Consider the following 121896-nt stretch of genomic DNA (forward strand, 5'->3'; position numbering starts at 1 on the left):
TTGTGGAAGATGCTGAATTTTGTAATGCTTGTGATATTTTTTATTTTCTCTTTCTCCTAGAGAAGCTGTAACAATCTCATCAACCTGTATTGTTTAGGAATTCTGCAGAGCAGTATGACAAAGTTCTCATGAGCTAGGTGTTCATACAGTTAAAGTTTAGGGTTGACTATGGCCTGAAGCTGTGTCAGGAGACCTTTAGGTTGTATATAAGGAAAAGGTTCTTCACCCAGAGGGTGGTTGGGCATGGAACAGTCTCCCCAGGGAAATGGTCACAGCATCAAGCCTAACAGAACTCATGAAGCATTTGGACAGGGCTCTCAGGCACATGGTGTGATTCTTGGGATGTCCTGTGCAGGGCTGGGAGTTGGACTCCATGACCCTTGTAGGTCCCCTCCAACACAGGAAATTCTATGATCCTGTATTGCCTATCCCTCTTCCACTTTGAGCTTGGAGTCCTGCACCAAAATTATTGTATAATTTCCTGGTGTTTATGGTGTCAGTATGGACTTCTAGTAGTTTTGTTGTCATAATTCATCATTACTAGGCTGAAGTTTTCTTTTCTGGGTTTCACTGTCAGTAGCACTACGAAATAGTTGTTCTGGGCAAAGTAAGATACAACTTTACCCCCAGTAATGTCATATAGAGCAGGAACAGGCTGCCTGGTATATGAGAAGACACCTTGACTAGGGGGTACACAAGAGGCAGTAGAGAGGTATGGGCATGGAATGATAAGAACTGAGGCATAGGCTGGTTCTGAAGGTAATAGCTCACCAATGACCAGTTAAAGAAACAAGAGATCTGAAGGTGCTTTACAGCTGTACATAAAACTGTATGTGGGAGAAAGAGGAGAGGAGAGGAGAGGAGAGGAGAGGAGAGGAGAGGAGAGGAGAGGAGAGGAGAGGAGAGGAGAGGAGAGGAGAGGAGAGGAGAGGAGAGGAGAGGAGAGGAGAGGAGAGGAGAGGAGAGGAGAGGAGAGGAGAGGAGAGGAGAGGAGAGGAGAGGAGAGGAGAGGAGAGGAGAGGAGAGGAGAGGAGAGGAGAGGAGAGGAGAGGAGAGGAGAGGAGAGGAGAGGAGAGGAGAGGAGAGGAGAGGAGAGGAGAGGAGAGGAGAGGAGAGGAGAGGAGAGATTAAGAAAGAAAAATCAAAATCAACATGGCAAAGGAATTTGAATGCTGATGATTTGCTCCCTCTGTTCTCCTCCAACTAAGTGGAAAACATCTACATTAGGACCCAGAGGAGCAATAGGGAGCAAGGGTAACACCAGGGAAAAGGATAGAATGTAAGAAATGTAGGTTCCACATTCTAAACTGTATTATTATGGAGAATTTTCTCCTCATTGCATTCTTATTTTTCTTTTTCATGGCAATAATTGGACATGGACTGATAATAATTTTTTAATGAGCCTATTAAGATTTCATTTATACTACTGATAAATCCTTATCTTTATGTATAAGGTGTATTTACTTTCTTCGTGAAAGAATTTGAGCACAGCAGGGGTTAGGCATGGCTCCTTAACAGAATTTCACATACTGTGGCTGGAGTTACCTGTTGGTAACTTCAACTATACGGCAGGGAAAAGCTATGTTGGGACACAGCACTCCTGTGCACTCTTGGAACACCAGAATAAACTCCTTTGATACAGGAAGAAGATCTTTAATCTCTTGCTGGCTGACAAATGCAACTTTGAATTGCTTGCTGTGACAACAAAGGAGGCAATTTTACACATTCTCAATATCCTGGCAACAGCCTCTCACATGACTCTTCCTGATTTCCACTATAGCTTTTTTCCCCTATAAAGCATTATGAAAGAAGACTCCCTGGAATACATAAGGTACAAATCACAGAATCACTGGGTTGGAAGAGACCTTCAAGATCATGGAATCACACCCATGCCCTAACACCTTAACTAAACCTTGGCACTGAGTGCCACATCCAGTCTTTTTTTAAACACATTCAGGGATAATGGCTCCATCTTGATGAATCCAGTTCTTTATCATTCTTTCAGTGAAAAACTTTTTCCTAATATCCAACCTATATTTTCCTTGGTGCTGCTTCAGACTGTGTCCTCTCATTCTGTCAGTTGCTGCCTAGAGAAAGAGACCAACCCCACCTGACTACACCCACCTTTCAGGGAGTTGTAGAGAGTGATAAGGTATATGTATACTTCTCTTTGGTACTGGCTCTACCTCTCAGAGTTTCTTCAGTTCTCTGTTTAGTTGCTAGTAAATTCTGTTTTCCAGGTACTATGTTTGTGCATGCATTTTTGAAGCATTGTGCAGGGATTTAGTACTTCGATTTCATTAATCAGTTTTGTGGCTAAAACACTGAATGAGAAATAGCCCCAAAAATAAAAACATGTCTTCATCCTAAACATTCAGTTTATTAATTTTTCATAAAATGTTACACACTACTAGAAAAAGACTGAGTACCACTGTTTCTTTTATTATTTAGGGTTACTAGTAATACAGAGAGGCTTTTAATTCTTAATGACATCTGCTTCTGTGGAACATCTAGATGAAGTTAGTCTCTCTAGTATTTTCTGTCTGACACTGATCAAAAACAGTAAAACTATTGTTTCAGAACTTGTAAATACATGTCTGTATAATTATATATATCCTCTGTATATAGGCCCATTAAAGATGGCTTGTATAGAGAAGCCCATTAAATAAAACCCTCATGGTGCTAGCTGCTGTATAGAATAATAAGACAGTCCTGTTAGAGGAGATGGGTTGGATAGGAAATGTGTAAAGAAAGATAAGGTGCTGAAGTGATATTCATGGAGCCTTTGGGTTCTCAAGACATGCAGTTCTCTGCTCTGTATTTTGACTTACCTTAGAGAGCCTCCACGTTCCTAAATCTTTTCTCCTGAAACACCACAGGTGAATTTACATCCAGGATAAAGGAGAACTTCAGAAATGTACCTTCATGGTCTAAGAAAAACTGATTTTTTAGACATCCACAGCCTTTTTTGCAACATTTCCCAGAAAGAGTCTCACAGTTACATCTTCATAGTGTAAGTACTAGCAAAGTCTACTATTTGTTTATCTCTCACAATAGAAAATTAAAAGCTAGACGATACAAGTAGTCTAAACTACTATTCTGTTCTCACAGAATATTAGTGGGCCTGCTGACTCCTGATAGACATGGATGAACTTATTTAATGTGTATAAAATCAGGAATCTGTTATAATATCTGTTATAATGAGCACAAATCAGTGCCTGTCAAAAATCAGGTTCCTAAGTCGTTTAAGATCTGAGACACTTGTTCTTGTTGCTTAATTGCAAAAGTTCTCCAACAGAACATGTGGCTCCAACAAATACGCAAATATAAATTATTTGTAAAACTAATCAGTGGCGTTCATGCCACCTGTTCCCGCCTTACCACCAGCCCCAAGTATTCTGGAGACTCTGGATAAAACTTTGAAAGATGACAATTCTGAAGGTTAAGGACAGAAACGCGTAGGAGCTAAGCTCACAAGCCTATTATTTTTCACAGAAGCAACACCATTGGACTGCCAAAAACAATTTGCTCTCTAGTGCTCCTTCTGGCTGATGCCGCGAACCGTGACTTCAGGGAAAGCATGTTTGCAACAGGAAGAGGAGGGAGGACTAAAATTTAGATGAAGTGAAGGGCAAAATGTGAAAAATAATGAAGCTTCCTGAAAAGCCTAAGGTGTTACTTTCCTCTGGAAATAAATGATTCCAACGAGAGCTGACATTCAAACCTGCTGAAGTAGAACCTGCCCAGGACCAGACTTGACCGCACCCACATGTCTTTAAATGTGTGATTAACGAGCCATGATAGACACACATCAGGTCAATGAGTCTGACACTAATAGATGGAACTTTTTTTATTAAACTCCCTGAATAATGATGTGCACACAGTAAGTGCTGCAGATATTATATTTAGATAAATGCAACCAGACATGAAGAGTGACAGGAATTTGCTTTAGGGGACTGACTCATTTATTCAGGAGAAGGAAATTATTATAATATATTCTTTTTATTTTGATTCATGGACATTCAAAGAATTATATCTGTGTGTTGGGTTAACCTATTTATGTGCTTGAGACTTGTGAAATAAGCCAAGCACATGGTGAGGCAGAAGAGAAAAAAAGCACAAATCCATGGGAACTTATTGCTCAAGGCAGCTCTGGTGTTTATGGTTAAGTGGCTCTTTTTCTGCCCACCTTGATACATAGCTAGAGGCTCTGGCCTTGTTGTGGCATGATTCTATGCTGGCAGCTATGAAGGGTCATGTTAGAGAAAGGAAGGTTTTAGTATATGTTGTAATCCCATAATGCATACACATGAATTAGAAAAGTATCAAGGAAGCCTGCATCAAGGCCAAGCCTTCCCTTATCTTTGCTAGCAGTTACTCGGGTTTTGAATAAATTTGCTTTGTTTGGAATAAACAGACTAAATACTCATCTCTGCAGTGGGACAGTATAAGAGATGTTTGCACCTTTCTCCCTGTTCCAGCCTCATGATTCTCTACCAGTGATTCAAATGCTTATTTAACTATAAAACCCAGCAGCAAAGGCCAGATGTACCCATGCAGCTCAGGCTGAAGGGTACAGGGGAGTCCTTCATAGCCAAGTGGCAACAGCATGCCATCAACCCACCCTTGGATGACAGGCAAGGCTTTATGGCTCTTCTCTTTCCACCATTCATCAGTGCTTAAAGGCCCTGAGGGGAGCACTCAGACGTTTGGACTACTGGACATTGTCCTTGCACCATTTAAAGCAAGGGGTTCTGGAACTTGAAGGAGAGTGTTTGGCTGAGGTGAGGGCAAGAATATAGGTCAAATGGCTGTGGGGTGGCACATATAAGTCTAGCAGGTAAAACCAGTCTCATTCTCTTCAGAAGACAGTGTGCCATGGTTGTTTGAATTCGACTTCCCTTTGCACTGTGAGTTCAGAGTCTTTGAACTAAAGTTTAGCCTCAATCTCAAAATAATTAAGGCAATTCCTGTGACTCTTGCACTCTTGAACTTCTTGAAGAAAATAGCTTCTAGTTCCTAAACAAGGATCAGGCAGCTGGCTGCAGCATGCCTTCAGTCTGCAGAATCACTCTGACCAGCAAAGCAACTGAGCTTTCTCTAAACAGTTCTCTCCACAAATCCTGTTTAGTTTTCAAAAGGCTGTTCTTCTAGTTTGTTTGCAAAATCACACAGTGAGAAAAAAATACCAAAGGAAACAGCTGTTACTTTGATTTGGTAGGTCTCTACCTTCATCAGGATTGTTATTAGAAAATGCAGCCAGTACATTTACGGCTAAAATTCTGTCTGAGTTTACATTACATGAACATTCATATTTAAAAGCCCTTCTGTTTCTACCTGGTTTGTTGCTATTGCAAAGGAGGCACTTCAAAAGCCTCGGGCTCCTAAACTAGTTTTGGATTTCATTGCAGAGGAGAGCATTTAAGACACTCACAGCCTTTACAGGCAAATGAAAACCTACTGCTGTTGTGTCAGTAAAGTCCTCTTGGTTCACTCACTGCAAAACTCTTGTCAAAATTTGCTGAAATCACTCTTGAGATGGTATCATGACATGATACTGCTAGGACACTAGGGAGAACTACAGGAACACATTTGCCAGAGTATCTCCATATCCAGGCTGGAGAACCATATGTGCCTCTGAGAGGAAGCACAGAGTACTCAGGAGTCTGAAGAGGCTGATAAGCTCTTTGGGAGATCTTCCATAACACTGATATAGTTTTTAAAATTTGGCTCTTCCATCCCTGGAAAATTCCTTACATTTGCATCTAACAACTAGATCATTAGTTCCAAAATTATGCCAGAACCCAGCTGTCCCTCGCCCCCTCTAGCATGTATTACCTTACAAATCAGATGCCTGTTTTCGGCCATTTAATGCTGAAAACAGGATTTTGCATTTCCCTTTTTTCTTTTTTTTTTTTGTGAGTCAGGGTGGGAAGATCTGGTTCTGCTGTGTATCCCTTCCAGCACTCACAGTAAAACCAGAGAGTTCTCCATTGGGGTTACTTCAGAGATATTACACAAATGCAGCATGCTGCTTTATCACCCAGCAGAATGCAGCCACTTCTAGGCTGAAATGGAGGAAGTTCTTTAACAGCAGGACACAGAAGATACTTGAGAACAGAAGACTTCTGAGTTAAGAAAGAGAAATACCCTAAGGGTGCACAAGAGCAGTGCGTGTCTCATGCAACAACATCCTGCCAACAGTGGCTGTAGCTAGAACCAATAGAAGCTCAATGTCAATCTATTTAAAAGCAGCTAGTACCTGGGAGCTTTGCTAAGGAAGGGTGAGAAAAGGCAAAGTGCATTCAGTAAAAGCAAGTGCTCTCAGTACAAATGAGATCTCACAGTCTTTGGGGAAGAGCTTGGAAAGATCAGACATGTAAAATGTGAGGAGTGGTTTCAGCAGAGTGGATACTTGCATGTTACATCAATGAAAAGTACAGCTGCTGGTAATGCAGCAGGCATGTGAAGGTCAGGGAGCTGCAGAATTCTCAGTGCACAGTGATCCTTGATAGGACACATTTTGTGACTGTCTGACAGAACCTTGTGGTACAAACTAAAGATAATCTAATAGAGCAGGTGCAGTTATGGTACAAATACTTCAGGGAAAAGGTAGAGACATGCTTCCTTGACTTGTTTCCTGAGTAATGCTTAAGTGAGCAGGCATCTGGAAGAAGCAAAATCAGGCAATAGAGACACTTTACTTAGCACTGTCATCTCCTTTAGTTTGGTCACTTGCATTCCAGTCTTTTCCCTATCTAAAGTGTCATGGCATATGCCCATGTAGCTGCAGTATCAGGAACACTCTACATTTAAAAAAAATAAAAAGCAGATGCCTCCAAGTGATATTTAGTCAGTGGGTATCATAATCCCCTTCTACAGTGAACTCACTTGAGATGAGATGATTGTCTCAGCAAGTACAGACTGGGTGTAGACTGAGGAATATGAAGTGCATGTGCTCACCAGACTATCTATTAGTATCAGTCAGACTTCATCTATTCATAACACACAACAAGATGACAGTTTTGCATCTCTCCAGAACAGAACTACCTGCACCCATCTTTCTTCTTTCATCAGCAGTTCACAAGGGATATGGGTTAAATCTGTCAACTAATGATGGTGAATCTGCTCCCCTGGGCTGACCAGGGTGTAGTTTCGGAATCTGGTTCTCATTTTTTGAAACTGTAAAAGATAAGGATCCATGTAAGTTCTGGGATATGACAGATGACCATTAAAGAAAAGTGTTGGCCTGCTGAGCCACTGTAAACTTGTCATGATTTGGAGATACATCACTCTAAACCAAAGGAAGCTGGGGTGAGAAAGTAGCAGTAGAGGGGAAAGTTATAGCTCCCTTAAGGTAAGAGGGATGTTCAATTTCATCTGCTAGTTCAATGGGGAGAAATGTTTGAAAGCAGATACTGCTACAGTAGTGTTGTTATATAAAAGCATGATGTGAAAGCTTAGCCCTTTCCTCATGTTTTTGTATGTACAAGAGATACAGATCCGCAAGAATTTAACCAAAGCACATGTACCAGATGCATGACTCACCCCTCTTTTGCTACAGAATTAGTTCAGTGCTGTCATGTGTCAGCCTGTTCTATGAAACCACTTCCTTAATTTACTTTGTCTCGATGTCACGGCTTAATCACTTGGTGTTGAAACCAATCTGGGGTTACAATAAGTCATTCACCTTATGTTTGAAAGCAGGCGGTATGCTCAGAGCAAATTAGAGGCAAATTTTCAGCCTAGCATCCATATGACTTCATCAAGAATAATGTGCTGTGTTGCAGAAGATTTACATTATGCAGGGCAGATTTTTTTTAACAGCTCAGCACTAAAAAGCTCCAGAGAAATGAAACTGCTGGATTTCCCATGCACGGAGCACTAGGCATCTGCACCCCCTCTTCTCATAGTGCAGTGAACAGAGCTCAGCAGGGCGCGAGGATCTAGGCCCAAAATCTAGCACTTTGAAGTTGCAGATGTGAACTGAGGTCTGTATTTCATTTCCATTCTGTGATTCGCTTGCATGCTTACCTTCATTTCTCATGCTTTTCCAAATATTCTTCTGTGACTGCCTGATGCAGTTGTCAACATAAAGGACAGGCATGTGAGTAGATCATCCTTACATTCCATTTGCCTTCCAAAAGTCAAAACAGTGGGAAAAGCCACAGTAGGAAAAAGTAAGTTTGAAAGAAGGCAAAATCAGCAGCATGACACTTAAGTAGCTGCAATGAGGCATGATCCGTCTTAAGGTCATGAAAACAAAGCTGTGCTTTAACTAAACATACTTAATGGACGGTCTAATTTTAATGGGAGAGGTCAGGCCAAACTTTTGCTGTGTAACAGGGATAACAGGTCCTAACTGTAAAGTTAGCTTGCAATTTTACTGGTATCCAACTGGTAAACTTAAATTCCTAACAACTGAGATTTTCAGGAGTAAATTGGATGAGATCAACTCCTCTCTTACTGGCATTGGTAAAAATTTAACCATGCATTCAAGGGGCAAAACAAGGTGAACACTCTGAGAAGTTTTCTGTAAACCCAATTCTGAACCACCATTCTGAAATGAAATGCTAATCTGTCTGTCATTTACCACTTTGGACTGAATTTAACATCACCTGCTCGAGTTTAAGGGAAATGCATTGTAAATACTTCAAGCCAGAACTTACTTTCAAATTGTTCTGTGAGGTATCTAGCACTTCTGAGGGTGCTGTAAGACAGAAATGGTATGCTTTTAGGAATGTCCAAAGGCCAGGACAAACATGATGGGTTTTGAAATAATACATTCTTTCCTGAACAATTTGAAGGTTCATTCCAGCTTTTTTTCCCTCCTCCACTGAAATATACTTGCAGCCCCCCTGTGCTGTCCTCTAGGGCAGCTGTGTTTTGTTTCGCCATGTTCAGGTTGTGGGAGAGCACTTTGTTCTACGAGGTTAAACACATTTATCTTCCTTAGGACTGGCATAGTACCTGGAACAATTGTTTCTGAGGCATCTGCAAAGACTAGTAGACCCAGGAACAAGAAAAGCCAAGTGTGTAGAGAATTTTCATAATAGAAGAAACACAGTCCCGTCAGCCTTTGAAGGAAGGGATTCACATAGATGTAATTGATACACGGGTTTAGAAACCTACTGTATTGAGTAATGGCATGATGTTTTCTACATGTGGTTACTGTCACCACACCTACTCACTTTAAGACAGATAGTTAAATCATGCATGTTTTAAGGTGAAATCAAGATTTTCACTCATACAGTTTTATGTACAGCTGTAAAGCACCTGCAGAATTCCTGGCACTGGTATTTTTGTTTGGGTATAATAATGACTATCTCCTATCTCTTGACATACCCAAAGCTCAAAAAATATTAAACACCAGTGCTCTTTGTGCTCTGTAAACTGTAGTACCATTTGAAGCTTGAAATAGCAGCAGTAAGTTATTCACACTTAGTAGGATTTGAATTCCAGAGGAGGGAGAGGAGATGAAGACAGACTGAGCGATGCTGCAAGCCTGTTTCTGTCACAGCACCTGTGCTGTGCCACTATTGACAGTAGCCGCTCTTCTAATGTTTTACAAAACAAATGCCCCCTACAGCACTGCATGAAGGAAGAGACCAAAAAAAGCTGGAGATTTATTAGCGTCCCTGTGGGATTTTAAGTTCCTTGTGTAGCTGTTTACAGAATAGGCAGCTGCCCAGCGAGAACGCTCTGGTCCTGCCCTGGGCAGGATGCTGCGTCGCCCCAGCCACACCTCTGCTGGCTGGCCCTGCTGACAGCACAGCAGCTGGCCCGGGGCACCCCTCTCCCCAGAATGGTTTTCGGTCCCTAACCACGGTCCACCGGGAAGATGCTTAGGACTGTGAAGTCTAGCACCTGAGATGATAATTATACACATAATCATACATATGCACACTAATTTATGTGTATGAGAATTGATGACTCTTTTTCACACACTGGTAACTAACATGGGGAACCTGTCTGGGTTAGCAGCAGTATGAATTACTCCCTCAAGGGAGATCGTAAACAACTAAAAAGTAAGTCTAAAGAGACGCCGTCTGTCACCGCAGAGATGAAAATCTGTTCAAATACCAATAATTTACTAAAGTTACTAAACACAGCTTTCTGCTGGTAATAAAGGTCTGCACAGAGTGGCTCACAAAGGAAAGGAGGCCACAGCTGGTGCCGGGCTCGGCGCAGGGCACGGCGGCCCGGAGGCTGGGGCTGGGTTTGGGCTCGGGTTTGAGCGGCAGCAACACATGCGAGTGAAGCACGGCTCGGCTCTGAGAGGGACCGAGAGGCAGCGCTCGACACTTGTGTAGCCCGGGCTGGGGTGCTGGTGGGAGGGTGCTGGAAGCAGAGCACGCTTCCCTTTGGCCCCTCGCCCCCATCGCAGCAGCTGGCACGGCTGGGGCAGGAAAGGGCAGGCACGGGGCTCCGGCCCGCCCAGCTCCTTCTCCCCAGCCAACGCACGCACCAACCACTTTTTTTTTCTATGGACGAGGCGTTTCGGGAGAGGGTCCGGCAGAAGCAGGGGGCTCTGGCTCCTTTGTGCTACGATAGCAGCACCCCCAGTACCGTAGCCGGCCTATCCCCCGAGTGTGCCTGTGTGGTGCCCCCCCGCATTTCCTGCCCCACCGCGGCAAACCCCCCTGTCCCCGCGGGCCGGGCGGGGCGGGGGAAGCGCTTCCCGCGGGCGATGACTCCGAGTTACTTTTCACCTACTTGGCGGCGGCGCTGGCTGCGGGGTTACTGCCGGTCAGGCTCCCGCAGCCTGCTGCTCCGCCCGCACAGCCCCAGCCCATCTGCTGCCCCCGCGCCCCCAGCCTCTCCCCGGCCAGCCACGCAGCTGCACTGTCACTTGGGCAGGGGCGCGGGCCCTCCCGTGCTGCAGGAGCCGGTGCGTGTTTTGTTCGTCAGCTCGGCTCCCGCGCTGCTCCCACGACCACCAGCTATTTTGCAGGCGGGAGGCTATCTGCTCGCACTGTGGACACCCCGGAGCCTGCTCATCCCGAGCGCTGGCGAGGGGAGCGAGTGTTTTCGCTGCTCGCCGAGGGTGGCTGGAGCGGGGTTACTGCCGGTCACTGCTGCAGGGCGTGCGCCGCTCGCTCTCCGCTCCTGCACAGCGCCTCCGCTCCTGCAAACCATACTTCTGCATTTCCTTTAAACGCTGCTAGCAAAATCCTAACACAAGCCCGTCCTGCACCACAATTACCTTGCAAAGTAACTTTCAGTAGTCCCAGAGGTAACGCTGCCTGAATGAGTCTTCTGTTGGGCACAAAGCTTGCAGCAATACTGTATGGATTTTAGCATGAAAGGACTACTTCTACTGAGAATTTTGACCTTGGATCAACCAAAAGTGTTCAGAAGAGACTTACAAAACCTCCAGACCGACACCAAGCCATTCTTTTCTGACTTGCAGTATAAGATGGAGAAAACAGTAAAAATAATACTTTTCTGAGGTCTTTTCTAGGAGTGAACTGAAACATTTACTTGCTCTGTAAGAGCTGAGTATCTCAACAGTGTTAAAACCACAGTGAGGAGGCATGCACAACAATTTTTAAAAGAGCTAAATTAAGTACATTGTAATGTGTTTACTGAGACCAGACGTGAATCCTGCAGCTGGGTTGAATTTTATGCTTGAGGAGATTTAAATACATACTTCCTCTAGGTAAAACTCAACCAGTCTCAATTTGGCCTTTTGTATTAATTCCTTAAATTTACTCTAGTCATTAGCCAGAAAAATCAGGTGAGGAGTTTGTTCTTTTGTATCGTATGCCATTAGAACACAGCTGTTCCCTACCTATGTTTCAAGGACAATGCTATAAAGAATGGTAAAGGTGATCCTAAGCAGCATGTGAACTGCAGATACAGACTATGGGGACTTCTAGCTTGGTTTCAGGAGTGTTTGTAGATATTTCTGACACTGTAATGACTTTTTTTTTCTTTTTAACTGTCTTAACAGAAGGATAAGTTCTCAAAGCACAGCACAACAATCCTCCTTTGATCTAGAAGAGACCAAATTGAAGGAAATTTAATGCAAGCATTTGTAATACAACACACGTTCATGGTTTTTGTACACCACTCCATAAAGGAAATGTAAGCACAGTTTGTCATTAAACACTTAAAAAAGAAACAAGCGAATATTCTTTCGTGAGGTACAGATTGGCCCTATTTAGGTATTTAAGCTGTGGCAAACACTTGCAGAAACCATTATATTGGGACAGCAATGTACAATGAAGCAGTAAAGAGGTAGAATCTCACTCTTAGAAGTAGCTTTGTGATTTGCTGTAAATGCTTATGATGTTCTCCCTCGCTCTTGTGGAGTTTTTTTGGTGTGTTTTTCACTGGAATCCCACCCTTCACACATAGAAAGTGGACTTTCTTCACTTCTAAAGCTCTGATTGTCTTCTCTCTCTCTCTCAGTACTCTGTTGTTACCGGGTTGCTGGATGAGGATGTTTACTGGTCATCCCTATGCTGCAAAAAGGCACAAATACAATGATGAGAAATATATCAATTTGCTATAGGAAATGAAGGGAAGTGGTAGGAATGTAGCGATTCCATCAGCTTTACAGTCTTTGATGCTGTTTTCCCCTCCCCCTCCCCCTGCATTGCCCACAGCTGTTGATGCAGATTTTCCACCTGCATTTGTTTTCTTTCACTTCAAAGATATTTAAGGGAAACTGCACAATTGCTGTTTACTAAGTATTGAACTGTCTGGGGGCCCATTAAGAGTAGAAGTGAATCTTCTGACTTCCTCATGAATACAAAGTTTACCAAAGCTGTAATTTTTGTGTCCCTAGTGGGATAATGAGATTATCCAATTTACAATTATTCACACAATTTTATTGTCTCCTGGATTTTGTAGTACCTGTGGACTTGCATGCATACTAATGAAGAAACAGTTTTCATACTTTAAAAGAAGTGTCAGCATGCTTGGGAGGACAGAATTACAAGCTAAAATTGGTGTAGATAAAAAAAATGTCTTGAAAAGGAGCATACCAGAGCCTGCCTGTTGTAGATTGTCTTCTGGGTCTGTGCTTGTGAGTGTTTTGTGCTTCTTTTTCATCTGCCCTTACTCTTTGTCCCTCCAGATCTTTCTCTGTCTCCAGTTCCCTCCTTGTGTCACTTCAGTGGTGGCTCAGACTTGTAGCTAGAAATCCCAGACTGCAGCAGTGGAAAATGTTGTGCTTCAGGCAAGTGCATCTCCTAATCTGTCTCACAGTATTGAAAATCAGGTGGACACACAGCACTTTCAAACATCATTCCTCTCCTACTGTACTTTAAGATGGTTTTACATTTCCAATTTGGACAGCTAAAATGTAAGAGACCTGTTCTTGAGAAGGATATCTTATACCAGATGGTAGAAAGCTTAAGCCCCTATGACGTTTCTGACACGACTGGACATGTCAGCTTGGAAACTAAGCCAGTTGAGCTGGAATTTTATTGTAAACGGCATTGTCTTTAAAAATAGCAGAGATTTCCAATTCAGTTTCCTTGCAAGTGTAATTGGAGCCCTGTTTAATGGAATATTCATTATCTGGCCTGCAAAGGTAAGAACTCCAATTATACCTCATGTAGAAGTCCTGTGCAGTAAACATAGCGGTTAGGATCTTTAAGTCTTCATTTTCAGCTTCCCTTTGAGAATTAAGAATTTAGCATTAGGAACTAGGATGACACAGTCTTATCTCAAATGTGGAATTTATTTAGTCAGATTTTTTTCCCCGTTAATGGGAGTATCCCCATTACCTCTCTAGGCTGAAATTATGACTTCAGTCATGTAGCTGGGATTTTATAAATAGATTTCTGGAATGATTTAATGAAATATATGAGGCTGGGTATGGAGCTAAAGGGACTCAATTTTTTATAAAACTTCACAGTCTGCAAATATAGTGCTTCAGGTATGCAAAATATTCTTACGTGCTGCAACAACTGTCTTCATATTTGGTGCTTACACAGTACATGACTACTAACTGGAATTCTTATGCATTACTATAGTACAAGCACTAAAATGTGTTGTGGCAACTGTCACATGCAGTGAAGGGATAACGCCTGCTTTTGCATCAGGATGGAGGTAAAAAAATAAAGCAGAATATCATGAAGAATGTGAAGTCAAAAAGAAGATAAGTGGAAGTTAATTGTTGTAACATAAGCTTTCCTCTCTCAGAAAAATAGAGTCTCTGTTTCTTTGTTTTCAAACGGATGTCAAACATATGATTAAACTAAGTGGTGAACATTTCTCTATATATGCAAGAAATCTGGGTACTTTTCTCAACTGAGCTCCCTTTAAATTTGCTTTAAATGCTCAGACTGTCCTGCAGTGTGCACACAGATTGAGAGCCTGCAAGCACATGTGCACTTGCATTTGATTGCAAAAGCAGAGCATTCAAAGAATGTCTTTTGGTCATGCCCAGCTACTGTTTGGGGTTTGTCAGCACAATCGTTGGCCCTGTGCAGATCTGAAGTAACAGCGAACTGCAGAAGCTTGGCTATGGATGTGTCTTACTTTTTAAATAATTCTTCTATTAGTACTGTGCAGCTTTTTCATGTCAAAGTGGTGACACACTGATGAGCACAAAGAACAAGTTAATTTCTCTGACATTAACTGTTCCCTACAGCTTACAGTCTACACTGTCCAAACAGCCTTCTGCTCTGAACAAAAGCCCTCCTATTGGAGAAGTAACTCTTTTTGATTTCAAGAACTGTGCTGAACTCAATAATCTCTTCCCGTTCTGTGGCTGAGGAATGGAGAGGTTTAATACTGAAAGAAAACATAACAAAACAAACTTCTGCAGCATAGCAATTTAAAAACACATGGCTACTTCAGTAGCAAAATGAATGTGGAGACCAGCCCTGTGCCTAGGGAAGCAAGCACATTCATTTTTATTACAGTAAGAGCGGGATTATTACGTTACATCATATGTTCGTTAGCTTTCCCTTTGGAGCATGTAGCATGCTCTGGGCACTATGTAAATAACAATTCTTTCTGTGTAAGAAATGTTGTTCTATCTTTTTATATGGTTACCTGTTAACAGTAACTGAAAGCCACTCACTGCCTGGGTCTGAGACCTAGCTTTACAACCCCAGCAGGCTGAGAACTCTAGGTAGTAAACAGACAATAAATGCATCTATCTAGGAGTTAGAAATATGTGTGGGTAATTTTCTTTCTTCTGATTGCCATTAAAAAATATAAATTGGTCATTTTAGTGTTGACCTGAATAAAATTCTGAATTGTATGGCTGTTTCTGTTTCAACAGTAGCCATAATTTTGTTCTGTCCAGTTCTAGGTCATAGGCCCACCTTAAATTAATGATGCCCAAATCTTTGATGACAGTAATGTTTTGCATTTAACAGCATAATGTTTTTTGTTCCATACATACACCAAACAGAAAAAAATTAATTTGCTTTGCTTTGCATGTCTTCACCCATTCTAGAAAGCATTCAAAAGGCTTCTGCTCAGTCACTGTGAGAATAACAACAAAAAAGGGCTGTTAAAAATAATAAAAAAATCCCACCCAAGAACAGCAGCATTTTCAGCTTTGTCTGCTACAGTGGAGTCTTTGTTGCCCTCTGAGTTCTGTAGTGCATCAGTACATGAAATCTCTGTGAGAAGGGACGAAAGACCTACAGTTCTAAACTCCACCTGCACCGCCTCTGCTTTCAAAAACAGTGGCCCTGCCCAAGGCTTAAAAGTGCATGTCCAGAAGGGACAAACATCCTTTCATTTCTTCCTGTAAGTTATTTGGAATTTTCTCTTTACATTATTTTTAAATTTCCTTTCTTTTTAGCCTGGTTGGGTTTGGGAGGTTTTTTGGGTTTGTTTTGGGGTTTTTGTTTTGTTTTTGTTTGTTTGGTTGGTTGGTTTTTGTGGTTTTTTGTTTGTTTGTAAAGGACAGATCTAAACCTATCTTCTTCTACACACTGTTAGGGCATCTGCACTATGCCTAGGGCTCACCTGTAGCATGGCTTTCCTGGCAGAAGAAATCAGATTATGTTCATTGTAATTTATATTAGAGAGTTTCTTCTGTCTTTTTGCATCTAAATGTACATGCAAATCCCAGAATCACAGGGGCTCTGTTTGGGACTCTAAGAATTTTTACTAGTCACAGTCTAGCATTGGCAAGAGAGCTCAAGCTTTATCTTTTCTTACTTACAGATCACTCAAAAAGGCAGCTCCATGTGCAAAGTGTTTATGAAATCTGAGTCTACATACTTTGAAGCTGTCAGACCATTGTCCTCATGATTCCAAACCTGTAACTGATACAACTGGAGGAGAGTTATTTTCAGACCATGCAGGCTTCCCACTGAGTACAGGTCTTATTTTGTAATGTTTCAGGAAGGTTTAACTGCCTGCCTTAGTCAATGCTAAGTCAGAAAGGATGGGACGTCAAATTGGATATAAAGAGAAGAGCTGATGGGTAGAACAGTTAAGCTGAATACAGAACAGCCAGACCAGTCAGAAAAGTTTAGCTGACAAAGAAATCATGATTTTAGGAAAGAGATGGTAGAAGGCCAATGGATTTTGCAACACAGCATGGAAAAGGAAATTAAGCACCAGGAAGGCTTCATTTTCCTTTTGAAAATGTAGTGGTTCTGTTAACAGTTGCCTGACTAACAGCAGAATGCACCTCGTGTGTGCCTGTGTGTCTCTGATATAGCAAGAACCTTTGCCTAGGCTGCTTAGGAGTTAACTTTCAAGCAGTTAGTCTGCCAGCTGTTTGGCAAGCTGCAGAAGCATATCAAGAATGGATTACTACGGGTGATAAACATAACTTCGAAGGAATCCTATGGTTTTCTTCTAGCCTTTTTAATCACTTTAAAAAACCTGGGTATTTTAGAGCATTCAGCTGATTAGTCTTCACTAGGTCTCACAAGTCTGATCTACATAGAACTGAATAGTCTTCAGGGGTTGAATCCTGAGCAAATATTCACTTAAAACTTGAATGGACAGTAGTTTATTCCATGCACACTGAATGTGTACACAGAAGAATAGCACTCAGCAGTAAATTAACTTTCTTCTCTCCTAAGAAGTAGCTTCCTTGTGTCGACAAGCTCTAAGTCAGTTTGTGTTTAAACCAGCAGCATAATGGTCTATGGAAATGGAGGAATCTCTTGCAGTAATGAAGACATATTTGCAGCCTGTCCCAGCTTCAAAAAGCAAGCTCCCCATGAACATAAGCCGGGCTTTCACACTGGTCTGGAATTATGTGATGTAGCTAAGAGCACCTTGGTTTATTATTTCATAGACTCCACCTTTGTGTGCTGCTATTAACTGGTGAGCGATGTTTGTACCGCTGAGCATAGGCAAAAATTAAGTAAATTTTGTAGATAGGAAAAATGTAGGAGAAAGTGTAAGGGAGGGCGAGGCCTGAACTGGCATAAACAATAAATCACATTAGTTATTCTCTCTCTGTTTTACATGGAAGTTTGTTGATATTTCCTTTGGTGCTTCATTTTTCCTTAAGATAAATATTGACTTGATGGTTTAGAAACCAGTCTTGTCAAAGAGAAAAGAGATAAAACAGGGTGCTCCAGGTAATGTGAATAGTTGCAATAACACCATCAGATGAGGAGTCATCCATTTAAAGCTCATTAAACATATGAGTAATTAATTAAGCTTGTGAAAATTTTAGAAGCACAAACTTTGCTATGAGAGATTAATTTTTAATTGCAGTTAATATTGTCCTGCAGCCATAGGCATGCAGGATTTGGATGCCATTTTTATGCGGAAGAAGGAAGTTTTTCACTTAGATTGGTCTGACAGAAAAGTTTGAAAAGGTTTTCGTTTAATACATGGATGTGATGCCCAGGTTCTCCAATGTAGACCCATATAGATCAGTAGTAGTATTGGAGCTGATGAAACTGTTACTTCCAATTACAAGAAAATACTGTAATTTTGATGCATGAATATATAAAAGGCTGAAATGAAGTTTACCAGTGGTTTAGCAACTGAACTTGAACTTGGTTTTGTAGGAAAGATAAAGGCTGATTTTTTGTCCTCTCCTTTATTTTGTGTTTATACAGAGCTGAGCAAAACTTGACTTTTTCTGTAGCTAGCCTTCACCGCTATCAGAGAATTACTTCTCTTATCCAGAGTAGCAGGGAGGAACTTGACTCAGAGGCGAGTGACAATGATTTGTGAAGTGTCAAAAATGTGGTCATTTGTGTGTTGCTTTGCATCTCCCTTCTCCTATAATGGTTGCATTCAGCCTCTGCTTCATGGCCATCAAGAGCTCCAAGTTAGTCGGTGCATCTTAAAGAAAGGAGAAAAGCCTGCCATCTGCTCTGTACACTACTGCTGCCAAAACTCCACAGAATACAAACAGCAAGTCAGAGCTTAGCTGCTGGCAGCTTCCAGTCACCTAGGAAGTGCCAGGGACTGTAAGGGAAAAGATGCAAATACAAAAACTGGATGTCTGCAAATCAGTCCCAGGAACAAAAAGCTGGAAGAACCAGGGTTTTGAGATTCCCAGTAAAATACAGGTAAAATAAGTGTATGCAGGATTTGCATGCAGTTATGATAATTCAGAGTGTGTAAGGGAATATGTAGTTTAGTGCAATGTATATTACTATTGATATTTGAAGACACGGGTTAAAAACTAGAGTTTGCTTGACAAAAGATTCTGAGTTGGAAAGGAAGGGACCCACAAGGATCAGCAAGCCCAATTCTTCCAAGCAAATGGCCCATATGGGGATTGGAACCACAAATCTTTTTGTTACTACCACTACACCCTGCTCTAACCAAGTGAACTAATCTTAGAGTCAGCTGCTGGTTTTTATACTTTTTCTTCACCAGTTTTCCTCAGCGAAGAATTTAGGCATCCAAGACTACATGTTCTCAAATCTTAGACACATGCCAGAAAATTGGTCAGTGAGGATACTCTCTAGAATTTTAAGTGGCCAAAAAATGTGGAATTTAAGTGACAAAGAGGTATATTTATTTTCTGTTACTTGCTAATAACAAACAGATGAATTCCATACATCAAACTGGCTTTTTGTGCATGGCAGGTTAACTGTCAAAACAGGGAGAGCATCTGTGTACAGCACTGGATCATTCAAGTGTCCAGAATTAGTTCTATTTGGTGGGGGAGCCAGTAACTCCTGTACTGCTGGAAAATTTTAACCTGAAACACAGTGGCTTGCATAAAGCTTTGATACCAGTGACAGTAAGAAGTCGATTTATTCTGACATTCTCAAGGTTGTAGATAGTGTGAAAAAGGGGGCAGTGACATAAAACTCCTGACTGGTAATTCCCCCTCCAAGCAGTTACAGCATACTTGGATTTTTTTAGTGTATACTTTCCTGTGAGAACAGGAAACCATGATGCCATTTTCGGTCCAACACCTCCTCCAGCTCCCTTATGGCAGCTTGTGCAGCTGAGTGTGATTGTGATATAGCAGCATGCAGGTGTACTTTATAGTTATGCTCTGCTCCTTTGCAGGGATAGTAACATGGAAAGATAGAGTGGGAAGATCCCTTAAGAAGCAATTTTTTTCCACCATGTTCTTCCAAAGTAGGATCAACAAAACATAAACTTTTCCTAATAGAATAGTTAGCCAAATTTCCTCAGAGTACAGGGTGAAAAATTGTCATGGGTTGACACACTGAGGGAATAAAAGATACACCAAAATAAAGGTAATGGTGTAAATCAAGGTAGATTCCTGCTTCTTACCATCATTCTGTGGTAGGCTGCAAGAACAGTAGTCTGTAAGAAAGGCTATAATCCAACTGTAGCCTTCAGGGACATACCTGCACTGGGACTGCTGAATGCATAGAGAATGCTCAGTTCTTGAAATATGACCCAAATAAACCCTTGAAAAAAATAATGTGGTTTTCTTTCCACCCTCCCGCCCCCTGGAAGGAGCTTTTCGTTGTGTAGGCAGGGTCACACTGCATCCACCAATCACTGCTGTTTCTATGTGTCCATAAACAACAAGCTAATGAAGAACAAGCTAATTAAAGCTAATTAGACAGAACTGATAAAACACATCAGTATTTATTCTCTGAAAGCTCTGATCTGTGCCTGATACAAAAATGAAGAGTTTGTGCTTCTTGATGCATTTTCCATTTGCTGTCTCATAGTCTTTCTAGCTCTTCCTAGATTTTCTTGTTTGTTTTAAATTCCATTGAAACCATGGCAGCAAGGGCAGTGGAAGGAAAGAATAAAGAAGGTGGAGAAGATGGAGTCCTTTTATACCTGAGTTTAGGGTAAGAATTTTTATTTTTTTTTATTCCATAGACAGCAAATTTTCATTCTTTTTTTTTTTTTTTTTTCATTTTTACTTTGCTGGAAAAGCCATTTTCCATTTTTAGAGGCTAGTTTGTGGGACAGCAAAACCTGTCCCCAGGTATTTCCACAACCTTTGTTCTATCCATGCAGCCTGATATTTCTGAGCTGTAATGTCCTACAAATCACACTGTATATAAGGTCATCATATATGATCTTATATACAGAAATCTATTCAGGGCACAGTATTATTATGCAGTGTTATGTGCTCTTATGTCTAAAATGTAATTGCACAGGGAAGAATATTGCATAAGCTCTCTGCTATCAGAGAGTTATTTATAATGCATACCGAAACATACATAAAGGGATCATTAATATTACCTTTGAATGGTACCCTAATTATTGAGTACAATGTGTAGAAGCCAAAAGCAGGTGAGACATTGTGGTTCCAGAGCTGTAACTCTAGTGTCCTGAAGAAATTCTAGTGATTGTTGGTAGCTTCAAAGGTACTCATCTGTGAGAGGCTCATAAAATCTTTAACTGGAACCAAAAACAACACAGGGAATTGAAACCCAAATGTCCAAACTCAAACATTTCCAAAACGATCTTGGAGATCAAGAGTGAAATTCTGAGCCTGTAACTCTGAATGGATTTTTTGAAGTGGCAAGAATTTGGACAATTGCATAATTGAGGACTAAAATCACTTGGCAGCATTTAAAATCCAGCCTTAGTTTACTTTTCAGAGTCAGCGAACTGTTTTATCTCTGTGTGCTAAAGGGACTGCAGAACATGTGGGTGAACTGCATAGAATCTTTCTATCCTGAGAGAAACACATTTAGCCAAATGAGTAGTGGGTTGAATCTGAAGAAGCATCTGAACTTCTGCAGAAGAAGTTTGTGGATGACAAGCATTTATTGCAAATGAGAACCTTTCTGTAGAATGCACACAGTTTCTTGTTTGCTTATGACAAAAAAAGTAGTAATGTAATGGGGAAAATAAAATTAATAATAACCAGTTGGGCCTGATTCAACATAAAATATATTCTATGAAAAAAATCTGTATCTGAAGTTAAACTACTGAAGTAACACTCATTTATTCTGACGAGTGTGTGTTTAGAGGGATAGAATCCTGCAGGAATAGAAGAGGCATAAAGTCCAACTAATTCATTTCTAAAAGTGATTGCAACCATATCTTAAATATGTGTATGAACACTGATATTATATTGAAAGCTATACAAAGCTATATTAACTCCCTATCTCTCTAAGATTAGCAAAATATGACATACGGTTTTAAGGGTACTAATGGAAAAAGATGCTTTTAAAGAAATGGGATTGTATAGGTTTCATATATAGTTATCTTGATCATAGCTTCTTATCAGGTAACACTGTTACTGGCACTTGGATTCTAAAAATTTGTCCTGGTAATACTTTATTGATTTAAAATATTGATTTAAAATATGCTGAAACCTAGAATGCATGTTTATCTTATGGCTAATCTTGGGAGAGCCTTATATGATACAATACAAATAAAACCTGTTTTGCATCTTTCTGTATGGCCTTTCTGTATGTATCCCTTCCTTTTAACATGACATACCCAGTTTTCTCATGCCTTCAATTTCTTTATATATCTCTTTTGAAAACTAATAGTTTTGGGCTGATTCCTAGGAATAATTTTCGCTGAAGATCTTTTTCTGGACAGGCTATGCTCGGTCAGTAGATTACCCACCACTAAAGAGAAGTCCTGGAAATCTCAGTCCTGACAATCTCAGGTTGTCCCTGATCATAAACACTTTTAGAAAGATATAAATGTCAGTACTGATAAGCAGCTCAGGGAGAAATCTGGACAGAGATCACAGAATACAGCAATTGTAATAAAATTCTTCCCTGAATGTGCAATAAGAAAAGCTATCAAGAAAAACAGACAGGTATCTCATTGCTCTGTAATTCTGATAGGCATAATGCTGAAGACATTGCTTTTCTCAAGAAAGAGAAAGTATTTTAATAGCTTTTGGGAGAGCCCTGATCTAGTAGATCCTGACTTGGGAGAAAAAAAGACGAGAGTATTTTTTTTCCTTTTAAGGTAGTAGAATCAGTAAAGATAGCTAAATCCTGTACAATTATGAGTGATACTCTAATGCTTAAAAATGGAGGAAACAGCTAATAGAAGAAATAAGAAGCCTCAGGATTATTACTTTTTGTGGAAGGTCTGTCTAGCATATCCAGGAGCATGTGCAGCAGCAGAGAATGACTGTGTAAAGACACAAGGACAGAGAAAAGGAGGTTGATTGTTTTGTCCTTCTCTAAACAGGCACAGGTGGGAATATGCTGAAGCAGAAGCACCGAAGTCAGAAGGTCTTCTAAGGTGGAGAGAAACAAAAAGAACATCTTCGGAAGGAGAGGCAGCATCTGGATGCTGAAGTCAGTGAGTTTGGACAATCACAAGACAATGTCTCACTTGGGCATGTCATGGTATAAAGAGGGAAACTAACCAAGGTTGAAAAGGGCATAGCTTAGGCACTGGAGCCTATGTGGAAAGGCATGATAGATTGTGAGTCCATTGAATCCCCTGGAAGTTTGTTGCTATCTTGACTAGTGGCTGTACAGACTCTGGCAACATCACTGGGGGCAAGTTAAAGGCAGCAAGAGCTTTAGTCTCTCCAACCACCTCACAAAATGCTGCAGTAATGGATGGGAAGGGTGAGGGTGCACTAGGGAAGATTAAATTTGACTTTGTCCTTTTGCTGCATATGCTAGAGCAATAGTTAACAGAGAGAGAGTGAAATACCTGTTCTTCATATAATTACAAAATGACCAGAAGCAGGAACTGGCTCATCCTGAAACCAAGAACAGGACTATGTCTCCAGAGCAAGCTGTCTACACCCAAGATCCAGCTCTGGATGCCTGCAAGCAGCTAAAAAATGTAGAGGTCAAACTGACTGCCTTGATAAAAGTGCTGGAAATATTCAGAAAGTGCAGATATTTTAATGGGCCAAAATGTAACAGCTGGCAGAACTCAAAAGCTGCCTGATTTTTTATGTACAACAACAGTGCCAAGCAAACCCCAATGTGGGCAATCAAGGTAGAGGAAAACAAACTAGGTTTTACAGAGCAGACTGAAGGTCTCTAAATGTGTAATTCAACTGGTACTTCTAAGCAGCTCATGAAAAAATACTGTGTTTGAACAGAGATTCTTCATTCTGTATTATGGATTTTTCTTGATGTTTGAGGAAACTTTGAAGAATACCCCTAAAGCTCACTTTCAGACCATCTTTCTCCAAGTGTAAAAAGAAAACAGAAGCAATACCTCAATCTTTTCTCTATATAAAGGAAGCATAAAGGTGTTTCCTGCCTCCTGGAAAGCAAGTCCTTGCTTGTATGCATGGATGCAGAAAAGCTCAGTAATGCGGAGTACTAATGAGCTCAGTAGAGGCAAGGAGATGGGAGGAGGATATGGTTTTGACAACAGCAAGAAAGGGTGACTCCTTCATTGACAGAACTTTAGTTTATGCTAGACCAGAGGCCTTTATCCTTCCTTTTTTTGAACATGGGCACAGGCTGCACAGACAGTGCAGAGTCCTTTAATGGAGGTATTCAGAAGCCATCTGGAGACATTTCTGAATGACAAGCTCAAGGAGACCCTGCTGGGACAAGGATGGTTGGACTAGATGACAACCAGTGGGGCCTTCCAGCCCAACTCTGCAGTTGTGTGGGATGCTGTCAGAAGGCAGTCCTCCGGCCCCCAGCGGGATACAGTGCGAGCTGGGGAAGCTGCTGGACAGCCCAAAACCACAGCTTTGCTTGTGTGGAGGCCATGAGGCTCATTAGCCTGTGTATTGCAGTGAGGCCAGGTAAAAACCTCCCAGGTCATGAGGATGGCTTGTGTCCTGGTTTGGGGCAAATCTGGGAGGGAATGTCTGAATGGGGGCTCTCAACGCATTTGGGGAAAAAATATTTCCTCAGAGAGAAGTGGAAAAAAACTATTTAACAGGCAAAGCACTTCCCAGCACAACACTGAACAATACCAAGCAGCAAAACCTCTCACTGCTCCGAAGAGATGGAGAATTCAGAAGAGTCCCTTTTGTGAGTGCAGCCGGGCTCACTCAGGCTGTTCTCATCCTCCAGCACTGGGAAATGGCCTGGCCTGGTGGGCCACAGGTGTGGGCTCCTGGTGCTCCCCTAGGTTTTCAGTCCAGAGCAGGTTTGAACAATTCCAGGAAAAAGGGGAAAACACAGTCCAGGGAACTTCTCTGCCTCAGCTAGCCAGAAAAACTAACCAAAAGCAAAGGAGAGCTCTGTCCTGCCGTCCACTGCAGACAACACAGTCTGTGTGAAGGATGTGGGGGAGCAAGTGCAACTGCAGTCTTTGATAACAACTCTGCACCTCTTCTCTCCCCCTGCACTCCTGGAACCAGTCTTAAAGAACTCAATAAAGAACTCAATATTCAACTACCAACAAACGATTTGGGGATACAAGCATCATAAATTCACCCCAAGGCAGCTTGCTGAGTGTAACTTCTAAGACCAGAGGTGAGGGATAGCACACTTTCCCTCATGGCCTGTGGTCATGCTGGGGCTGAAGCAAGCAGTACACTTAGGGACTGTTCTGTCCTGTCTCTCCTTCTGGTTCACAGGCTGGTTTTGAACACATGATGGTGCATTTTCTTCCTTTCTGGAATGTCATTATCTAGCGAAGGAAAAACATCACTTCTTAAAATTTATCCCCTTGCCACTAAGATTTGCACTGAATGTTACTGTCTGCAGTTCAAAAGCTGTGGGTGAAAGAAGTTTTGTTAATCACTAACTATCTCCATTTAAATCTACAGCCAGAACATGCAGTCAAAATCCCAGGTGCATATCTCCACTGACTTAATTGGGCTACTCAAATCTAGGTGGTTTATACAAAAGGCTGGAACTTTTAACAAACTCATGGTAGGAGTCCTTATTCAGGAAAAAGTTGCATTGAGTTCCATAACAATTGATAAAGGACCTTAAACAGGCTTTTTTTTTTTTTAAGTTTAAGAAACTAAAGTAATGCAGCTGATGTGGCGTAATATTTGGCTGACCTCAAGGAAGTTTTGGTAATTGACCATTTTAATTCATACCTTAGGGACTTTATTTGGTGAAGTTCATATCCTGGATGATCATGAAGATTCACCCATCAGTACTTAAACTGAAGTTGGATGAAAACATATTGCATCCTTTCATGTGGCTTTCTTTCCATTTGATCACGTTCTATGTCTACTAGGCTTCATTTCTGTTTTGTGATGAAATTTTTGTTCCTTGTTTCATGCACTGGGGATGTTATTAGCATATAAATTTATAATGGGAGATAAGGAACTGAATTTTTGAACCATTTCACACTGAACTTTAACATTCTACATAGCTATCCATTCAGTCCCATGGCTGGCACAGAAACCCTGGCTCACACAGGCCAGACTATCCCAATATCCTTGTCTGGCAATGCGTATGTAATGCACTCTGTAATATTTGCACAGAAGTCCTATTCTGGGCTACAGATAATTGCACAGAGAAAGGGTGAAACATTAAAAATTCTTTCCTGCTGCAGGACATTAGGAAGCAAACACCTGGAGAATCTGAGAAAAGCAAAAACTTTATATCAAATTAAAATTGCTACCTTACATAAACTTCCAGTATTTTAACTGGCAACTCTTATATTTTCCTTGCACCTCAAACTATAGGTTAGGTTCATGGTTGGGAAAATCAGTTTTTTTCTGTCAAAGTCAAAGAATTTTTACCACCTAAGTATTTAGCTGCATGTATATTTTACATCTAAAAAGCGGTAATTTTGTTAACAGTGAGCTTCACAGCACCCTACTTTATATAGCTAACTGCAGTTGTAATTTTACTCATATTAATGTTAAGTGTATGTGACAAATTACAAGGTAATGCTTGTGATGATGGTCTCTCTTCTCAAAACAACGTCAGTCATCTGGCACCTAACCCACATGAGAAATGGCTTTTAAATCACTCTTCTTAAACACAAGATAACATCAAGAAGTGTTTCTAGTAATTGCTTAAACTGAGGCTTGCTCATATCTGAGCTACAATATATTTATATTTTATTTAAAGGATTTAGAACCATCTTATTAATGACTGCTGCCAGTTTGAAGTCTATGTTTATCTTGAAAGATGGAGAGGATGAGCACAAGCTCTTTTGTCCCTGTCAGGCACTGGGACAGGCCTGCAATATTCTTTGATTGGGAGGCAGTAACTTCCCAGATTCACTACTTTGCATGGCACAGATAAGCACTTCAAAGCTTCCCCACTGCAGGGCATAGCAGAGGATGTATTTAAACCTTCTGTTTCTTTGCAGGTGCAGTAACTAAACAGCAACTCTCTTACCTACTTTCTTCTGTAAATAGGATGGGAAGAAAAGCATGCGTGGAAGGTTGCAGTAAACAGCATGTTGTAGTCATTTGTACTCACTGGGCCATAAACCAAGCTGGAGTGACTAACACTCCCATGCTAGGTAATATAAATCAAAGCTAGGATGTTCAGGGAGAGCTTAGTTTGCTATAAAGTAATAACAATGCAATTACTTCTTTCTAGAAGTTAGGAAGCTCTTTCTAAGAAGACCTTACAAAAGCTGTCACCATTCTATGACTCAGATTTTCAAATCAAGGGAAAGTAAACCAAGACAGAACAGATGCTTGAAATACAGAATAATCTTCAGTGTGTGTCCCAAGAGTGAGGAATCTTGAAGCTATGTTTCTGTAACAAGAATGCTGAGTAAAAAAAAAAAGAGGTGACCAAAGTAATTTGAAAAGTAATTTTTTTTAAATGGCAGTATTGCTGATCTGCTATCTTTCCTCTTCTTGAATTTAGTCCAAACTAGATTATCCAGGGCTAAAAAGAGCTTGGATTTCCAGATGAAATATCTTAAGAGCTGACAACTAAAGGTGTATTAAACTGTGGCTTTCTTTATTGCTGAAACCTGTCATAAAAACCTTTGGTTTATAGACATTTAGGCTACACATTTCTTGGTATGCTTGTCTAAGCCCACAGTCTTCTGTAGTATCCTGACATAAGGAAACATCAATCTTTCAAAGTTAACAATGGTGTGTTTTGCCTTGTAGAAGTTACAAGTACAAAGAAACAACTTCCTCCTCACTTCCTCCTGTGAGAACACAGCGTGTTTTCCTATTTTCAGTTCCACCCCTTCATTCCACTACATAATGTCTTTTCCATGAACAGCAATTTACATGTCCTCTGACCTCTCAGTAACTGGTGCAGCTAATAGTCCCTCTGCAGGTTTGCAGCCCTCCCTTTCACCCAGCCTTGAGCCCTACTGTAAGCTGCTTGTCCAAAGGCAATGTAATGAGGGAATGGGTTCAAGGAGAGGGCTAGCTTTTGGAAAAAGACAAATGATGAGGTCTTACCTGAAAGTGCATGTTATGTTAACTGCAAACTGGGCATAACTGGCAGGCTTTTAGTATTGGAAGCTGCAAGGGAAGAGGCCATGAACTCCTCTGTGCCAGTTACAGCTGCTGTCAGCCAGTCTGAAGGGGATGGAAACAACCCACTGCATGCCAAAACCTCGCCTAAGTGAAAGCAGCGCATGGCACTTATGCTCAAACATATTTATAAAAAGGGGAGCCCCTAGGACAGGACACACTGGAGAAAATGTGAGGACATCTTTGAGATGGAGGAAGTGGAGGAGACACATTGAAGGAAGAGACATGGCCTTTGAAGGAGCCACTCCATGTCAAAGAAGGGACACCCTGTAGGGAACTGTGGCACATGGAGGATTCACTGTGATACGGTGGAATAGTAAGGCAAGAAGCAGTGGAGGAAAATGAGAAAGAAGCAAACAACAGCAGAAAGAACCATTAAACACTGACCCCAACTCTCTACATTGCCCAGTGCTTCACAGAAAGATTGGGGCAAACAGACTGATTGTAACACCTACTGAAAGCAAGGGATGGTGAGACCAGAAAGGGAGTAGGAGCGGTGCTTGAGCTTGGGAAGGAAAAAGAAAGGTTTTTCCGTAAGAGTTTGTTTATGTCTACCTTTTTCCTCTCTGTATCTGAATCAATAGTTAAAATTTTGTGTTAGTCGTCAATAAGTTAAATTAAGAAGGAAGCTCCATGTGAGACTGCTTTATCTGCAAAGACGTATCATACCTTCCACAGGAGAAAGAAGCCAGAATATTTGCTGAGCACAGAAGAGTTGGGAGGCACAAACGTCTTCAAGAAATCTATAGGAGTCACATGTACTCGTCTGCCTTAGATTTCAAACTACTCCAACGTAAGAATAGTTATTTTTAGAAACTATTTGCAGGGTAGCTATTGACTTTGTACAGCCTACTCATTGGATCTAGCTGTGCCCCCTTCCCCTGTCATCCTTCTTGTATCATTTGCCAATGCTTGTCCTTTAGTGACCTCAGATCACTGCCATGTCACAAGGAGAAGCAAAACTGGAGAAATTATATCCAGTGGTGGACAAGGATTTCCCACCATCCTACGGTATTTTGACAGAACAAAATAAGTCAAATTATCCATTCACTTCTCATGAACAGTTGTATATTAGCTGTCTTATTGGAAAATGTTGTTGAAATATTTTAACAGTTGGCACCAATTCCCAGAATTTAAATATCCAGCGTTGCAAAAAATCAACTTTCCTTAGAGGAACCTAGGTTTAAACAGACATCAGTAGCAGAGCAATTGTTGGCTCTTCAGTATTGACATAGCTTTGTTTCCACTGAAGTTAAATCATTAATTCTTTTTAAAATTACATCCAATATAACCTCTCTTTCAAATTCCTTTTTATGTGGCATGAGGCATAACACTTTGTTGATTGTAAGCTAAATGTGCTCTTTGTCCCTGTGCTCTATCTATGCAGAATTCAAAATTACAATCCAGCAACGTTTGGAACTGTGTAAAATGCAAAGCTCTAGCATATGGTGAAAAACACACAGCTGCATTTATACACTAAATAAAGACCTTGTTTTTATTTCAGTTTCACCACCAGATGAAGGTAAAAACAGAATTAATCTGTTGAAGTCAGTGACATTATATAGCAGTTACACTGCAGAATGGTCAGAATTAGGAACTTTTTTAATTTGTCCAGCCCTTAGCCCACTTGTGAGATGTTGACACATGGGTACAAAAAGAAGGAGCTAGGGTCACTGTGAAAATGAATGTGTTGTCTTTCATTCAGTGTAGAAGGGTCTGCATCATTAATTTGAATATTCACTTCTATCTATGATACTCCCATGCATTTTGTCAGATTACAATCTGCCTGAGCTGTCTGGAATTTGCTTTCAGGCGCTTGTATTTCTGTGCCACTTGAAAAAATACCATGGTGGTAGTCTGAGCATGGAAATAAAAGCCAGGAAACTTGAAGATACAGTTCCCTCAGTAACCATGTGTCATCCAGATTGCTCACAATAAGGCAAAGCATTAACAGCATGAATGATAACATCAACCACTTCACTGCAGAAGAGAAATGGCAGTGCATTATGTCTGTAGAGGGAACCATAATTCAGAGTTGCCTGCCTTTTGTGCATTACTTGTTTTCATTCACAGAGCTTTTTATGCCTTGAAAATGCACTGCTATACTTCCACAAATTGCATGGCACGATTTTACAGGGCTCCTGACATGCAACAAGCAAAAAATTTTGGAAGGGTTTGCATGATGGGTGGTTTTTAAGGGAGGACCCCATGTTGGAGGGCACCTTCAGCCATCAGACAATATTGCTAAGATCAGGCCAATTCTCTGGTGAATAAAACACACTATCATTCACGGATTTTGTATTTGGAGCAATTCAGTTTGCTTATCCTGAACTATTAAAAATAAATTGGGATTTGTTTTTATAAAGTTTGTGAAGAGTTGTAAATTTCTCCATCAACTGACACAAATTAATTCATCTTTATTCGTGACTATCCAAGTGTTATCTTTCACCGTTCCTTGTCTTTTTATTGCTGTGACAGGGAGTACAGGACGTCTGGTCCTGCTGAAGCTGTTTATTATTGATTGATTCCTTTCAGGCCAACACTCTTGGTACACGCACTACCTCTGCAGGTGTACAGCTGAGGACGGATCCGTGCCCAGTTTGTACCGGCTCAGCTCAGGAGATGCGGGGAGCGGGGCAGGCCTGGAGAGGTGGGCGGCTGGAGCACACTCACCTCGCAGGTAACTCCGTGCCCGGCATTCTGCTCTTTCTTCCCACAGTCCCCGAGAAGAGAAGCCCGGGGGGCCGGCGCGGGAGGCAGCGCGAGGGGCTGGGATGCTTCTCGACGCCCCTGGGAGCGCGGAGTTTCACAAAAAGCAGCGGGTGCGGGTAGCGCACGGAGCGCCGTCCGGCCGTGCGGGGCCGGGGTGCACATACCCATCCTCGCACTTTGTTTTTGGCTGCATTGTGCACGCCCACATGGAAATCGCCGCGCCCTTCCCCACACCCCCAATAGCAGTCGCTGCCGAGACAAAATAAATTTAAAAAGGAAAATAAAGGAAAAAGAAAAAAAAGAAAAGAAGGTGGCGGGGGGGTGGTGCGGAGGACAGGAGAACAGAAAGCGAAGAAAGGAAAGCGTAAAGAGAAAAGGCGACGGCGACAAGACCCCAGAGGGAGGGGAAAAGCGTACTGGGCCGGCCCTGACCGTGAAGGGGCGGGCAGGCCCTTCGGGGGCCCTATAAGAGGCTCTGCGGGCGGGGGCGCCCGGCAGCGGCAGCGGGGCCGGCAGCGGAGCCGGTAGCGGCGTGGAGCAGGCGGCGGCTCCCCTCGGGACCGACGGCGGCTGCCGGCCGGGCTGGGAGGTAGGCGGGGGGGACGGGACGCATCGCGGGCAGCTGTCGGAGAGGCTTCCCACTTGTCCCCGCTCCGCCTGGAACGGGTGGCACACAGCGAGAGGGAAAACGCAAAGGAGTGGTGGGGGTAGTTGGGTGTTGTTGTTTTGGGGCTTTGTTTGTTTTCTTACTGCTTTGGGGTTTTTGTCTTCCGACGTGGTGCAGCTCTGTGTGCCCAGCCTGTCGGCAGTGCGACTCGGAGGATGGTTTACAGCGTAGCAGGGCATCGGAGTGGGGCTAATAGTGTTTGTGTGTGTGAGGGGCGCGGCGGTGTGTGCTTATTTTAAAAATAAATAGTTTCTTTATTTTAGCTTATCCTGAGCGAGGCGGCTCTGACTTGGGAGCTTGCGGAGGGTGGCTCACCTTACCGCTGCCTCTCAGCCCCGGTGGGTGCTGGAAGATAACGGGAGGGTTCTCATCCCCTTCGCTCCTACGCGAATCCTGTAAAGTCACGGGGGTGGGATAAAGGGAGGGCCTTGGGATGTGGGGGGAGTGTAAAAATAAAAAATCGGTGTGGCTGCCTTTGTGATGGGCAGGAGGCTCAGTTCTGTGCAACAAATCGTGCTGCTGCGTGCTAGACTGTTGTGAAGTCTGGAGTGCTACACTGCAGCCTGTCATCAGGCTGTTGTTACAACACACAACTTGCACAGCAGCCCAGATGGTTTAAACATGCTTGGAAAGATACTCGCATCTAAATTAAAAGTTCTTTTTAAACCCCATTTTTCCCTAGTTTTATCCAGAGGTGCCCCCATTCCCCCAAGCTGTTGGCCTGGGAGATTCTAAAGTGTACAAAAACATGCTTAAAGGATCAAACCTGATTTCAAGTGTATTGGAATAGACCTCGCTGAAGCCAGAGGGAAGAAAACATTTTCTAAATTAAAGCCTAAAATGAACTGTACCATATGGGTTAATGCATTAAAATTTATTTTCACCTTTGAAAATCAATTGGTCCTTGTACTGCAGAGGACAGCCATGTCTTGGGGATGTTCCATTAACAACAGATGGTCAAGCCTGCTGTCGAAAGGCTATTGTAAGGGAACAGTCTTGCTCAGTTTTGAAAGGGGGTCATGGTAGTAAACATTCAGTGCAAATGCTTTTTGTGCTTGGTGCTTGTGGCACAGCTTAACTCCATAACAAGTGGGAATGGCAAGTTATACTGGCACTTTCCTGTCACACAAATCAGTGCATGATTCTGTGATGACACAGTAGGATATTAAGCTAAATGGGTAGTACCTGGGACTCTGCAGTGTTTTACTGATGTAACAGATAAAAATGGTGTTGGTGGGTTGCCATTGTGCATATTTGAATTCTAATTTGTGTAAGAGTGAGTTGTGTGACACAGTCTGTATTTGGTATGGGCAGGAGCTTTATGCCTTTACTCATGACATGAAGCACCTTGTTTCTTGTAATCATCATTTAGTAGGGCTGATTATGATAAAAATTAGAAGTCAACGCTTAACAAAAAAAGATGGAGCTATAAGTTTGGTAGCATGGAACACAAGTGTTGCATAGTAGAATTTGAATTGAACTTCTTGAGAATATTTGGCACTAAATAATAAAATAATATTTTTTTGCTCATTGTTGGTGTTCTGAGGGAGCTCTGGACTGCAAGCAATTAAAATTTGCTGTAATTTGGCATTAGAGTGTAATAATCCAGGAGCTAGCCCAAAACTGTTCACAATGACTTTCGCCGGCTAAGCTGCTGCAGAAGGACATGTAGCTGTATGATAGTCATGTGACATAAACACCTTGGGTGCAGCTATATGCAAGACTGTAGTGTTTCCAGGAGTCATGGTAATCTTTTGGATATTGGTTCCAAATTTCCTATGAATAGAGTAGCATAGTAGTGCAAGCAAGTATGTTGAAAGTTTCTTAATGGGCTCTTCATGCACTGAGGCTGAGGCACATTTATAAATCAGTGTGACATAGGCAGCTGCTAGCAAGCCTTTTTTGTAATGCTGCATTTTTTCCAAACCCAAGTATCACTCAGTGCTGTATCAGTGTGATCAGAGATTTACTTGATCTGGCACCAAATTTGGTATATATCATCACCATGTATATGAAGAGTAGCTCCTGGTGCTGAACTATTGAAGATGAAATGCTGTTAGCGGAATAAAAGGCCAGTAAAATTACTTTGGCCTTTGTTCCAGGAGCAGCCTTTTCTCTACCCTTCCTTAGGCTGTACTTCTCCCTCTCTATACAAGGATGAAGTAGTCTGTGGTTCAGGAGTATGCCTTCATGTGTTAAACAAAGTGGCAGCGGCTCTTCTATGCGGATTCTGTGTTGAAACATTCTCACCTGTTAATCAAGTGTAATACACACATTTCAGAAAGGAAGTCTTCCCTTGTCTACATCTCTGCAAGGTGGTTTTCTCACCAGTGAGTTCACCTGGCAGAGTTAGACTCATGAAGACAGAGCAGAAGGAGGAAGGTACTGAACTCATCCATCTGTGGCCAAATACAATCAGTTCTGCTAGTGTTTATTAAGTGCATTGCACCATGCAGGCACAGTATTTCTTAGGGTGTGGTTTTTCCAGAACTGTAATCCAGAGTAATTGAAGGTTGCTAGTAATGGACCTGCTTCATTTCCCCTGGTCTGCCTATTCTTTTAGCTCCCTGTCTGTTTCATCCTTTGTGCAGGCACAGGACTTCACCAACCCTGGGTGAGTAATTGAAAACAAACTCTTTTTGCTTGGTGGTTTGGTGGTTGTTTTTTTTTCTTTTTTTCACCCCAGCATCCTGCATTCAGAGTCTTCTCATGGCTTTGTAAGCACTGGTGCCAGCACAAAGATAATGACAGAAGGGAGCAAAGAGACACCCAAACTACCACTTTGTTTGAGTAACCTTGAAGCAGGCACCCTCAGCGTTTATGTAGGTCTTCTAGGCTGGGCAACACACCAAATCCTGAAATAAGTCCAGAGGCCATGGCTGACAAAACATCATCATGTTTCTCTTTTGCTGGTTATTCTTGATGACTCCTGTGAGAGGAGCTAGAGTCAGAGTTTACTATGTTTAGTAAAACACATTTTATATACAGGGTATATTTTCCTTGATTATCTGAGGCTGCTAGGGACTCTGCCTGCTTTCTTCAGGTCTGGCATGGCAGAAATTCACTCACTCTAAGATTATCTCATATTTATGCCAGCTAAGGATTTGAGTTCTGAATGCTTGAGACTTTTTTAGTGTAGCTGATGAGCATGCACATTGGCAGTTACTGATAGTAAGAGTATAGATAAAAGATACCATGGTAAGACTTTTTCTAGTGTTTAAAAGACAATCAGCCACATAAAACCCTAAAAGTTAAAATGTCTCATTCTGTAGCTGCATGTCTGTCTTGTGTTGGTTACACAAAAGTAATACTGATAATTCAGAAGAAATATGGTGACTAAGACTAATTATTGGCATATCTGAAGTACCCTGTTCCCTTTCTTTGAAATATGTGGCAGCAAAGCACTAGTTCTGTCCTTTTTTTTGGCATTTTTGATGGGGAGGAAAGGAATTTTTGCTTACTTCAAGGATCAAGAGAGACAGAGTAGGATGGAAAACTGTTGATGCAGCTTTCCTAACACAGCAGGCAAGCGCTGTGCAAAAAAAAAAGGGAGCACTCAGATCTTTGTGGGTTATTAGCAAAACAAGCTTGATCATAGGTAATAAAAATGCATGTCAGCTTGAATGACTTAAGTATCCACATACAAGCTGACCTTTTTTCTCTTCTGTTTTTCTGGAGGAGTGTTGCTTAGCAGAGCTCTGCTTAATGCAGTGAGATTGGCTGACTTTGTTAGCGAGCAATTGGAGTTGAACAGAAAAAGGAGAGCAAAGAGCTCTCCTAAGACTGCTCTGGCTTGGGCTAGATAGCAAGGTTTTTCTCTGTGAAAGAACAAAGTCAGAGCCTTTTACCACACAGTTCAGAGATCATTCTGGGGATCTGGTTTCCTTTTTAGCAAAAAGCAGGCAGGGTTGTGTGGAAGACAGGTGGCCAAAACCTGTTAGCACTTTATTTGCTTGGCTCTCTGAAAAAACCTGGTTCCAGATGAGTGGTTGTTCCTGGGAGCAAGGAAGCAAGGCATGCAGTTCATATGCATTGGCATAGTACCTGTTAGATTAGTAAAGGTCAAAGTCAAACCATATGGAAGGTCTTGGAGCAGCAGTCTTGGTGATGTAGGTGTCAAGAGCAAGATTAGGGACCAGGAAAACTTGGATCCCAGCACCTCTGCCCTTCTTGTGATGACTTGAATGTTTCCTCTTATCTACTTTCACCATTGTTCTAGTGATGGCATGACCAAAGTTTTTACTCATTATGGTAGAAGTCAAAGTGTGTTTTTTCTCACATTCAACAGGTAACACCCATGTCTCTTTTTAAAGACTTTGGGCTGTGTTGCTAGTGCCAGCAACCCGGTTTAAGTCCAACGTTTTTAGAGATATGCCTGTTTTTACAGTTGAATTTTTGTGCCTTAAAAAGAAACCAGCAAATGATCATATATGTTCTTTGAGAACTATATTCATGAGGAATATATTGATATTCTGGAGGTCTATTGGTGGCATTTTTTCTCTTCCTGCTCTTTTAATTATGTTCCTGCAACGAGAGTTTGGCTATGACTGCCAATAAAAACAGTTAGGACCAAACTTGAATGGTTTAAAAAACCCAAGAACTCTCCTCACCAAACAGTAAAGCAGAACTGAGCTTTTCTGAGTGCAGATCCATGGATATTTTCAATTGTGGTACTAGTACAGGTGCCAAAGTTTAAAATCTACTCTTCCTCTGAATGCAATGTTCTTATCTAATAAAGTGAATGAATGGATTCTGCGTTTGTATTTTTATTCTGCCAATAGGAAAAATGTTTTAGTTGTTTAAGGTATTTTAGATATTTTAATTATTCTTTACCCTATTAAATCAGAGTAGCAGTTCTTACTGCTTTGTTTCCCATCTCTCTAAATGTATATTTAAATATTCATGTTAAAGTAAGCAATAAGAGTTTTTCTACCATGTTTGGAGAGACCTGGACTTGCTTCTTGCTTTTGGCAAACTAATGCAATTGCCTGTCCACCATCAGTCTTCATATTTCTACAGATTTTGTTTTTCCCAGATATTTTTTTATTCTCCTGATTGCCAGCCATGTCTCTCAGAGCTGCATTCCCCGTTTTTGTCATGTAGTCTTACTATTCATCTCTACATCTATCTTCCCAATTATGTTTCTATACAAAACCAGATATAGCTGCAAAATGGGATTGTCTGTTGCAGTATGCTTCGGCTCCAGTGGATCTTTCTCAACACCATTAGGGATATTCTAAACCTAATGTAAAAAATTTATGGTTTGGATCCTATATCCGTAAAACACTTGCAGAATTTCTTTTTGCTCACCTTGCTTTTTTGTAAGCTTATTGCTTTTCCTACTTCATTCTACTTCTGCACTTGCCTACTGTTTGGCGTAATTTAGTTGAAATTTAGTTGACCACAGTTTTTCAACTCTGAAACTTTAGGAGCAAGCTAAAGCAGCTCTGTCCTGAAAATACTTCCAAATTGTGAGGTGTAGCTTAGGACTTGAACAAATTCTGTCATCCTTCTTTCCCGTATGCGTCTGTGCATGATGTTGAATTAGGCATACAGCCTGCTTTGCGTGGCTTTTACTGCCATGCTGACCCTAAGGATTGAAGCTTCAGTGGCAGGGGTGCAGCTGGAGCTGAAGAATAGAAGGCGTGAGTATCAAGTGTTTGCTGTGTGGATCAGACAAAAAGGGAAGATTGGCACGCACCTTCTGGCAGGGCTCCAAGCTAACTGCCCTGTGCCACACCTGACTCAGCAGGTATGCAGGCTACCTTGTCACGTGTGCCAGCTATTTTCATATTCTTCTATGAATAACTTTAGTGATAAGTGGTTATTGAGGTCTGTATGGGTTGCCAAGGTTGATCAGAAATTCATTCCTCTTCATTGTTGACACTCACTGATTTCGAAAGTACCTGGGCATCTCTTTATCACGTTAGTGGATTACCATCTTCTGTATCAGTGCAGTTGGATGGTAGCCCTGTGGGAGCCGAGGTCTTCTTGTAGGCTTTACAGACTCCAGCACTGCTCAAGCTGACAATGGCTGCTAAATACTGGCTTTGCCAGTTTATTGCTTTCTTTCGTCAATGTCATTTCCTTTCATTGTGCTAGAGACTTTTTCTTGGCTGATGTTTTTCTGCATGTTTCAGGGATATTTATTTAATTTCATTTGCTGTTACTTATAGCTGTGCTGCAGATATTGGTGCAGTTGTGTAGATATCAAGCATAACAGACCGTTTATCCTTTATGCCTCTGAATCTCAAAGGCACCACTGTGATGTTCTATGCGCTGTAAACTATGTTGCGTTCTGCTCTGTTACTGAAAGCATGTACTGGTTTATGGCGTCAGGTTCCCAAATGGCAAAGATGGAGAGAAAAATAACACTACAGTTTCTTTTCATATTAGAGGGCAGGGATGCGCTCAAAATTCAGTTTGATCTTGTACTGAACACTGTTGGTGTCCTCATCTTGTTCCAAGATAAACAGCATGTTCCAAAAGAAAGAAGTAGGAGGTCACTCCTTTCCAAAAAAGTCCTTATGAATGTAATGACAAAGGCACCAGACTTCATAACTTTGCTCAGTAGAAGATAGAAATATGCCAGATGCTTCAGTTACTCTGTGGTAAGATCACAGAGCACCTGTCAGTGCTTCACTTTTTAAAACCAGTATCTGGCTGATTAATGTAAATGATTCAGTGACCAGGATGTCCTGTGGAAGGGGTGGTGCTTGAACTTAACATTGTCTGAACATGTGGATTTCTTTTGGGAAAAGCTGCTTTCTTGGGAAGGTTGTGTCTTCCTTAGCTTTGTGGTTGCTGCCAAGCAGAGAAGTACCTTTTGCAATTTGAAATTCTTTACCCCTTTTTTCCCAGTTGCAGTTACATTATCTTTCAACAGGATGTGTCAAAAGCTGGAAAAAGTAACTGGGGTTGTTGTAGCACAGCTTTTTGCAAACTGTGTGCTGACGATACTATACTTGCTCAGAGATCAAAGCTTAATGGCATGAATTGAGCTCAAATGTCGCAATTATTATTTTAGCAGGATGTTCTATTATTTCTACATGCCACTAGAAAAGAGCCATTCTTTGAGAGCCAAAAAAAAAAAATCATCTACTAATATGGACTATGGATTTTTGGACATTGGCCGTGATAAAGCAAATCACATTTTGTGTTTGTTTTTGCCCAAGAATGGACTATATTCTTGCCTTTTTTTTTTAACATGGGGAAAGTAGGGGACAGTCAATGTAATGTTGGAAGCTGAAATGCTTCATGTATTTCACAACCTTCCAGCGGCAGCTGGTTTTTTGTGAAATAGATGGCTGCATTTCATCTTGTGTGTTATACTTTACACTTTAGCAATCCTCTTGCCCAACTGCATGCCACTGTCCCTTGCATGTGCATTCCTTACGGTAAGTCCAGCTATGATGCTTACAAACTCGACTTCATCCATTGCACTGGAGTTGTGCTTGTTCCTCAGTGAGCCCTCTATAAGCATGCTGGAAGTAATGAGAACCAGTTGTTGTGGTCGTTCTGCTAGGCAGATAGTGCTGACCTGTGACAGATTTTTCAAAATTACTTGGCATGTTGTGTTACAAGGGAAGGTTGTAGAACAGCAGCCATTTTTCAAAATGTGCATCTGTGTAAATGTTTTACTCTGAAAAATGTAGTCCAGTCTTTATTATGGAGCAGTTTGTAAGCTAGTGCTTTCCTGTGTGAGGAACTGTCCCATGTGGTTTTTTTCTGATTGTTTAGGATAGGCCCACCAGTGCTTCAGAAGCACATGCTAGGAGTTTGGCTTTGACAGGAGAGACAAGTTAGATTCTCTGAACAGTTTAGGACCAGGACTGTCAGTGCTCATGGTATTAATTTTGGGCCAGGTCTTTCAAAATGATTGTCTGTTCATCTGTTCATAGTGGAGCATTCAGAAGAGCTCAGCACATAATATGCTGACTTACAAAATACTCATTTGCTCAGTTCTTGTTCTAAATAACTTTAGAAGCCCCTTGCCATTTTGCTAAAGAATTGGGAAGCAAGATTTCTGCTCCTAACATGACTTTGTGTTGAGCCCAAGTCATGTCAGAGCAAGATCCAGGCTTGCTTATCTGTGTAGTACCTAGTGCAGCTAGTAGGACCTAATACTGGGCTTGGGTTCTGTCAATAGTTGTTTTCATAGAAGCAGTTGGAGCAGGTTGTGAATAAATATTTTATTATTGGCTTGTGCTGTAAGTAGTCCTTTTCCATTGGTTGTGTCCAATGTTCTGTGAGGTTGGAGCTCCCTTAAGTAACAATGTGAAATTTTTTTTTGGTGTGCATTCTGCCTTAAGGGTCCTGCCAGAGGTGGCAGATTGCTAGAGGTATGCCATGAGACTGTTTCATCAGCTTCTTGATATTTTGGCATTGTTCTTTCAATGCTGGTTTTGACAAATTTTACATGTTCCTCAAGGGGGGAAAATGAGTTCAACTGGATAGCCATGTTGAAAGCCATTTACTAGTTGCCCTCAGTATTAGTAAGCCTGGGGAACAAGATCAGAATTTGTTTACTACCTAACCAAAGGCCAGGTAGTCAGTGTGGGAAGTAAACCAGTGGGGGATCTTGCCAAGAACTGCCACTAAGATATTGTTGTTTGTCACCCTAATCAAATTCCTGTCTGCTGACCCAGAAGCTCTCCAGTCACTTTACTAGGAACAAGGAGTTGGTGTAAACTTTGTGACATGATCTGGGTGATTTTGCAGAGGAAAGCACTTCTCACTGAAGGATTCTTTAGATGGGATAGAAAACTTTGTGTCCCATATTCATTTGGCAAAAGGGAGAGATATGTCCTCTGTGAGAAGGTTATGAAAGACCAGCTTTTAGTGTCTGTGCCTCCAGTGATAACGATCCTGTGTCCCATGCAGGAGCCCGTAGGTCCAAAGCTCACACCTCCACTGCTGATCCTGCACTGGCTGTGACTGCTACAGGCTCTGGCAGTGCTTAAACCAGGAGACAGATGTGTGGGATCTGATGGTTTCATTCTAATCTCTGCTTTTGCTTGCTTGTGGCCTTAGGTGAGTTGCTTGAACTCTGTGCTGCTAATGCTTTTTATGGCACCTTTTTGTAACCTATTTCAGACTCTTTGGGTTCAAAGATTACTTTAAAAGATTAGTCTGTTATTTGTATAAAGTTAACGTTGTTTGGGTGGCATTTCCCCTCTTTCTTAGTGCTCCTGTAGCTATCATAAGTTTTTTGACTGCATTGAAGTTTTAGAGATGGGAATGTCAGATTTGTTCCTTTGGGTTTTGCAAGCTTAGTGTGACTTTACATCACAGAATGGACATTACTTTTGGTTCTGTATGCACTGCCTGTTTCTGCTGGGGACTTTGTCTAATTAAGTCTCTAGCAGCAGGACAAAAATTGCTTGTACTTGCCCACAGCTGCTCTTTATCTAGCCTAATCCTAACATAATTGGGATCAATGCTGGTTTTTTTTCTTCTAGTTGCAGCTACTGTGCTGGAAGGGAAATCCTGGTGTTTTGGCAGAGAAATGGCCAAGACACTAGACCTTGATTTGGGAAATGGGGATTTAGTTCTGGACTCTAAGGCTTACTTGCACCTCTGTTATGCTAATGCCCATCCGGGCCACTAGTTCTCTGGTGATTTGTCTTGTGCAGATGAGAAGGTCAGTTCATGAGTCAGGCCCTTCTGTCCTGCCTTCCTATGCACAGTGCTTAGAGGGATCTGCTCTCCGCTGATGGCACAGGCATCGATGGGGGACTCTGGATCTGCACATGGCTCATGATATTGTTTCCTTCACAAAATGCAGCTTGACACTACCTAAAAGAAATTAAATGTCAAGACATTTATCAGTGTTCATAAAGAGGGCAATATTTCTGTGGAAATCCAATGTTTTAGTGGCTTCTTTTCTTCCAAAATGAGTCTCATTTGACTCAATACTTGTGTAGACAAGATCTATTGGAGTAAAGCAGATATACACATTTTTTTTTGTCTGGGGCAGAAATCAAGTGTTAAATTGTGTCTACTTGTGAGAAAGGAAAGGCTCTTGTAGCTCATAAGGGCATTAGATGCAGCTGTTGGATTGGTATTCTTCATGGCCACTTGTGTGGAGAGTTGCTAGTGGTGGTAGCTTCTGTGATAAGGAAAAATCTGAGAGGACAGGGGCTTCTGGCTTAATTCATGGAGGCCCCTGAGCCTTCCATCAACTGCTGAAAGCTTTTTAGCTCTCCTGACAAGGACTTAGTTTAAATTGTCTATAGTGTCTTGCCAGAGCCCTGAAATGTTCCAGTCTCATAAAGTTTGGTAAGTTCACTTTGTTCCCTCTTGAAATAGTGATTTAATTTTTTTTTTTCTCTAGGGGAAAGGGGTTTTTGCCTCCCCAAAGAAAGCAAACAGCTGCATTGTTTGCAGAAAGCTGCTTTTGAAGGCTATTTTGTGTTTACTTAGTACTGACACCATGCATGGGGGTGGGGAACTGATTTTCTACCACTTGAGCTTTTTACTCACTAGATCTACAGATGTAAAAGTACATTTATTTAAGAGGGATTAAGTCTGGAGACTGTTGGTGTACCAGCTAATGTACTTTTCAACAACGATTCTACTTTGAAATAGCAGCTAGCACCCTGCTAGAGAGAAAGGGTTGGCCAAAGGATGTGTTTCATTGTCATCATTTTCAGAGGTTGCCCTGTAGCCTTTCTCTTGAGTAATTTTCTGAATTTCAGAAAATCAGATGGAATTGCAGCTGTGTAGGTTGGGAGGCTGTTCAGGATTTCTGCAGCAGGGCAAAATGTCATGTGCAGGGAGTCTTCTGCAAAGGCAGACCATGGGACAAGTGTGTGGAATCTGTGTTTTAATTGTGTGGGTGGGTATTGTACTGTGGGGCTTTATATCACAGGAAAACTAGTGCTGTGGTGATGAATTTCTGCAGCTTTTCTTATTCTAGACAGAAAGCAGTATTTCTCCTTCAGGAAGTTCTGGATGAGTGTCAGGAGTGATCACTGATACCTGCTGTTGGCTCAAAATTTTATGCAGGTGAGACATAAAAGCCATCCTTAGAAACTAATAAAGTTTTGGCACTGCAGTAGTAAATGGCATGTTGTCTTCCCCAGCTATGTTGAACTTACCAGACTGATCTGAAGTGGAGATAAAGTGGGGCTTCACTTCTAACCAAGCTGGAAATGCTGGGCCAATCAGTGCTCTGCATCCCTAGCTTACATCCCTAGTTCTTGCCTATTGTGAGCTGGAAGAACATCTGAAAGGATGCTCAGCCTCTGATATTAGTTTGGTGAGTGTTTTATGATGGATTAATAATTCAAGTGAACCTAGTTAACTTGTGTCAGCACTGAACCAAGTATGTCAGCCTCTGAATGAAAATCAGAGGTGACTAGTAACAAACCTGTTCCCTGGTCTGTAACAGACACTGACTGGGACATACATTGTCACTGCAGCTGTGTCCCAGCATGGCTGGAAGAACTGAATACACTTCAGGCTCAGGTGTTGTGCTCTTGGTCATTAGTCCGCTGCTAGGCTCCATGCCCTACTTTAATGCAGGGACTTAGCTGGTATGCCTGCCTCTGGGCAGTCCTTAAAAGTCAGTATTTTTATGTCATTTGAAACTTTTGTCCAGGCAGAACATGCCAGATCATTTGCTTTGTTCCCAGTAAAGTCTAGCTAATCTCCAGAGAGATGAAGTTGAAGCAGGTTGCACAGCTGAATCTTCTTAGCTGTGCATTCTTCTGCTGGTCAGCTGAGATGAGTTAAATGATAAAATATGTGCACTTAGTTCACTAGAATTTGCTAACGTGATGTGAATGTTACAACCTCTATAACACAGTATTTCCATGTTCTGGGTCCTGTGGCAAGGATTCAGTATTTGAATTTTCACTGATGTGCATTAAACCAGCTACCCTTTGATTTGCTCTTTCCACAGACTGGTTGAACTTGTGTTTTGCATCTATGCAGGGTATTAAGGTGCAAGAATAGGGTCTCATTCCATAGATGAGGACACCAAAATTCTCTTTGGTTCTCCATGGGATACTTTTTCTACTCTTCCTGTGGCATTGTATTCTTATGGGTTTTGGTGTTTAACTTCAATTTCTGGAAAGCACTGGAAATTAGTTTTTTGCAGAGGTTTAACACTAGTGGGGCCTGAGCATGAAATATGGCGTGGATACTCTGAACACCCTTCTGAAGATAAAAAACACCTGTTGCTAACTACCAGTGACTGTGGAAGGCTGTACAGTCCCTCTGCTTCTGTATGCTCAACAGTGCAGTGACTGCAGGATTAGACTCAGGCAGCAAAGATTGTTGCATGGTGGACAGCACAAAAAAATGAAATGGAAGACTGTGACCCACAGACCAGTACCAGTGTCCTTGTGGAAAAATGCTTGAAGAGAGCAATTATCTTAGTGTTCTTAGAAAGATTTTTGTACCACGTTAGTGGTCAGTAAGAAGTAATCCAGGTTTCTCTTTAGAGTGAGTAAAAGTGTTGCCAAATTCCCTAAATACTATGCAGAAACTTAAGAGTGGAGGTATTACAAAGGAGAGGTAAAAATATTCCCTACTTAGTTTTATTGCTAGGTTGATTGAAGCTTTAGATATATCATATTGATATTGAGAGGAGGTACTTCAAAGACCACCCCCATTCCCCCCGCCAATATCCAAGGCTATCTGCAGAAGTGTGCTTTTGGTCCATGAGCTTGTGTGCAGTAATCAGGATGGCTGTCCTGTGTGATGAGGTGGGCATCCCTCTGTGAGGGAGCATCTCATGTGGAGGTCCTGTCAGTGAGTTAGAGCAGCACCTGGGAGAAGTAATGAGCCCGTGCTGACTGCAAGCTCTACTGCTGGCATGCTGGTATGAGGTTCAGTTTGTAAGGTTTTGTAGGCATCCATTACCTGCACTTTGAGTCTCTGTACTGGCGTTAAGAAGCACTGTTGTCCTGTTGTGATACTACAGTGTAATCATCTACAGAACTCAGTATAAAAAAAAGGTTTATTTTTTTGTTAGCCATGTTAGAAATTTTTTTTTTTGGTAGCACAGATCTATATTATAAAGAGACAAGTTTTTAATCTGCAAGTCATTGTAATAGTGGAATTTACTTTTGAATGAGATTTAAAGATGACAATCCTTCATCATCTCAAAGCTCATATCCAGAATTTTTCATCTAGTTTTATTTCAATGTAGACTGTTGGAGCATTTCCTGAGGAAGTCTTATGTTCCTAGCACATTTATGGATATTTGGTGATCTTTTCAATACAGTTTGCAATCAGACATGCAGCTCTGAATCTTAGGGTTAAGGTACTGTTCTGTGGAATACCAGAATCAATGGCATGCGTGTTCCCAGTTTAACATGTGTTTGAAAGAGTGGTATGTGTTTGAATCAACTGCTACGTGTCCTCCTAATGCTGATTCTGTTAGCAGCGTGTATTCAGATACATAAATCAGAATTCATTTAATGTGGATTAACTAAGTTCCTATGTAGAACACTTTCTCAGGATTCAGCTGTTCTTAATTTGAAGTGGCCTTAAAACTCAGAAGTAAATTAAGATATACTGAAGAAATTCTGCAGAAAAGGTTTAATGACATTTGACTGATATAGTGAAAGCTCATCTTAGAGCCTAAAGATTGAGCTGGAAGGGTATGTATACCAAGCCTATACTATGTTCTTATTAATTGCCACCAAAGAAATCAGTATTTATAAATAATTATAATTAATTTTTTTTAATCCTCTTGTGCTCTCATATTCTAGCAAGATGCACACTTAACACATCTAATTCACAACAGTCTTGGAGGTTAGGTGGTTGCAAGACCTGAACACTGACCAACAACAATTTTCCATTTACTTCATCTAAATGTTAACAACTCTAGTGTCCTTAGTCACTTACCTTCAAGCGAATGGGCATTTCTCCCATGCCTGTTAAATGGCCAACACTTGACTGGACTTCAAAACAAAGGCTTTCCTAATTTGGCAGTCAGCTTTTTGCCATTATAAAAGTAAATATGGAAGGAGGCTTTAAGGAATAAGGTATGGATTGTATGGTTCAGTCTTACTCAGAGGGATCTTTAAATCATTTTTCAAAACCTGTTACATATTCTCATTCTGGGACATCCTTGCTCTTGGAATTTCTGGGGCAGAAAATAAGAATTGTATAGAAAACCTCTTTTTGTGCTTTGGAGCTCTAAAGATAAGGAACAGTGAGTCTAAATCTGAGCTTACTGAGACCCATGAAATGTGGCTGGAGTGCATGGGGTAAAAAAGAAGGTGGTGGGGTGTTCCATGGAGGGGCTGCAAGTTTGTGGAGAGTGGCCTCTTCTTTCCCTATCTTGTTGCCTTTTCTGGTTTGGATGACAGAATTTTTCTTTCAACTTTTATCCTATTTTTTCTTTTCTTTCACTAGTTAATGCCTGGCCACAACATCTGTACTGTGTATTGCTGCTGCTACAGAAAGGGAGCTTCTGGGCTTTGCTGAAGGAAGATGGCTTTCTGGACACAACTGGGCTTGCTGCTGTGGAAGAACTTTACCTACAGAAGAAGACAGACTGTAAGTATTAACCCAAGAGTGTTTTGAGATCATAAGTTACAGTCTTGTAGCTTACAAGACTATACAACTTTTCAAGAAAAATAGGGAAACATCCTGTGTCTCACTTAATGTTCTTTCTCTAGTGATCCCTGACTGAGCAACTGGTCTGGCTTTGGAAAGACCCTGTTGAAACTGGAGAGGGTGATGGGTGGACAGAAGCCAGAGGGCTTGAAGGTGCTCAAGACTTCTGTCCTGAATTCCGGTGTGAGAGAGTGTTGGAGTACTGCAACACTGGTGTCAGATCAGGCAGAGAGGATGCATGACTGCTGTGTGCAGCAACAAAGATGTGAAATGAAAACCCATGCTGCAACCTGCTCTGCTCTGTGGGTGGGGCACTGCCAGGCTGCAGTCTAAAACTTTTGGATGCTGCAACAATTGCAACAAAATCCTGCTACTTTCTAATGGCAGAAGTGGCAGAAGCAATACCAGACATCTCTGATCACTTTAATCATTGAGAGACTCCTAAACCTGCCATGTAACTTTAAAATAGAAGATATAGATTAAGTGGCTGGCATGAAGCATGTTCCTGTATCATCATGAGGATAAACCCAGGCAACCGATGTTGTTCTGCCGGGGTGTGTTCTGAGTGGCTAAAGTGCTGTCCATCTGTACAGTGTGTGTATTTACCTGTTAAGAATAGTCGATACATAAGAAGAGTTTCTCCTTGTGATAAAAAGAGCACAGGAGTGTGGATCCAGTATGGTGTTCTTAAAATTCTTTTACCTTTAGATTGAGACCTGATAGGATGCTATACCTCTTGCAAACAGCTAAAAATCTGAGAAAGCATGATATTGGACCTATAGGGGTTTAGGGAATACCTGTGTTGGACGAGGGCATGATTTGTACAACAGGCTTGTTTGGAGGATCTAGCCTGTTAGATCTGACCTTGAGGAGGTATCAGTAGGGAATGTGAAAGGAACACGAGTTACTGAAGTGGTGAGTGGAAAGTGGTCTCTGATAAGCTTTCTGAACCCTGCTAATATCAGGATGCTTGCCAGCTGGTTTGGTTGGGTTGTTTTAAGAACTCAATGTCACAAGGGAGGAAAGGCTATCATGTTCACCACTGGTAATGGTCACAGTCCCTGAAGTCCTGAAGTCTTCACTCAGGTGTCTGAGGACTTGGGTCCAGTGAATTGAGAGCTGGAATTAGTCCATTCTTAAATAATACAAACAAAAGGGGCTCATGGCCTCTTTGTTTTTCTTGTACATAAACAGAGCTGCCAATTATGACAAAGTTTTTTGTTTTGCATGTTTTTGCCTTTCATGGATCTTGGTCTCCCAGGACAGGACTGCCCGCCAGAGAGGTCACGAACTGTGCCAACTGCACAGAGTGACGCTGTCTGTTCCGTGGATGTGGGTCACATCCTGGTCCTGTGAAGTGCCTCATAGTTTAGAAAAATAAAGTTGGGAAAGTGTTGTCCAAACTGGCTGTGACTCCTTAAGGTTGGCTCTTCTCAGCTGTTGCTCATGTGCCCTAGGCCGTAAGAGCTAAAAGCACTCTTCCTATCAGGCTACTAGACATCTAACTTTTGCCTGTTACCAGACTGCCTTTAGAGAGTAGGGGAATTCTAGAATGTTGTAGGATTTTCTGGAGTGATGTTCAAATGAGGTAAACCAGGAGGCTATTTCAGAGGAGCTGAATATTACGCTGAGAATGATGGCTTGGTATTTTTTTGGCAGGATCTTCTGAAAATAATAGAATCATCAAGTCATTAAGTTTGGAAAAGACCTCCAAGATGATCAAATCCAGCCTTTGCTGAACACCACCATGTCAACTCTAGCATTAAGTGCCATGTCTACCCAGGGATAGCAACTCCACCACCTCCCTGGCAGCCTGTCCCAATGCCTGACCACCCTTGCAGTGAAAAAAATTCCTAATGTCTGGCCTGACCCCTGATACAGCTAAAGGCTATGTCTTCTGGTCCTGTCACTAGTCCCCTGGGAGAAGAGAACAACCTCCATCTTGCTATAACCTCATTTCAGGTAGTTGTAAAGAGTGTTTTTCCAGGCTGAACAACCCTAGAATTGCATCAGGTGTGAAAAGGTCGAAGTTTAGTATGTGTGTCCATGTCAAGGTAGCTGTGGGTTTACTGGGCAGCAGAGGTGCATTCATGTCCTTCAGAAAAGTGCAGTAGGGTAACCATTCTGGATCTGCTCAGCTATTTCTTGGTACCTTCTGACAGCTGCTCTACTGGTTTCCCCTCAAGTACCTCAGAGGGTATGAAACTGCTCATAATCTCTATTCCACACTTGTTAGTCAATTCATAATGAAGGCCTGAGACATGGCTTGTTTTTGTGGGGCTCCTCAGTTATGCAGCTGTTTTCTCATTAATGGTTCTCATTTGGGACTTACTGAAGATGTCAGGGGGAGAAGCCCACTTAACAGGAAATGGCAGAAAAGGAGCAGAACATCTCCTCTCACCATTCTGTTATCATGGCTACACAGTTCTTTATCTCTTTGCTTTCCTGTTAGGAGACCGTTGTCCTTGAGTTGGGTAGTGCTGATGAAGGCTCTCTCCCAATTTCTACTTGCTGAAGGTGTAGCCTAGAAACAGTTTGATCCTTACCCTTCTCACAAAAATTGAGCTGGCCTTGGCTTCCCACTGAACCGTCTCGTTGGCTGCTGTGAGTTTGGGCTGCATTGCGAAAGCTGAGTTCAAAGCTCACCCTGATGTGTGCAGTTCAAGTGTTACTTTGTACTGGATAATTTCCAGCAACACTGGAGCGGGGGGAAGGAGCTCACACGGGGAGAGAGGAAAGAAAAATCATGTTCAGGGGTCACTGTGTAAAAACATGTCTCTCCCTGTTTTCTTGCAAATGAGTAGACACCTCAAACTTGCAAGGAGAAATTAGTCAGCTTCTGATAGCTCCCTGCATTGAAACTGGACCATAAAGGTGGGAAGGGGAGTTGGCAGTGGGATGGGGTGATAGTCTGCGTAGTTCTTGCTCAACAGATTTCCTGTTGACACAATGTAGAGCTCAGTGTTTGGTGGCATCCTGAATCAGGCAACTGGTACAAATTTGGCATGCTTTAGGGATTAACCTTGGCAAAACTAGGACAAATTTGTTCTTAGCTGAATTTACCTGCTGTGTGTGAATGGGATGTTCCTTCTTCAGCTCCAGATGGAGCAGAGATAGGTGAGGGGTTGGGTGACTGAAGATTCATTTCATTTATTTACCAGGCTGGTCACACAAAAATAGTAGAGGAGACTTGATTTTTCAATATCTGCTTGGAGTGAATCTCAGTGAGACATGTTCCCTTTTAGTGTCCTTGTGTCCTTGTCTGGAAAAGTCACAGTGGATGAAAAGTGCTGTGACAGCAGGGTCAGGAAGCAGTAGGGGAGGGAACCTGCTGACCTTTAGGAGCAAAGGAAGATAACTCGGTTTTTGTTGAGCAGCACAAGAGACTTGGCTGAGGAATCTCTACTGACATGCTCTGGACACGCTGATCTTGTCCCTGTGCAAGCCTCTGGTGCAGCAATTGCCAGCTGTCTCACAATGTTGCATTTTGATGCCTGCTATGATGCCTGCCTTCAGCTGTGAAGGTGGAACTTGGTCAGTCTGAGCTGCATGCCTCCTTTCTCTGTCCTCTCTGGGCCTGTTGATGTGCCAAGTTAGGTGTGTTGTGCATGCAGCCCACACGTGGTTGCCTTTGTGACTGTGTAACCAGGCGTGCAGAAGAGGAGCCCTGTGTGCAGGTGGCCTTTTCCCTCTTCAGCAACAGGGCTGCCTGGGCACTGCTGTCCACCCCAGTGTGGTGTGGCTGGGCTTGATGTTTGAGCAAGCCAGGGCTTGAGCTCAAGGGCATTTTCTCTTTGGTTCTGTAGCAGTTGCAGGGCTGTGACCATACTGGTCACCCCAGGGAAGACTCCACAAGTCCAGCTGACCCTGCTTTCCCCAAACAGTGTAGCAGCAGTTGTACCAGGGTGGCAAAAGGCTGTGACTTGTGCTAGAGTATTGACCATTGATGCTGGAAGACAGAATGGATTTGTCCTGGTTTTGTATCCACTTTTCTGTCAAGTGGAGGAAAAGTCCTGCTATGCCACGCTGGCAGCTGCTGTAAGAGTATCCTGAAAACAGAAGCAGACTAGTTGTCTGTGTCCTAGGTCTAAACATCTTTGATCTCTGGAAGCCAGAGCACTGTTTAAATGCAGATGGAAGCAGGCTGTCAATGTTAATTGCTGGAGTGTGTGCTGCCACTACATTGTTTATTGCAATAAGAGACCAAAGGTACTGAGGCATCTTCCTGGCACCTCTGTTAGTGTGGTCTCAATGGAATTTCTTACCCAGTACAGTGTGTGCTTGACAATAACAGATGACAGAATATTCTGAGTTGGAAGGTACCCACAAAGGATCATCAAGCCCAGCTCCTAGGAGAATGGCCCATATGGGGGTTATGTTGGCAGCCCTGGTGTTAGCAAGGTATTCTAACCAGCTGAGATAATCTCAGGATCCGATGGGTAACACTATCCAAAAATTGTCTTGCAGAGGCTGGCACTATTGCCAGGAGTGCCGGGAGACTGATGTTCAAGTTTTATGCCATTTAGATAGGGGTGCTCTTAGCTGTTTGATGGCAGCTACAAAGGATCTGTGAAAAGCCATCCTACATCATTTCCTCTGCTGGATCCAATGACCTTTGTTTTAATGCCCTATTTTTACAGTGTGAGCTTGTTTTGAGGTACAGTAGTTACCTAGAAGTCTCTCACCTCAAAGTTTGCATGGAGTGCCTTATGCTAAGTGTTAAGAATCCAGTTTCAGCTGTTACTGATGGAACATGGAAAAACATGTTTGTGGTGGGGATTCTGCCTCCCTCTTGGTTGTAGGTCTTACACTCTGACTTTTAAGGAGAATGATGTAGACCTGTTACTATAAAAGACAGATTTTCAGGAAAGAAGTGGAACATATTTGTCTTCACTTGACCAAGAAAACACTCTGTTCTACTAGTAATAGATGAAAAACATATGAAGTAGCAGCATTAAAAGCTTTCAGGTTTTCCTTGTCTCATAGCTGACTGAAAATACATGTTTGGGTAGTCTTTCTGGAGTGGGAAAATAAGGGTGTGGCTAGTGAAGGTCAAGTCTGGGAAACTTCAGCTAGGCTGGAGAGTTGCTTTGTCCACATGCTTCTGTGGGATGTGACACATCTCAGTGAATTTTTCTGAACTTCAATTCTCTAAGAAGTGCTGTGTGTTTAATAGCAGACCTTTTCTTCTTGCCTCATCCCTCTAAATAATTGAGTTCTTTATTTGTTTACCTGATGCTTACTGTTCTTCTGTAGATGACATGCACCAGTGGGTGCTGCCTACCTTCAGGAAAAAATGTAAATTGGAAGAAAATGTAAACTAGATATGAGACTAATCTTATCAGCTCTGTCTTCCAGATAGCAATATGTTTCTGAAGTACTGGAAGAGTTGGCATAGCGTGCGTCAGCACTTTTTCCATACCTGATGTGTTAGGGTAGAAGGTTAATGGTCTGCTGCGAGAGCAGGATGTAAGTACCCCACTGCCTCAAAATATGGGATAACAAAAATTAAGCTCATTGCCAGAAAGAATCATTGGGAAGTTTCTTTCAGTCAGGAGACAGAAAAAAGAAACCGAAAATGGCCCTTAAGCACTTCCATTTTAGCTGAATAACTGGCACATATCAATGATCAAAAATTATAATTCATTACAGATTATCCTCTGAAGTCGGAGGAACAAACTTCTTGATCCTGGAATGTGTAGGCAAAGCAAAGTGAGACAGTGCTTACAAAACTGGTTTGACATACAAGTGGATTGTCCTAGAACTTCTGTTCTGACCTTTATTTTGAATATAATGTCTTAATACTTTGCCTTTATTGTTTCCAGTTCCAGCTGCTGATCGAAGTTGCCTGGCCTCTGTTTATCTTCTTCATCCTGATCTCTGTAAGACTTTCATATCCGCCCTATGAGCAGCATGAGTGTAAGTACGAAACATGGCAACTGCACACAGAATGCTTGTTGTTTCATGGCTAGAACATAATAATGCAACTGGCAAGATGCAGAGAGCAGTGGTTCCCTACTTGAGTCAGAAATCTGCAGGAGGGCTTAGTAACTCCTTTGCTTCCATCTCCAGAACCGCAGTTAATTGATGGTGTTGCTCCAGGACTGTACATTGCTGCTGTTTTTCATGATGTTTCTCATTTTGCATTTATATTACCTGAGAATTTGCTGCACAGCTCTGGCATATCTGTAAAACCTGCACAGAACCCCAGTCTTATTTTTCTTTTTTGATTTGTGCATGACTTAGCATAAAAGAATGCAGTGTTCTGATCTCTAAGAAAGCAATCTTGTTTCCAGGTAGTAAAGTGCATTAATGTATCACATTAAAGATTCCATTCCTTAAACAGTTACAGTGTCAGCTCTGCATTTAGTAGATTCAGCAGTCATATATTGCTGACAAAAAAACAATTCTACATTTTTCTTTGCACCCTGAATGGGCGCATTTCTTCTTTTCTTTCAAAGGAAGCTTGTTCTTTTTAAATTACTATCTATAGGCCTCTTTGGTTGCCATTTGATGTAAGAAGCGTGACTTGTTTATTAGCAACATGATGTTTTACTGTGTTTGGTGACAGTTTCATACTGCAATTAAGTGATTGTGGAAGAGCTCTGTTTATTTTGCCTTTGCCTGATTACTGCAAGGTAAGGCTAAGGGTCAGCAAAACATGTTTCTTAAAATAAGGAAAGAACTCCCTGTCTTTGCAGTAATTGGGGCATTTTATGCTGTTTGCTGGATGCTCAAGCTGGTATCTTTTAAAGCTGAGGTGTTAGTGTTTGCCATTTTCCATTACACTTTGGACTCTGCTGATCCCATGTACTGCCTAACTCACTTTTTTTCAGTGCTCGACAGCATAGCTGAAGCTTCTCTAAATTAAATCTCATACTTTACATGGAATTTGAACTGCCTCTTCTGACTGAATGTTACGATGGCATTAGGAGAGATACCTGTAATGTAGACATGAAGCTGATGGGAAGCATGTAAGCGGTCTACTCAGCTTTTATAAATAACTAGCAACCTCAGTGGTAATTAATTTCAGGTATGGCAGGGATGTAGCAGGAGCTGTGATTTTGTAGAACTTGGCTTGATCTTGCTAGTCAGTAGCCTTCATGTAAAACATTTGCTCTGTCACCACAGTGTTATAAGCATAGTTTTGAGGCTTTCACCTGCAATCCTTTTCCATTCCCATTTATGTTGACTGTTACTGCTTTGCCCACCTTCTTACATTCTCCTCGGCAGTTGTAGAGCACAGGGCATCTGGTAATTTTTAATTCACATCTATAGCTAATTCCTCTTTGTTTTTTGAAGAGTGTCTGGTTTCTGAATAGGTTTCTAAATTGTAGTGTCTGGATTGGTTTTGCTGAATGTTCACTTATGCTGACAGATGTGGATGTGTTGTGAAGTGAAGCAGTTTTTGCTGAACTGTGACCAGAGATAGAAGGCTTTTGGGTTGATGGTGAGCTCTTTGGCAACCCTGTGGATGCCTTAAGGGAAGGAGGATTTTTATCTGTAGTGGCAGTGTTGTATGCTGTTATGAAATCACTTGTAGGTAATGCCTGGTGATAGCAGTAACAGACGTGTGCAAGTGTTTTGTAGCCTTCACATAGCCTCAGTATTTTAATGGTAGTGTTTTTCAACAAACAAGTAAAATTTTCAGTTTTCTTTCCTTGTTTGAGAAGAACCAAGGATTGGACTGTTGTCAGAGTTTGTTTGACGGCTTAGCCTAGTGTGAGGAAGTTCTCTTAAAACATGGAGGAACTATTCACTTTGAAGTGATAGTTATGTGGCTTTCACCAGACCAGTGAGAGAAGACATATTAGATTGCTGTTGGGCCAGTGTGCTGTTTTGTTATGTAGAAGCTTGCTTTTCTGTTCCTGTGACCCTTCAAGTTATTAAAAATGCGCTTTTTTGGTGGTGGAATGCCTTTTTTGCACTTTTTTGGAGGGAGAGAATTTGACAATCTCTGATGTGATTAATCTCTGTTTAAGATTGTCTTCTGAAAAGCTGAATGTTTACAAGAATGTAATTGAAACTTACGTACTGTTGCACTGTTTTCCGTGTATCTCATTTGATTTAAAACCAACAGATTCCTGCTTTACTCTTGGAGAAACCAGTGTTACATGTATCACTGTGTGTAAAAAGTTACCATAAACTCTTGTGTGCCATTCCTCTTTCTAAACATTTTCTTGGCGTTACTAACCATATAGAATGAAAAGCATGGAAGACAGAGAAGATGATTCTCTGGGAAATTTTACAAGAAGAATCTGAAAGTCATAGCATTTTTCTTCCTTCTCCCCAAGCCCCTCAGCCAAGAAGATCAAAAAAACAAAATGAAACAAAAGTCAGACAAGTTGGATAAATAGCTCTTCTATTTTAAACAGAGACCTAGGAAGAAGAGTTCCCTGGGTGCTGGAAACAATAAACCTTCATTTCCTTAATCTTTCTCCTGCACAGAGTCCTTGGCTTTCTCCAGGGAGGGCTGATAAGATTCCAATCTTCCTTCGGCCACCCACATTAATCAGCCTTGCTGTAATTTAGGCTTTGATACTATTTCTTTCTTTGGCTTTGGTACTTCCATTGGGCTTGTGGAGGTAGGGAGCCAGTCCCCTGAGTCACTGTAGGCATGCTGGGAAGATGAGGTGGGCACCAGGGAGGAGGGAGTGGGTATCTGATCCTCAAAGTCTTGAGCTTTGAGAAACTGAGGAAAGGGCATAACCTTCCTCCAGGATCCCTTCCCTAGTATGGGCGTGAGGAAGCAAGCTCATTGCAAAAAGCAGCCTGACAGCTTATGTAAGGTCTGGGATTACACAAGAAAGGCCTTTCTTCCCCAATCATTATGGTTCACAAGTATGCAAGTTGCAAACTGGTGGAGATCTGCCATGAGTGGCTTGTTACTGCTTTATTCATAAACAGGATGTAAACTCTGGCCTATGACTTCACAAGTTCTTTTAGTGGTAAGGTTTAGACTCCAGCAGAAAGATTTGAAAGAGCAGTGTGGAGAGTCTGATACAAGCTCAGTCCTTCTTAATGTTTCTATTCTGCTCTTTTGTGGGCACTTTGGTGCAATAACCAGTGCAGGGGTTAGCACTGTTCTTCAAATACAATGCTGTGTAGTAGAGGCTTGTATCATGTCTCCTAACTCCTGTGTTTCTGTTCTAGGCCATTTTCCAAATAAAGCTATGCCTTCAGCAGGAACCTTGCCATGGATACAGGGGATCATCTGCAATGCCAACAACCCATGTTTCCGCTATCCAACTCCTGGGGAATCCCCTGGTATTGTTGGAAACTTCAATGCCTCGATGTGAGTCTGTCTGCTTTTGCCTTATCTCTGTTCTTGGGGAAACATGGGGGAATGGTATATTTGGAAGTCACCTACCAGTTGTGAAATCTTACACTATGTGAGAGTTTTGCAGTTTCTACCACCTCTGAAGTACCACATTTGTCAGTTACCACGTTCATAGGGGCTAGCAGTCAACTGATAGGTGTGCAGAATTCCCAAGTCCAAGAAGCACCTGAGCATCACATTCTTGGTAAATGAAAAGCCTTGCGTGGGTAAGGACTGAGTCCATTTTCTTGCCTGGGCTCAGAATCTGACCCAGAAAAAGCAAGGCTTTTTAAGGTTCTCTTTTTTCAGAACATCTTTTTCCCTGATTAATGAACCTCTGAACAGCATAGAGTGAGAGGCAGTTGAACAGGTTTAGGGAATATTCCCTGATGTCTGTTACAGTACTTACTACTGGCTAACATGATGAAGGAAGCACAGTTTATGGCCAGCTTTCCTATACCTTCCCTTACTTGCTACATTCATGGTGTCAGAAAAGATAAGCTTAATACAGAGCATAATACATCTGCAATCTGGAGAAACATTTGAAAGGAGCAAGGATATTCTTAAATTATTGTGCTTCTAAGAAGCAGAAGTTTGTAGGCAGCAGGAAGCTCTCTCCATCTTAAAAATGCTTTCAAATGCATGATGTTGGCAGTGTAGCTTAGATTGACCTTGTATTAGCAGACATCTTTTATTAGGCTCCTTGGATTGTCACATTGAGAAAAGAGTTTTTTGAGCTGGAGTGGCTTAACTAGAGGGGATTAAAGTTTGGAGTTGGTGTATATAAAACAGTATCCGTGAATGGTGGCTCATGGAGCTGATGACTGCTGGTTGTTTTTCTGTGTTCCCACAGTGTTTCCCGCCTGTTCTCAGATGCCAGGAGGTTGCTGTTGTACAGCCAACAGGACACAAGTATAAAGGATGTCCAGAAGGTCCTGGGAGCACTACGCAAGTTGGGAAATTCCTCTGGCTTAGGTAACAACCTGATAGAGTCAATATCTGGGATTTTCTGGCCTGTTTAATTCTGTGTGTGTGTGTAAATTTTGGGAATGTGCTATAACGTGTGCGATTATAACTTAGAACTTACCGAACCTTTTCCAATCCTGCAGAGGTACCTTAAGCCTTTCCTGTGTCAGAGCTTTGTGTGCTATTTAATTTGTTTGGTGGAAGAAAAAAAAGGTGTGGTCTGTAATGCCAAGAACAGCAGCTGTTTTGGATGTGAAACTATAATCCTGGGTGCACTGAAGTTATTTAAAGTGGTTGTTTTCTCAGAGGAGTCAAAGTAGTGTGTCTTTTTGGAAAGCACTAGTTATTTTGATATTTTGTGAAGCAGTGAACACATTGTAGCTACAATTTGGTCTTCTACCCCCTGAGCGCCAAAGGGAAGTGTGCTGGAAGAGCACAGATAGGGAAAAGCTGATGTTGGCCTCCAGTTTACAATCTCAAAGCTGGTTGTTATCTGACAATAAAACATCCATTTTCCTTCTTGTGTTTGGTTTTGAAGGTCTTTTTTTTTTTGATCCTACATGACTTTTTGATATCGATATTGTCTGGCAGAATACAAAAGAAAACTGAGGGGCTTTCACACCATTATTTCCTACAAAAAATTATAATCCTCCCATTTTTAGGTAGTATGAGAAGATGGTGTGCCTTCCTCTTGTGCAGATGAATGAGTGACTGGTGTGAGATCACATGGGAAGCTTGCAGCAGAGCTGGGAAGTGAAAGAGCTCTGTCCAGTTTCAGAAAATGTGGTGGATCTCTTGTTATTTCCAGGTCTCCCTGACATGGTACCTTGTAAAAGCTTTGTGGCATATTCTTCTCTGAAGGATTATCTATCTTGGCTACTGTGTTAGTGTGGCATGCGTCTAGTGGAAATGATGGAAAGTGATGGTTTAGAAAGCAAGCAAATAGAAAAGGGAGCACAGCCATTGAGGGTCTTCACCTGCAGCCTTTATGTATCATGTAGAGCTCTTTGGACATGGGTGGTATTTTAGTGTTTTGTGAAAATTGTCCTTAGTTTCATAGCAGTAGTTCTTCTTAGCTCTCATTTGAGGATGGTGGCAGGAAGAAAAATACCTGACTTTCTATGATATGAGTAGTGTCACACAGTCTGATGTGTACTCAGCACATATAAAGCAGAGATGGTGTTTTTGCATTCTTTTCTATGTTGCTCAGTACATTGCATGTCACCTTGGAATAATCTGTACTGTTCATGACAAGTTGGCAGGTATGTGCTGAATGTTTATACAGACATGGACTGTGCAAGGTGTTTCTCTTGGATATTTAACCCCTCTCTCTCCCCTTCAGGGTTCTGCAGAATTCTGATGTGATCAGATCTGCGTATAAGACTGTGGTCTATTGACTCATCATTAGTTGATAGTTGTGTATAAAGGACACTCCTCCTTGCTGAGGAGCTCAGTATCCATACCACCAGGCCACCTCTCTTTACTCAGAGAGCTGGTGAGTGGGATCTTCACGCTTTTACCTAAATCTGCAGCAGCTTCAGAGGGGAGAGGATGTAGAGTCAGCCCTTTGTGCAGAGATGGACATAAAATGAATATAACTAATATGAGTTAAGATGACTATTTCCCAAGGAGAAGTTTAATATTGTTTTCATGGGTATCTTCAGTTGTTTAGTTTGTTTTAGTTAGCTGGGAACAAGCTCTCTCTATCAGAATGACAGATATAATTGTTACTGGTTTTACACTTCTAATAGTAGTATTTTACTCTTTAGCAGTACTACTTTCACACTTGTATTGGCAAGTTTACTTTTCCAAAGAGAGTAGATCCTGATCCTGGTGTGGTGTTTTGTATTGAGACACGCAGTGAATGTCAGACATGGACATTTACAAGAGCACTATCAAAGCCATAAGTTGAAGCTCTTGCTGCTGGGAAAATCTGAGGGGGAGGAGTAATTGCAAAGGGAGTTTTGCATATGGAGTACTATACAAGTTGAAAGTCAGAAGGGTCATGTTTCTCTCTACTGTAAAGACTAGTGGACTGACTGCAAAAGCAAGGCTCAGACCCAGTCATCACAGATTATATTTCTACAATAAAATATTTCAAATGTGCAGTCAAAAAATCCAGCCTCTGTCCAGAGAATGACAGAATGTTTGTTGTTAATAAGACTTTTGGAGAACAAAGCCTGTTTGTCTTTCTCGTGCTCATTTACAGAGCCATCCAGCTTGGTGGACCCTGCTGCCCACTCCTTGGCTGTGTGATTCATTCTCTGGCAGCATGCATGAAGCAGCATCCTCTAATCTTGGAAGCACCCAAGTATTTATACTTAGCAGTGCTTTGATTCCTGTGCAAGGAAGGTCAACTCTCAGTTGCTGTTCATGTTGGGGTGGGAGAGATGCAAATCCTCTTCACTCTGGGGCATTTCTTCCACTGACTCTGGGAACCTAAGGAGACAGTAGGAGGGGATTTCAGATGTAGGTGCACCACCCACTGTGAAAGCACTGTCTTTATACATGTGTTTCCCCCAGTAGCAGGAGGGCTAATTTTCAATAAGCTAATAATGGAAAACGTTGTAAAATCCTGTATGTTTTAGTTCTGGCCTGGATCTGAAGCCATGTGAATTGGTGGTGCAGACAGGTGTATCTTTGCAACTTTCCCAGTGAAATGGACTGTATGCTTCTTGGTGTGTGGTGTGACTCTGTTGGAGTGTCTGCAGCTCCCTTCTCGCCTCCCAACGCTCTTCCCACTACAACTCCTGGAAGCCTGTTTCAGGCCGATCTCTCATTGCTAGGATGCAAATTGGTGCTAATGCTAGTCATGCAGAGTGGTTGTGTCTGTATCTGGCTACTGATGTCTGAATCTGTTCAGAGAGCATTTGCCAAAGTCCTTTCAATTGAACCTTCTTTAAAACTACCCTCACAAACTAATGTTCAAGGTGTGACTCTTAGTCATCTGATCTGAAGTTAAGCATAAGCTGAGCCTTGAGGACAAGAGACCTACTTAAGTGTCAGACTGCTCACCAGGTTGCAGTTGCTTGCACAGTTACGTGCAAGTCAGTGTCTTTGGTAAAGACAAGGTAGGACACAGAGGTTTTGTTCAGGCCACAGTATTCACTCATTCCAACAGGTTTTGTATCTTAGGCATTCCTTAATAAGGAGATAATTCCTCATAACAGGGCTGTTTGTGCAGGTGTTTGAGGAGGAGGAGCAGAGAAGAGCTCTCTGTTGGAGAGGAAGGTGCTATCAGTAGGGAGCAGTCCAGTGATGCTTTATGTAGCACCTTTTTTTTTGTCCAGGACGGCAGGATAAGGTGCTAAGTGGTGGTGTGGCTAAGTGGAGTTCAGCACATGCAGCTGTCACACTCTTGGGCACTGCTGCTGTGTGGCTGCCTCCAGCAAGTCCCAAGCAGTGAAATCTACGTGCAGGCACACACATACCATAACATGATCAATTTTGCAGGTAGGTGCCAGGTGCCCTCTCTGTTCCCCTTGTTACATCTCTGTCCAGCAATGCCACCAAGGTCTTTAGCACTCATGATAAGGCAGAGTGCAAATCAGTACAGAGAGTCAAAGACCTTGGTGACGGCACTTTCAAGAGCATGACAAGGCTGCTGGGATTGCCAGCTGCAGTAGGTTTGGATTGCTGCTTGCAGGCACTGAATTTGCAGCTGGCCTCTGTGCCATTTTATCAGGTTAGGTGTTTGCAAGAAATAGGCTTTTCTTCTGATTTGAAAGATGGAGATACAGCTTGCTGTTGACTCTGAGGCACACTTTATTTCTTCCTTCTTTCTACAAGACTCCAAAATACTTCGTTCTACAGTGCCACAGGGTGTAAATTAACAGGTATAATTAAAGCCATCTTCTTTGGTTATTGCTAAAAGTTGCAGATATAATCCAGCCTGGCTAGTATTTACTGCATTGCTTTTAGTTTTCAGTGATCCCAAAGGGCATGTTTCTATTTTTTTTTTGAAGCCAGCCCAACTAAACAAAAATGAAGCAATGAAATAGGCAGAGGGAAACAAACATTGTCTAAGAAATTGCATCAGATCTTGGGCTATTATTCTACATGTGCCCTGCCTGTCCCTTGTTTGCTGTATTAGTTGCTTGCTGTATTAGTATTGCTAGTGGTAAAAGATCAGCTGGGTAGCATTCTTTGCTGATGTTGCAGTGCTCTGCTGCACAGAGAGATGTTGAGACCAAAGGAGTTTGCAGCCTGTCTGGTCAGTGCTGTTAATGTTTCTTTCATTTAACAGGTAAAGGATGGTAGAGGGCTTGGGCTGAAGAACAGCCTTTGGAGAGGTTTTCTGATGCTTGTGTATTACTGCATGATTACAGGGTGCTCAGGGAAACAGGATACCATACATTATCTGCTAGGTGACATTAAGGAGGGAGTTAGCCATCACCTGTAGTGTCTTGTTCCAAATAAAGTGAACCCACGCCCTCAAGCTAAGCATTCAGATTGATTTTTGTACCTGCCTTTGCCTGCCTAATTAAACTGGTTTCCTCCCTGACTTCCTTTGGGAAGAATCCTATCAAAAACCAGACAGGCTAGAATGAAGACTGGCAAACCATATGTCCAGGTGGCCTTCACACCTGGGAAGACCTGCTAACACCAGCTGTGGCATTCCTGTTGCTGCACATAAATACACACCTGGATTCTCTGATAGTGTGCTCCACAGTGACATTCAGGTCCTTGCCTTTCCTTTAGGCCAGGGGAAAAGTGTTGCCAAAATGCTGCCCTGTGCTATCAGGAGAGGTCTTGACTTGTTGGGGTAGGTAGGGAGGTTACTTTACCTTTGTGTTTTCAGTACCAGTTACCTTGCACTAGCCCTCAGCAGAAGTCCCTAAGGCATTCTTGGCTGCTGCTGCCTCCCAGCCTGAAGCATCTGTCCAGGAAGGGGAGTATGGTACTGTGTGGGAGCCACTGTGGTTTCCGCTGTGGTCAGATGCAGCCTGTCACAACGAGCAAGTGCAAGAAGCAGCCAATACTGGGTACTTGGGCTGCACACAGATTGTGGTGTGCCATGGTGGTTGGGTAGGAGATTCATGTACACATGGCAGTTTTTCTGCATTTGCCTGATTATTTTTCTTCAAATGTCCATGCTGCTGAACAGACACGGACATGAATGTCCTTGGAGTTTATTTTTTTAAGTAAATGGCAATTGTTTAGGCAAGTGCAGATCTTCTGGAAAAACATTTCTAAAACATTCTTGGAAAGGTGCTTTAAGTTCCTTACTATAGGTGGTGGACAAAGTCTCTCTGTGAATCCAATGGGTCTGTTATTTTTTCTGTCCTCAACTGAAACTGGGAGGCTGACAGTCAAGAGATAGGCAAAGGTAGAAAAAACTTCTTATGGCGGCATCGGTCCCAGGTTTTTTATTGGGCAATTAGGTATATAGCTTTAATTAGTTAGGCGGCATGATATTTGCATAATTCAGAAAATAGCATCCTGTAATTGCAATTTACCTAGACACTTTCAGTAGAGCCTGCTTCTGCTTTCCTTATTATTTGAAATCCAAGGATGTGATTAAACCAATAAAATTATCTTGACAGAGGTCAAGGTACGAAGGTCTGCTGTACTTTAAAATCTGTTTCCAGGAGAATCACGCTTGTTTTGCATGAGACTGTTCATGAACAGTCGTTACTATGTGACTTTGCTTGAGATGGGTAAACACGTATAGCATAATGTGTATTGCTGTAGTCTGATCCTGTAGAACTGGGCTTTAGGGGCTGCTTTTGGTCTAAATTTCCTTTGTACAGAGGCAGTTTTGAAGACAGAAGTTTAGAATTACGCCAGCTTGGATTCTAGGTAGATACGCATGGGTGTGATAGAGCAAGACTGAAATCTCTTTGAATGGGGAATTGAAAAAACATGTGCAGTGTTATGTTAAATCTGGCCTTGCTGTAGTGTCTGAACTATACTAGGTGATAGGAGCTTGAGAAAAGCATTTCTGTGAATCCCATTGCAGAAGACTGTGTGAAACCTGTTAAAAACACAGGGTAAACTGCAAGCTTGTCAGCATAAGGCTGCACTGGCAGCATGGTTACTTTAGAACCGGCTAACTTGATAGTGCCAGTTCATGGTCTGACTGCGTGCTGGGGAGCCAACAGCACCATAACTACAATTAGCAACAGAGCTATTCCAGTAGATGCAATTTCGTAATTTCTTTCCCCTTTATCTTTCTTAACTTGTCTAGATAAAGACACAGTGATAAAATAAGAATTTCTTACTGTGCCAGTAATTAGTATTAGTGTGTGCCGCAGAGGTGGGAAGATCTTTGAAAGTTCTGTGTGTTTTCTTTAGGCTTTAGCCTTGTCTGTCCACACTAACTTTTATTTTAAACCAGCAAAATGAAGTGGAGAGGGTTAAGTGAACACTTAAATCTCTCACACCTTGCTATTATCTCCCTCTTTGTATGTAGCAATGTCGGGACTATGTTGCCAAAGCTCATTCTGTTTTAGCTTCAGTTTGCATTTATTTTTTGTTTTCCACGCTGGCAAATTGTGCATTTGACTTCTAATCTCAGAATGTTAAGAAATTGCCTGGATTGTGGAAGATTGCATTGAGTTTATTTAAGCTAGTCTGAGGTTGGTTGAGACAGCTGGATAGAAACTTTTCACATTGAGCTTAGTGTTAATAGTCCCCTAGGAAATCTGTAACACTGTTATCTGATGAAAAGTTCAGCTTTCTCGGGGGATTTCCGTGGGCCTCTGCTCTCATGAGAGTGGAGATTATGAAATAGCCCCATTTGGACAAAGCCCTGTACACTTCTGCGTTTGATTGGTACTGAGGCCAGAGTGCCTAATTTGGGTCTGACCTCCTATATCTCTCAAGTTAATATTCAGCTTTGGAGCCGTCTGTAGTAATAAAACATTTTATCTTCAGCATGCATTTCAAACACTTATTACCTAATTTTTACAGCATTCCTGTGAACTAAGTAAATAAACAGCTGTTCTCGTTCTCAAACACAGTAGGATGTGGCAGTTTTTGATGCAGTCAGGATGCAATAAAAGCTGATGGCTTTTAAAAAAATGTTAATGGTGAATCAACTTCTTTTTTTACACAGGCAAGAGGACAGAGCACTGCTTACCTGATTCTTTTGAAAATCCGTGGCAGTTCAATTTTTGGGCAGTCTTTCATGGTCTTTAAATATTTTGTGGTCATAAGATAAGTGAGTGTTAGTACCAGGATACTGACTAAAATAAGGCAAAAACTTTCTGCCACCTGTTGCTGAATTTCTTTGCACCTTCATTAAAATGTGACATTCTCCACTTCCACCCCTAGAGATTTTTTGCTGTTGCTGTGTTTTATTGAGCAGTAGTTGTGAATTGTTGGAAATAAGTTTTTAATTCACTTTATGGGTTTTATGCTTATATTTTAATATGCTTTATTTTCAAAATTCTGGTAAAAAATCCATTGCATTAAATGCCACAGCTGCAGAATTTAAAAAATAGGTATATCCTTATGTATTTACTGAGTGTCAATAATTAACAGAGTTTTTTAAACTGCATATTGCTTAGGCCTGTGTATCAGGAGCTCTCAGCTGAAAAAAAAAATAAATTGGTGTAGCTCTGAAAATTTAGTGGAATGTAGCTCATCTATTCGCTGAAGATCTTGCCCTAGCTTTTTTTTTTTTTTATGCTGACCTGGCAGCACTCTGTGTGCTACATGTGGGGGAGATTCATACTGTTCTGTGACACACATCCTCTGTAAACAGCCAGAGTTTCCTTCCCTTTCTAATTTAGCTTTAGCTTTAAGAATGGTGCAATAAAAGACCCTTTAAAATTATTTAAAATAGGACCCTTTCCTGTGAGTTCTGGTGTTTTGTGATGAGGTTTCTTTCCCCTTCTTGAACCTTTTTGTTCTTCTAAACATGTTTTTAGAGGTACTTACTAGCTGAGGTAGTATTTACATGTGCTTTTCTTGACATTGTCAGAAGGCTTATGTAACCACAGACGGTCAGAACTTAATAAGCATAAACTATTTTATCTTTGGAGGTCTTACTCTGTCTACTCTAACAGGTGCAGCTGAAACATAACTGGACCATATCTGAGACTGACTGAGCATAGATACATGCCAGAAGGAGATTTGCTGATGGAGCAAAGACAGCTTACTGCAAAAATAGCAATATCTGAAGTCTGAGTGCCTGTTCTGGATTGTGCCAGCCACCTCCTTAGGAAAGCAGCACTGCTGCCTACCCAACAAAAAGCTATTTCATAACAGTAGGGAGAAAAAAAAAGTTGTTTTGACACTTGAGATGTGATATGGACATGGAAGTCCATTGTCCCAACAACGGTTTTCACCTACCTTTTTTTTTCCTTCTTTTTCATATTATCTCTTCTGCTACCTTAAAGTGCAAGGAATTTTACCAGTGTATCTGTAGAAATAATGCATAAGACGTCTCCAGCAGTATATACTCCATTTTCTTCAGGTACTTGCAGTTCTTTGTGACGCTGGCACACAGAACCAGGTCCCTAAAGCACCAGGAGGCACTTCTCTTTTATATGTGTAGAAGTAATCCAGTCCTCTGCATAAAACAGAGTGGTGCAAATGCTCCAGGGTGTATTTTCAGCCAGCAAGTTATGTCAGTACCAAAGGGAAGGAGTGGCTAATATATTGACAGTCCAATAGAAAACCAGCTGGAAGAATGAGCTCTGAAACTACCAAGACAGGGTTTGTTGGGATCATCCTGATGTCATGAAGTATAGTGTCACACTTAGAATATGAGAGACATGATTTCCAGCCAAAACTTTACATGAATTTGGGCAATCATTATCTACTAAGCATCTGTTTTTCAGTCTTTCCCAAAGATTAAGAAAGTTCTTTGATTATTTTGAAGTGCTGTTGCTCAACTGTCTGATTTGTAGCAGTGAAGGACTTGAATGTTTGCAAAGGTTGCCCTAAACTAGGTGCAGAAAACATATCTTTCTTTAGTGCTGAAGTCTGAGGCTTTTACTCCTTTCCATTGGACTTGAGACTCAAAAGCAAACCCAAACAAGTATCCATAAGGGTAATTTTGCAGTGACCAACTAAATTCTAAATTGAAATACAGGGAGCAATCTTGGGAGGTTGAAATAATTTAGATGTAGGTGAGTTTTCAGTGGAAGTAGACAGAGTTCCTGGTTAAACTAAGTGCAGTATAATGATTGGTTTATTCTTGTTAATCTTCAGCATTTTTTGATTGGTTTTACTCTTTGTTTTGGAAGTGGCTTATGCTGCAGTGTGCTAGATAAGGAGCATTATGACTTGGCACTAAATTCAGAGGTGTCAGGTCTTCTTGAAAGTAGAAAAAGTAAGAGCTACTATGATCTGTTGACTGCAGATTTGGTATCTTGCTAAACTTTAGAATAAGTCAAATGTCAGTCAGGTTCCCTGAAATTGTGACAAGTAAGAGGAACAGATATCTGGCAGCATGAGCCTTCACACCCAAGGGAGGGGTAGCTTTTTCTCATCAGCCTTTCTGTGTAAGGACAGTCAGAGTGCTTTGATCCTGTAAAGTTCTGCCTGGTATTTTGGTTAAAGTTCATCATTACCCATGCCAGTTTCGTGGGAGAAGCTCTTCAAACTGGATAGGTGGTGCTGTGATAATTTTCGAGTAGGAATATACTGCTGGATTCATTCTGCCTGCTTGTTTTGGGGGTTCAAAATTATTCTCATATAAGTGTCTTCTGGTTGCATTTGAACCAGCAGTGTCACACATGCATGCTTACATACCCAGCTTATAAAAACACTTCTGCAGTTAGTAATGGTCATTTGATTAACATTTCCAGCCCTGCTTTTATCCTGTGATTGGAATTTCTACTAACTTTACGGTCACTTGCTCAAGTACAAGGAAATCTGGACAGGGTCCTCCTTGGTCACAGCTTATTCTTTCAACTTTTGCTCAGCTCCATGCATTTTTAATAGCACAGTGCCATTCCTTGCTTGCTATTAGAATTGTGGTATGTGACTGGATGTGACCATGGCATTTAGTTTTCAGTCTCTGTTGTTTGGGGTTTTTAAAATACATTTTACCTTTTGAGTTGGTGTTTTGAAACATCTAAAACCTGCATATTATCCAGAGCATAATATTCCTAGTGCAGTGAAAATCCAGTCTTAACAGCAAATTATTAGTTTCTGCCTCTGTGGAAGAACCCCTCTTGCCCTGAGCTGGCATTCTCCATAGTTTATACTATCCCTGAATGTGTTCAGTCTACCACCCTTGAAAGTATTTTATATTGTCACATCTGTGGTCCATCATCTGTGACTGACAAGCCAGTTCAGAGGCCAAGAAATTTGCAGTTTGTCCTTATTTTGTGAACATCAGCATGAGATTTTTCAACTAGTGCCATGCAGTTTGGAGCTCTACTCAGAATTTGCTTCTTAAAGCAATACAATGACTATTCTTCCTTCTTCCTTTAAGCCTGCTTAATATTTTTTGCACTGTTAGAAGTCTTAATTTCTTTCTCCTTTTTTCATTGGCAAGCTCTATTTCACGGTTGTCTGTGCAGATAACAGAATTTGTCTTGCAACAGGGAAAGTCACGAGAATATCTGTTCTGAGGCATAATGTGGGGCTTGGGGAGGTGGTTGGGTGTGCCCCTTCTTAGGCAGGAGGCTCTGCATGCTGGGTTTGCTGGCAGGGCTATGGTGACCAGCCTGAGGCTTTTGCCTCTGTGCCTTATGTCTTGGCTTTCTTGGCAGAGTCTTTCTCTTGTCTTGCATAAAGAAGCTGCACGGAGGGCTGTATTAGCCTTGTGTTTGCTGCTGGCTTCCCACGCAGGGCAGAGGTGGGATCTCAGCTTAACAGGCTCTGCATGCCTGGAGTCAGTCAGTGTACCCCCAGTGAAGGCTAGCTGAAGACTGGTTTGTGTATGTGCTTTCATACACGCTGAGAGCTGTGCTTTCTGCCAGAATAATTGTGCTGGACTATATTTAAAGCTCTTCTAAGCAGAAACAGTGACTCAGAAAGGAACGGAGGTGGTCCCAATGTCACAGTCTCAAGACGAGAGGGAAGACCTGGGCTGTTGCACACCTTTCCTTTCTCCCAGGAAAAATGCTAGGTGCTGGAGGTGGATGGCAGGCTTCCTCCTCTTTACTCACATCACCATTTGGCATGGCAGATATACGAAGATGATGGGCCCTGGTTAATGGGGTGTTCACTTTGGTATTATCTAGTGTCTGCAGAGGCAGATGTGTGACTGCTTCAGAGCAGAGAGCTGTAGCCTGCTGTAAAAACAGGTCAGGCTGTGGCTGCAAAAGGAACAGCACTTTGTGAGCAAATTAGTCTTGTATTTTCACACTAGTCAATCCTGCACAACAGGCCTGCTGAGCTGTTTGATTTCTTGTAAGCAAATCAGGGTATAGCTGTCCAACTTTTTCAGAGAACAGTTTAGCTCTTGCCAGCATTAATAGGTAAGTACACAGGCAGCTCTGAGCGCTATTCTCACCTCACGGGGGAAAGCTGCTCTAGAGGAAAAGAGTAATTAAAACATAGTAACTGCTTAAAAAAACAAGACCAAAAACCTTAAAAAATATAACTTTATCATGCTTTTTGGATGCATTGTCCAAGGCTAGGAGTATAATGAAGGCAGATGAAAACTTGTTGCCTTGCCCAGCACTGTGAAAAGTTTGCTTTTCCCAGTATCAGTCAGGTCATTGACTCTGTAGGGTATAATAGCATGGTTCACCATTAGGAGATTGCTGTTTCCTCTGGATGGTTATAAAATTAAAGTCATTCAGTCTTTGGTTCTCTGAAATTAATTGAGAGCCCATTTTTATGTGAAGTAGCTTCAGACATATTTTGTCAATAAATCAGTGATATAATTTATTGACACAATGAGTGTGATAAGTGAGTGATGAGTGTGAAAATCAGTCCAGGTGTTCAAGTGCACCTGTCACCGATTCAAGAGGAATACTTCCCGGACAATGAAAAATTAATACAAGCTTCCAGTGTACAAGGTAACTGTCAGCATTTGATTTGATTCTGGTCATCTCACCATGTGAGTTTCTAGCCAGAATCTTTGTAGTGGTCATACGAGCTACCAGTAAATGCAGTCAGCTGCTGGAGCCTTCTGCTCTTGGTCTCAGCTTCAGCATCTCCATGGACTTGTGTTGTCCAAATCTTCTGTTGCTGGAAGTATGATCAGTGAAGAGGCAGTGCCCTGGGTGAAGGAGGCGTGTGTGACCAGAGTGCCTTGTGACCTTGTTCTCCCGCCACACCTGAGCACAGTTTTGCACAGACTTGACAGCCAGCTGTGCAATCAGGCTGGGCTTTCCCTTCCTGTAAAAGTGCTGTTTTACCTGAATGGGGAACTGTGAATCTCAAGTCTTTGAACAAGGACAAGAAAATACCTTGTTTGCTTGCTTGACATTCTTCCTTGCTTTGCTCCTTCTGTTAATTGGTGGAGACAGGTGCTGAGCTGGAAAACCACTTCTCTTTTTTTTGTCTCCTTTGGGCACTGTGGAACCTTGCTGATTCTGAAGCTGAAGTGTCTCATGCCTCATCCTATCTTACTGTTTCATTCTGCTGTGATGCCTTAGCTGCTGTTACAAAAATGATTGCGTTGCCCTATGAGCACTCTCTGTGGTAAGAAATAAGGGTCAGAAGTTTTTTTTATAGGGAGTTAAGGTATGTGAAGCTGGGAAGTAGGTCTGCCTGTCACAGGGTTTTCATTGAGCTTGTTAGCTTTAAAGTGTCTGAAAACCTGGTCTATTGCAGGTTATGGGCACAAATCCTTTGGGCAGAAACCCCATAAATTAATGTGAGACCTGGTGAGCTTTGTACTCTACAGTGGGTTGAGATAAGGTTGAATACCATTTGCATGCCTTTTATTTTTAGAACGCAGTGTATCGGGACATGAAAAACACAGCCACAATTTCCGTGCTTTCTGTTTTCCCACCCTGCTGTTTAATTTTAAAAGACACTGCATCATTAAGTTTTTGGAGGAAGGTGTGAGATCTCTATGCTCCTCAGTGAAGGAAGAAAGAAAGGGAGAGAAGCTTGACAAGTCTTGTCCTGTAACCTGCCCCTAGAAGCTTTTCTTTTTTCACTTGTATGTGGATCTTCCCAGTACCGTTGGAAATTGTCACTGCTTACTATGGGACATGTATCATATGTATCATACCTGTAGTAAGATCAGCAAATTAATAGTGATTCCCAACCATGGCTTCCCTTGCACTTTGACACCCCCCCCCCACCCTTCCCCCTTAGAACTTATGAAAGTAACTGGGGATGTAATGAGGAAACTAAAACCTGTGGCTTTTGGACCACAGATGCTTCCTTTGCTGCAAAATAAGTGTTCAGTTCTGGTCTGAATGGAACAGAGACCACCAATAGCACTGATTAGCCATTATTTTATAATGCATATTTTTATTTTGATGATAATTTTAATTAGTAAATAAAGCAAGCATAGAGGCTGTTTTTCTTCACTAATTCATGTGATTTGTCTTGATCTTTGAATTCATTTGGGGCTTGGGGTTGTTCTTTTTCTTTGGCATGAAGATTTCATTCTTAAGCAAAGACTGACTGGGCAAACACAGTGCCCAGGCATGAGGGTTCCGGAAAGGTTAGGTTGTCAGTAAAATGTACAACTTAGGATGTAATACAGTGTTGCTCTGCAACAGGAAAATCTGAGAGTTTCTGGTTTTGATGCCCAGGATGTAGCCCCCAAGGTTTGTTTGAACTGTCTGGAAAAGGACAGCTGTGCCTTTTGTGAAAACAATGTCCATGAAATGCTGCCATGTGTGATTGTCTGATCCTGACTGGTGACTTCAGAGAGAAAGGGACGTTTTATGGTTAAGGCACAAGAACTCCAGGTCTGGGAGTTCTCAGTTGTGCTGGAAGCTTCATGACCATATGAAGGAATTTTTCTCCCTATCGCACATGGATATGGATGTCCCTTCTGCTTGTTTTGTGTGGATGGGAATGGTCATCTGTTGCATTGACATACTCTGCCCAAACTGGAGCTAATTACAACTGGAGGCGTTTCAGCCCTGCCAGACCTGTTGGGATTATTTTCATGGTTTACAAGCAGTAGTGTCTGTTCTCTGCTGTTGCTCCCTTGATGTCAGGACTGAAACTGCAAAAGTAGTCTGCCATGGGGAAAAGCTGTCTCAGTATTATTTCTGCTGACTATTCCACCACTGAATCAGCAAGATGGTTCACATCAGATTTGACAGTCTGAGTGTGTTTGCTCAGTCTGACCTCAAGTTTATCTCCCCATTTGTACCTAGGGCTTGGCTTGCTTGCTGGGGCCTATGTTTTCAGCTGGGGTGAGGGCTGCAGCTCCCTCGGTTTTCTGTCGAAGATGAAGGGGAGGGGCAAGGAGAGGCTGCATGTCCATGTCAACATATGTGGAGAGTCTGGTCTCCAGTGTGCTGCCTGGCATTGTTCTGTGCCCACCAGCTTGCACAGGCTGACTGTAACGATGCTCTTGGCCACTCTCAAGCGGGAGGGGAGACACACAAGTTATATCACGTTTGAGCTGACATTTTGTCTCGTGTATTTGATTACTTGATAGTGTGTCTAAAATTTTGTGGCAGCAAAATATTGCAGTAGTAGGCCTGTGGTGGTAAAATGCGTTTGACTCAAAGTGTTCGCATTATTAAGTAACTTGGTATTAGCCTTCAGAAGACTTGCCTGTTTCTTTTGCTTTCTATTTTTGGAGGGGTTTTTCTAAGTAATGCTCTTTCATTTCCTTAGGCCCTCGTGGGCATGCAGTCATCTTGGATGTGAATGGCTGTTTTCAAAAGGAAACCTCTGTTAACTTTTTAAGGTATCCAGAGAAAGAATTCAGATGTATTGCAGTGTTTGGTGCTTTCTGTGTTTTCATGTGCAAACTGTTATGCATGCCTCTGTGAAGGAGAGGCATTGCCTAAGACACTGGCCCACAAATCCTGGAAGTAGGACCAGATGGGGTGTGGGAGAAAATGCATGGTACAAAAGGCTGGTTTTGTGCTTAGGGCAGCCTGGACCATGGTGTTGGGATTCAGTTCCTTGGTCTTGCAGAGCTTTCATGTGTGGTCTTGGGTAGTGCTCAGGGCTTCATGATCAGCTGTCTGGGAACCAAACACTGCCACACAGTTCTGGTAACCTTGTTCTATTTCCTTCATTATTTACTCCAAATGATGATGAAAACTTGTTCAGATATTCGTAGGAATTCCTTGGAAGGCAGCATTGATTTTCAGTAAATTCTAGTGCTAAGCAAGTCTGGCAATGCTTGGCACGACAAAAAAGGCAGGGGATGAATACTCTGCTAATGCTGGGCTGTTTAATTACAGCTGTGGAAGATGGTGGCTCTTTGTTACTCCCCTTCATGATTACAGGCAGGTCAGCAGGAATCTCATTGTAGTTCAGGTTGCATTCCTGTAATTGCTTGTAGAGTATCTCCCTGACCAAGAAAATCATGCCTCCATATGGCAAAAAAACTCCAAGCCAAACTCCGATAAAATAGACTAGTCAAACCAAAATGCAACACATCTCTGAGGAAAAAGTGGAAGAATTATTTCTTTGCTACCTTTTCTTTCTTCTGAGGCATGTGGCCCTTTAAGTGAAACTTGAAAGATATCTTAAGTAGGGGCAGATTCAACGAAAAAGCTTGCAAACATCTGGTCTCTGCGTGCCAGTGTGCCTTCAGTCAGCCACCCCTTTGTCCATCTGACTTTCTGAACAGTTGATGATCTCACCAAAAAATAAACAAGCTGCAGAAGTGTTTAGGGAGTTTGGCACATGTAGGACGTATCCAAGGAATCAGGGTGGGGGAAGTTTTTTCCTCTGCTCGCAGTGAAGCATGGTCCTTTAGCCTCTGCTGGAAAGAAAAGGACGGTTTTGTGTTATTGCCGGAGCCAGATCTTTTCCCAGCCTTTCCCCGGGCAGGGAGAGGGCTGATGGCGGGTTCTGTTAGCGGGGTTCGAGCGTGTTTAAAACCAGCACATCAATGAGTGCTCCTGCTGCGTGGCAGAGAGGAGGGCGAGGGAGAGACTCTCGCCCCAGAGTAACCTCCGCGTTGCCTCAGCTGAGGCGGGTGATTTACTTCTTGGTGTGGAACAAAAAGGCAGCGGGGAATTTGTAACTGGATATGTGGATGAGGGAGCAATGACCGTCAGTAACCCCGTGTGCTCGGTGCGCGTGGTTCCTCCCCGTGCCGGCTCCTCCGCCCGCAGCGCTGCGAGCCGCAAGTGCCACCCCGAGTCCAGACCCGGCTTCTTCCCCGAGTGTCACCTGCCCGAGACAGGCCAAACCCACCCCCTGCAAAACCATCAGAAAAAAAACACCAAAAAAAAAAAAAAAAGAAAAATCAAACAAAAAAAAAATTAAACAAAAAACAACACCCCCCCCACAAAAACCCAAACGAACAAAAAAATCCCCACCAAACCCAAAACCGACCAAAAAACCAAAACTAAACACTACTTCCACCTCCCCCCAAAAAGGGGGGGATGGAGGGGCAAAAAAGCCTAACCAAACCACAAAACCAAACCAACAACTAAAAACCAAAACAAACAAAAAAAAAGACCACCCCCAAAAAAACCCAAAAAACAAAACAACAACAAACCCGCCCAGAAAAACCCAAAAACCAAACCCACACACAAAACCTAAGAAAACAACACGAAACAGTGTCAGCTGTGGGAGTCAGCTTCTGAATATCCAGTTTTGTCGACTTTAATAGTGTGCTTGGATTACAATTTCCAGATGATTCCCCTCTTCTGTGGTGTAGGTACAAATTTGTTTTGAAGTCAAGAACTGAAACACTAATGGCTTGAGAAGGTGAAGCACATGGAAAAGAAAATGTATTTTTTAATTCCAAGTAGCTAAGATTAGTATGCAATTTTGTATGTACCTCTGTGTCTGCATGTGTCAGAATTTGGAATTAATGGTAGAGTACATCAGCTGTTAATAATTGACTAAAGGCTAGTAAATCCCTCAGTGGTCAAATGTACCAGCTCAGTCCAATGTTCAGTAACAACACAGGGATTAAGTGCTAATGCTGTAGCAGGTTTCATATCCGGGGAGCAACTTGGTGTGCCTTGCTTCTGTGTATCTATGAGCAAATTGACCTGAACTAATTATGTTAATGGGAGTTGGTTTTGAGAGTTGATTGCTTTGTCTGTTGTTGGTTCGGGGGATTTTTGAGACCAAGACATCACAGATTGACATTTCTGAAGCCTGCCAAGTTTCATAGCACTTTACCAGCAGCTACTCTTCCTTTTGTGCTATGGTTTGTGTAATTCCCTCTCCCCCATTTGTCAGCTTGGCTTTTCCTGTTCAGTGCTCTCACATGAGCTTCCTTTAGGCTTTGCTGTGACCAGAATTTTGCTTGTTTTGTCATTTTCCAGACTTGAAACTTCGGGATTTCCTGATTGACAATGAGACATTCTCTGACTTCCTCCATCATAATGTGTCCATGCCATCATCTGCAGTAGAGGAGCTACTGGATGCAAGGGTCAACCTCCAGCAGGTGAAGAGTACTTTCAACTCCTAACATAATGCTTGTCTGTTGTTTGTTTAGCTGTAGTGCCAAGATCCATAGTGCTGGACTCCTTTGTGCTAGGTGCTGTTGAAACACAGAGGAGAATGTATTCCCCGCTTCTCTCGTCCCTCTTGCCCTCAGTTTACTGTCTTATTTGATTTTATGTTGTAAAAGGATATTGGGAGCCCTGAGCAAATGTTTTGACCTGCATAAGAAACTAATACCCTCAGGCTAAACTGTATTTCTTCCTTCCTTTTTTTTTATTTTTCTTTTTTTATGAAAGAAAAACAATAATTAAGCTGCTAGTGCTGTTCTGACTGTGTTCAGTCACTCAGCTTGGACTGGAGCAGGGTTTCTAGGTCTTGCTCTGCCTTACCTTTCTGCGTAGCAGAAGGAGCTCCACTTTTAGGTTTGTGGCCAAGGCATCAGGAAGGACACATTATAAATGACGAAGTACAAGAACCCTGCTATTCTGAGTGCTCCATGATTGCAGGCATAGCTGCTGGTGGTAGTGGGCTAGAGCCCCATCTTGCAATAGCTGTCTGCCACTGTCAAGCTTGTAACATGTTTTTTGCTAGGCTTGATGAATTAGTCCAGCAGCATCCTTTCTGAAGCAGAAGTCAGAACAGACTTCAAAGGAAGACCCAGGGTTCTCTTGAAAGAATGCAAAAGATGGTATGCAAAAGGAGGAGGAAATCTGTTTTGATCCTCAGCTCCATATCAGATATTTTCATTGAAGTAGTATGGATTAATTGTCCTTTTAGTCTTTTCTTTTCTTGTAGTTACAGATGCTGTTCCTCTTTGCACACATTGTCTTGTTCTTCAGTGAATGCTTTCAATTCTTTCTGTTTTAGTGTGGTTTGATAAGATAGTCTACAAATTAAGGATACGTTCTACTAAAAAATGTAAAGCAGAGAAAAAATTATTACCCATTTTAGGCTGCAAGTTTTGTTTTACTTGAAACTAATTAGATTAAGACACAATCATGCTACAGATGATTCTGGGAGAGTAGCTGGAAGACTGCAGCAACAGTATATTCTCGTCATTCTCCCTAAGTTAGTGGAGAGGTAGAAAGATTTTCAAACAAGCAAAAAGCCTCACCATACATTTTGTGACTGCCATACTGTACCTGTAGCTGGAAATGGGAGGAAAAAAGCTTAGCTTTTATCTGCATAATGTGTCTGAAAGGTGGTGAAATGCTGTCACCTAGTTCTTCCTTGAATGCTTCAAGCTGTGCTCTTGTGTGATTCTTGAGCTGATCCTACTAAAGCAGTGGGAATGATGCTGCCAAGTCATACCAGCATTCTGGGTTCAGGAGTGGCAAGAAGGGCTAATCTGACGATGAGGACATTAAGCTGTGGAGCAGAGCAGTGGCCCATCAAATTTTCTTTGAGCACTTTTCTAATACAGATGGTAAGTAGTGATGCAGACCTCTCCCTTCCTGCAGAATGACTTTATCTCTGACTCACAAAGTGGATGTCTTTGATTTTGCTGGAGATCTGGTTTGGAGATCCGACCACACTGCTGAGCTGACTAGTGACTTCAGTATTAATCGCCGGTATTTGTTAGGTCTCTGCATGAGTGGGTCACAGCTTCATTCAGAAGTCATACAGTAAAAGTATGCCAGTCTTTCACAGCAAATACAGCCTTCTTCTGCAGTCTTTTGGTGTCCTGTTGTTCAGTGAGGCCAGAAGTCATGATATGCAATCAAGTAAGGAACTGAAATCACCAAGGAGATGGGACTGTTCATTAGTGTCACAAATGTCAGCACTCCAGCAGGGTTGTGCATCCAGCATACTGAAATAAGTGCAAACAAGTAAAAGCAACCAAAGCCTTGTCTTGATGGGCATGTTGCTTTCTGGGGCTGAGTGGCTCAGCCTTGTGTTTTTCCAGTCTTGGCAGGTGTGCTCAGAAGGGTGTGGGATTTGGAAGTGCCTGGTCAGCAGTGGGCAGGCAGCTATGTAATCAAGTCTGGTATGCTGCTATTGTCCAGGTGTGGCCAGATGGCTGTCATGTGGCTTGGAGGCAGGAATAGGTCCTGTCCCTCTGAAAAGTTGAAGGCACAATGAGATCTTGGGCCAGTGCTGCTGCAGCACGATGCATTGAGTAGCAGGAGTAAAGAGTAATGGTCAGTGGATATTCTGCTTGGAACAAATCTGTTTCATGAAGCAGGAAAAGACCCAAGAAGAGAATTATGTGACATGGTAGGGTAGAACAATTACCTATGACTACTTTCAGGCATGAGCCTGGCACTTTGACAGTCCTTAGGAGACTAGACCTGTCATTTAGGATGTATTTTTGCCTGCTGAAGATACCATGGATTCAGATGACTGCAAGTGGTTAGAGAACTTGCTGACTTGGTGAGACTGAGTGTTACATCTTGGGTGGATAGGTAAAGTGTCTTATTCTAAGGTTTCAAGTTATGGACCTCACTGCTTGAACAAGGCAGCTTCTCTCCAAAAGAGAATCAAAATCTGGGTGAAAAAGTTGGACATTTTCAGGATGGTGGAAGGTTGGTCACCTTCACTTTTTTGTGAGTGATCTCTGAAGCACTGGGAGACATTGGTTTTTCTGTATGTCCACCCAGGGAAGCTTGGTCTGGGAGTGTTATTTCAGTGACCCACAGATACCTCCTTTTCAGCATGGGTATAACACTGGTAGTAGTATCTCTGCTGGCAAAACAAAAGCACTCCGCATTTTCAAAAGGCAAGTCATTTAGACATGAGAACATGATGTGAGAGCTATGTGACATTGAAAGATCCTATTTTTGGCATATGGATACAGACCAAAGTTAAAGGTTTGCATAAGTATTGCATTAAAAATCTCTTCTCTCTCCTGTCAGTTCCATTTACTTGTTTCCTGAATGTAACATACTTTGCCCCCCAGATTGTGCATACCCCTTTGGTTTTGACGGACAAAAAATTTCAGACTTACCAGCCTGGTTCAGAAGCTGCTAACTCTTCTGGAATGTGGATCAATCCTCTTAAGTTGTTGTTTTATTTTGGGTAATGCACACTGGGTCTTATGTAAGACAGAAAGAAGAAATTAAGTCTATGGCTGTTGTTACCTGTGCATTTACAGTAAAATGGTTCCATCTGTCTAGCCTGAAGTCAAACAAAAGTTTCTTTCCAATAGTAGACTCTGGATTTTTCCTTGTTTATCACCTTTAAGAAGTATGCAGCTTTTTGACATGGACTTTGTTGCTCAGCAAATATGAAGTTGATAACTGACCTTATTAAAATTTGTTTATCAGGCCTGAAACAATCTGGTGATAATTCAGAGGGATTTTATCAATTTTGTTAATAAGATGATTGCATGTGGATTAGGAAACATTATTGACAAGGAAACCATTACCTGGAGAAAAATATGCCTGTGAAGGAAGACTCTAGGGTCTTATCTTATTTGTTGCTGCCAGTAAGATAACTTCTTTTGCTGATACATTATCTGCTCAAAAACACTGAAAAATGTTTGTCTCGGCAGTTAGTGAGTAGATACTTCAGACTTAAGGGAGATGATTCTGAATCATTATTGCATAGAAAATGTGGATGGCAGATACGTCTAAGTAGTTTGGGACATAGGTCTTTTGCCCTTCACATAGATTTGCCAGACTTGTGTCTGGTCACAAGCCTTGTTTTTCTCTGTGGCTCAGTTCCCAGAAGACGGAATGTTGGGCAATGCATGTACCCTTGGTTGGAGGAAACAGCTACTGGGGAGGACAGGATCACTGCTGCTTTGTACATATTTGCAGGGAAGTGAAGAGAGACCTGCCTCTCCCAGGACTTCTCTCCCATGTTCTCAGCAGGGAAGGGTTTTTTCTTGGAACTGAGTTGCATATGAATTAGGGCTGCTCAACCTGTAGAGAAGAATGCCCCCTCACCTCTATCTGGAAATGTTATGAGTGGTTTGCTTTGTCTGAGCAATAAACAATGTTTTTGTTGAAGTCCTAGATGAAGGCAGACTAACGTGCTTTTTCCCATTTTCACAGGTCATTGTATCTGGTTATCGAATGCGACTGCGAGATCTCTGCAATGGCTCGACATCACCTGAATTTCTTACCATCCAAAATCAGACGGCATCCATGGACTCTGAAGCCTTCATTTGCAACTTGTCAAAGGAAAAGCTCCATGCAACCGAGCAAGCTTTCCGTGCTAACCTGAATCCTCTGAAGCCTCTTCAGGTGAGTTTGCTGGCTGCACCAGTGAGAATCTGTTGTTAACAAAGTGACATTTTCAAGTCTTTAAGTCTAGGAGCTCATCCCTGCATTTCCAGAGCTGATTAGAAGCGGTTCGAAAGAAGAAAGATGGTCTGTCTTTGTCACAGGAGCATGAGCAACATTTCTTCTTCCTGTTATTCTTACCCTTCCTGTTCAGTCTGCTACTTGCAGAGCATAGAAGTGTGTGTGGTCTGCAGTTCAGTTTGTCAAGAGCAAAGTCTTTATACTGCACAATAACAGTCTCTTGGTTGTCCCTGTGTTTTAGTCAAACTTGATCTTGGCTGGAATGAGCCCAGATATAAGCCTGGCTTGTGCTGAGAGCTAAAACCACCCTCTGCCCTTAGCATGGGGCCACCGAGTACAGAAGTTTCTAGCCACTGACAGGGCACAACCCTTAAGCAGGTTTAAATCATATGAAGTCAAGTCAAGTTTTAAAGTCCTGTTTCAAAAATTAACTGAAGGAATGGGTATTGGAGGTTGAATTCATTGAACATTTACAGGGTGTCTGGAGACTAGAGCAGACTTGGATCTAGGAAAATCCATTGATGTTTTGCTACAGATCTGCAATATCTGTTAAAATATGGATGTCTGAGGAACTTGGTGGTGGAAATTACTTTAGAATGAAGAAAAGACCACAGAACCAACTCTGTTACCCACTAAAACAAATATTCTATTTTCTGCTGTGTGAGTTTTCAGATTGGATGAGCCTTTCAATACTCAAAGTCATGTACCACTTCCTTGGCTTTGTCCCCAGTCAAAGAGGGTCATTATCAAGTATTGGAATCATATTACTGTCCTGCACACTATGTAGCAGTCAGTGACTTTATCTCTCCACAGCTCATCTTCTGTTTTCCACATGTCCTCAATCTGTACTTTGTCTTTCCTGCTAGAAGAGCAAGACAGTCCATAAGCATTAAGAGATGGAGTAACAGCACTAAAATTGTAACATAGATGGGCTGTTTGGAGAGGAATGGCTGTAATTTGATTCTTGTCTTCAGTTGTGTGTGTGTGTGTGTGTGTGTGTGTGTGTGCACATACATACAGTAATTTCACGATTATAAGCTGCATGTGATTATAGGCCACACGTCCGGGTGTTGGCAACTGTCTTGGGGTACAATACAGAGTGTGATAAAAGGCATCTATTCTATCACCATCTGTTGAGGGTGGGGGCAGTGATCCTTATCTCAACGGCAGATATTCTGCTAATGGGCCATCCATTGAAACCAGGCGGGGCATTGTTCTTTATCTTTTCACAACCCATCCTTCCTCCAGCCAGTCATTTTCTGCTAATGGCCCACTGAGTCCCACTGAGGGACTGATAAAATTACTGCATCCCATTGGAAGTTGCTCCAGCCAGAGGGAAGAGCCAACATTTCTTAATAAGATAAAAACTGAGGGTTTGGGATGCTAAGGTAACCCCTTTCTCCACTGGACTCCAGAGGGAAACCGGATTTCTCCACATCAGCACTGGAGCTCCGGAGGGAAACTGCACCTCCTACAGGAGCACTGCTCCAACTGAATCACATCTGTCATTGCAGGAGGATGCAGCCACCATGGAATGGGACTGCTACCAACACTCTGCCTGACGGGGTGTCAGTGTACTGTGACTTTGTCAGGGTTTGGAGTTTGTTTCTTTGTAGTACTGTATTTCTATTTTAATTTCCCTAGAAAAGAACTGCTATTCCTAATTCCCATATCTTTGCCTGAAAGCCCCTTGATTTCAAAATTATAATAATTTGGAGGGAGGGGGTTTACATTCTCCATTTCAAAGAGAAGCTCCTGCCTTTCTCAGCAGACACCTGTCCTCCAAACTAAAACAGCAACTTTTTGTTCTTTGTCCATATATAAGCTGCACCTGATTATAAGCCGTACTTCCGGGTTTGGATCAAAATTTTAGTCAAAATGGTGCAGCTTAGTGAAATTACTGTACATATTTTACTTCAACCCATTCAAGGATGCTAGAATTTTGGAGTATGAGGGGGTTGAAAATAGCCAGCTGTTGTACCACTCAGAATTGGTTTTCTGGGCCCTGTAGAGACTCAGTCTTGCTTTTCTTTTTATGGAAGCTTCTGCAGCTTAGCTGGCAGAAGGAGGTACTGAGTGTCTGTGTTCTTAGGTCTGTATTGTTTGTTGGTGAAAGGAAACACTCATAAGCCACTCTGTGCCTCTTGGCAGCAGCAGTATAGATTTAAAACATTATGTACAGTTTTGGTGGGCTTCTGGGAAGCTGGCTTATGATCTTGTCTTCAAGGGGAAAAAAACTGGAGTCCAGAAGCCAGCAGTTCTAAACCTGGTGTGCACTGTTGTCTGGTAAAGGTCCACAATTTTCCTCAGAAATGTGTCACTGTGTACCCTGTAGTCAAGCTGCTGTAATGCATCAGTGAATGAGACAAAAAACTTACTGGCTTCAGTGTGGTCAGGCAAAATGGATAAATTACCTGTAGGATCACAACCAACACATTTGAAACTTAATGTCTTTAGAGGCTAAAAAGTGCCTTGAACTGCAGTAACATCTTTGAACAAAGAGAGAACTTTCTGCTCATGAACAAAGGAGGCTTTTGACACAGCTTACTGACAGCATTGTGTGTCAAATCTTGGGCATGCACACTGAAGATAGCATGCTCTGTATCTACTACAAAGTCTGTAAACCAATGCCAACAATTTGTCAAGAGTTTTTTTTTTTTTTTTTTTTTGCTTATTCCCTTTGATGTACTTCACAGCAAGCCATTTTCAGTTAGCAAAGTAAGGGCCAAGTCAAATGCAGGTGCAACAGCAATTTGGAGACAGTTTTTTTTAGCTTCTGTAATTGGACATAGGTTTCACTGATTGCACTAGTTTGTGATTTACGGAGAGGCAGCATCCTAGTAGAAGAAGGTTAATACAAGGGCTTGCAACTGCTGTGAATTCAACACCAAGGGCTTGAATTGTAAACTGGAAATCTGTGCTTCTCTGATATCTGGGCAGTGAAGTGGATATGGTTTGTTGAATATCTTAATACATGTGACTTAGCCCGACATCCACCTGCTTGTTTTTCTCCCTCTGCATTCCTGTTTGTTATTCCTTTTGCAAGATGATGCAGTATATTTCATCATGGAATTGATCCGGATTAAAAGTGATTGACCTCATTGTATGTTTACACAAATATTTATGCGAAAATATGAAGGGGAGGGTGCAAGATCGAGAGCCCTGTGATCAGGGAATGAGTGTGTGGGCTGAGACCCTGATGATAACACTGTTGGCTTAAAGTGTGTGTGCATTTGCAGCCTCAGTGAAACTCTTCAGTGTTCTAAGTAGCTCTCAAAAATGCAGTAATTACTAGCAAGTTATAGACAAATCAAGGTTTAAAAAAATTAAAGTTCATGCATGATGAAATGCATGAGCTCTAAATATCACAGCACTATTAAGCTCTTCTAAAAAGAAAGGCAAGGAATAAACACTTTACATACCTGCTCCTCAGTTCTATCCAGAACACCTTGAGTGTTGCCCAAAAGGCAGTGGTACAGTTAAGAACTTCTTATTAAAATGTCATGCTAGGATTATAGCTCTGTCACTGATCTTCTGTATTACTTCAATTTAGCCTATGCTATAGGATGAGAAAACAGAGCCAAGCGCATGGAGGTGTGGTAGGGAGGTCAAAGCCTGTGTCCTTACTCTTTTTCATGTGAGAACCTACTTGAGGCAGGCTGTTTAGATCAAAACCCAGCAGAAAATCTGGGTGTGATCATGGGGCATCAAGGCCGAGGATAAACTTCCCTTCTTCTCCGAGTGTTCACTCCACTAGATGAAAGAAGTATTTCAAAAAGTCAAATTACATATTCCGTGACCTATGTCTTAATCAGCCTCCATTCTCTGAAGACTTTTGATCAACATTATTATGGGACACAGGACATGCTGTACAAGCTCCCTGTGGACACATCATCTGTTCTTGAGGCTTGCCTTGCACTGGCTGATGAGACTGAGGCAGGAGAAGCTGGTTTGAGAACAGCAGTGAAGCAGCGCATCTGACTGCATGCGTGCGAATTTCCTTCCTGGCTTTCTTCCTGTGTTAGGCCAAGAGCTGTCCCATGGAGGAACTACACATTTTGGGAAAGCCTAACAAGAGCAATGGCAATAAGTTCCCAGCCATTACAACACAGTCCAGAGGGACATTTCTGACTGTCTTATAGAAGTACCTGTTCGTATATCCCTCTGCAAATCTCCCCAGTTTTGAATGTGGTTTGGTGCAGGAAGGTTTAATGATAATTCAGATTGCTCCAGTGGGATTTCTTCTCTTAGACAACACTGCCTAATAAGGGCTTTGCCATACTCACTTCCAGTGGGATGGATCTGTAATAAGCCATGAATATTCTGTGGCTTGTTTACTACAGTGGTCCTTGAAAGACTGTGGGTGAGCACATGAAAATCCAATTGTTTTTTCTCCCTCTGTAATATGGGTGGTATTTTGTCAAATGGGTAGCATGAACTAAGCATTAGATAATAAATGCCTTGCAATTGAAAAGTGGCTTTTAGAAAAGGTCTTCTAGTGTAAATATATGCTGCAACTGAACTCGTAGCTTTTCTTGGTCTTTTGAGAACATTTTCAGTCAAGCACAATGATATCATCCTTTTAAGCAGCAGTGGTTTGAGACTTCCACTCTGAGGAAACAAAAGCAGAAGCCTAAAGCATGTGATTTTTTCTGCAGAGGCCAGTGGAAAGTTTCTGGCCAGTGGAAAGTGGAAAAAATCAGTATAAACTTGTAATAACTATTTCAAAGCAAACGTGGCAGTCATCTTTATTAAGGAGAAACAGCCAGCTATATGATGCAGACTGAATTTTGGCTGAATGTTTTGACTTCCCAACACTTTAAACCAGTGCATTCTCATGTATGCTGAAAAATCAGATTTGTCCATTGCCTGGAAGTCTCGTGTGAATTTATTCAAGGCTTGTCTGTCAACTCCATCCATCTCAAGTATTTGTCACTAGAGTAAATCTTGTAACATGCACATAAAAGCACTCAGAGACCCCCAGTGCACACAGTACCTCAAGAGTGCTATGGTGTTGGCTGCCCCAAAAGACAAATTTAGTGACTTGCTAGCCACTACCACAGTAATTGTAGAGGGGAGTTGTGTTCAAAACCTGCTAGAGCTTTGTCTTTCCACAGTGTGCCTGGAACAGACAGGTGATGTGTTTGCAGCACATTGCCAGTAAATGAGTCAATGCCTTCCCCAGCCCCTAGATGTAGTGCAGATATCTACTAAAGACAGTCTCACAGTAGAAGCAGTCTTCCTGGATCTACCCGGAATCTAGAGGTTTCTTATTAATGTAATTAAGTACTTAGTGAGTCACTACAAAGACGTGTATTAGAGGGGAATTGATGACATGCTCATCTGTTCAAAGAAGACTAGGCCTTGTGACTGATCTTTTGTTATTGTCTCCAGAGATGACTTATTAGAGGCTTTCTGAGTGGGCTTTGAGGTTCAAGAAATGGTAGAGAGAGAGTAAAATTTCCTCCATATCAGTGATACTCTTGCAAGTTCTGGTGAGAAATGATCCTGAAGTGGTATGAATTTGTTAGGGAAGAAAGGTCAGGGTGCTGTGGTATGGAAGGATGGGTACTCCTCAGATTTCAGAGTAAGGTTTGCAAGCTCCTTGAATCACATAAGACTTATGTACGAGGTCAGGAAAAGGTCCTGTTGAGCTCAGTGTCCTCAAATGATAATCCAGCCGTGTCCCTTAATGAAGGCATGTGAAAGGATGCAGAGCAACATTTCTTCAGTGTAATGTCCTGTTCTTCTCTAGTTTGCAACCCAGACTTTCTCATCTGCTGCTGGGATCTTCTTGTTTAATAGCATTTGGCAAGATTTCTATGTTGCCTGAATTCTTTAGAGTCTTTCTCAAACTCGCAATACTTTCAGCATTGTGTAGAGTGTACTGACTTTTTTCTGCTTTGACTAAGTTGCATATGCAGAAGCTCCTTTAGTTTTGCTTCAAACTGATCATTTCAAGTTTTCTAGTCCTGTGTGATGAAGGCAATCATCATCGCACTTCCATTCCCTGTCCCTGTAAGTCTACAGACCTTTGTCATAACCTCTGTCTGTCCTTACATGTCCCATTGGAAGAACTATAGCCTATTGCTTTTCCTTCAAAAACCATTCCTGCCTTGAATCATGGCCTTTGTCTACACCTGAGCTCCTTCAGAGATGGAGAACCCAAAATTACACATAGTACTTGAGAACCAGGATTGTGTTGTGGATTTGTGTTGCTGTTGGTCTGTTTTATCACTGTTTTTCTGAGATCTCTCTTTTTGAGTGGCATTAACTAATTTAGGGCCATCCAAGGGGTATCTTAATGTAGAACTGTCTTTTCCCTATGTACTTTACTTTGCAGTGCTGAATTTTGTTTGGCACTTTGTAATAGTGTGTCAGGATATTTGCTACGCCTTTGCAATTGGATTTTGATTTTTCTCTGTTCTGAACCAATTAGTATCTTCAGAAAACTTTTCCTCGTCCACCGTGTCCCTGAATCACCTCTGAATGCAGTGAACACAAATCTGTGTGGAGATTCATGAAGTATGTGGAGCTGAACAAGCACAATCTCTTGTTATACATGAACATGGAACTTTCTACCTCATCTTGCTGCTGAAGTTGTAGTGGTAGAGCAGATGTGTGGCTTTGATATTTGCTGGCTATATTTCTTTTAGCCTGAAGGTCTAAGCCTGTTGGGGTTTTTAATTGTTTTTTTTTCTCTTAGATGATACGTTTTTATTTATGCAAACCTTAAGGACTGCAGTTTGTAGAGATCCATAGATGTTAGACAATCTTCCCTGAATTTGCAACTTGCCTTGGAGCAAAGACTAACTGTGCACTCAGAAAAGTTAGCTGAATTTTAAATATCCCAGATCAGCAGAACAGTGCCCATTTACATCAGCTGGTACTGACCAGGTCTTACCCATCTCCAGCAGATCAAGTAGAACAAGTGAAAACCTCCAGACTTTTTTTTTTTTCCAAAAATTGTCCCAAGAAAGATGTGAAAAGGAAGAAATTCAGCTCAAAAGATGTCTATTAAAATCAAGGGCCTTCTCTGCTCATCTTTGTGTTGCAATGCTGTAGCTTTAGTATGCTTTTAAATGCTGCAGCATGGAGCTACTAATGTGAAATCTTACTAATTTATTTTGATCTTCATTCCCTTGAAACCAGGATTGTGCCCACATGTTTTCCATGCAAGATAATCCAGATACGTGAACGGAAGGGAAAAAGAGCCCCACAAACCAAACTCCAGGCTACCAGTTACATGTAGAGCAATTGGAAACAAGGAGTTGTCTTCAATGTGACTTCCTGCTAGAGCAAATAGTTTCCTGAAAGCCGTGCCTTCCAATTCTGGAAGCCTATCAGTCTTGCTCTTTGGTGACAGTGTATACCAGCTATTTCCTGGAAGCTGTTTGTTTAAAAATACACCCTTGGTTTGGATAAAGAGCATCGAGGCCTGATGGGAGGATTGAGTGATGATAATGTATACTGCAGTAGAGAGTTCTTTTGTGTCTGAGCTGGTATCTATGTAGTCTCTGGTGTCTGAAAATTTGTACCCACCAAACTGTCTTTTCCTCCACTCTAGTGACTTTGCATTCCCTTCTTAGCACTGGCTTGCAGGATTTCACATCCTGTGGACTGTGCTTGGTTTGTGACCTGGAATGCAAGCCATCCTTTGCATTGTGTGTGCATGCATTTAGCATTTTATTGGTATGGTTCTGATTATGGCATCCATGTCCTTAACCTGTGAACAGAGAAAGGGGTGACATTGCAGGGTATTTTATGCCCATGGTATTTTAAATTCAAGGTTACACAGAAAGCCAGCTCCGTCTTCCTCACCAATGTAAACAGTCCTAGCTGCTCTGTACAAGAATGTTTACAAGAGTTTAATTTCATTTGTGCTTTGCAGTAACTTCTAGTATTCTTTTCTCTCTTCTTGCAGAGACAACTTGCTTTCAATTCCTCCTTGTGGGATCTGTCAGAAACTGTGGAAACTTTGAGAGAAAGCGTTGGGAAGCTTGTTAAAGAGGTAAGAAGAGCCTTTGTGTCAGGAGAACACATCACTGGGGTTGTTATCTTAGCCTGTGATCTAGTACGAGATGCAACTCGGTCAAACCTCTGTCTTGTTTTGAAACTTTGCCCCATCCTACGGCTGTCTTCCTTGAGTCAGTGCAGGCAGCATGCACTTTGCAGCCTCTTGGCACTTCAAGTTACAAATACTATAATAGGAATTAGGACATTTTCTGTGGTGTTTTGCTTCTCAGCAGTGCACAATGTTTGGGCTTGCAGTGCTTCTGCTGCCAGGCACTGCCTTGCAAGCTGCATGTTGAGGCTTTCCTTTATATTTTTTTCCATCCAGTCACATCAGGGTTGTTACTTGGTTTTATCTACTGGGTTTGGTTTTGGGTGAAGGTATAGCATGTGGAAAAGGTGCTGTGGCTATTACAATTTAAATTAGTAGCTCTATGCTACTGTTTCCTCTTCATCTGTCTTGCTTTTTTGGGCCAGAGATTGTTTTCCAGTTTTGTGGGGCTCTCAGCACAATGACATCACAACACAAAACATAGACAGTGATTTGCACAGTCAAATTGACATTCTAGTTTTCGCAGGTGAAATGATGGATTAAGAAAAAGAGTTCTGCCCACCTAAGTATGAACGGGAAGTCCAAATCTGAGGGGTAGGGTGAGGTTGTCGAGCCAGAAACTTACCCTAGTTTTTTTTGTCTGGGTTTGACTTTGAAGTGCTGCTATTAGTTAAAAACATTCTCTCCCTGGAGCAGAAATCACAACCATCTAAGCTAAACAGTGCCGCCGCCTCCATCTAAGCTGAACAATGCCGCCGCCTCCTCCTCCCTTCGCCAGTTTTCCGTCTGTGCGGCAGGGCGAGAGTGAACGGCAGTAACCCCGGGCAGCGTGCACAAGAGCGGGTCACTCCAGGTTAGCCCGAGCCTCACTCCCACGGAGGGGCAGCTGCCGGGAGCCTGCGCCCTGCCAGCCAGCAATTCCTGGCACGCACCGCTCCCCGAGCCCTGCAGCCCGTGCGCAGCCTCCTTCGCGCTCGCATTAGGGCGATTCCAGGATCTGCTGCAGGCAGCGCCATGCAAGAGCTTTAGCTGCTAGCAGGGAGGCTGCCCTTCAGAGTTTGACTACAGCTGTTTCCTGTTACGTCATTTGAGCTTGGCGTTTTTTCTTGTCTGGGATAAAAATAATTGAAAGCACGTGATTCTCAGTTTGCTGATGTGGCCGAAAACGTCCCGGGGTAATGTGCCTTTTGCTTGGCAGCTGTTTTGGGTAGGACTGCCTTTTATTCTGCCCTGCTGTGCAAACAAAGGCAGCTTTTTACTCTGTGTACAGCGTGAGCTGCTCCAGATGGCTTGACCGAAAGTTACTTCTTATTGTCTGTCAGGCGGATTTCTGTGTGAAAAGGAGGTACTTGCTCCCTTGTTTCAAAGGGCAGCAACTTGAGGGGGTGGATACCGCTATTGTTTGTGCCATATCTAGGAGTCTTTCTAGCAGGGAATTTTAATTAGAAAATGGTCTGAACAAAATACTTGTCTTGGAGTAAGGGGATTGATTTGATCTGTGTCCTTGGACTCTTTAAATCAACTTATAGGAGGGCATATTTAGCACCAAGAGCAAGGACAGCTATTTAGAAACACTTAGGGAGCCAGGTCTGATGTCTGGGAGAAGAAATAATTTAGCAACCCTTCACCTTTGACATATTTGCTTCCAGAAGTGTAAAGAGATCAGCATGTAATTTGTAAAGATGCTGATGCCAAAGATGAAACAAAGTTCCTTGCTCAAGCTGTTTCAAAATAATATGTAGAATTGTATTTGCAAATGCAATCCCTCTTTAAGATGGTTGGTACTTCATGTGCTCATGGGAATTAGCTGCACTTCCTATTTAAATACCTTTGCTCGTCATGTTAGGGAGTTTATGGTATTTTAGCTAAAGGAGCAGCCTTTTTGCTGAGCAAAAATGAGCTGTTTTAGCTAAGGTACCAAACGCTTCCCTTTGAATTGCACACTCAAACTGTCACACCTGAAATGCAGCCTTGGCCTTCTGAGTGAGGAATCATCGAATGCAAAAATCTGCATGAACATATGTAACAAACAAAAATGGTTGCGCGACAGTTTTCATTTGTGTTCCATGATGCTGGTGTCCTGTAGTTCACCCTGAAGCTGTGGAGCCAGGTTGAGCAGCTGCAGGCAAAGGCAGCAGTGAGTAGCGAGGAAATGAAAATACACTTGAGTCAGTCAATCTGGACATTTGTGCTCAGGCTTTTGCTGTTCTCACAGCTGTCTTCCATTATTATCAGTGTGTCCTGTGCTTTTAGCTGTCTGAAAATAGAGGCTTCTTGTGTAGGTGACACGTAGTTGCTGTTGTTTGGCATCAAGAATTTTTCTCCAGATGTTGGCCTATCTAAAACATCCACAGTGCTACAGATGGATCACACAAAGGGTCAGGTTTACCTCCCACTGTAAGGCCAAAGACTCTTGAGTGTGCTTTCCTTGGGTGAACGTGGATTGAATTGTTCCAGCACACTACTGCTTTCAGCATTGTTGCTGGCTGACTTTACCAGCTGTCTTAGACTTTGGTTATCTGTGTTTTGTTTAAACAAAGGTGACCAGTGCACAGTGAGCAAAAGTGGCAGATGGTCTTTGACTCTGTTATTGTCTCTGAAAACAGGGCAGTTGGAGCAACGCATCTAAAGTTGTTTCTGAAATGCAGTTACAAATAGGTCTCAGCAGCTCTGCTTACCCTGTTTAGAGCATGTGCCTGTGCTGGACAGCACAGTAAGAACATCCAAGTTAATGTCATCTGACATTTCAGCAGCAATCAAGAAATCAGATAAAATTCTAAAAACACTTAAAAAGGGATAGAGAGCCAGCTGTAGCATTTTACCATGATACTGTATAAAACCCTTTGATACAGAACGCAGATCTAGGCTCTTGTTCTCTGCAAAGGGGTAGCATAACTAGAATAACATTCGAAGAAGGCCCAGTTAGGACATTTAGAGGTATAATGGCTTTCACGAAAGGAACAAGGGAACAGGCTGAGACTGTTCAGCTTGGAAAAAGAGATGAGTTGGGGATATGATCTATAGAGACCTATAGAGTTGAGTGGCACACGAAGAAGAGATAGGGATTGATTGTGCAGTGTCTCTTGCAGTAAAAACAAAACCACATGACACCAAATGGAGCTAACCAGAGCCAGATAAGGAGAGAGAAGAGATTCTTTCCTGTGATCTTGGATGTTAAATACTTGTGGCTATTCTAAATTCTAGGAGTTTACCATGGCCAAAATTCATTAAGGGTTAGGAAATAGAAGTTCCTTGAGCTGAAAATAGATGGAAAAGAGGTGATGTTCTGACATCTCAAGACAGGGGGTCTCAAAGCAACACTCCAGTGTAGCATGAAGCCAGTGTTCATGGAGCTAAGTTGCTTTTCCTGTTGTGGTGAGCTTGGCCATGCCTGAATATGGCAGCATTAAAGCAGTGAGTGTCTCAGGCTGAGGGCAGGGTGCTTTTGTTCGATGACACATTGCAGGCATGTTGGCTGGCCTATGCCACTCAAATTAGTCTGGAGGTACTACTCGTTCTGGCTGTTTCTATGTTGTCACCTCAGGCCTGGTGTCAGGTCAGCTGGTCAGGAGAAGTCTTCTTGCTGTGACTGGTTGTGTGCAAAGTTTATGCTGTGATTCAGGCTCCTGGCTGCAGCAGGGCTTGTTTTCAAGGATTTTCTGGGGATGTTGTTGACAATGGGGCAAGGAGTTTCTGGGGCAGGGATAAGTAATGCCAGTCTGGGAGGTCATACTGGCTGCCTGATGTAAATCAGTGGAGGCTTGGTGGAATTGTGCCAGGTGATACTGCTGTGGCCTGTGGCTCATCCAGTTTGTGATCCATGAGCTGCAGTCACTTGGTGTTATTCCTGTAATTCCTATCCTGACTCGGTGTGCCCCACCCCACCTGTCCTTGTGAGGGTACTCCACTGGAATGTAAGCCATTGTGCAACCAGGAGGACAAGCAGCTTCCATGTTAGAGGGCAGGGAGGCCAGGAACCACCCACAGCACTGGAGGAGAAAACTCAAGAGTAAAGAACTTGGCAAAGATACATTCCAAGTACTTGCACAGAAGAGATTTCCCTCTACAATCTTCCATTGTGGTGGTCGTGGGGAAATGTTTTCCCTGCTTCTTACCCTTGATGTTGTGTTCAAGGGGATTCTCACATGTTCAAAAATCTGTCCTGTCTTTTGAAGGCACATGGAAAGAACTTCTCCTTTTACTAATCCTGTTCTGTACTTGCTTCTCTTCTCTGCCCTTCCTCTCCAGCTGCTGAGCATGAAGAGCTGGAGTGACATGAGGCAAGAGGTAATGTTCCTGACCAATGTGAATGCCTCAAACTCCTCTACACAGATCTATCAGGCTGTGTCACGCATTGTGTGTGGCCATCCTGAAGGTGGAGGGCTCAAAATTAAATCCCTCAACTGGTATGAGGATAACAATTACAAAGCACTGTTTGGAGGCAACAGCACTGAAGATGATGTGATTAACTTCTATGATAACTCCACAAGTAAGTGTAACAATGTCATGGTCTGAGGTCCCATCTACTTCATGACTGTCATCACTAGTGTTTTCCAAACTCTCACAGCTGAAAACAGGTGGTCCTGAGGGATGTATTAATTGCTGTTTCAGAAAGGTATGCACATATTATCCTGCATCTACCGTTAAGGCCAGTAAGTTATCAACTTGCAGAGTCTCCCAAGGATGTTCTGTAGAGTCCACAGAAAGCTATTCAGTGGTCCTACTTTAGTGGAAGCGGGAGCACAGTGATGTACAACCTCTAGAAATCTGACCTTTTCTGGACAAACTTTGTTAGTGCCATGCATTGGGATTGTGGGAGTGTTGCAGAACTAGTACTGTGGCTCTTAGTGTTGGAGGCTACCTGGTTGTTCCTTGTTCACTGGGCAGACTGTGCAGGCTTGCACTAAAAGGGCCTTTTTGTGGAACTTTGCAGTAAAGGACGGGGTTTGTCTGAAAAATGCTTTGCTTTCAGCTTTGACTGTTGTTGAAGCTCTGTACCTTCTGCAGTTGTTCGCTGTGGTGTTCAGCCACTTACCTTTGTACTCTTCCTCAGCACCCTACTGCAATGAGCTAATGAAGAACCTGGAATCCAACCCGCTTTCCAGGATTATCTGGAGGGCTTTGAAACCCTTGCTGATTGGGAAGATCTTGTACACTCCAGATACTCCAGCTGTAAGGAAGGTCATGTCTGAGGTAACTCTAGCCCTGTCCTCTGATAATGTAGCATTAGCTATGTCCTCTGGCTGTGCAGCTGATCCTCTCTAGTTAAATTGGACCCAAACACAAGCCTAGAAAGGATTGCCTGCAAAAGCACAGCCTCCCTAATCTCTCACCTCTCATGCACTTATGTTGAGGGCTCCATACACCCTCTCAGCCATGATGGGTCTCTGCCAGCTTTTGGAAATAACCTTTCTTTCCTCTTTTTGACAGGTGAACAGGACATTCCAGGAGCTGGGTGTGTTTCGTGACCTCGGGGGAATGTGGGAGGAGATAAGCCCAAAGATTTGGACATTTATGGAAAGTAGTCAGGAAATGGATCTCATTCGGGTCAGTATTCTGTCCTTGCCAGAACCACCACTTTTGTTCTTTGCAATAAGTGATGAAATATTTATTTTAAATGGTGCTTCAGTGCTGAATAGGACAGATAAATATTATGGATGGGACACCTTCTTGAAAGAGATCTTGATTGTACTGATCTTGCATTATACTTGGCATTCCTTCCTTCATGTAACAGTCTCCTCCAAACAGGAGCAGTGCACATTTTACACCCAGCTGTGATCTGCCTCTTTTGGAAAGTGTACTGTTTTGTCCGCTGCATTGCCCTAATGTGTCATGAGCACATAACCATGGTTCCTCAGGTGCAGCTCTGAGGGGTGGATCTTTGCACCCTGTGCTGATGTCTTTGGAAACACAGTGATGTAAAACTGGCATCAAGAAACAGAGACTGCTGTAGAATAATTTTCCCAGCTGTCTCTGCAACATAGTTGGTTGGGTATCACAGTGCACCTTCTTGTGTACAGAGACCTCCCCAGGTCTTACAAACCTTGAAGTTCATTCCTTTTTTTACCCCTTTTTTTACTCTGCTGAATAATCTGTGACCTGCCTTGTTCTGCTTCTGCATCAACATGGCATACTAGAGCGCCAGAGACAGTTGAACAGATTGCTACCAAGTTCAGGCAGAAAGTCAAGGTCCAAAACATCAATTTGTAGTGATGTCCTCTGAAAAGTGAATGTTGCTCCTGGGTCTTTTTTTTTTTTTCATTTTACTGAGCCCTGGGCTTTAATGGTTTTACATTTTATGTTGCTTGTTAACCCTGTTGCCTCTGGTAGCTAATTATTGATCTTCCCAGAAATCTGGTCTTCTCTGCACCGGTGTAGTAACAGGGCTCCCTTTGTTGTCACCTGCTGACATTCACACAAGCAGGAGAACTTCGTTGTCAGTCCCTTGGCAGCTCCCAGACAGCCTCCCCTTCAGCTGCCATACTTCTGGGTTGATTGGCCATCCCCTCTCAACTTTCTGGGTTGTATAATCTGTTTGGCATATTTCTTCCAGTTTGCAGAACTGTTTTTGTAACTGTGACCTACTACTTTCTGGTTTGCTGGTAACAGCAGAGTATGGAGAAGCTCTTTACCTCTCATTTTTGTTGTGGCCAAAAATCCACTTCCTGTTCTTAATCATAAGGATTTTTGCAGTTTTCTCTCTTGTGCAGGTTTTTCTTTTTGTCTTCCTGACTTCAGTTCAGCTATATCCTTTATAATTACTATTCTCTTCCTGCCTGGCCTTATATTATCTGCCCAGTGGACTGGGTTTCTGCTTCATTGTATTTGTGCTAGGCATTGTGCATACAGCAGCCTGTCCTCAGAAAGCTAGCAGTTAAACTGGGTGAAGAAACCACTGTCCTAGACAGGAGAACAAAGTTAGGGCATCATGGCTGTACAGGGCGGCACCTCTGGTGCTGATATTTCTGCTCAGCACGGTGACTGTTGAGCCTTTAAACCATGCCTCAGTCACTCTCCATCCCTGCCAGGAGGAGAGATTTTTCTGGAAGAAGAGAGCAGAGCTAGGCAACTAATACTGGGAAATACATTTCTGCTGAGCAAGCATCTCCCTGTTCCCTGGTTTGCATGTGTGGGGTGCAGAGCTGTGCATGGCTCTCTGCTGCCCTCTCCTTGGGAGAGGGGTGGCAGGACATGGAGCCAGCCTGCAAAGCACACCGATGTGGTGTAGCTGTACCAGGGGAGGCACATCCTTCTCAAAGGGAAGGGTGATGGCTAGGATGCACTGTGCTGCTCCTCTCAGTATGACAGAGGGCCTGTACCTGCACCTTTTCAACAGCTGTTTTCCCTGTAGCGCTTGTTTTTGTCATGAGAGAGGAATCTAACATTGCTTCTCACAACTGTTTCTTCTTTGAAAACAAAATACCTGCAGACATTGCTGAAAAACAAAGCCCTCTGGGACCTGCACTTGCCAGCTTCCAACTGGACAGTGGAGGATATTACCCGTTTCCTGTCAAACAGTCCAGAGGACTCTGAGACAGAAAATGGCTCTGTGTACACCTGGGTGGATGCCTTCAATGAGACTGACCGGGCTATCCAGACCATCTCCCGCTTCATGGAGGTGAGATCCTGTTAAGTGTGGGCAAGGTGCTGGTGGAGGGCAGCAGCTTGATCTTCATTCAAGCAGCTGGATGTTCTGGAAAGCAAAGATAGGTGCTCCTCCATCTGTTTTCTGGATACAACCAGAAATTAGTAGGGCTGAGTAGTAGCATGTCAGGAAATTATGATTTATTCAGATGATTAAGTATAGATGTAGGAACCTAAATAGAGGCCTTGTTTTGGTCACTGCATGTGATTTCCTGCCCTTCTGTTCCTGGGTGACTGAAAGCTGCTGCTGTCTCGAGCAGTGTAGCAGCTTCACTCTGTGTAGTGTAGTTTCAGTCTGAGGTTTAGCTGGGGACTGTGGTGAAGCTAGCAGCTGCTTTAAACCGGGGGAACAAAATTAGTTCTACTTTTTGCCTCATCAGCTTGGGAGATGAGTGCAAACAGAAACAGGCCATGGCCTGATAAGGACCTGGTCAAAAGCCTTCAGGTCTCTCCACTGATGTTTAGCGGCTTTGAATCTGACTTGATTTATTGGTAACAGATGAAGTAAGAACTGTTTATGGAAATTGATATTTGGATGAGATCCTGTGGGTAATACTGCAATGCTAGCCTCTTGTACAGAAAATACCTTTGCTGGGGTATTTCTCAGTGATATATGTTTGACTGATAGGTGACTGTCACGCAGGAAGCAGTGACAGCTCTTGCAACTTTCTGGATTACAACAAACTATTGTAAAATAGCCTGATACTGTTGTCTTTTTCTTGGGAGTGACATTACTATTGGCGTGTTGTCTTCTTTCCCTCCACCCCACAACTAAACAAAGTACATTATGATTTGGCAGTGTATCCCATAAATACTTCCAATTCTGTCCCTGTCTAGTGTGTCAACTTGGACAAACTGGAACCTGTGCCCACAGAAGTCCGACTCATTAACAAGTCCTTGGAGCTTCTGGATGAAAGGAGGTTCTGGGCAGGCATAGTCTTCACTGAAATAGCTCCTGGCAGCACAGACCTTCCTCAACATGTGAAATACAAGATACGTATGGACATTGATAATGTAGAAAGGACCAACAAGATCAAGGATGGGTGAGCCCCAACATCCTGCCTTAAGATTAAATTCTTGCACAGGATGGTGTGAGGAGGATTTCTAATGGAAAGGTCTTGTTCTCTTGGTGCAGGTACTGGGACCCTGGTCCCCGTGCTGACCCCTTTGAGGACATGCGCTATGTCTGGGGAGGCTTTGTCTACTTGCAGGATGTGGTAGAGCAGGCCATCATCAGGGTTCAGACAGGCACGGAGAAGAAGACAGGAGTTTACGTGCAGCAGATGCCCTACCCATGCTACGTGGATGACATGTATGTATGCAGCCGCTTCTAAAGCTCCCAGGAAGAGGAGCTTGGGAGGCATTTTGTCACACCTCAGGCATGGTTTATGTCCCTGTCATCAGCATGGAGGCAATCTTCATAGCATTCCTAATTCCTAGAATTAGGGCACCTGCATGAAGGATTTAGAATATATAATGACTTGCAGAGTCCTGCCAAGGAGAGGGACTGTAAATACTGGAACTGAACACACAAAGTACCTTCCTGAGTTGTGACCATATTCCCACACCTGATGTGAGCAAAAACAGTGCTGGGAAAAAAAGCAGACAGGCACGGGAGAGGAGAAAGAAGATAATTAAGAGCAGTCCTTAGGCAAGGCAGCTCTTTGCACCCACTCTTCCACTGAGTGACGTTTGCAGCTCCAGCTCCCACTCCTAACTGGCGATGTGCTTGAAACCCATCTGCCTCACCTCCGTGGGACACGGATCCTTTGTCAGGTTTTGCACATCTGCTGCTTTGTGCAGTGAAACCATAGCTGTCACCATGCTCTCTGATAGCCCTTGAAGTGATATCTGAAGTTGCAGTGATGTTTTTCACTCAGTTCTCCTGTCCCTTTTCCTTCATTTTCTCAGATTTCTGCGTGTTATGAGCCGCTCCATGCCACTCTTCATGACACTAGCTTGGATCTACTCGGTGGCTGTGATAATTAAGGGCATTGTGTATGAGAAGGAAGCCCGGCTGAAAGAAACAATGAGGATTATGGGACTTGACAATGGCATCCTTTGGTTAAGCTGGTTCATTAGCAGCCTTGTCCCTCTCCTGATGAGTGCAGGACTGCTGGTGCTGATCCTGAAGGTGAGTTACCTGGTTTGGCCTGTGGCAGCAGAGTCAGAACCTTTAGAACCTGCTAAGCAGTGGTCTGCACTGACACACTAGGGAGGAGTTTGTGGGACTGTGTTGACCAGTCACTTTTTGGGAAGAGAATTTTGGAACAACAGGACTGTGTGGCTGAAAACAGCAGGAGGGAATGTTGTGGATTCAGTTATCTTGAAAAGATACCTCTGGTACTGCCTTACTTCTGGGAAGGCTGTTGCGCAAATTGCAGGAAGCCCTGCCTTACCTGAGCAGCAGCTGTGCAGAACTGCCTATAACAGAGATGCCTTGGAGAGCCCTTTCAAAACCTGATGCACTTACTGTTCTCCTGCCAGATGGGGAATCTGCTGCCTTACAGCGATCCTAGTGTGGTGTTCATTTTCCTCTCAATCTTCGGCGTTGTGACCATCCTCCAGTGCTTCCTCATCAGCACTGTTTTCTCCAGGGCCAATCTGGCAGCTGCCTGTGGGGGCATTGTCTACTTCACACTGTACCTGCCTTATGTGTTGTGTGTTGCCTGGCAGGACCACATCAGCTTCTCACTCAAGATTCTTGCGGTGAGTCCCAATTAAACTCTCCTGGGCACAGGATCTCCACCAGTATGGCACTTAGAAGCTCTCTAGCTGGGCACTGTTACAAGGGGGGAAGTGACAATGGGAGCTTAATTTTCACTGGAGGAGTTTATTAGGGTTGGGCTTAATAGAGAGATTTACTGAACCTGGTAGAAGCTGCTGAGTGGGTTTTGTTGTCTTTGGGAGTAGAAGTAATGCAGCTGGACTAAGCTGCCTTGATCTCTGTATGCTGTGATACTCTACCCCAGACATGCAGGCCGAAGGAACCACCTGCCTTTCCTCTGCACAGCACTGTCTGGAGAAGGTGACTGTTAACAACCTGTTCCTTTACAGGGAAATCCAAAGTGTAAGGGAAAGAAGATAGGGAAACAAAACAATTCTGGATGGAGGTCCAGTAGAGATTTCAGCCCTCCTGGAACCTAGACCAAATCTGCCACTCCATATCTGCAAATACAGTGATGGTCTTGGAACTTCGACTTTTCATATGAACAATGTCCCTTAGCCTGAGGTACAACTGAGATGGCTAGTTGGAGAATAGATGTAAAAGACTCAGTGCTTGTTCATTCGTTCCATTTTCAGAGCCTGCTGTCTCCAGTAGCCTTTGGTTTCGGTTGCGAGTACTTTGCGCTGTTTGAGGAGCAGGGAGTTGGTGTTCAGTGGGACAACTTCTTTGAGAGCCCCTTGGAAGAAGATGGCTTTAGCATCACCACATCAGCTGTCATGATGCTGTTTGATACCTTTCTATATGGAGTTATGACCTGGTACATTGAATCTGTCTTCCCAGGTGAGGTCTACTTTCGAGAGATAATCATGTCTCACGGCTTTTAAATTAATCTTTTTGCCCTTTTCACTTGCTAAGGTGCAAATTTGGCCCATTTTAAAGCAGAGCTGTAAAAATGTCATGGAGTGTCAGAGCAAGGTTGTTGCTTGCTGCTAGCAGTGAGTACTGTTGCTTGCTGCTAGCAGCACAGAAGCATGACCCCATTGTGGCCATGGCTGATCTAGCCCCAGAAGCTTTGCTGTACATCACTCTGAAGTTCACAGACTGTGCTGCAAGGGAGGAGTTAAGACCATCAGTACCGCAGGTGCTACTCAACACCTTTCAGCATAGGGGTTTTAACCCTAAAGTGAAGTTAGATGACTCCTACCCAGAGTCTGTCAGCATCTTCATATATAAAGATTTCTTAGTCCTGCCTCATCTGGAGGTTTACTGAGGGTGGAGTACTTCCCTTCTTGTAATGAAAGATAACGAAAGAAAAGGGACAGATGCACTCAGGCTCAAGTAATGCTTTTCTTTTTAGGCCAGTATGGGATTCCCAGACCCTGGTACTTTCCTTTCACAAAGTCCTATTGGTTTGGAGAGGAATCACAGGACAGACTGCACCCTCATCCTGACCAGAAGGGGTCTTCAGAAGGTAAGTGCTGGACGCAAAGCCTTTCTGAAGTGTTAAGGTCTGCCTTTTTCTGAAATGACAGTCCAAGGACAGCAGGAGCAGTACTGGCATGGATAGGTGAAACTGGTCAACCTTTTGTTTATCACAGTTTGGGTATGCTTATCAGGTGGGTGCATCCAGATAATCCCAAGATACTGTGCCCACCTTAGTGCAGCTGGGTGCTCCAGGCTCATGGAATTAAGAAGTCCTTGTATTTTTGCTGACCTTGATAACACTGGAGATCTCCAGCTCTCGGATTAGCCCAGGAGAGAGAAAACAACTAAATGATAACTTCTGTGGAAGATTCCTGTCTCTGAAGAGGAAAATGTGGTCAGTTCTTCATATAGCTCATTTCTTCACAGGCTTGGGGGAATGTGATGTCTGTTAAAACTCCCATGCAATTTCTGTTGAAACCTATCATACCTCTCTACTTTGTTGTGTTTTCTTCCAGTCTGCAAGGAGGAAGAGCCGGTGCACCTGAGTCTTGGTGTTTCCATCCAGAACCTGGTCAAGGTTTACCGTGATGGCAAGAAAGTTGCTGTAGATGGTCTTACACTTAACTTCTATGAAGGACAAATCACCTCCTTTCTTGGACATAATGGAGCAGGGAAAACCACTACTATGTAAGAAGAAAATAATTATTTAAGCCAGTAGGGAAGTGACTGAATACTGCAACTCCTATGCATATAGTAAAGGTAGCCATAGAACTGCAGTGTGAAAGCTGGTGCAGACTAGAGTGCCTCTGCTAATCTAGTCTAGTTATGCTGCTGCCTTACAGATACAAGGGACCTGAACCAGGGGGGTTCAGATTGCGGCTGGGTCAAATGGATCTGTAGGCAGTGTTTTGTAGTAATGCGATTTGTGATTCTGATGTAGCAATGAAAGAAAGCAAGTTGGTACTGAAAGAACAAAAAGCTTTTAGAGGAAAAAAACTTTCCTTCTAGCAGCTATGTGGGTGTTCTTTAATCACCACTGGAGCTGATTTGTGCTTTGGTTTATTTAAAATCCATTTGTGAGATGTTTTTCATGCTACTTTCTTGATACAGGATTTCCCCAAGGTTTCCACCTACTCTTAATTCAGCCATCTACTGTTTCCTAGTGGTAGAATCTACTGATCTGTTTTATTTTTCTTTCAGGTCCATTTTGACTGGCTTGTTTCCCCCAACTTCGGGTACAGCCTTCATCCTGGGCAAAGATATCCGCTCTGAGCTTAGCACCATCAGGCAGAACCTGGGTGTATGTCCACAACACAATGTGCTGTTTGACTTGTGAGTATCATCTGGGAGACACAGGACTGGTGCTATCCAGCAGAAATTTGGGTTCTCTAGGATACAGTAGTGGGCTTTCAGCTTTGACAGTCCTTTTTCTGTGTGTGCATGGTGTGAGACAGTGGGGTGGTGTGAGATTGGTACAGGAACGTTCTGTTTGTTAGCACATTCCTAAGTGCCTGGGAATGATCAGCAAGAGCTTGTACTTTCGTCTTTCGTGTCTGTTAATAATCTACTCTGCTCAGCTAGGCCAAGTGTTTTCTTTGGTGCCTAGTGATTTGGGTTGTTTGTGTACTATCAAGCACCCTTAAAAAAGGATTATTTACATGGGTGCTGAATAGTCACACCCTGAAGTCAGGCCCAAGCTGAGTGCATGCAGTCTGTGGCTCCTTCCTGAAACCTCAGCCTTAAAAGATGTTTTTCTGAGCAAACAGAAATGCCTGCAGTAATGCTAATAAAAGGGATTAATCCCAGCGTGGTGCTTTCAACTGTGCCCTGAGGCTGCATTTGTTCCCTAGGCTGACTGTGGAGGAGCACATCTGGTTCTATGCTCGGCTCAAAGGGCTGCCGGAAAAGAAGGTGAAAGAGGAGATGGAGCAGATGGCAACAGATGTTGGTTTGCCTCACAAACTGAAAGCTAGAACAAGCAGGCTCTCTGGTAGGTTCAGATCTTTCACATTTCTCAGCCTTGGAACACTCCATTTGCTCTTGCACAGGCTGTGCTAGGGACCTTGTGATGGGATCGTGCAATTATATATAGACTGCTACACAATTAAGCATTTAAGGAAATCAGTTATTTATTAAGTACCTAATCAATGTATCTTAATAAACATCACAATCTTGCAAGTCTCTATCTAATGGCCATAACAAGTCACTCACTTTCTTTGAGTATTTTGTATTTCTTTCCATCATGACATAGTTCAGCTGCATTTGCTGTATGTTGTCCAAAGCTTGCTATTATATCTGGGGTTTATGAGTTTAGGTGAGAGTGGCTCAGATCATAGTCTCTTGCTGTTTGTGAACCATACATGCATTCCTTATGCTGACTTCTGCCCCTTCAGTTGGTGACCTGGAGTGCCCTTCTTTGCTCAGGAGGAGGAGAATTCCTGTACCAGTCTGTACCAGATACTAGAGGCACTGAGACGCCTTTGTCTTACTCAAGTATCAGTACAGACCGTACATTTGGCTTTGGGGACAGAGAGCAGATGACCATGGTTGACTTCAGTATTGAGGAATGCAGTATAATTCCTTGCTTTTGCCTCTGGAACACTTCCATGGAAGGAGAGTCTCATGGGGACTTATTTCTGAAGCTCAGACTCTGGAGACCTGTGTTCCAGATCCTTAGATATGATTAGGCCTGCTAGCTGGTGATTTACTACCCCGGTGCTGAGACAGTATAATTCACTTAAGGAAGGGCATGCAAGGTTCCCTGCAGTAGGAGGAGAGTTAGACTCTACTGAGGAAAGACTATCCAGATGAATTATCCACTGTCCAGAAAGTGGTGTGACCTTGAAGGCCTGAAACAGCAGCAGTATTTGTTCTCCTCAGTCTGCTTTCTCTCAGAGAGCTTATTATCCACCATGGTGAGAGTATTGCTATTCTGCTCATCTCTGCATCAGCCTGAGCACCTCTTCTTTCTTGTGCCTGACAGGTGGCATGCAGAGGAAGCTCTCTGTTGCCTTAGCGTTTGTTGGTGGCTCCAAGGTTGTCATTCTGGATGAGCCTACAGCTGGGGTGGATCCTTATTCTCGCAGAGGAATATGGGAGCTGCTTCTGAAGTATCGGCAAGGTACGTCATCTTTTTCTCTGCTCTTAATAAATGTGTTGTGGAAGGCAAAAGAAAATCAATCTGATTAATGACTGTTGTCAAAATAGCAATTAGTCCTTGCAAGTTTATTGTTGCCTGCACCAAGGAATGAACAAAGACAATGCAGGACAAGGATGCTCAGATCTCTCATGTGTATTCCTTTCTCCTCCTATTCACATCAGAATTCATGAACAAACTTTTTTACTGGTTTGTGAGGGAGGGCAGGTGAAGTCAGAAAACCACCTTTGGTGTTCAGTGGTGTCCTGTTCTGCTCTATGCAACCAGCCTTACAGACATGAAATTAAACTACAGTAATTTCATGATCATAAGGTGCACCATTTTGACTAAAATTTTGGTACCAACCCAGAAGTGCAGCTTACACTCTGGGGCTGCCAATATATGAAGAAAGTTCGGAAATTTCCCAACCTGGAAGTGTGAGCTGCGAGCCTAGCCGAGCTTGCGAATTGAGTGCCAGCCACTAAAACCCACAATCGCGCAATTATTACAAATTGGTTACTATGTTGTGCAGCAGGGGAAAGCGCACTCTGTCCCTCCCACCGCCGTGGGTGCGAGCAGGCTCCGTCTCTCCCTCCCACCATGGGTTCGAGCGGGCTCCGCCGGCCTCCTGCCCACCTATCCGCTTCGAACTCCACCGGCCCCCCACCCACCTATGTGGCTCCGCCCGGAGCCTCACCAACCACCCGCACACGCGGCTGAGCGGCTGTTTAAAGGCAACGCGGATCCGTTGGAAATGCTTGCAAAATGACCACACAACTGTTCATATCTTTTTCCGCTTTTAAATAAACTTGCAGGGTACACTGCCGCAGCTATTGTCTGTATTTTTTTTCTCTTGGAAATAATGTTTCAGCACCTTCCAGTAAACCCCATGATCCTGCAATTCTGTTACTAATTGGCAACTTTGTGAAAGTGAGGCTTATAATCAGGTGTGGCTTATATATGGACAAAGATCTAAACGTTGCCAACACCTGGAGGTGGGGCTTATAATCATGAAATTATGACAGGAGCCAGTGGACAGTAGGGGGCATAAACCCATGATAGCAGTTGTGAATCTTCTTCATACTCCTAGTCTTGTTCAAAGGAGCCAAACTTCATGGCAAGATGCAGGTGACTGTGACTCTGGCGCGGCAACACGGGTTTGTTTGACTTACCAACCATGCCTTCCTTGCTGTCTTCCAGGTCGCACTATCATTCTCTCCACTCACCACATGGATGAAGCAGACATTCTGGGGGACCGGATTGCCATCATTTCTCATGGCAAGCTCTGCTGTGTTGGCTCTTCTCTTTTCCTGAAGAACCAGCTGGGAACAGGCTATTATTTGACCCTGGTCAAAAAGGATGTGGATTCTTCTCTGAGCTCCTGCCGAAACAGCAGCAGCACAGTTTCCTATCTGAAAAAGGTACAGCTGGCTTTTCTGTTTGTGTTTCTTCTTTTTTCATGAAATCTTAGGCTTTTTGGAAGCAGCGGCTAAGATTTTCCATGTCTACATTCCATGTAGAATGTCTCAAAGGAAAATCCCTTGTTCTTTGAAAAAAGTGTTACTTGTTCCGTGGATACTGATTGTGTATAGTTAAACATCTCCATTGTAGTTTCTGTCAGTGCCAGTGGTCCCAAGCTGATCAGAGAAATACAAAATAGGTGAAGTACACTGTTGTAGCACTCACTTCTATACCTGTGATCTCTTACTTCTATTTAAACCCTTTGCAGTGCTGTGTCACCATCTGCAGTGTTTGGTTGGACTTACTTAGCATATAGTATCTGGTGGACCCCATTTTGAATAAACAGCTGGAAATAATGTTTGTCCTCTCTTTTGCGACCAGGATGACAGTGTCTCCCAGAGCAGCTCTGATGCTGGCCTTGGCAGTGACCATGAAAGTGACACATTGACAATAGGTGAGGCTTGGAAAATAATTTAAGATTGATTCCCAGTTGACATTACTCTGTAGCTCGCCTTGGACAGCTGCCTTAACCTTGTTGCTCCTGTGTAGCTACAGTCTTGGGACAATGATTAAATTCACAGTGGTAGTATTTTACACATTGGAATGCTTTTCTTGAGTGAACCATTTTGAATTCAAGCTGTCCTGAGAGTTAATAAGGAAATATTATATAGTTGCTTGGCCTATTAGCAATAATAATGTTGGTGAGCTGTACATCAATGATTTGTTTGCAGGTCTTCCTGTAGTGTGTACAAGCTCTCCCAAGTTGTGCACATAAAAAGTATAGCCAGGTGTTGGTCCAGGCTTTTGTCCAGGCTTGTGTTAAGTTAAAAAGATATTAGACTTTTTATGGAAATTAGCTTCTTTCCAGAGATATCTTATTTGTCCTCCTTTTCTTCTGGCAGGATTTTTAAAGCTGTGCTCTTTTTTCCACATAATGAATGGTAACCAGAACAGAACTGTCTTTTACCTCTGTTTTTTCTAGATGTCTCTGCAATTTCAAATCTCATTACAAAACACGTTCCTGAGGCAAGACTGGTGGAGGACATAGGTCATGAATTAACCTATGTCTTGCCATACAAAGCTGCTAAAGAGGGAGCTTTTGTGGAGCTATTCCATGAAATTGATGACCGTCTTTCTGATCTCGGTATTTCCAGCTATGGGATCTCTGAAACTACTCTGGAAGAGGTTAGTGAGCTGCTGATTCCTGTTTGTTCTAAACTAGGCGAAATTAATCATGGCAGAATTAAGAATGAGTTGTTTCCTGTAAAAATTGACAGAACAGGCAGCTTTGTGTTCCTCTCCAACATAGATTGTCATCTTCCCTGTATGTGCACTCATAGAGGTGTGCAATAAAAACTGAAATGTGGTTCAGACAAGCATAGACAGGTCCTGTGTTCTCACCTGCACTTTGCTGAGATATCATGTGTAGGCTGGATCCTGATTTGGCTTCTTATGTCTGAATTACTTTTAGGGGTGCTTTGTATTGCATTTAGCTGAAAACATACATTTCAGTACTGGATACATTCATTATGTAAACACTTTTGACATATGCCCTTGTCGGGATTTTTTTATGGTTTCAGGTTTGTTTCATGTGACTGTGTTCCAGTTGCCAAGTCTCTTTTTTATCACAGAAGTATCGTGCACGTTATCTCTATGTGGAATATTTATTTGTTTATTTTTAAAGAATGATAAGGGAAACTGAAACAGTGATGTTGTCACTTACTGAGGTTGCCCTCCAGGTCCCTCACAGCTGTGAAGAGCTTGGTTGCTATCTGCAATTTGAAAATGGGTTATTTTTGGTTTAGGAGAGTCCATGGATCAAGCTCCATGAAGGTGCCTATTCAAGCAAGAGTGAGACCATAGTTGGACAGGGAGATATGAGATGCACCTAGTTCAGTTACTAGGTCTTTTTCTGAGATACGGGAAAGAGCTCATATTTGAGATGGCCTGAGAACTGATATTGGAAAGGGGGAGCACGTGGTAGCAGTCTGGCTCCCAGAAACTGGAGAGAACCCACAAAGTCCTTATCTCCATCATGCAGAGGATAAACTCAATATGCTCAGTTCTCTTATTGCGCCTGCCAGTTTCACATGGCATCTTCTGAAGCAGTACCCACAAAATCGCTCCTCTTTTGGTTTTCACTGTCACTTATCATTCCTTTTCAGATCTTCCTGAAAGTGGCTGATGATAGTGGTGTGGATGCAGAAACCTCAGGTGAGTATAGTTGTCCCCTACAGAAGTGACATATGCCACGGTATGACAGACCTTGATTGAGACTGAACTGAAGCTCTTCTGTCCTAGTATTTCTAATGACATGAAATAACTGGGTTTAGTGTACTTAATACATGCTTTTATGTGCTGTAAAGGTCAATTGACTCAGTTGGTAGCATGTTTATTTTGTTGTAGTGAAGAGTTTCTAGTGTTTGAGTATATTGCAAATTACTTGACTGACACTGTTATATGCTCTGAAGCACTCCTGACACATCAGACCACAATAGGGTCCAAATTACTTTCTCTGAGAGCAGATCACTGCACTGAGTGCTCATAACAACAAATTGCACTTTTAGTCACATGACTACATATGACTCTCATATAGCGAGTGAGAGTTTTCTTAAAATGCGAACAGGCTGCTGTTCACCTGGAAAAGAAAAAGGTGTCAAGTGCACTAGAAGTTTCTAGGACATCACAAAAAGTATGATACATAAAACATGACCCATTTCAGAATGACAGTCTTGGTTTTGCTTTTACCTGCATTGAAGTCACTCCAGATCAGCTCTTCAGTTTGCAAGTAGAAGACATGTAAAATGAAAATTATATTGCTTTGGTTTTTTTTTGGGGCTAGCTGGAGATTAAGTGAAGCAGTTCAGCTAACCATAACTATTATTTTCAGATGGTACGTTGCCAGCCAGAAGGAACAAACGTGTGTTTGGAGACAGACAGAGCTGCCTTCGTCCATTTACAGAAGATGATGCATTTGATCCTAATGACTCGGACATAGATCCAGGTATTGCAAGAGTTCAAGCCTGTTTTCTTCCTGTGGGTGCTCTTTCATATTGCAGATCTGAAGTCTGAGACTGCCAAAGAAGTGGTGATGTATTTGCCTTTAGGAATAGGGGACAGTGCAGTATGCACAGGCTGCTCAATCTGTCCATTCAGAGAGAAGGGAGAAAACACATTCATGTAAATTTCTGTTGTTATTGCTGCTGACTACGTGCTTTTTTTAAGTGAGTGAGAGTGGCTACTCCAGCCATCACCTTGTGCCTTCAGCACAGAGAGAATCTCTGAACTTTTGAATGAGATTAATTTCTTCTTGCTAGCAGAATCCAGAGAGACAGACCTTCTCAGTGGCATGGATGGGAAAGGCTCCTACCAGATGAAGGGCTGGAAGCTCACCCAGCAGCAGTTCATGGCTCTGTTGTGGAAGAGGATGCTCATTGCCAAGAGAAGCCGGAAGGGCTTTTTTGCCCAGGTGAGAGCCTCTAACAGGAGCAGAGTCCTTCAGCAGGGACAACTCTGGACTGTGTATTGTAGTCTGAGGTGATGGTGGGCTAAAAACCTCAAAGGAGTGCAGATAACCAAAATTAGCCACTGTACATGTGGACAGAAGGAGGCCTGTCCATGTGAAAGGAGTTGCATGATAAACCATGTGGTTACAGTATTCTTGCACAGCAGAATGTAATTTTGCCCTTGAGAACAGTATTTGCAAGCTAAATCCTCTACATCTGAAGTGAATTCCCTGATTGAATGCCAAGATGGGTCTTGTACTGATGTCCAGCACTGCTTTCGTGTAAATAGCAAAGGTATTCCTGGGAAACATTGAAAAAGTTTTGATCCATAAGTGATTCATTAGTAACTCCTGATGCCTCTGGAAATGTTTGCTTTTAAAAACAACTTGTTTTTTCCTTGCAATTTCAGATTGTGCTGCCAGCTGTCTTTGTGTGTATTGCTCTCATGTTCAGCCTGATCGTTCCTCCTTTTGGGAAGTATCCCAGCCTAGAATTACAACCTTGGATGTATGATGAGCAGTACACTTTCATTAGGTATGTTTTGTGAGGCATATAAATTATCTTCTTTGCAAACTGAGTTTGAGTTACTGAGTTCCTTAACAGGTTGTTTTGGGATTTGTGCTTGTCTCAGAAGCACATTTTAAAAGTGTCATGGGGTTTTCTTTGTCAGCCTTTAAATTCCAGCTCTAAGTACAGGCAAGGCCGTATCCCTTTCTGAGCAGCGCTATAACTCTCCTAGTACTGTGTACAAAGACTTGGAATGTGTGTGTGCTCTTAGCCCAAGCATTCTTCAAGGGCAAATCCCCACCCACATGCTTTCACTGTGCTCTTGGCCTTGTTCTGTTGCTTCTTTTGCTGTGTGCTTGTTACCACCCTGACTGTGTTTTTCTGTTGTTCCCATAGCAACGATGCTCCAGAAGATGCAGGCACTCACAAGCTATTGGATGCCCTTCTTGATAAGCCAGGGTTTGGGACACGCTGTATGCAAGGACATTCCATCCCGTAAGTAGAATTCTGATCTAGGAACAGGAAGTACATTCCTAGTAGCTCTAGCTGACTTTAGGAAATTATAGTAATGCATGACCAGAGCAGGGTTTAAGCCAGAAGAGTTGTAATTATATTCAGTTTTTCTGCTCAGAACCTTTTTAATAGTTACTAACCCTCAGTCTGGTGAGGCAGTGAGGTTTGAGTGCAAGTCCTTGCTGACAGAGGTGGAAAGGAGAGAGCAAATGACTCAAATTACTGTTCGGTCCTGAGCATAGTAATAGACCTGTTTATGTTGCTGGATGTTGTTGCAGTTATTCCCACTCCATAATCCTTTGTTTCCGGCTGCATTAGAAACCTGAGTTAGCACCCCACAAACACCAGCAGAAGGAGTGGAAAGCCAGACAGCATTTGCATTGTTTCCTAACTCTGCCACCTGACTTGTTGCATGGCCTCGGGCAAGTCACTGGAGATCTAGTCTGTGAATGTAGAAAAGATATATACTCCAAGAGATGGTGTGTCCAGAAGACCTGCAACTCGTGTTCACAGGATGATGGGGAGGGAGGCAAGGTGTCTGATATGCTGGTCAGTGGTGGAAAGTAACCTGCATCCTTCATAACAGGCATGAAAACTGAATTACTCCACCAACGGGCCCTGAGGAAAAAGCTGTCCACTGCTACCTTGGGGAAGAGCAGTATTTTGATGCCTCAAAGGCAGAAATATTATCTAAAGAATCATCCAAGAAGATTGTCTGCTGTGATCTTAAAATCACAGGGTATCTCAAATTGGAAGAGACCCGTGAGAATCACTGAAGAGTCTGATCTGTTTCTCTGAGCTGTTTGTCTCAGTGAGGTCAAGCTCCTTTGAGAAACGCACTGCCTCTTCTGGGTATTGTGGAGTTTGATCTTTAAATGCCTTGTAAGCAAAGGCCATGTTATTTGTCTTAAATGGCTTTTTTCTTGCCTCCTTCCAAACATAGAGACACTCCTTGCACTGTGGGGCAGAAGGAATGGACCACTGCTTCAGTCCCAGAGTCAGTCCTGGACATCTTCCTGAAAGGCAACTGGAGCATGGAGAATCCTTCCCCATCTTGCGAGTGTAGCAGTGAGAAGATCAAGAAGATGCTGCCTGTGTGCCCCCCTGGTGCAGGTGGCCTGCCACCCCCACAGGTAAGAGGGAGCTCAGTGGTACTGCAGCGAAGAATGCTCATGAGGAGCAGAGTAGCTAGGTGTGATTCTTGCATGCAGCATTGTACAAGATTTATTTCACTCAGCACCTGTGTTTTCTGATGAGCATTTATCTGTGTTTTCACTGGCGACACCAGCGTGAGCAAGACACGGCTGACATCCTCCAGAACCTGACAGGCCGCAATATATCAGACTACCTAGTGAAGACCTATGCGCAGATCATTGGGAAAAGGTAGCTGTGGAACACTCCCCATTCCCTCCCTAACAAATGTTGCTTGCTCTGTGGGTGTTGCACAGACCAGGCAAATAAGCCTGAGCAGCCCAAACTCTTCAGTAGTGAGCCAAATCCACTCAGATCCTCAGACAGCCCTGATCCTCAGCTCAAAGTGATGTTTCTGCTTTGTTAGTGATTCTGTGGGCTGACTCTCATGGGTAGATTATGGGGGAAGCCTAGGGATTACACTGAAGACAAATGGTGGGAGCTATGTCAGATGTGAGAGGCTATTCCACTCTTTTCTCCAGCCATGTGCCTGCAGCTTTGTGAGGTCTGTCTCTCCTCTGGTTCCATGTGTTATATATCAACTCTGTTTTCTCTCTGCAGCTTAAAGAATAAAATCTGGGTGAATGAGTTCAGGTGAGTTACTGCCTTTTCTTTAGCTTGTATGTGTCCACTAAACCTTTAACATAGTATTTAGCAGGACACATCCACCCTGCTTTGCAGTTTGTATTACAGGACTCTTTAACTGCCAGGTGTTGGGGGAAGATGGTTAAGGATAAACTGGGACAACCCCAGAGCTCTAGACAGCATGTCTGCATTATGCAGAGAGCAGTCTTGAAAATATTTGCATGACCAGCATGCTGTTACTCTATTCTTGGCTGTGCTGTTCTTCCAAGCAAGGGCAGCAGGGAGATACCCTGCTTTGCCTGCAGCAGAGAACAGCTGCCTTTATTAAATAAACAGCATGCTGAGCAATTGTGATATGAGTATTTAACTCGAGAAACACAGAGTAGAAGACATCATGGCTAAGCAGCCATGTAGGAGAATAAGTCATCCCTTCATATAAGAGTGGAGACACTAGCCTTGGGTGTACTGCAAAAAGAGGAGGCTCATGGAGAAGGATGAGGAGTGGCATTTTCTGGAGGTCAGTGAATAGTCACATCTTAGCATCACTTTCTATTTGAACTTTCAGGTATGGTGGCTTTTCCTTGGGAGCCAGCAGTTCCCTTGTGCTGCCTCCAAGCCATGAAGTCACTGATGCCATTAAACAGATGAAGAAAATTTTGGAGCTGGCACAGGTGAACAGTTGTCCCCCATTAGCCCGGGATGCATGAATATTGAGTCTGGTTACTTGGGAGATGACTTGGAAGCCATAAAATGAGGAGAATGTGTATGTTAGCTGTGTCCACTGACTTCTCCCCACTACCTCTGAGCTGGGATCTCCCAGGCTGTTGTCTGGGAGTAGCAGAAGGCTTGAAGTTCAGCTAAAGCTTACCTGGTCCACATTGCCGATGTGGGTTCTGCCAGTTGCAAACCAGTGGGGACTGCAAACATCTGAATGTTTTGTGGGAGGACAGGGTGGGCTGAGAATTAAGAAGTGGTTGCTACCATCTTCAAAATCTCAGTTGAACTTTCCTGTGCTGAGTCTGCCCTAACTCAGAAGAGAATTTGGGCCGCTGTTTTCCTCTGAGACTTCCAGCCTGTGGGCTGCAATGTCTCTGAAGGTGGCATGCAACTTTGGTTAACACATTTTGCTGGAAAAAAAAAAGACATAAGACTGACCCTTCTTACTGCTGAAAGGAAAGTGTGAAGGGAGGCTGCAGTTACTCAGCCCTCCAACTACCTCCAGTTTGGTGGGTAGAGGCTGTTGAATTGGCAGAAAGCTCTCAGAGCTGTGAAAAATATTGTGTAGTCTCTGCTACACCCCAGGGCATGAATAAAGGTATTCCTAGAGTTGAAGTAACTGTCTCTTTGCTGTTTGCAGGGGAGTTCTGGGGATCGGTTTCTCAACAGTTTATCAAGTTTCATGAAAGGCCTGGATACAAAGAACAACGTGAAGGTAAATTAACCAATCTGCAATTCTGTGCCTGCTATTTGAAGCTCTGGTGACTTGGAGTCACAGCAGTTTTTCTTGGAAAACTGTAGACCAGAATTCCCTGTATTTTCTAGTGGAGTAAATGTAGCTTGTAGTTCTATGTGGGCTTCCTCAAAATCCATTTTTCCTGTGGAGTCTAGGCCTAAATGCCAAAATGAGTTCAGTGCTGAATCAGTGATAGTTTCCAGCAGCCTCTTGTGCTTATTGATTAAACTGTTCTGCCCCTCAGCAAGCTAGCTGGAAGCATGTGGAAAAATAAGGCCTCAACAGAGGAAGGGATGTTCTGCAGGGCTTGGGAAACTTTTGGGTAGCCAGTGTAACTGGTGCCTTTCTAATGCTTATATGGTGTCTTGTAGGTGTGGTTTAACAACAAGGGCTGGCATGCCATTGCATCCTTCCTGAATGTGATCAACAATGCCATCCTTCGGGCCAACCTCCAGCAGGGTGAAAACCCCAGTGCTTATGGGATCACTGCCTTCAATCACCCACTCAACCTCACCAAGCAGCAGCTCTCTGAAGTAGCTCTGTGAGTTATGACATGAATAAGGATGGGTTTGAGCTCATTGCTGATGACTGGAAACAGGCAACATGGGAGATTTTGGATTCACTGGTGGACAGTCAGTGGCCTCTGCCATTTGGGCTCTTAACACGCAGGCCTTTTTTTTCTGGTCTAGGCAGGTGGCAACCTGTGCTGCTGAGAATTTGCTGTTGAACAGCATTGCTGTATAAACTTTCACTGTCTTTGAGTCCCTGGAAGCAGCAGTTTCTAAGACCCAGTCCTTTTCAGGGATCAGACCTTCTGTAAAACTGTAGGAAATTTCTCTCAGTTACCTTCAGAAAGGTGTTTCAACATGAATATGGTCATTCTTTTGTCCCCACCATTTGACTAGGGATGACTAATATGTCCTGTTGGGTTTTACCCACTGTCTCAAGCTGAGAGGCACACAGTAATGCACAGGGTTAACTTCACTGAGGCATTGACTAGTCCACTCCCATTACAGTCTGAGTCAGGAGACTCGGTCTGAGTTCTTCAATCTATAAAACAGTGGCAGATGATGGACAGACACTTCTGAACTTTGAAGCATCACCAAAAAAAGACAAATCTCAGCAATCCCAGGAAATAGATTATGTGGGAAACAAAGTGGTGGTGATGAGGGAAGCAGAAAGCAGTGTGTTGTGCTGAAGCTACTCACCAGTCTCCAGGTTGTGATGCTGGATTTGAGATGCCAACAGACTGTGTATGTTCCCTTTGCTACATGGCTGGAGAAGAACTGTGTGGTTAAGAGAGTCTTGTGTAGTAATCCTTTGCTCAGGATTCTGAGTATAAGGACAGACTAACAACAGCAGCAGAAGAAATAGTTTCTGCCCTGCCCTGCATGAGCTGCCTCATTTCATCTCAAAGGAGCCAGTACCAGCATACAAACAATTTGCTTTCTTCCTTTTTTTATCCAGGATGACCACCTCTGTGGATGTCCTTGTGTCCATCTGTGTGATCTTTGCCATGTCCTTTGTTCCTGCCAGCTTTGTGGTGTTCCTTATTCAGGAACGTGTCAGCAAGGCTAAACACCTGCAGTTCATCAGTGGTGTGAAGCCTGTGATCTACTGGCTGGCCAACTTTGTGTGGGATATGGTAAGGACTTCAACTGGGCTTAACTATACTCTATTCTGTTTTTCCAGGGTGTCTTGGAGTGCACAGTGTAGTTTGGGCCAGTAGACACCATGTTATTTCAGTGAATAACTACTGTGACTATGACTTTTGTGTTTACTCTCATGGAACAGTGGTTAATCTCAGTGGATCAAGGAATACGACAAAGCATGAAAGGACAAGCATGTCACTCTAAAATACTTGCCCAAAAATGCTTGTTTATATAGCCCCTTGTTCTGCTCTGTCTAAAGCAAGTTTTCTCAACCTGTGGTGTCTGAAACCTCTGAGAGTCTAACTCTTTCTAGAGGCACTAAGAAATGTGAATTCATATGTGCTGCATTATGGTTCACACATACGACATTTTTAAGAGTCTCCCATTGAAAACAGCTTTGGGAACACTGAAGAGTTTTGAAAAGTATTGGATTAAAGCAGAAAAACATCTCTCCTTTTTTATGTCAATTGGAAAGAACTCTAAAGGCATGTTTTTCAACTTCCAGTGCAACTACATTGTTCCAGCCACACTAGTTGTCATCATCTTCATCTGCTTCCAACAGAAGTCCTATGTATCTTCCTCCAACTTGCCTGTGCTGGCTCTCCTTCTGTTTCTTTATGGGTAAGGGATTTCTCATCAGAGAATCACTAGGAAGGCTTTTGGACTTAGAAAGTTTTTACCTGATGTTGCTGCCTTTTCTCTTGGCAGGTGGTCCATTACCCCTCTCATGTATCCGGCCTCCTTTGTGTTCAAAATCCCTAGCACAGCATATGTTGTGCTGACCAGTGTGAATCTCTTCATTGGCATCAATGGGAGTGTGGCCACCTTTGTCCTGGAGCTCTTCACCAACAACGTATGTTTTTCCAGAGGATCCTCACTGTATTGCGCTGCTGCAATGTATTTCCATGTTGGCTCCATGCTGCCTTTAGCAGCCAGATCTCCTGAAGAGCGAGGCCCTGTATGCATTAGCTTCAGCAGCAGTTTAAACACAGTTCTGGTGGAAACGGGCTAAAGTCCCCTTTAGAAAAGCTCACAGAGTAGTTAAGGTGGGGAAGGAGCTCCTGAGTTTGTCTAGTCTACCTCCAAGCAGGATGAGCTACAGCAGCGTATTGGATTTACATTGGGTTTTTTGTAGTGGGGGGGAAAAAGGTCAAACTGCTACAAGCAAGTTCCTCAGGGCCATTAGATTTTAGCATTCTAGAGAGAGACTCTACACTCTCTCTAGACAACCTTTTCCACTTTTCAGTCATTCTTAGGGTAAAAAAAAAAAAAAAAAATTTCTTATGTTCAAATGGAATTTCTTGTATGTTCTTGATGAAGGCATTTTCCATCTGTGAAGGCCATTTAATCACTCAACCATTTAGTTGCCTTGAATTTTGCCTTCTATTGTAAATACTTCTCTACTTATACTGGGGAGCTTACACACTTCGGTTTTTCAACACCAGATGCCTCCTGGGGAAGGTACAAGTTCCTCTCATGCTTGTAGACAGCACAAGATGTCTTAGCAAAGCACTGGTGTGAAGTGTTCCTTGTGGGAGGAGGCTCAGGAGACACTGTGGGAGTTACTTGTTGATTGTACCTCTTCCTGTGGGCATAAGGATGCAGTCCTTGATGATGGTTCCTTTTGTTACAAAGCCTGTTCTAGCTCAGTACAGTGAGCATGAGTACAAGCTCAGAGATGAGTACCTGGCAGAACAGGAACTCAAGGTGCTATCAGTTCAATCCATGGACTAAGCCAGCTGGAAGACAACAAAGGAAAAATATTAGTGCTTCCAATAAGGGATAGGGAGGAACTCCCTACAGCCACTGATACAAGCAGTCTGTGCAAGTTCAACTTCCCTGTGTCCTCAGCCAGTAGTCTTCTTGCATATCATTGTTTGCAGACTGTCTTTTAGACTGAGTGTTTGGAAAAACCTTTTATTGCACTTTGCTCATGTTAATAGCATTGTGAGCAGCACAACACTACCTGTCCAGAAGAGCCATGGCCTTAGCTCTTGGGTGAACCAGCTTGGGAGGATTTTTGGATTTTTGTGGGCTTGCATTATTGGGGAAGGGAAGGAGAGTTCAGTGATAACATAGGTCACTCTTGGGAGGTAGCTGTTTTCTGCTCAGCTGGCTCACTGGCACTTGATTTTTTTTCTTAACAGAAGCTGAAGGACATCAATGACATCCTGAAGTCTGTCTTCCTCATCTTCCCCCACTTCTGCCTGGGCCGGGGACTCATTGACATGGTGAAAAACCAGGCTATGGCTGATGCTCTGGAGAGATTTGGTAAGTGAAATTGTGTATCACAGAGACAATGGCCTGAAAGGAACAGAGAAATCTGGAGTTTGCTCCAGATAAGCTCCTCTAACTTTGCAGGAACTGAAAGTGCACAATTTGCAGCACAGACCTGAGCAAACATGGCAAGTCATCATAGCCTTCCGCTCAAAGTTGTTAAGAGAATCTGGTAGATGGATCCAAAGAATTTTGCATTAAGAGCATTAAATAAAAATGCATAAAGACAATTATGTGGAGATCATTAGGCTTAGTGTAAGGACTGGCTGAGGTTTTGGAAAGCTGGGTATTTTTTTTTCTGGCATGCAGATGCCAGGCCTGAGTCACAGTCTTTCTGTGTTTTGCTAACATTTTATAAAGGTGGGCTAGCTCTTTGGCAGATGGAATTCTCTAGGCCTGACTCCCAGTATTGCTACAATTAAAAAATGTGCATGCAGCCACAGCTGGCTCCTTGTGTGGTCTAGCTGTCCCAGTGCCCAATTTGGTGAGCTCTGCTGGAAGAAATGCTGGCCTGATCCCCTTGCTCTGGAAAAATGATTGTGCTTTTAATCTCATTTTGGCAGGAGAGAATCGTTTTGTGTCCCCTCTGTCATGGGACCTGGTGGGAAGGAACCTCTTTGCTATGGCAGTAGAAGGTGTTGTGTTCTTTCTCATCACAGTGCTCATCCAGTACAGGTTCTTCATCAAACCCAGGTAGGTTGTTCTCTCTACTGCGCCAATGCAGGCAGGTGATGTTTTCATTGGTGTCACCCATTTAATGGAGAGAATATTATCTATGAAGGCCCTGTCATTTTCTGCTAAGGCTTTATCATGTTGCTTTCTTCAGGCCTGTCTATGCCAAGCTACCTCCTGTGAATGACGAAGATGAGGATGTAAACAGAGAGAGGCAGAGGATAATTAGTGGAGGAGGACAGAGTGACATTTTGGAAATCAAGGAGCTAACCAAGGTGACAGAACTTCTTGAATTCATACTCATTGACACAAAAACTATGCAGTTCACTGTGCCTCATCAGAGGAATTTAGTGGGGTCAAAACTGGATCAAGTTGGGAATATTGAGTATGTACAGCTGTAAATAGAATTATTTGACATTGTCCTTCTTATTCTTTTTCTTATGGTTTCAGATTTACAGAATGAAGAGAAAGCCAGCAGTTGATAGGATCTGCGTTGGAATCCCCCCTGGAGAAGTAAGCTTATTTTTTAAATGCATTGTTTTGCTATTACTACAGTATTTAGGAGCCACAAGACAGCATGTAAGATCAAAACCATATGAATGTTCAAATTGCATCAGAGGAAGGTGGAAGCTGAAGCAATTTCTGTTTCTGTGTGTCTCTGCCTTTGAGGAAGATACTTAAGTCTCTGTGTCTTGGGACCAGAAGCCAAACTCCAGTATGCAAGGTTTGTGAACTGTGGTGACAGTGTATCAAGGTGACACCACTGTTCATCTTCATAGCCTAAAGGTTTATATTTAAAAGCCTAGAAGTTCTTGGGTTTGGTTTTTTTTTCTGAGAATGGACTTAAGAGTCCCTCTAGCTGTCCTTAGGGTCAAGTTTGCTTCTTCCCAACTTGTCAGTGCTGAAAATGATGCAGCTGGATCCTGTTCTCAAATACACTGTGCTCATTTATATCCCCAGTGCTTTGGACTCCTTGGAGTAAATGGTGCTGGAAAGTCCTCTACTTTTAAGATGCTAACTGGTGATACAGATGTGACGGGAGGAGAAGCTTTCCTCAAAGGAAACAGGTGAAAGACAGTGCATCTTTTCTCTGCTTTCTCCTCCAGTTTCAACAGGCTTTTTTCCACATCAAAACTCTCTTCTACTTTTCCTGTTGACAACTCCTGGCATCTGTTTCAGCCTTTGTTTGAGTCTGGTAAAGTATGTCAGTGGCTTAGGAAAGTTGATTTAGTCTGGTAGTCATTGTAGTCATTGCATAACTGCTCTTCCATGTTTAAATGTCATTTTTTAAAAAAAGAGGGGAAAAGGGGGAAAGATAAAAAGTAATTTGATCAAGACAGACTTCTAGGATCCTGTTTCGCACTGTTTCAACATCTAAAATAACAGCATATGCTCATGAAATCCTAACAAAGGTTTTTTTTCTTTGACAGTATCTTGTCCAACATCCAAGAAGTCCATCAGAACATGGGGTACTGCCCACAGTTCGATGCTGTTAATGAACTGCTGACAGGGCGAGAGCACTTGGAGTTCTTTGCACTCCTGAGAGGTGTTCCAGAGAAAGAAGTCTGCAAGGTAAACAAAACACTATAGGACTCACCCCAGTGACCAAGTTGCAAATTCGTGCTTGCATGCACCCTCCCTGCAACTCATGTAATGCCATGATGTGAAGATACCATGTGGTAAAACCTGCCCCCCTTTCCTTCAGGGCAACCCAGGGTTTTTTCAGTGTTGCCTGGAAAAATGTACTAAATGGAAGGGCAGATAATTTGGGTCTGTGTTCTCATAGTGAATGCTCTTCTCCAGTGCACAACTTCTTTTCTTTAAGAATTTAAGGGCTGTAGAGCTGCAGGTCATGCAGAATTTCACTTGCTATCAAGTGTTAATTCTTTAAAGTCCCCAGAAGCAAACACACTACAGCTTTGCAGAAGTCTTGTGCTGAGTTTTAAAAGCTTTCTAGTTGATCATGGTGCGTCATTAAAGTGCTGCTATTTCAGCATTCAGACATGAGGTTACAGTAACAGTCTTTAGGCAGTTGATGATAGCTGCCAGTACCATGCAGCACCCTTCTCAGTTCTGTTTCCTGGAAGTAACAGTTTTTACTGAATGACATCTGAGTGCTCTAGGTAAATGGTATGTAGGGTATGTCCAAGCAGCTTGAATCCTTCTGTGAGGGTGGACATGATGGGTGAAAACTGCAATTTCCCTCTAAGATTGCTGCCAAGTTCTTCCATGTGATGTTCTCACCAGCTCCATATAAAAAGGGACCCCATTCTGGGTGTGATTTGAGTAGAGCTGAATCTCTTCCCCATAACACACTTCAGTCTGCAGGAAAAGAATGCCTGCCTGTTGGCACCATTAGGGATACTGCTGAACAGCAATCCAGATTCCATCTATCCAAAGGGCTAAGATGCCACCACCGTGTCAGTGCTGTGGTCAGCAGAGTCCATGTCCCTGCTGAAAGCCTGCAGTAATAGGAAAGCTTGCTGAAGCTGGTGCTGCTAAGAGCACTAGGTTGTTGGTTAACGTGACTTAGCTGATGCTGAACTCAAGGCCACTGGCCAATAAGCTGCAGCCATTTGATTTTTCAGGCCTCCTGAAAAATTGCATGTAAGTAATGTAAAGTTACATGATCCTGATCCAAAGGTGCCCAGGGTGTTTCAAAACCCGTATCCATGCCACATGAGATCCTCAGATGAATGGCCCTTCTGAAAGCTGCTTTTGAAGCCAAAGCTTGTAAGAAAAATCTTTGTGTCGATGTTGCTATGCTTGATTGAAGGTGGTGGTGTGCTGTCTCTCACAGGTTGGAGAGTGGGCAATTCGGAAACTGGGCCTTGTGAAATACGGAGAAAAGTACGCTGGGAATTACAGTGGAGGGAACAGACGCAAGCTTTCCACAGCCATTGCCCTCATTGGAGGGCCACCTGTGGTGTTCCTGGTGAGTCTGCAACTTTTGCTCATCAACATTTTTCTTGAAAAACGTGTTGAAAATAAGACTAATTAAAAATCCAGTGCATAAATTACTTTCTCATTTTAGAAGATGAATCAAACTTGCTTATTTTCTGTGTTTCCATAATCAAGAATGGACAGGTCATTTCAAAGATGACATATTTGTCAGTATAATACAGTAGTGTAATCTGTTTTTTGTGTACATTTTTGCAGGATGAGCCAACAACAGGGATGGATCCCAAAGCACGTCGCTTCTTGTGGAACTGTGCTCTGAGTGTAATCAAGGAGGGGAGATCAGTGGTGCTCACATCTCACAGGTAAGTAGCTGCCCACTTATGTCATACCTTGCCTTTTACATCTGCCAGGGCTGGATGCTAAGCTCAGCCTTTCTGCTCTGCCCTTTAATGCTGTTTGCAGTACTAATGAAGTTATTTCTGCCTGCAGCATGGAAGAATGTGAAGCCCTGTGCACTCGAATGGCGATAATGGTCAATGGGCGATTCAGGTGTCTGGGCAGTGTCCAGCACCTAAAGAACAGGTAGATGTTTTATTTTCACTTACACAGAGTTTGCATTTTTAGGGAGATAGCTAGGCTTAGTTTGTCGTGCAGCATTTCCATTGCTATCTGATTTTTAGCCTCATTTGTATTTCAGAAGCACTTAACTATTGTACTGACATTTTTGTTCACAGGTTTGGAGACGGTTACACCATAGTGGTGAGAATTGCAGGGGCAAACCCAGACTTAAAGCCTGTTGAGGAGTTCTTTGGGCATGCCTTCCCTGGAAGCGTCCTGAAGGAAAAACATCGGAATATGCTGCAGTACCAACTTCCCTCTTCACCATCCTCCCTGGCCAAAATATTCAGTATTCTCTCCCAGAACAAGAAGAGACTCCACATAGAAGACTACTCCGTTTCTCAGACCACACTTGACCAAGTAAGTTTTTAGTAGCCTGGATGCCAAAAGTTTCTTTTGCAGAAGTAGGAGTACATCCATCAATTTAATTGACCTATCTTACAAGGGCATTTAAACAAAGTAGAGTACTGAATCCCAGGACTGTTTCAGGATGTCCAGTGCTTAAAATGCCATGAATGAATGAAATACCATGGTGGTGTGTGACATGGCCTTTTTTTCTTGTAGGTTTTTGTAAATTTTGCTAAGGACCAAAGTGACGACGACCATACTAAGGACCTGTCATTGCACAAAAACCAGACTGTGGTAGACATTGCAATCCTTAACTCCTTCCTGCAAGATGAGAAGGTAAAAGAAAGTTGTGTATGAGCCAATTTCGTCAAAGAAATGATGAGCAGAATGCAAACTTCCTTTTCCTGGGATAGTATGCTCCCAAAGAAGCTAGAGGAAAAGCAACTGGACACTCTACTGATAACCATTCAATGCAATGCAATTCAATGCAATGAAAACAATTCCTTTACAGGGGCAGTGCCTCATGGAGTCGTCTTGTACTGTTCTCCAGTGAAAGACTTGAACTTAGCTCATTACAGTATAACTCTGAAGCTGTGGTAAAGCACCCATGAGATGCTGTGGGCTTTCAACCATGCTGTATCTTGTTCTGTACAGTATGTTTTTATTAGGGTTGCTAAAATAATTCATTCAGGAATCATGGCCAGTGGTTATCTACAGATATTTAGGACATGCATGTTTTAGTCTTTAGAACATTCATGTCAGGAGTGGGAATGTGCTGGTGCTATATCCATTGCTGGCAATGAATGCACCAAAAGTCAGTGGCAAGAAAAGTCACCACCAGTATTGTAGCCCTAGGTTATGAAAACCTATCTGACCAGCTGGCTTTTTCTAAGCTGGTGTAGATCAGTGGTGACAAAGCTGAGGCCACAAAGCAGTACTGTGCAGGTGGGATGGCAAGAGAGAGGCCATCATAACCACACATCTTCATCAGCAAGTGGTGATACACAGAACTGTGAACCCTCCAAATGCATTATTGTCCCACCAGCATCACAATCAACAACATACTCTAACTAGGTGTTCATGCAGTTAAGTACTTTCCTGCTCCTCTGAGGTACTGTCACAGCTCCATGAACATCTAGTAGGAAGAAGTGGGTGAGAAGCAGACATAGGGTTTGGACCACAGCAGCAAACAGTAGTTGTACAAGCTGCTAATGCCAAGAGCAAATTCTGAATCATGAACTGTCACTCAGATTTGTAATATCTGCTCTTTAACCCCTGCTTTGCACCAGAAAGGTACCTATCATCTGGAATTACTGCTTAGCACAAGCATGTTGCTCTTTCTGGCTTTGCCAGATAAAACTAGAAACGAGATGTAGATTTTTTTTTTTTTTAAACAGTATTATTTATGACTTTAAATAGGTAGGTAGCATAATTAGGGGTTGAAAATGCTTTCAGGTGATCTTTGTAACCACAGTATTTCTTTACATTATGCCTGTAATTCTATGCTCTGTTTCTATCCATATGGTGGATAGCTGCATTCGTGATCTGACCATGTTCCAGATTCTAGCAATCAGCTGCTATCTGCAAACAACTGCAAGTTGTTCACCTAAAATTTTCCTGTTTGGAAACTGGTATAATATTAATGTGTAAGTTTCTGCTTCTGTTGTGCAGTGTAGTTTCAGTCATTAGGTGATCCCTAACTGGAGAATACACCCTTATTATACATGTGACAAACAACTGTTTCATTAAAAACCCCCTGAGAAACAAGAGAGTTCAAGATAATAGTGCTACAGTTCATCAGTGAATTTTTCAAGTTATACAAAGCCAGACTAATATTAGAGGGGAAATTATATAGTAGCAACAACCAATTCTTCTTCACATTGTGCAACGGTCATGGGAGAGTATGCTTTTAGGGCCCCACTGTGTTGCTTTTACATTCGAAAATTGGTTCAGTAATGTGGTTTGAACACAAGTGCAGTTCCTGAGCTGTTCCCGTATGCCTCTGCCTTAAATACCCACAGAGGTTCTGCACTGGTTTTGATGCTACTCCATGAATCAATCATGGACCATTTTCTTCTGTGAATAACCATAGCAGCCCAGCAAAAACTGAAAAGGCTGGCATGAGCCTGAAGAATATTGATTGCATATTTCCAAGTATACTTGGTAACACTGACCAACTCAACATTTTTAAAACACAGTTAAAACAAGTTCCTTGTCCCTCTGTGTTCTGCCTTGAGGTAAAGTAAGAGCTTAGTACAGGCTCTGCTGAAGTGCCTTTTTCATACTTTTTTTTTTTTTTTTAATCTGTATAATTCATTGCTAAGGGGATTGAGAAATGGAGTGTAAAGGGGATTGGTATACCTCACTTAAAACATGCTTTGTTATTACCTTTATGACATCATCACTCTATGGGGATGAGTTACAGGGTGATGAGTACACCAGACTTCCAGGTGCAGAAACAGCAGAGCTACAGCCATGACTACTCCAGAACAGGCTGCAAGTATGTTGCAGTATCATTGAAACAAGTAGCATGTACTGGAGGCTTGCCACTGCTAGAAGTCGCTATTACAAATTAGCATTACATGACTGAAGTGAAGGGCTAATGTTTTGCACTATGCCAAACTAGTGCATGTAGAGCTAGAACCAGGTCTAGGAGGATTTAGATTTGGTCCTGAAAGGGCTGTTGTTTGCTCTTGGTAAGTGCTCATTTAAAGCATTCATGTATCAAGAAACAACAGTTACATGGTAATACACTTTCCTTAGCCCACCAAAAAGATAATTGATTTTATTGCCCCATGACTGTCATGCTTACAGGGTCTGCTAACTGTGACAAAACGTTGCAGTAAATGTGGATATTAACCAAACTGCCTCACAGCTCTGATCTGCATTGTTTGTACTGAACAGACAGCATAATGCAACACTGGCATGAAGATTTGTCATGGAATATGTTCAGACAGCCACTAATTTTTACTCATTCAAGTATAGGTTGGGGAAAAATCACTCTAGAGTTATACACATTATATGAACCACTCTTGATAATGAAACTACACTGAGGTGTTAACTTATTTTAAACTTCAGTACTATTGACATGTTGCATCCCTCTTTGTAGTACATTTGTATTTCAGTAAGGAGTTGTTGTATTTTCCCCATGGTTAAACAACCACTTTTGTGCTTATCTTTCCCTCCTGAATTATAGTTGGTCCTTCGTTCCAAGCACTTTATACTATCTGTAATGGGATCTATTTTTGCACTGGAATATCTGTTAACTTTGCAAAAATCTAGAGAGATTTCACAACTGAAATTTCTAAGTTAAATCCTTAAATGGACATTTTCATTAGAAACAACAAAAAAGTATATATATTTGTATTTGCTAATATCTGTTATGTGAAGTATTAAAAGGCACTCTAATTGCCTTGTATTAAGTAAAAAATAAAGCTGTTATAGCACCATTGGTCTTCAAAAGTGTAATTTTTGCATTTTTTATATCAAGAAGCAATGCTAGAAGCTTTTGTTTTGCCTGGTTTTGTTTTGTTATTAACTTTGATACATGAGATTTCAGTAGCTCTAAAGACTAGTATGGAGTAGATACCCCAACTTCAGGTAAATGAGGACATGCAAGATATAAAGGTAAGTGCTACATTAAACTTCTAAAGTTAGTA

General features: G+C 42.5%; 1 protein-coding gene and 1 long non-coding RNA gene across 3 annotated transcripts; both read left to right on the forward strand.

Moving 5' to 3' along the window:
• Positions 1-19978: 19978 nt before the first annotated feature.
• On the forward strand, positions 19979-30010 carry LOC117011120. Its single transcript, XR_004420863.1, has 3 exons — positions 19979-20201; positions 22528-22637; positions 28373-30010. It is a non-coding gene; the product is annotated as an uncharacterized LOC117011120 (long non-coding RNA).
• An 899-nt stretch (positions 30011-30909) lies between these two features.
• On the forward strand, positions 30910-121686 carry ABCA1 (ATP binding cassette subfamily A member 1). 2 transcript variants are annotated; one of them, XM_033085254.1, is made up of 50 exons: positions 30910-30995; positions 45450-45593; positions 51479-51572; positions 54807-54948; positions 55826-55947; positions 73245-73366; positions 77364-77555; positions 85540-85626; positions 89929-90169; positions 90734-90873; positions 91111-91227; positions 93110-93298; positions 94162-94367; positions 94460-94636; positions 95236-95458; positions 95812-96033; positions 96628-96832; positions 97350-97463; positions 97933-98104; positions 98618-98749; positions 99268-99407; positions 100401-100538; positions 101754-101974; positions 102396-102468; positions 102997-103199; positions 104180-104228; positions 104905-105018; positions 105332-105483; positions 105930-106054; positions 106424-106522; positions 107484-107673; positions 107829-107923; positions 108293-108325; positions 108882-108987; positions 109674-109748; positions 110141-110310; positions 111237-111414; positions 111927-112042; positions 112130-112274; positions 113569-113692; positions 114262-114391; positions 114525-114645; positions 114821-114883; positions 115331-115437; positions 115801-115942; positions 117171-117305; positions 117530-117633; positions 117761-117853; positions 118006-118249; positions 118454-121686. In XM_033085254.1, exons 2-50 carry the CDS (start codon positions 45528-45530, stop codon positions 118592-118594), a joined length of 6789 nt encoding a protein of 2262 aa, XP_032941145.1. In that variant the 5' UTR covers positions 30910-30995; positions 45450-45527; the 3' UTR covers positions 118595-121686. The 2 variants fall into 2 exon arrangements, with proteins under 2 accessions (XP_032941145.1, XP_032941146.1); XM_033085255.1 differs by having other exon boundaries at positions 105335-105483.
• Positions 121687-121896: the final 210 nt, after the last annotated feature.

Source organism: Catharus ustulatus, chromosome Z (genome assembly GCF_009819885.2).
Source record: "Catharus ustulatus isolate bCatUst1 chromosome Z, bCatUst1.pri.v2, whole genome shotgun sequence".
Lineage (NCBI taxonomy): Eukaryota > Metazoa > Chordata > Aves > Passeriformes > Turdidae > Catharus > Catharus ustulatus.

Bases quoted from the DNA above. Each gene is read 5' to 3' on its own strand.
- ABCA1 (XM_033085254.1), top strand. From the start codon at position 45,528: ATGGCTTTCTGGACACAACTGGGCTTGCTGCTGTGGAAGAACTTTACC. The intron at 96,034-96,627 runs GTGAGTCCCAAT...TTCCATTTTCAG, and splicing joins TCTCACTCAAGATTCTTGCG to AGCCTGCTGTCTCCAGTAGC. The intron at 115,438-115,800 runs GTGAAAGACAGT...TTTCTTTGACAG, and splicing joins GCTTTCCTCAAAGGAAACAG to TATCTTGTCCAACATCCAAG.